The 144179-nt window shown below is 35.0% G+C and overlaps 1 protein-coding gene across 9 annotated transcripts; it reads left to right on the top strand.

Moving 5' to 3' along the window:
- The first annotated feature begins 28422 nt into the window (after window positions 1–28422).
- LOC145278018 (monocarboxylate transporter 14-like) lies at window positions 28423–127179 on the top strand. Of its 9 annotated transcripts, none has more exons than XM_080130214.1 (9): window positions 28423–28644; window positions 49794–50056; window positions 61516–61662; window positions 81343–81609; window positions 86088–86182; window positions 89285–89471; window positions 95737–96006; window positions 99315–99440; window positions 127046–127179. In XM_080130214.1, exons 2-9 carry the CDS (start codon window positions 49810–49812, stop codon window positions 127132–127134), a joined length of 1428 nt encoding a protein of 475 aa, XP_079986340.1. In that variant the 5' UTR covers window positions 28423–28644; window positions 49794–49809; the 3' UTR covers window positions 127135–127179. The 9 variants fall into 9 exon arrangements, with proteins under 9 accessions (XP_079986340.1, XP_079986339.1, XP_079986345.1 ...); XM_080130213.1 differs by lacking the exon at window positions 127046–127179 and adding an exon at window positions 102049–105428 and having other exon boundaries at window positions 49797–50056; XM_080130218.1 differs by lacking the exon at window positions 127046–127179 and adding an exon at window positions 102049–105428 and having other exon boundaries at window positions 28424–28644; window positions 49797–49899.
- Window positions 127180–144179: the final 17000 nt, after the last annotated feature.

Below are 144179 nucleotides of genomic sequence, written 5' to 3'. Positions count from 1 at the left end.
CCATGAATTTCTTTGACATTGGCAATTTTCCAAAATATTCAAATCTTTTCAATAAAAATGAACTGGTTTTACAGTTTTATCTTCGTTGAATAATGGACACTAGCGGGACCCGTAAAAATTCCACAGCGGCATCTTTCATATATAATATATTGCTGCTGGGAATTCTGTTGACGTTCAGTATAAATGTAAACCCTGCAATATTATTGTAGCATTTTTGTTAAAACTGTAAAAGTGATATGGTTAATGTAGTGTAAGAATTTCTTCTTCTTCTTCTTCTTCTTATTATTATTATTATTATTATTATTATACATATTATTATGGTTAATCTCTAATATCCTTATAGGAGTCTGTGACATATTTTCATTGTATGAACGCCCAGCGCGAACGGAAACTCCACGATATCACCTTTAGACAGAACAGATACTACTTTTAGATCCTAGTCAGAAGACCAAGAAGGTCTATTTTAGTTTCTCAAAAGCAACATCATTGTTTTTATTTGAATTTTTTTTATACATTGCGTCTTCAGTGATCGGAAGTCCCTATCTTATTATAGATGTTCCTAATGTGTGTGTGTGTGTGTGTGTGTGTGTGTGTGTGACGCGGTTTATCTCAGCCTACATGCAATACACCCAGGTAAGTAAGGTACCGTGGTTGGTGTATGGAAATGCAAAAAAAAAAAAAAAAAAAAAAAAAGTAAAAAAGGCAAGTAAGGTACCGAAATGAAGCTTATGACCCAGTAGATGTTTTAGTGATATTTATATCCATGTTTGGTGTATGGGAACGAAAAAAAAAATGCCAAAAAATAATGATTTACTAAACAACGTTTTATTTACTGGATATTTTTCCGGTACAAGGACCCAAGTTTGCCCAGCTGGGCAAACTTGGGTTCTTGTTTATTAAAAGGGCGAATAGAAAGTGATAGCGTACTTCGAACATTAGATTAGTATATAGACACGCTAATTTAATGTCCGTAGTATGCTATCATCTTCTATCTTACTTTTTAATAAATAGGATTTCCCGATCGAATAATTTATAATCTGGAAAACGTGACACACGTACGTACATACGTTTAAGGTATTACGATATTAATACATAGATATGTAGATTTGACTATCGCTACATTTTTATTGCACAAAAACTTTTAAACCATGAGAAAAATGTTGCTTAACAGATCTGAGGTAATCTGCTATATCCGTTTGTTTTCAGTATTGCAGTGGCAGAACTACTTGTCTTTCCTATGAATGAATTGATCCATCTTATATATATATAAAAGTGAAAATGTATGTATGTATGTTTAGATGTCTACTAAAACCTTTCGACAGACGCGACGAAAATTCACAAACTCGGTATCACATCGAAGCTCCATCCTCTGCTCGAAAAATATCGAAAAATTGGCCAAAAGCGCTAACTTTTTCACCCCGAAATCGACAATTTTCGACAGGGGTGGTCAACAAAAACGGTCCTTTCGTGACAATGACCGATTCTACGCATGCGTCAGATGACGTCGTGACCTGATTTACTTTAAATAGTTGAAAAACCGAAGAAATTTTATGTACGTCGCGTTAGCTCAGTTGGTTAAAGCCTTGGTTCATTATCTAAATGTTTTGGGTTCGAATCGTGGTGTGAGATGTTTTTTTTCGATTTTTAAAATTTAAATATTGCACCAGTGTTATTTAAGCCATTTTTCACGTAACGTTCGTTTTTCTGCTTTTTTTTACTTCGCTTATTCTTAGCGACATCCCCAAACACCAGGGTACCCACCGATTTTTTAAATTTTAATATCGAAACAGGCTTATTTAAGCCATTTTTCATGTGTTCGTTTTTCTATTTTCATCGTTCGTTTTTTTTTATTGTTTGATGCGCGCGTAGCGGGGAAAACAGAAACTGGCTTCCGCAACTTGACGTTGTCGCACCTGCTAATTCCGGTTTATAAACGTCAATTTAAGACACTTATCAATTCATCTGTTACCGTGGTCGAGATGGCTAGGTCATATGGATTATTTTTCCGTTTCCTTTCCACCTCCGCGTCAAACGTTCGGGGTTCAAGCCTACCTTTATACTAAAACTATTTACTTTTCTTTTACACCCCCAAACAACCGGCCAACGTTTTTTTAACAGGGTTGTTTTAATCTACTCCCCCCAACACACACCTCCAAACCCCCGGGCAACGCCGGGTACCCCCGCTAGTCTATAATATAAAGAACAAAAATCTGTTTAAACATATGTATGTTTGTATGTCTGCCTAAAACTTTCGATAGAGTCGACGAATTTTCACGAAATCGGTATCACGTTGAAGCTCGACCCTTCGGACGAAAAATATCGAAAAATTGGCTAAAAACATTAATTCCTTCATTCTCAACTGGACACTTTTCTACAGGGAGGGGTCGCTTTTTTCGTCGATATTTTCGAAAGTCATCCCCTCTTTTCGATTGTCTAGCCTTCATTTAAACTTACGTCACTTTTGGTTCGGCAATGGGTGCAACAGCAAACACATCATGTTTTCTTTTTCACTTTCTTTGCCTCTTTCACGGTACGGGTTCGAGCCTGTCTGCATACTGCCACTTTTTTTTTGTTTTGCTCAACACACACCTCCAAACACCCGTGCCACGCCGGGCAATCAGGCTAGTACACAATAAATACCGGAAGACAAGGCTGTAAGGCGGAAGTCGATGCATGATGAACCAACCAAGGTTGTTCGTGCTTAGAGGAACAACCCTCAGTTTCGTATGTTCTTCTTAATATATTTTACTACTCTATTTTCGTGTTCTGGTTTCCTTGTAGACCTTTAAACAGGGCTATAATTTAATAATATGAGAACATTAATATTCGTAAAGAACTATAAAGCTGCCAATTTTGCTAATATCACAGTATTCACACATAATCGTCTAAAAATAACAATCTTACTTTGAGGGGGGTTATGCAGCGGAGAGAGTTAATATCGCAAATTTCACGTTTTATTTATTGAAGCAATGAACGATGGGAATTAAAATGATGATGATGATGATGATGATAATAATACTTGAACTGGTAGCTGATTAAAATACAAAGAGGTATCTTGTAAGGAGATTTCCTATCGCCACTACTGTTCATCAGAGCCATGGTGCCCTTTAACAATATACTAAGAAAGTGCCAAGTCGGATAAATTTCTACTAATAGAGATGAAACAAAAAAAAAGAAGAAAGACAACTGATGTACATAGACGATCTGAAACTTTTTTTTCAAGAACCCAAACGGAACTAGAGACACTAATAAACAGATCCCAGATTATTCAGCCAGGATATCCAAATGGATTTGAGGATGGAAAATACTAGTTATAAGAAGAGGAAAACTGGAGACAACGTAAGGCATCAAACTACCTAACTAAGACATCATCAAAGTAACAGAAATGGAAGAAGTAGAAAAGGAATACCTTAGAAGAACAGAAAACCCTTAGAAACTAAACTATATAATTATAAAATGGAAAAGAAAGAAAAAAGAGAATAAAAAAAATCTGGCAGTGTCAAACAGTCCTCTTGTCGATATAACGTACGAAATTTTTTTTCCTTTCTTCTCTCATCTAGCAACAAATTCTCGTGTATTCGATATTATCTGTCACCGTTCGCTCTCGTTCTAAGCTGTCCAACAAAAAACTCCACTCAACGCCCTGTTTTAGAATTCATCCCATTTAACAGTTACCAATTGTGTACATATGCAAATTAATAGCATGCATTCACCAATGAGCGACCTACAAAATTATGCTTGTATTTTCTTTTCTACATTTTCTGCTGGCATTTTACAGGCTAAGCAAACACGAGGTCGTTTGCGAGAGTGATTTCTATGACCCCCCCCTGATATCACTATCACATAAATAGAAGGGAGATTATGATCGCCTTCGACGAGTACTTCTACGGAGAATTGGAGGTATCACGTCCTGGTTCCCATCTTCCTTATCACTACCGTCATCGCCACCGGCACGTTCCACAATTTCCTCTTTTAGTTCCGTAGACAGCATTTCTGAAGGGGCAGTAGAGGATCAGGATCATCCTTGAATTGTATATTTTCTTCCTCATCGTTCTCCGACGTGGAGGAGGCACAAAAGAGGCATCTTTCACATTGGTAACTTATTAGTTTTTCTATTCGTCCACTGTCAAACCTTGTAGTGCACCGAACATTTGGTGGTTTTACCTAAACACGATCTTCCACTCTATACGGTGTGTCGACAAGTTTAACCACTGATGGTGTGACATCTATCTCTTTTATGCGCTATTCGTATCGGTAAATCCCATTGGTTGGCGCAGTTGACGGTGTTGCATCATTTTTGGGTGTCACATTATACCAGTACACAGCTTCTGGAATCGAACACTGCGTCCTGCTGCAATTCTTTTGATGGTGCGGTAACACTGCTCCACTATGCTGTTACCTTCAGGAAAATATGTACATCGGTAACTCATTCTAACCCTCATTCGGTTCTGAATTTCTGAAATTCTTGACATAGAAATGTAGAGGTATTATCAGTCAAGGTTTCAAGCAGGGGACCGCGTTAAAAAAAGATGGATCTTAATTGTCACACAATGCTCAATGTATCCTGTCATGCCAACAGACGCCATATCGTGAAACGTGCTGGGCATCAGCCTGTTAAGGTCAAGAAATGTTTGCCATAATAATGAGTTATATCTATATCTATCTGACACCAGTGTTCCTCCACTTCAAGCTTCCCTTTTCGCCATCGGGATGGTGCTGGATCAATTCGCTGACACTCTTCGCACGAGTGTATTGCTGCCTTGATCGATGCCTTCGTAGTTGCAGGACACACTCTTCGGACAGAATATGTGGTTAGACGAATTCCAGGATGTCCCCTCCTTTGATGTATTTCACGGATCTTATCCGATGTTAATTGATCTGTTAAGCCTGCGCATGTCAGTGGCAGAGGATTAGATCCCTGCTTCATTATATCCATCCATCTCTTTAGCACTCGATTCAGCTTATCAGCCAAATTCCACGTTGATGGAACTAAAGTAATGTCAACGTGCAAACTGTATTTATCAACTAAACGCTTTATTATCGCTAGTCTCCTTTGTATCAACATTTCACTTGCGGCTTTAATCTTAACTCGTGACTTTCCCGTTAAGGTCTCAGTCAACCAGTGGTAAACACACAATAAGTCAGTGTGGAGGTGTACAACCCGGGTCTGCCACTGCAACGCGAGACTAGGCCCTTTCAGTGTGGCATCAAGTTCCGCCAAATTGGTATGCTGAGCATGATTTTTCGGACGAAGCCAGCACGCATCTTCTACAACCATTATCCAATCGTTCCAACACTACTCCTGCAGCCAAAGAACTTGCGTCAACCCATGCATTCAGTTCGTGTCCGGATACATGTCACTCTCTCTGTTTCTACATAATTTAGTCAACGTTTCAGCTATCATTTGCTGGAGTAAAATCGTCATCGACTATGTCACCCTATCCTTTTGTAATCGAAGTTGCTAATCTTTTTAGTCCTCCTGTTGTCACTCTGATCCATCCACAGACAGGTATATGTCCTACTAATTTACGGCAAATAAAAACGTGATGCACCGTGTTAACACACTCGGTACATCTGGAATCAGGCTCTCTCGCTTCCATCGTAAAGTATTATATTCGTCCCGGACCTCAAGTCCCAACATGAGCGCCCCATACTTTAAGCGATTAGGGTCATTGCTTAGTAAACCGAAAGATTCCAGTTTCATTTGAACCGCATCTGCAAACATTATGTCTTCATTAACATATGTCATCAATGTAAGCTGAATTACCTTTCATTGTGGCCTCATCTTGCATCAAAATTTTAATAATAGCTGTCAAAGTCACTTGAAAATAAAATAAAATAGAAACCCCGAGATAGCTTATAAAATGGAAACAGAACAAAAAAAAAAAGACCCCCCCCAAATCCTGGCAGTTTCAAACCGCCCTCTTGTCGATACAACACACGAAAGTCTTTTTTACTTTCTCTCCTCAACTTGTAACACATCCTCGTGTATTCGATATCATCTTCTACCGTTCGCTCTCGTTCTAAGGTGTCCAACAAAAAAATCCATTTAATGCCCTGCTTTAGAATTCATCCCATTTAACAGTTACCAATTGTGTACATATGCAAATTAATAGCATGCATTCACCAATGAGCGACCTACAAAATTATGCTTGTATTTTCTTTTCTACATTTTCTGCTGGCATTTTACAGGCTAAGCAAACACGAGGTCGTTTGCGAGAGTGATTTCTATTACAATAATCGAAACCTAATAAAATCTATAAATACATGGGCGGTCTCACTAGTAAGATACTCTGAACCGTTTATGAGTTGAAAAAAAAAAGAACTGGGGTATCTCGGCCAGGAAACTTGTGATCATGCACAGTGTACTACACCCAACGGATGATGTCAACCGAGTCTACGTGAAAAGGAGAGGCGAAGGAAGAGAAATGGGTTTTTATTCAAGACTATGAATAACAGGAAAAATCTTAGAAAAATATATAATGCAGAACATACACAGGGAACCGCTATGTATGTGGTAACTCTTTTGTAAAAAAAGTCTAAAAAAGACTCTTATCTAAAAGCTCGCACACTAATAAACTCTAGTCTATATCTTATCGCCACAATTGTTTGTTTTACAATTATTTTATCCGTTTTCCTTCCAAAATGCATTTTCGCTTGGATATGAGGGTTACTAATTGGGATCATATCTACAGAGAACTATGTGAGGAGTTGAGCAGCAAGATGTCTATTCATGTTACTTTTAAAGTTCTGCTTTTTAGTACAGCCAGGGAAGCAAGAAACAGGAAGGGAATTCCAACTTCAAACAACGGTGCAGCATATCAGCCCGAGTTCCTTTACTGGTCTTCTACTTTCCACCTACTCAGATATATCTTCTTACTGCGTACGCCTCTTGGCAGTTGTTCCCCAACATTTTCATGGGGAGTCTTCGCCATCTTTCCCTGATCACCTCTCCATTATTCCCCTGTCCAGCATCGAAAAGGTCTAGATTTTACAAGGGTCGCCAGCCTACTATTTTTGGGGCGACCCTTTCCCTGAACCTTAACACCAAGCGAGCTGCGGAGTCCACATGATTAATTTTTTTAATTAGTCTCACTTCCCGGTTCGCAACGTCCGTGTACCACTTGGTCTGTTGGCCAAGCTTCCCGCACTTCTGACAGTTCGGTCCTAAATCCCAGTGTTTTCCTTCTCATCACGTCGGACAATCCTTCGCCCGATGCTCCTTATAATCGCAAGTTAAACAGACCAGCCGCATCCGATCCGAAACGGGCTTATAGAATCCATATTGGAGGCCTTTCTTTCGGGGTCTACCATTCTTCCAGTCCTCCTCTATCTCCTCTTTATCATGGGACATTACTCCAGAGCCTATTCTTGATTTTGATTTCCCCATCTTTCACCCTACACTGGCGGTAGTACTTCGTTACAGGGACTCCTTATATTGTATCATAACCATGTACTCGCTTGGGTCAAGCCATGAGCCTGTCTTAATTTCATCAGTTTTCCTTTTAAGACAACTGCCCGTAGGTAACGGTCAGCGAGGGCTTCACCCAGTACATCTGCCAATAGCGCCTGAATTGACCTAATCTTCCTGATCTATACGTTCGGAAAATCCCGTACATCCAATCCTGCAATTCGTTCTCCTAGCTCTACAATTTCTTCTTTTATTCTTTGTCTGTACAGTGAACAACTCCCTTACTGCATAAATTGTAGTTGGTTCACTAGAGCATTTTTTGAGCAATGCTGATTTCAGGCTGACCCAAGACAAGTTGAGGTCTTCTTGGTACTTTCTTTCTATATATCGGGAAACCGATATCTTCGACGACGCAACAACATCTAATAACGCATTCGATATATAGCAGTGTGTGTATATATGTGCGTGTTCATACATGTCGTTTACGCTCATGTATGCTTGTATCACCGTCCGTACAGTATGTAAGTATTGAGTGTATGTACGCGTCAATACGTGTCGTTACGTCTAGTGTGGTGTTCAACGAGTGAATGGCTCAGTGTAAGCAGATGTATGCACATTCAATAAACAGTTCACCAAACGCGGGCAAGAACAGTTTTTTTTAATAAAGGGACGAATAACATATTTCTGTGGGGGGTGTACATCAGGCCCAAAAGAGGAACATACCTTCTTCCGTTTGTTAGTCTTAGCTGACAGTCTGTAAAAACTACAATGACGATTTCTTTAATCCCAAGGAACGTCCATCAACATCCAGGTTATATTTTATGCAACTTTATTTCCTGATGTTACGCCCGTCTTTCTCTGTGTCCGTTGGCTTCCACTGACCCTAAGATAAAAAAAAGTCTCCCACATCAATTCTCGTCTGCTCACTAACTCGATCTCTCTCCGCACGGCACCAAAGAACACATATCATATAGCTGGTCTATATAACGATTGTGTATATCAAATACTAATGTTATGCAGCCTCGCATATAACGTAGATTAAATGTTGTATGCTGGTGTATATATAGCACGTGTATATGTAGCGAGTATGTGATCGTCTCTAATGTTTGAGATCGTTATATATTGTGTGTACACATATTTATATGTACATCGGTGATCGTTTAGTGTTTATAAAGTTCCTCGTGTTGATGCGTATGTTGGCGTTCCACATATAACTACTGTTCACATCTTTTTCTGCTTATAAAACTTATCTTTTCTGAATAGCGCAAAAAATAGTTTTTTTGAACAAAAAACTAATAACACGCAGCAAATATTAGTTTATTAATATTTCCATGAAATAGTGTCCATTGTGTTTTAAGTACAGAACTGACCTAGATGAGATACTTTAATAAATGCTAATAAATATCCAGAAAGTAATATTATGCTACATAGTTCAATACAAATAAGAAAATCACATTGTATGAGACATTTATCTATTCTTTCCCTCCAGCACCTCTTGGTAGACAATGCTTTTTGTCGTGTTTCTTTCGAACATTTCCATTTTTGCGTAACGTTTCACTGACTTCGTTCTTCGATAAAAAAAACCCGCTTCACATCGAAATTACCACAAGTTCCTTTCTCACACTATCACAACAGTTATTGTGTATTACTATAATGATATTCGAAAACAAGGCTACATCAAAGGGAGGTTAATCTCATATTCTTGGCTGAGGGTAGCTAGATTGGTTGTTTCGTAGCCAAATTTCGCTACATTGGCCTTCAAAAAATTATATTTGGCTTCTTTTTTAAAGCTTAACGTACGAACTAACTAAGGAAGGAACCAACAGAATATTATATAGATTATTACTATCATGATAATTATTCCATTTGTTATATCTTTTGCGTGTCTCTTTTATTTTTGTTACTTTGGTGATCACCATATATCAAGGCCTGGAAGCTACTCGAGGATAATGGTTAAATGTTAGATGATGAGACAACATAACAGTCAGAAACTTGGGCAGAGCTCACTTATTTAAGAAGACAGATTAATAGGAATGTATTCATATTAGATTTGAAGACAGCCATGTTATAGCCAGACAGGAAGCAGGCACACGGTATTGCATTCCACAAACAGACAGTTTTATAAAAGAAATTTTGCTCATGGAATTTTCGTTTACTTAATACAAATACAGAGTGAGGGAAATTATTGACTGTTGTTGTGGGTAGACGAATATTGATTGTGAATGTTTTACAGGTAGACCATAGATCGAGGCTCAGTCGAGCACCTAAAGAGTAACGACAGAGCAGAGATAGATCCGCAACGTCTCTTCTGTGAGAAAGAGGCGAAAGGTCCTTTATTTTGGATCATTGTACAGGTCAATAAGTCTCCTGTGCGTCATGAGTAAGTTGCTGGAATCTGTGTTAAATACAGAAGTAATCAACCATCTCAACAAAAATAACCTTCTTAGTGACACACAATATGGTTTCCGTTCTGCTAGATCTACAGCAGATGTGCTTACAGTTATATCTCATAGGATTAGCAAATCTCTCGACGGAGGCGACCTTTCTAGGGAAATTGTTCTTGACACATCTAAGGCCTTTGATAGGGTATGGTATAAAGGTTTACTTCACAAGATCTCTAGCTATGGTATAGCTGGAAATGTCTTCTCAATTATTAAATCATTTCTTTCTGATAGGTTCATAAGAGTAAGAGTTGAGGGACAAAAATTAGAAGCTCACAGTATTAATGCTGGAGTCCCTCAGGGGTCCATCCTGGGCCCAACTATTTTCCTGATCTACATTAATGATCTCCCAAATCACATCCTTACATCACTTATAGACATTTATGCTGATGACACTACCATTTATGGTAGCACATCTAAGACAGTAAACGATCACGTTCTCTCCGATTCTCTCTCCTCTGATCTTGAGCACGTAGTACAATGGGGAAAGGAGTGGCTGGTTACTTTGAATGCATCTAAAACTGTTATAGAATGGATCAAGAGAGAGAGAAAGAGAGAGAGAGAGAGAGAGAGAGAGAGAGAGAGAGAGAGAGAGAGAGGAGTGTGAGTTATAGTGTAAACACGTTGACCGGAAGTCAAGATCAGCTGATTGGATTGCGTGTGAGTCATGTGATCAGGTTAGCTGAATCGGGGAGATTTGGTTGAGACTTGGAAGAGAGTGGACGGCTTCGCAGTTCTCTCCTCCCCTTCGCTGAGGGGGGGGGACGAACGCTGACGTGGTAGAAATAAGACATAGAAGAAGAAACCACACAGCCCAAATTCACTTTCCATTCTTCTGCGATCGATCTGGAAGGTGAATAAAAAACTATAGAAACAATTTCTTGTCTTGGAGTGAAATAATCTTCGTCCCCCAAAACAGGTACCAGTCTCCCTCCCAGACGAGATGTTCCAGATGGACCAACAAGCAGAAGGTATGTTGAAAATGCATGCCACACACACACAACGACATTAACTCTGATAAGATAATCAAACACTCAATCCTTTATGATACGACAACGTAACAAACACTCAATTTGGTGCTCATGTAGTAGAATGTACCCTTTCTTTAGATGAAACAGTAAGACTCTTCCTAAGACGAACAACAACAATACAGAATATACCTCATCTTAACACCACCAGTATATAACAAAACCAAGCTTCTCTCTTTACATAATCAACATTCTGATCCACATCTGGCATCAATTGAAATGAATGGCTCTCGTCTTCAGGAGGCCTTAAGTTTTGACAAGCTTCTGGGCTTGACTGTTACTCCTGATCTTCAATGGAACACGTACATCAAATCTGTTGCCAAAGCCGTTGGAAAAATGGTGGGATCTTTCTATCGATCCAGTAGATATCTCACTGCTGATGCAATTCTCTATCTATATAAGTGCCAGATACGTCTAATGATGGAATACTGTTGCCACATCTGGACAGGAGCTGCTAGAAAGGACTTGTCTTGCCTGTATTGAGTTCAAAATGGACTTCGTAGCCTCGTAGGAGATGTCCTTTTCTCTTCGCTGCAACCTCTATCTCACAGAAGAGATGTTGGGAGTTTTTCTCTGATGTATCGTTATTTTCATCGAAAGTATTTGACTGAGCTTCAATCTATGGTCCCTCCTCGCCAAACTTTCACAAGAAACACTCGTCTAGCTGAAAACACTATCAATAATTTCCCCCACTCTTTATCTGTGCTTGACCCTAAACGTAGATTCCACGAGCAAAGCTTCTTTCTTAGAACTGCACGCCTGTGGAATTTTCTTCCGTTTTCCTACTTTCCGGCTGACTACAATATGGTTGTCTTCAAGTCTAACGTAAATAAGTTCTTGATGAGCCATTCCATATAAATTCACAAACTTACCGAATTTCCATTACTAATGATTACTATATTGTCCAACTTCTACTGTACACTCATTAACCCTCATCCTCGAGTGGCCTCTTGGCCTTGATAATGTGGTGATATCTATGTAAAAAAAGTAAATACTGAAAATTTACGTATAAAATTATATCTTCGTATATTAATTTCTGTGATTAAATGAAGTAGTCATATATATATATATTTTCTAAAACAATATATATATATATATATATATATATATATATATATATCTTGGCAGCACTTCACAAACGAAGATTCTATGAAGTGGGTTTTCCACGTCCGTCGACTGCAGGCACGCTTATATATATATATATATATATATATATATATATATATATATATATATATATATACATACTATTAGCTATATATTAGCTATGGAATTCATGTATGAGCGTAACACTTGTGACGTAAAGAAAATAGTTTTTTGTGACATAACAGAAACATTTCTATGAAAGTATATTAAAATGAAAAAAGCATATAGATAGATTTCTATGAGTCGTTCTGTTTATAATTGTTTAATCTTAAAAAAAAAAACTTACAGCCATTGAATTATAAGTGGCTTGCCATACTTATAGGTAAATGTGCACTGAACAGATACCATAATACTTAAAGTTAAATTCAAATTTTGAAATATCTATTAATTTAAATGTGGGGGAAAAATAAAATATTGGGTCGCTGAAAACGTACACAGTAAAACAATACATTGTAAAATAGTAGATTTATTTGTAAGAAAATTGCGTTAAAATAATTTAAACGTAATACGGAAATGAACGATGTAAAAAAAATGCAGAAAGTATATACAATTGTTTATTTGGATAATTTAAAACGCAAAAAAAAAAAAAAATTAGGCCGCTGAAAATGTACACAGTAAAAAGAAAAATGTCAACAGGTCAAAGTTGATTTATTTGTGAAAAAAATTGAGACAATATAGTTGTAATACAGAATAGTTGCAAAACATCTCCTAAGGGGTCAGTATGTTACATTAGCTATGGAATTAATGTATGAGCATGACACTTGTGACGTAAAGAAAATAGTTCTTTGTGACATAACAGAAACATAATAGTTTTTGTGACATAACAGAAACATAATAGTTTTTTTGTGGCATAACAGAAACATTTCTATGAAAGTATATTAAAATGAAAAAAAAATATAGATAGATTTCTATGAGTCATTCTGTTTAGAGTAGTAGTAGGGAAAATACATATCAACCAGTAGTAGTAATAGTAGGATAAGGAAGAGGAGGCGTAGTAGTAGTAGTAGTAGTAGTAGTAAGAGGAGGAAGAAGAGGCGTAGTAGTAGTTGTAAAGAGGAGAAGTAATAGTAGTAGCAAGAAGTGAAGGCATAGTAGTAGTAGAAGGATATTGCGTAAGCAAACAAGCAAACAAGCAAACAACCAAGAACGACAGAGTTTTATTATTATATAGATATATTAGTGATGGGAGGATTCCAACATTTTTCAATTCAGATACAATTACTGATTTCGTACTATATTCCCGATTCTGATACAATTACCGATTACGATCCGGATTCTTTATAAATCTCTGAATATTTAACCACAAAGTTGTTATTCTTTCTCGATTACCATAAAAACACATGTTAAAGGTCCATATATTTTCTCAAACGTAGAAACAAACTTGTGAGGGGATGCTCTATAGATTTTCACTTTATTTGTATTTTAAAATCAATAAATATTTATTATTTAATTATTATTACCAGCAATAGAAAATTTTGTTTTAAATTAAAGAGATCGTTTTTTTTGGCATCGAAAAATGCGCACACATCATTCCTATTCCGATACCGAAAAAAGGTGTGATTTTTCCACTTCCCGATTTCGATTCTGATTAATTATCCCAATACTAATATATATATATATATATATATATATATATATATATATATATATGTGTGTGTGTGTGTGTGTGTATGTGTATGTGTGTGTGTGCGTGTGTGTGTATTACCTATGTACCGCATAAGAACTGTCAAATTTATTTAAGAAATCTTCAAGTTTTACGTCGTTTTGCTATTCTTAAAAACATTGTATATTCCATTTTCTTCTTTAAACAATTATTCGAACATTCCTGCAAACATTCTTGAGATATTGTTTGAAAATAAAGAAACACACTAAAATATAAATTCATTTTGGATATGTCTTTTTTTTTTAGTTAGCAAGGCGCATTATCACAGCCAAGTACTGAAATCGAACACCTGCCGATTTGGGATAAGATACACACACAAGAAAGACGATCAAGGATGGCACTTGATCTCATGATTACAATGCATTTGACGACACCCTTCTGGCTGAAACCATTGTCATTAATTTCCCCCACTCTTTATCTGTGCCTAAATCCAAGCGTAGATACCATGAGCAGAGCTTCTTTCCTAGAAGTGCACGACTGTGGAACTCTGTTCCGTTTGCCTGTTTCCCACCTGACTACAACTTGGATGTCTTCAAGTCCAACATAAACAAATTCCTGATGAACCGCCCCCTTAATTAAAACACTTTATCAAATCTCCAATACTAATGATTACTACGATACTATCCCATTGATTACTGTATACGCAATAACCCTTATCCCCGAGTGGCTTCCGGGTCTTGATAAGTGGTGACCTCTATGTAAAAGAAAAATCATTGAATTACATGTTTCACAAGGATAAAATAGATACAACGTCGAGTGTCCATGAGATATTTGACTCCTCAAAATGGAGAGCGCTGAATGGGATAAGCATGAACATTACTTCAATTAAGAAATATTCCTCCCCGTATTACAGACGACAGTACAGATACTATATTTTAATGTGTGTTTTGAGAGTTAATCAAGGTTTTACGGAGGCGAAAAGATCGCCGCCCACTAAATTTCGCAGACGGTTCTGTACCCTGTCATGGAAGGAAAAGTATGCTATTAGGATCCCCACCCCAGATGCGGCAACGGTGCTCCATCCTAGGACGTATTTGAGTGTTGTACAGGCAGAGGATTACAAAGGGGGCAGTAGAACGATCCCATGATTTGCCAGTGATTTTGGCAACAGATTTGATGTAAGTTTTACATTGCAGGTCAGAGGTAAATGTTAGTCCCAGACGTTTGTCGAAACAGGGTGTTTCTTCAATATAGGAGCCGTTCATTTCAACTGGGGCAAAGAGGGGATGTGAGCACTGGCGGTAAAAAGATAGAAGTTTGGTTTTGTATGCATTAAAAATAACTGGCATCGTCAATAGATTCACTGATATTGTTTGATATTATCGTCAGCACACCAATCTTTGCTCTCTCAGAACGGAAACCATATTACATTCGCTGAATAGTTTTTTTTTTTTTTGCTGAGGTGATTGACGACTTCTCTATTAATTACGGACTACAGCAATTTACTCATGACCCACAGGAGGCTGATTGGTCTGTACTCGTATTTTTAAATACTGGGAAAGCTGTCAAGATTTTCCAAGGTGTTAGGAAGCATCTTTTCTTAAGGCAACGCCTGAACAACTTTGTTAGTATAGGAGCTAGTTCCGGTTGCTAGAATCAAAGTTCTTGATCAGTCTGGAAACATCTCGGGCAGATATGTGGATGTTGCTTAGAGTATTGTCAGTCTTGGGAAGAAATTCAAGGCTTAGGTGGCCATTATCACACAAGGCAGAGACTGATACGAAGTTTTTAGTGAAAAGTTTAGTTTTGTCAGATGCTGACGCAATCACCTTGGACCCATAAGTGATAGTTGGGATGGAAGTTACGTATTTTTTCAGAACCCTGTTTGTTATGCACCAAAAAAAAAATACCGTGGGAACTTAGCCTTTGTTCAGCTACTTTATACGTCGTCTTGAAGAAGCACCCTCCTTCAACAAACTTCTTGGACTGACATTTAACTCTTACCTGAAATAGAAGACCTACACCAGACCCATTTCCAAAATTACTGGAAAAATGATGTACAATTGTAGCAGCACATTCGGAGGTGCATCTATTTGGTTTAATGTGCCAAAAGTTAACCAATCTGTCAACGGTTAGCCAAAGAGACAGCGTTCCGTTTAAAGGAATTAAATAGTGATTTCGATATGTCACATTCAGGGATACTGCACGGTTGGCTATTTTGTTTAAATTAAAATTTTTTAGAGGTATATAACAACTGTGCCAATAGTTAGACAATCTGTCAAGTTGGATGCTATAGAGGATACACCCTTCTTGAACATAGAGCATGGGGGTGTATATAATATAAACGTATGGAAAATGTCCCAGTAAGCCATATAGTAGCGATGCACAGTGCTGCGGAGACGGACATCTAAGGATTTGATACTCTTTGTTTCAATCTTAAATGAGACCACCGACTGATCAGAGGATCCCAGCTCAGACATAACGAAGGGCACTGTGCTTTAAAAAAATTTTTTTTTTTATTTAACATAATAATTCCCAAGAAAGCCTCCCACCTAAATTCCATTTCGTTGCCATTATTTTGGAATTGACATAATTTATTTTGAAAATATACTACGCTATTAAAGTTTTCTAATTTGACAAATCGTTAAAAAAAAACTAAAGAAAAAATGACTCAATTTTCTAATAGATCAAGATTTTGAATTTTGTATTGACAAGATGCGTTCACATCGAGAAAGCCTATTTAAAGATATCAACTCCATTGTTTAAAATGCCATTAATGACATTATCTATATGCATAGTATAATATCAATATAATGTTTGAGCTCCAATCTCTGCCCCTTGCCAACTTTCGCGAAAAACACTCGTCTAGCCAAAATCACTATCAACAATTTCCAACACTCTTTATCTGTGCTTAAACCTTAATGTACCTTAATGTAGGTTCCATGAACATAGCTTCTTTCCTAGACATGCACGCCTGTGGAACTCTCTTCCGTTGACCTGCTTTCCAGCTGACTACAATATGGCCATCTTCAAGTCCAATGTGAACAAATTCTTGGTGAGCCATCCCCTTAAGTAATCCAATTTACCAAATTTCCACTACTAACGATTACTACCATACTGTCTTATTGATTACTGTACACTCATTAACCCTTATCCTCGAGTGGTCTCCGGCCTTGATAAGTGGTGACCCCTTTGTAAAAAAAAGTTGAGATAAAACTATAAATAAACACTGCACCAAGAAAACTGAACACCTGCTCAACATCACAACACAATGACATATGAAACACTTGTATTCAATTCCAACAACATATTGGGTTTCGTACTTCGATGACACGCACATTTATTTAAAGTTAGCATTTTTACAGTCGGCCAACTAGAACCTACAACAATAAGATAAAGTATAACTTTGAACATGCACATTCTTAACCAAGTAATGCATACTATTCTTAATTAAAAAATGTTGAAGAGATACGAGGACGGAAATAGTACCATTAAAACGAGCCACCTTTTATGCCTCAGAAGTTTTCTACATATTGTCAATACCATTCTCAATGCACTATTGCCAGACATGGGGTAGTGGCTGTCCATGAGCGTCTGGAGCGTGATTTGTCACTCACATCTTTGTCGACAGTCTGAAATCAACGAACCTATCTCCTAACATCGGATTTGCAAACGTTCAACAGGCGCCGTTCAATGTTGATCGGTTCAATTTTTTTTTTTTTGCATGGAGAAATTTAATGACGCATATCGGTTTCTGAAGTATGTCCATGACAAGGGTGCTTTCTTAGAGTCTCGCATCGTCAATATCTGCTACAGAGAGATGAAACTTTCAGGTGATGAATGTATGAGTTCAGTCATGGCACCAATGCAATTTGCAATCCCGTTTTATCCATTCGGGCGGAATAAAAATAGGAGGCATTATTTTTGGAACACTCCTCGTACTTAATACAGCAATGAAATTATTCGACCATTTCAGTAACTAAAGAATTAAGCCCCAAACCGTTTACAATTAAATTTACTTATTTATATAAATATATTCTATAGTATATCAAGGATAGCATCAACAAAATAGAAATTCAGGTAAAATATTTTCAAATAATTGTTTTACTATCGTCATTTAGTTAATGATAAAATCACACAGGCGTATTATTTGGTTTATTTAAGTTTACTGCAGTTTAAGTGTAATGCGAATGTGTAGATTATAAAACGGTTTTATCCAGTTTGTTATGATCTGCGCTGACGCTGCACTTGCCGGTGAGTACAAATTAAATTCAAAATTTGGATTATTACAGATTTATTAACATTTGTTGTCTTCGTGCATTTTTTCTTCCATCATTTTCTGATCATTTTAGCCTATTTGGCGTAATGCTAAGACTGCTTGCTAATAAGCCGGGAGTCCTTTTTTAGCATGGCCCCTCAAAATCAACAGAGGTTACAGCATCCCTATAATGATTTGATCTCTGGTGATTTTACGGTGGGACTTTAGTCCTGTGCAGTTCTAGGAGGTCCACCCTCCCAGACCTTATCTTCTCTTTTTTAGAAGGAGTTAGTTTATCGCCAATTGCCTGAAGTGCCCTTACTAAGTTCTTGCAGTGGAATAGAATTGAAAACCCTTGATCGAGTCATACTAAAGACTCCACAATGGTACTTGATTATCACCTTTTCAAACAATCAACACGATAAGGCGACTATCAAGAGTAAGTGGAGGACCCTTTGAAAAACAGTTGCACCCTCCCTTTAATATCATCATAGTAGCCAAGGAAAAGAAAGCATTTGGGTTAACCTTGAATATTTATTTATTTATTTATTTATTTGCGACCTGTTATCCCCATCTTCATAGTTATCTTTTACGACGTTTCGGCCAACTATTCCTCGGGCCTTCGTCAGGTGGTTAATCGCGACGGTATAGGAATGCTGAGTCTCTAAACTGTATCCTCAGTAATTACTGCCTTCCATAGTTGTTGTCGTCTTATCAGGGTTTTGGCCAAGAGGAATAGTAGGCCGAAATGTCGTAAAAAGACAATTATGAATATGAGGATAACAGTCCATATGTTACATAGGGGTTTCATTGAGAGTTTTATTAAAAGATGAGTCCTAGAGAGAGATGCTTAGAAGGAGTCTTATTACAAGTGATGCTTGTCTTATTACAGTGAGGGATGTTGAAGACTCCGAGAGAGATAGAGAAGTTCATTTTATTGTAAGAGAGACTTAGAGAGATATTTTGGAAGAGACTTAGATAGATAAATGTTCTTTCTTAGATCTTGCTGATGGAAGAAGGAGAAAGCTCTTAGAGTGAAGGGATATAGTGTTCAGACAGTTCAGGCATTATGATGTTGAGACGTGTATGTAAAGACATATAACACAAATATATAATACAATTGGACTTTACCTTTGTATAAGAAACATAAAACACAAGACGAGCTTTACAAAAACACTTGTTGGTTTATTCTTCACACGGCCGTGTTCCATCACCAAGAATTCAAAGTCTCACATTTTTCCTTGAAGTGACGACTCGCTTCCAGACGTCTGACTGTCTCTGAGTCTCTTCACTGACTGTTTTCTAACTAAAGTTTTTCTCTATTCTAGAACTTTCTATTTTCCGTGACGTCATACACATGTTAAAACATGTGCATTCTTTCACGTTTCCTGGACATACGTGTCCAAACTTTTCCTATTTCTACAAAAGGAATTTTAACCTATATTCAATATGTTAAAACATTATCTTATAAGCTGCATTCTTTCAATTTAAAATTTCATAATAAACTTGACAGCTCACATTTTTTTCTTGAAATATTTATCTATTTCTAAATAAATGTTTTGTTTTACGTTTTTAAATTCTCACACGTAATCTATTTCTAAACCAAGATTACGAGGTTCGAATTTGTCTATTGCCATCTCATTTCCATTTTAAACTAAATTATCCATTTTTATACTTACATGAAAAGGGGACAGCCCTTATCATGTAACACACAAATAAATAAATAAATTCTTCTTTCTTAGAACTGCACGCCTGTAGAACTCTGTTCCACTTGCCTGTTTCCCTCCCGACTTCAACCTGGATGTCTTCAAGTCCAACACAAACAAATTCCTGATGAACCCCCCCTAAGTAATGACACCTTACAAATTCTCCAATACTATTGCTACACATCCCTTTGATTACTGTACACACAACCGTTATCCCTGAGTGGCCATTGGGCCTTGATAAGTGGTGAACTCCATGTAAAAAAAATAAAAAATAAATATACAGATTACTTATCTCAAAGAATATCAGTAATAAATTAATAACCTTAAATATGGTCGACCATTTTAATTTTTTATGAGCAGTTTTGAACTGATGCTAGAAAACTGTATTTATTCTACTTTCATATTTGTTATTAAATTCTTTTTGAAATTTTCTGAAAAATATTATTGGAAATTTATTTAAAAAAAAAGTACATATGAGTTATGAAGCATGTTTAAAATAGTTTCCTTTCGATGTTTAAAAATCTAAGTATCAAATTACTTTTACTTCCTACTATTTACTAATCTAACGTTAATCATTTCAGGATTTTTCTACGAGGCGACACAGCAGTTCTCCGTAGTTTTCTACTTTGATTCTGTGATTGTTTTCCTGCGAGCCGTTTTATCATGTGGAATCATCTACTCGTAGAAGACAGGAAAAATTCGTCTATTAAGAAACAACGAGGCTTAAACACGGCCGTAACGCTATAAATACGCATGCGCTAAATCAAAGGGAGATAATTCATACAAACTCGATTCAGTAGTAGTATTAATGCAGATGTATTTGTAAATGTAAGCAAGAAACAAACGACGACTGATTTTGTAAATAAATTAACTTGTTCCGAACGAAAAATTGGAGAAGAAAATTTTTAAATACAGCAATAAAAACACAACTCTTAAGATTAACCATACGATTTGGCATGAAGGTAAATATTTGGTAATATGTCTTGGCGCCCATGTTCTTTTTGCGTAAGGGGTTTTCTAACTAACCCCTCCAATTCACCCAAGAGTAGACCATAAATAAGTGTTACTTTTATTTGAGATATTTCTGCCAAGAAAATTGAACATCTGTCCGACATTGCAGTGCAATGATACATAAAACACAGGTATTCAATTACGACATATTAGTTCTCCCTCGCGTACCACACGTCTATTCATTCTACAGAATGCCAACATCAATATATTATATATGAATAAGTCCCCTGAGGAATTTCCACAGGTCCCGCTAGTTATTATAAATACGAAATCTTTATAAATTAAAATATCATATTTAAGCTTATTATACGACCGGACAACGCCGGTTGGTCTGCTGGTGTCTGATAAAAAAAAACTTTCTGACCAGATACAATGAACTTACGGTATTAGAAGACAGTTTATTATCTAATAAAACCAGTCTATCTGACAAAAAAAAAACACACAAATAAAAAAAAATAAAATAAAAAAAATAAAAAAATAAAACGACATATACATACGTTATTTGAGGAATATTTTTATATATTGATAAAACTAATATGTCTTTTTATCAGAGAAAATTAGTTTAAAGAAACTTATTTACGTATTCGTTTTAGAAAAAAAACATCCTACTAAGTTATTATCGAAATTATTCTGAAATGACATAATTTCTCTTCAAATTATAGTGGAGTAGGGAAGGAGAAAAAACATCGCAACGGTAAGATTTAGCCATGCCCTGGAGGTCACATTAATTTTTGATGGATGGTTTCAGTAGTAGTGATTATTATTACTATTTGATAAGTGGTATACGTTAATCAATACAAAGTGCTCCATGACCTGCATACAACAGGTATATTCAAATGCCGCATTTTCTTTTACAAGGGAATCACCACTTATCAAGGCCCAGAGGCCACTCGAGGATAAGGGTTAAAGAGTGTAAAGTGGTCAAAAGGACAATATCATAGTAATCGTTAGAAGTGTAAATTTGGTAAATTGGATTACTTAAGTGGAACGCTCATCAAGAATTTGTTCACATTAGACTTAAAGATGGTCATATTGTAGTCAGCTGAAAAGCAAGTAAACGGTTGTGCAGTTCTAAGTTTGTTCATGGAATCTACGTTTAGATTTAGGCACAGATAAATCGCGGGGGAAATTATTGATAGTGTTTTAAGCCAAACGAGTGTTTCTCGTGAATATTTGGCTAGGGGGGATCATAGATTGGAGCTCAGACGAGCACTTGACATGAAAATAACGATAAAACATAAACAGGCTCGCAACGTCTCTTCTGTGAGAATAAGGTTGCAGGGAAGAGAAAAGGGCATCCCCACTAAGCCACGAAGTCTATTTTGAACTCTGTACAGGCAGGATAAGATCTTCCTATCAGCTCCTGTCTAGATGTGACAGTGATACTCTATCTTTGGACGTATCTGGCTCTTATATAGGCAGACAATTGCATACAACCCGAATGTACGCATATTCATTATATAAAAACATCACATTTTTAAAACTTAGTTGAGTAGGTGCAGTTTCTATTCGCACTAACAAGATGGATTTGATAACAGATCTCCACTTGAATCTTTGCTTTGACTAATATTATTTTTCGGAACGCAGAATGTGAAAATCCATGGAATATTTACCCAATGAGTTGTAGAAAGTGGAAATGACTTGTGTAGAACTATTCACTCTTACTGATACAAATGAATACATTATTTGGCGCAAAATATGCCACACAACAATGAACAAATGCATGCAGGCTTGTATTGTCAGAGATTTAAAGTCTTTCCTAGGGAGATTGTCGATCAGGACTAGAGAGCTCCTACCTACACAACATGGGAATTTTCCATCCCGTGTATATATATATATATATATATATATATATATATATATATATATATATATATATATATATATATATAAAGATGAATGTGTGTGTGTGTGTATCTGGTCACGAATAGGCTCCTATATGGTTGACTATTTTAAAAAAGTGATTACATATAATGATAGAAGATGTATCGACACACAGGAATGGGTTGTTTTATCTGGCAGAACGATGGTTCATTAAAATTGTGAGGTCTGTATTCGGGCCTGGTCCACAAAGTATGGAAATAAAAAAATTATAAATTATAAAAAAAACGTTTACAAGTGTTTTGATATAGATGTACATAAGAACACTTTGATAAATATGTTTTAACTTAAATAGGGATGGTATAATGAAATTGTGGGATCTGCGTTCGCGCCTGGCCTCCATAGAATGGAAATAGGCACAAACTTTGGTAAAGACTTTTCATATCTATCTGTGTAAGTATACTTTGATAATTATGTTTAAGTTTGAAGAAATATGGTATAATAAAATTATGGGGTGTCCGTTCGCACCTGACCTCCATAGAATGGAAATATGTCACAAAGTTTAATAAGGTTTTTTTTTTAATATAGATCAACAGAATATTGTGATAAGTGTTTCACTGTGAACAGGTATGGTATAATAACTTAGTGGGTTTATCTATTTTATTTTTACATTCATCATATTTTGCTTTGGTTTTGATACCCTCAAATTCAACCTAAATTTACAACCCTTCCTTTTCATAACCTATCATACTTTCCTAAATCAGAGTCCATTTTCTGTAGGCTGTTTTTGAACCTAGTCAACGACGGGTACTTTTGATAGTATATATATATATATATATATATATATATATACACACACACACATATATATATATATACAATATTTATTTTAACTTAAATAATCTGATGAGATCGGCAGAATAATATTATTGTCCTGTCGATTGAAACAACTTGTAATGAGTTAAGCAAAGAAACAACAACAACAAAAAAAACGAGATAAAAATAATATATATTTATATGTTAGTATCTCTCTCTCTCTCTCATATATATATATATATATATATATATATATATATATATATATATATACTAGCATGGGTGCCCTATCTCTGAATACCCTTTATGTAAAATGTAAAATGTTTAGACCAGAAATTTTCTGAGTAATTTGGTTGAAACCGCAGAGGTCAATTTTTTTAAACCTTAACCCCTATTATGCCCCCTTAACATTTATTTTTTTGGGCTTAAATAAAGTTATTAAGTTAGATCCATGTCCAAGGAACTTCTAAATTTCAAGTGTTTGGGCCCTAAATTCTCAGAGGAGTTTTGTAGAGTGGTCAAAGTTCAAATCGTTGAATTTGACCCGTTAACAGACAAATTTCTGGCCGAAACCCGATCACATAGATTTTCCCAAATCTCAGTACCCTGTATATCCAATTCCGAGTCTGTAGACTATAAATTGACAGAGTTATTGCGTAGGGAAATGTACACAGACAGACTGACAAACTCACAGACACACACATAGACAAACAGACACGTTCACTGTTATAGATATACTAGCATGGATGTCCGGCGTTGCCCGGATGTTTGGAGGTGTGTGCTGAGCAAAAAAACAAAAAACAAACAAAAAAAAAACCAAACAAGCAAAAAAACAAAAAAATAAAAGAAAATGTCAATTTTTAAAAATTTGACCCTTATTCTGACCTCTTAATATTGTTTTTGGTTCAAATCAAGTTATTAAGTTAGATCCATGTCCAAGGGATCTATATCTAAAATTTCAAGTGTTTAGACTCAAAATTGTCGGAAGAGTTTTGTAGAGCTCTCAAAGGTCAAATCGTTGAACTTTGACCATTTAACAGCCAAATTTTTGACCGAAAACCGACCACGTAGATTTTTCCAAATCTCATATACAGTGGGGAAAATAAGTGTTGGACACATCCCATTATTCTTTATTTAACACATTTTTAATGCAGCGCATAACGCGAAAATTTAACAAGAAATAGTTACTCATTTAACAATAACAAATAACTTTAAAAATTGGAACATTTTAATGCATAACAAAAATTATATAATAAAAACGAGAATAGCCTGGAAAAAAAGTGTTGGACCAATTGTTTTAAATTATATTTTATTATTATTTTTTTATAAATAATGCTGGAAAGAAAAAGTCAAGGGAAGTAATTCACTTCCGGAAGGTACAAGCGGAAGTTAAATAGTTCTCTTTTCTTTCAGCACAACCATACTCTACGTCGTTGGAAAGTATTGGAACACGTTAGTCACCAGTAAGCCATCACGCGTGAAGGTTCTCATGATGAGTAAACGTAAAGAACTCTCTCAAGTCGTCCGTGATAAGATTATTGCCGAGCACAAGAATGGAATTGGTTATCGGTGTATATCTGCTCAATTCAAAATCCCTGTAAGCACCATAGGAAACCTTATTAGGAAATGGAAGGTGCATGACTCAACCGTGAACCGTCCACGCACCGGAGCTCCTCGCAAGATGTCGGATCGAGCAGTAAGGAAGATTGTACGAAAAGTTCAGCAGCAACCGAGAACAACACGAGGCGAACTTCAGAAAGATTTGGAAAAAGCAGGGATAGTAGTAACGAAACCAACGATTAGTAATGTACTCCGACGCAACGGTCTTAAATCGCGTACACCTCGAAAGACACCATTACTAAAAAAATGTCATGTTAATTCTCGTCTGGAGTTTGCAAGAGACCACTTATTGAAAACAGATGATTACTGGAAGAATGTGATCAGGTCCGATTAGACGAAAATTGAACTTTTCGACATTAACTCTGCACGTCGAGTATGGAGAAGAGATGGCACAGCGCACGATCCCAAGAACCCCCCCCCACTGTAAAGTTTGGTGGTGGAAATGTCATGCTCTGGGGATGCTTCTCTTCAAATGGTACTGGGCCACTTCATATTATAGATGGAAAGATGAATTCAGCCAAATATCGGGAAATTCTTGAAAAAAATCTCTTGCCTGCTTCCAATGCATTAGGTATGCGACAGGGATGGATCTTTCAACAAGATAATGATCCCAAACACACTGCTAAAATAACCTCCGATTGGTTCGTACAGAACAAAATAGATGTTCTTAAGTGGCCCAGTCAGTCCCCAGACTTAAATCCTATAGAAAATCTATGGAGAGAGCTCAAAATCATGGTCCACCAGCGAGATCCACGTACTATTCAGGATTTGAAGAAAGTATGTGTTGAAGAGTGGGTCAAAATCTCGCCTGAACGTTGTCACAAATTAGTTTCGTCGTATAGAAAACGTCTCAAAGCTGTAATAGCCAATAAGGGGTTTTCAACTAAATATTAGATGAAATTGTGTTAGTGTGTCCAACACTTTTTTTCCAGGCTATTCTCGTTTTTATTATATAATTTTTGGTTATGCATTAAAAGGTTCCAATTTCTAAAGTTATTTGTTATTTTTAAATGAGTAGCTATTTCTTGTTAAATTTTCGCGTCATTTGCTGCATTAGAAATGTGTTAAATAAAGAATAATGGGATGTGTCCAACACTTATTTTCCCCACTGTATATCAAATTTTTGTCTGTAGACTAAAAATTGACAGAGTTATTGCGTAGGGAAATGTACACAGACAAACACACACAAACAGACACACAGACACACATATACGTTTACTTTTATAGATATACTAGCATTTCAGCCCGGCGTTGCCCGAGTGTTTGGAGGTGTATGCTGATCAAAAAAAAAAAAAAAAAGGTCAATTTTTTTAAATTTGTCCCCTAGTATGACCTCTTAACTTGTATTCTTTTGGGCTCAAATCAAGTTATTAAGTTAGGTCCATGTCCAAGGAACCTATATATGAAATTTCAAGGGTTTAGACCCAAAATTGTCGGAGGAGTTTGGTAGAATTCTCAAAGGTCAAATCGTTGAATTTTGACCCCTTATGGAAACAATTTTGTGTTTACTATAAACTTTTGTCGCAAATATTATGCAAGTATAAATCATGTAGAATATCTGCATGAATATAATTACACGTAATAGTTAACTAAAGATGATTATCCCATTAAAAAACCGAAGCAACTAATAGGGAATTAATTAAAATGAATGTTTAAAAGAATATGCAAGTTAGCTAGATCGTTTGCTAGTGAATGAAATTCCAGAATTTTTCTTTCTTTTTTTTTTTAAATAGATAGAAAAGTGGAAGTTTAATATGAATATCGATACAAACCCGAATTCATAGGAATATATATATATATATATATATATATATATATATATATATATATATATATTAGAGAGAGAGAGAGAGAGAGAGAGAGAGAGAGAGAGAGAGAGAGAGAGAGAGAGAGAGAGAGAGAGATAATGATGTTGAGACGATTAATGGGAATTCTGAGTAGGGAAAATTGTGCCCATTTTCCGAGGCCAAAAACGATTGTTTATTTCTTGTTTGTGTAAATTTTAATCTTAAATTTTCATAGATAGTACTACTAATAATAATACATGAAATAACATTGATTTTTTTAAACTACTACAATTAAAATCCTTCTGTCAACCCCCCCCCACCCAACCCCGTGTGTATTTTTAAGTTTGTGAAAATACATGCATATATTTGATGTGTTTTTATAATAGCCGGAAAACATAATATATACAAAGTCAACAACTCTAAAACTGAATATTTAGAGTTTTTAAAAGAATCGTAATCAGTAATTGTATCGGAATCGGGAATTTGAAACAGAATTGGTACTTGTATCGGAATCGGGATAAAATGACCCATACCTCACGACCATCTAACAATTGCCACGGGGAAGAAAAAAAATTAAGAAACATTAAACATCGAATTTGGACGAGTAAAATGACAATCTAGAGTGTTCGCACGAGCGAAAGTCGTGAACATTACACGGATGCTAGTTGACTGCCTTAGTTATGATTCCGAAGATTCGTACCCATCCTTAAGATTCCTAAAGGGGCTTGATAATTGACAGAGTAGTTTGGTAGATACCATTTCGCGGACACATAGGCAAGTTTATTTTTATAATATTCTCTGTCAATTTTTAATCTACAGACTTGAAACTTGATATATGGGAGAATCGGAACTGTAGAAATAATTCAGTTCGGCTTTTAGCTGGTAAAAATAGCTGTTGACGGTTAATTTGAAAAAAAATATTAGAACTTGGCAGATGTAAGTCGACTTAACGCGCAAATATGCACTTGTACGTTTAACTTCGTTCATTTTTAAAGTTTTGATGGTCATATGTCCTTAGGTCAGATGATAGCGAATACTGCTAGAGAGTTAAGTAGTTTTTGTCTTCATTCTAGTTAATGGCCCACAATCATATTTCTTAACTTTTTAAATAACTTTTATATATTGGGTCTAATGTAAAAATCAATAGAAAATTAGCTCTATAAAAATAAATACGAAATATGCATGAATTATAATATCATATTTAAACGCATTTTACGATCAGATAACGCTGAGCATATGCTAGTATATATATATATATATATATATATATATATATATATATATTATGGCTGTTTAGCTTAGTTTCCTAGAAGTACATCCACTGAAACAACATGTGTCTATCAAAAAGTTCTGAATGAGTTAACAGAGCAGGTATATTAAATTTATTTATACAAACATTTCGAGGGAAATTATTGGCCTGAAGACGTAGTCTCCCCAATAATGAGTGATTACAGAAACATGTATGAACATATGTAGCCATCAATATTTGTATAAATAAATTGAATACATATATATATATATCTATATATATATATATTCAATTTATTATTTTATATATATATATATATATATATATATATACTTTTTTTCGTCTTTGCACACACACACACGCGCGCACCCCCCCCCACACACACACACACACACATATATGTTAGCACATTTATGGCGTTGATTAGTAACTACTATAAACATTAACCCCGCCCCATACCTTTTCAATGACTTAATAATATGCTAGATATTTTAATTACCCAATCAGTTATAAGATAGAATACAATAAAAAAAACAAACAAACAAAAGAACACGCTGCCATTTTTGCTATATTGCATGATACAGCTTTTTCGTTTTAGCTTAGCTTTAACTTAATATAAAGCGTATCTCTTACTCGGAGAAAATAAACCCTCCAGATTTTATGACATCGTCAAAGTAACTTGATGTACGTTTAGGTTATACAAGTATTTTAACATGCGACCTGGAGGTAACCATTTTAAAATATATTGTAAGTACAATATCTCACCATTTCTTGTTTACATTGCTTAAAAAAAAAATTATTTTCAGAATCTATATTGTTATTTATGCCAAGGATTAAGTAAAACCTATTTTGAGCTTGTGGACTTTCGAGATGAGAATTAATAATTCTACGGATTACTGTTCCCACCTTGAATGTTATTCTTATTAAATGAAGCAGTAACATGTTAAATTTCCTTGTTAGTTGCTCTGCATTCAATCATTTTTGAGAACTGTTATCCTCATCTTCATAGTTGTTATTCTTTCGCCACGTTTCGGCCAACTCATCCTCCGGCCTTCAATAGGTAATTAACTGCGACGTGATACAAATGCTGAGTCTTGTAATTGTATCCGCAGTAATTACCGCCTTTCATAGTTGTTGTCTAACCACGGTTTAGGGCAACAAATCCTCTGGCCTGCTTGGGTAGGATTGAAACCGCTATCTTAAAACGATGTCCACCTGGAGTCCCAACGCTCTGGCCACCTGCGTCATAGGCATTGAAGAACAATCAAGTGTTGCATTTTATGGTCTTATAAATCCAATTTTGTGTTCTTATCTGGTCTACCATTGTCGAATGGTATTATTATCATCATTACTATTGTTTTGTTGATCTTTGAAATCCTGAACTATGAATTCTCATCTTATAGGATTAAAAAAATCTTAGTTATTATTGAAATAAGTGCCAAAAGATTAGTTAAGACATGATAGTGAGATGTATTGATTAGGTCTGATTACATTTCGGTGAGGTTAATTTTTGTATTATTATTATTATTATTACTAGTGGGGGTCGCCCAACCTTGTCCTATCGTGAAATACGCTTAAATATATTTTATTTCATGCAGATTTAGTATATATATATATATATATATATATATATATATATATATATATATATGGTAGATTATGGATACTCGCTGCAAAGCTGTCTGCGTGTAGAATTTTGTGGCAAGAGTTGCGAAATCTCCAACCACACCTCTGAGTAAGCATTGTTATATATCAGTGGCAAGTAGAGGTTCAGGACGACTGGAAACTGGAGATAAGTTGTATATATATATATATATATATATATATATATATATATATATATATATATATATATAGTCATCCACATACAGTACTGTTTCGCTGTTTCACAGCTCATCAGTGCGGCTAGACAGGCAACTACCTCATATATATAAAAGTGACCGTGTCTGTTTGTGTGTCTGTGTACATTTCCCTACGCAATAACTCTGTCAATTTTCAGCCTACAGACTCGAAATTTGATATACAGGGTACTGAGATTTGGGAAAATCTATGTGATCGGGATCAAAGTTCAACGATTTGACGTTTGAGAACTCTACCAAACTCCTCCAACAATTTTGGGTCTAAACACTTGAAATTTTAGATATAGGTTCCTTGGACATGGATATAACTTAATAACTTGATTTGATCCCAAAACAATAAATGTTAAGGGGTCATAATAGGGGTCAAAGTTAAAAAAAATTGACCGTTTTTTTTGCTCAGTATACACCTCCAAACACCCGGGCAAGGCCGGAAACCCATGCTAGTATATATATATATATATATATATATATATATATATATATATATATATATATATATATATATATATATAGGGTGGGCCAAAATAAGGGTCCTATTTTTAAAAATTCATAAATTCATGTAAGTTTAAAGAAGTGTTTTTCGGCCAAAATTTGTTTTGTTTATTTCAAAAAAATCTCGGAAGGGTCAGTCTACACACACATAAAGTTTGGTGAGTTTAACTTTTATTTTGTGGAAGTTATTCAAATTTAAAGATAGGACCCGTATTTTGGCCCACCCTGTATATATATATATATATATATATATATATATATATATAATATATATATATATATATATACTATTGATTTCAAAAGTTAATAAAATGACTTGGGTGCCCTCAGCTAGAATCACAACCAGAACACTCCAGCCCCATTCTCTATAGTTTGAGCTTTTAACAGACAGATAAGAAAGATTTAAAATTAAACCACGTTTAGGTATGATTTGTTTACGCAAGCGCAAAAGTAATAGAAATATGTCGGCAAGTTGAGATGAACATTTTTGTATTTCAGCTTACCGACATTTTTCTGTACGCGATATTCAACCATCCAAAAAAAGATTTTACTTGTTATAAAAACCACCCGTGGGTGTATGATTACAATTTACTATTAATTTCAGTGTAATGTGACCTGTAGTTTAAAAGTTTATCGGTTAAACATTTACACCCAAACACCACACACATACATACATCTATAGCTTTTATTTATATAGATTACTAGTTAATACGAAAGAAAATCTCTCTCATTTATTCGTATCGATGATAACACGTAAACGTTTTTTTTTTTTTATATAATTTTTTTTTTATCTATTAAATGTGGCTTTACAGAAGGTAAAGAAAAAAAATCAATTTTATGTTTCACGTCGATCCCCATAAGAAAAGAATTATTTAAATAAACTGAAGCTAAATATTTGTCTTGGGAATAATACACTATTATAACACAGATCTTATGTATATTAAAATCAATACAGCCATTATTTTTAGTCCCCTAACAAAAAGAGGGTGGACCTGTAAATTCACCCTTGTCCGTTCGTCCGTTAGTTTGTCCGCACTTTTCTCAATAACTATGCCTTGGAATTTTTTGAAATTTTTGCACAAACATTAAACATGATATGAGTAAAAAAGTAATAGAACGAATTTTCCGGGAAAACTCTGGTTGCCCCCTAGGGGTGCCTTTTAGGTTAAAATGGCTAAAATTGTCACTTTTGTGCTTATTTAAAACAACTGATGCCTCGAATTTTTATAAAACTTTCTGAAAAGTTGTAACTTACTGATTTCTATATAATTTTGTTTGTCTATACTTCTCGATAATTCTTGGGTGTGCGCCAGGGGCTCTTTAACGGTTGATAAAAACACTCCATTTTTGGGACTATTTTACTATATTTGTCCAAAGTTTTCTGTGTATGTCTATTTAGAAGTTTTGCATGGTGCTGAACTCAAATTCGAATATGTTAGGGCCTTGGCGACTTTGGGAGCTAAATGGGCGGGGGCAAATGATGGACTTAGTAATTTTTTCTTGCATGATGCAGAACTCAAATTTACATATGTTAAGGTCTAAAACTGCACCGTTTGTTCATTTTCACCAGGATTTAATGTCCCCTGGGGACTTTTGGGGCTAAATGGGGGGTGGGGATGTCATTTGTTTCATGCCTCGTTCACTGTGCACTCACGCGGGACCATGCATGCTTCACTTGTTTTACGTAGGATTTATCACTCATCGAGGCTTAAGTGCTACTCGAGCTTAAGGATTAATGAAAGTACACTGGGATAACAACATATTAATACTTAGTAGCAGAATTAATTATTTAGGGAAACAGCCCAACAAGAACTTGTTTACTTTAAACTTGAAAGCAACCATATTGTAGTCAGCTGGAAATCTGTCCAGTGGAACAGAGTTCCACAGACGGGCAGTTCTAAGAAAGAAGCTTGGTTAATAGAATATACGTTTAGATTTAGGCACAGATAGAGAGTGTGAGAAACTATTGATGGTCATTGTAGTAAGATAAGTATTTTTTGCGAAATTTTGACGAGGAGGAACCAAAGATTGGAGCTCAGACGAGCACTTGCTACGAATATAACGATACAGTAGAGATAGGCTCGCAACATCTCTTTTGTGGGAAAGAGGTTGTAGAGAAGAAAAAGGCAATCACCTAATAGGTTTTGAAGCCGGTTTTGATCTTTGTTAAGGCAGGATAGGAGTATTCCGAAAAACTCCCGCCGATATATGGCGACAGTACTCCATTTTAACACCCATCTGGCTCTTCATTCAGATAGACTATTCTGTCGGGAATGAGATACTTTCTGGATAGGTAAAATGACGCAGCCATTTTTCCAGCGAGCTTGGCAACAGATTTGATGTAAGTCTTCCATTTCAGGTTAGGAGTAACGGTTAGACTCAGAAGTTTGTCAAAGCAGGGAGCATCTTTTAGCCGAGGGCATTTTATATCAATCGGTGTCAAATGGAGGTGGGGTCAGAGCGTTTATAATGAAAAGATAAAATCTTAATTTTGAATGCGTTAAAATTAAATTGAAAATAAATAAATACAAATGAACAAATAATAGGTTATTAAAATGTCTTAAAAAAACAAAATAGTATGCAAATTAGTGGAATTTGTAATTAATATCGCATATACACCCCTTAAACGATGCTATTTTTTTGTTTTGTTTTCGTTTGTTTTTGGGGCGTATTATTATTATTATTATTATTATTATTACTTACATTTACTCTTAGTGTCGATCATTTTAATCATATATTTTCCAAAGATTATGTTTCAATCACATTACTTATCGTGTCAACCGCGTTCAACATTTACACGGTGCTATAGTTTTGTTTTCGTTTGTTGACAGACAAACAAAGTATACAAACTTCTTATTTTATAAATATCACATTATTAGATGCAAAGGTTGAAACAAAACCAGAAAAAATTCAATTTTTATGGATATGTAGTTTGCTTGAAGCATTGTGTGGGATAGTTATGTAGTAGAGATTTAGAAGGCTATCACAATGCGAGGAATGAGATATAGTCGGTGTTGTTGGAAGAAGACGAAAACAAGTGGCGATTTACAAATCAAAAAGTACATACATATATGTCTATATATACATATATTTATTCAGTTGTATTAAATACAAATGTCTTACTTGTTATGTCTGCGACAATATCCATAATATCGAAAAAAATCCCCTTTTCAAATGGTAGACGTGACAGTTCGATTGAAAGCATGCTAGACGATTGAGCGGAAATTGGATGGCTGTGTGGAGCCTCGGAGCAAATGTAAGGAGGGGGTTTATCTATGGCCTGTTTTAAGTAATTAACATAATTTTGTTCTTTTTTTTATAAAAAAATTTGTATGTATATATATATTATTTATTTTCTTAGTTTATAACTTGTTGGTTTAGCGTAAGTTTTTATTTAATTTTGTATATTCTATGTTCATTTTGTTGTCTTTATTATTACTATTATTCTTGTTCTTCTTATTATTATTTCTGCTGCTCTGTATTATTCATTTATTTGTTTAATTTAATTAATGGTGTTTATTTGGGTTTGAATAGGGTGGTTAGCTTAAATCAAAAGGGTTTTTTTAAAAAAATTGTTTATGTTACTTCAGATAACTATTTTTTTATTATATATATATATATATATATATATATATATATATATATATGCCCCATCTTAGCGACAAGATCACAACGGCTATTCGCAGGGCTATCAGAAAGGAGGGTTTCAAGATGCAACTAGCCCACGCCGGACCATCCCTTACACAGCAGCTTTCTAAACGCAAGCACAACGAGGACCTACCACCATGCACACTGACAAATTGCCCCGTATACCCCGCAACCATATGCCATCGCACACATGTAGTCTATAAACTAGAATGCTCTGCCTGCGGAAAAGTTTACGTTGGCAGCACCACAAGACCCCTACACATAAGAATCAAAGAACACACACAAACACAAGTATTATCATTCCACAAACACCTCAACACCTGCAGAAACACTAATATATCTATTAAAGTCGATATTTTAACCACAGAACGCAATATCGGGAATCTTCACATAAAGGAATCATTACTAATATCCAAATTACGGCCAGACCTCAACAACAGACTGGAGCTCGGATCATCATACATTATATAAGTTTACATACGGCTCCTACCAAAGACTTACCATTACAACCTTAACCCATTAGAACAGGTACACCACTGCCCACCGCTCACACACCAATTCACAGTCCAGACAGGGCCTTACTAAAAGCCCCCTCCCATATAAATTATATATAAAAATAAAAGAAATTAAATAAAGAAGTAAAAAACAGCGATATATAAAAAAAATAATAAAAATAGTTAGCTGAAATATCATAAACCAATTTAAAAACAAAAATACCATTTGATTTAAGCTAACCCACCTATTCAAACCCAAATAAACACTAACAACAAACAAAAATAAATTAATAAACAAATAATAATAAAGAATTAAATAGAAAAAATGTTCCATCTATAACCACTTATAGTTTTATTAAAATAAATAAATTAACAATTCCCAAGGAAGGCCAATCCAGCGCCTCGGTCTCAGCTATCTTCCTATTCCTGACAACCGCACCCCTAACCTAAACACCCAAACAGCCGACTGAGAGCGCCCAATCCCGCATCCCCTCCCCTCCTCTCTCACCCCCTTCTACTTCTCTCCTTCAAAAGCCAACCTTCACCAGCCTGCTAGCGACTTGTGTGACCTAGATACACCAAGTCATTCCACTGAATATGCTAGGATGTTAATAAATTAAACAAATAAATGAATAATACAGAGCAGCAGAAAAAATAATAAAGACAACAAAATAGATAAAGAATATACAAAATGAAAAAAAAAGCTTACGCTAAAGCAATAATATATATATATATATATATATATATATATATATATATATATATATATACAAATATTTTTATAAAAACAAACAAAAATATGTTAATTACTTAAAACAGGCCATAGATAAACCCCCTCCTTACATTTGCTCCGAGGCTCCACACAGCCATCCAATTTCCGCTCCATCGTTTAGCATGCTTTCAATCGAACTGTCACGTCTACCATTTGAAAAGGGGATTTTTTTCCGATATTATTCTGGATATTGTCGCAGACATAACAAGTAAGACATTTGTATTTAATACAACTGAATAAATATATGTCTATATAGACGTATATGTATGTACTTTTTGATTTGTAAGTCGCCACTTGTTTTCGTCTTCCAACAACACCGACTATATCTCATTCCTCGCATTGTGACAGTCTTCTAAATCTCTACTTCAACTTTTATTATTTTGTCATTATTTTTTCTTAGTCTAAATATATGACCTTCAAATACACGACATATTGCTTTTAAAAATTGGCCTTCCTAACGTCTGACAGATTGGCCTTTTTAGGTCAAATTTTACCTTTTCTACGCTGGATTAACATAGTTCCATGAAAGGAAAAGGACAAATTTCGCCGTAAAAAGGCCAATCTGTCAAACCTTAAAACGACCAAATTTTAAAACCAATATGGCGACCTCGAATGTCGTACAGTTAGTCTAACACAAAAAGACAAAAAAAAAATGAATTTTTTTCCGATATTATTACAGCGTTTGGGTCAATTAATGTGTTTTACATAAAAATAAATAGTTTTATAATTTTTATGTCTGTCAAATAATTCACGCCGGTAAACTACACATTTACCGTAAATTACATTTCTTACGGAAACACTTATTTTTCATATATTTTTTTTAGGTACTTCTCTATTCCGGACTCATTATTGGCACTGCTCAGACATTAATTTTGTAAAGTAAATTTTTACCTTAGCCCCACTTCCACAATTTTCTTTAAAATGACAACTTTTTAAATGACAACGTTAAAATGACGACGTTTTCGACTATGCTGAATAAGACAAATTTTTTTAAATTTGGCGAAGACAGGTAGTTTTCGAGATATAAATACATACATTATACTCTGTACTTTAGTGGCCGCCAGATTTGTAAGCATGCACGATAAAAAATTTACTTCTCTCGGACCGACACTGTCACCCCGAATTTTGTTTTGGATTTATAGTCTTTGCGGATGAGTATGCTGACAACAAATATCAAGGTTACATTATGGGCAAATACTTTGACAACTCCCCACTCATAAAATGGTGTTTATATTCTGAAAGCCGTTCTTACCATGGCGAGGCTGGGGATGTCTATTCCAAAATCCGTTCCTACCATGAAGAGGTTGGGGTGTCTATTGCGAAAGCCGTTATTAACATGAGGAGGTTGGGAGTGTCTATTCCAATAGTGGTTCTTAACATTAGGACGTTGGGAGTTGGCAACCAATAATAACCGTAGTTTAATTTTTTACGAGGGGGGGCATGCTTCTACTGGGCAACGCTGGTTAACAGGCCCTGCTAGTATTATATAAAAGTCACTTTGTGTATGTGCGTGAGTTCCTTCCACATAGGTTCCGAAACAGGTTCCCAAATCTCAGTACCCTGTATATACAATTTCGAGTCAGTAGACTAAAATTGACAGAGTTGTTGCGTAGGGAAATGTACACAGACACACAGACACACAGACAGACGCACAGATACACAGACACACACACTTTCACTTATATATATATAGATATATACATACATATACATACATATACATATATATATACATACATATATACATACATACATACATACATATATATATATATATATATATATAGTGTTGGAAATTTTTTAACCTTCAAGGCTATATAAAAAGCTTATATAATTTTTATATTTTTTATCATTCGTTGGAAAACTATTTAGTCAGTACGTCATTGAATCACTTGCAATCAATGCATCAACCTACTCTCTCGAATTCACTATAGCACTAATGTTAATTTAAGGGATCAGTAGTTGTTTGCCATGAAACACTCTTTCGTAGATTTAAAAACAAAACAGTATATTAAATCATGACTCCCCAGCAGTGTTGATCAAATAATACCTCCCTTAATCTTAAGAAAAAGTGTTACAGATATGAGATCTGGCTTCCTATTATTAATTATTTATTAAAATTAAAAATATACAAAGGTTAAAAATATTTATAAATATATACATTTTTTTTTATTTTTTATTTTATTTTATATAATACATTTTATACATTAATAATATAGTTTTGGATTTCCTTTATTAATTTTATACGATTCAAAAGCATCATGATAACGGACACGTGCTTTATTTAACTGTTTAAATATTTTAGTTTTCTCCCCACCTTATTTTATCATCCTTATTACTAAGCTAGAAACTGATAGTATAACATCTGTCAATTTTAAAGTAACGCGAGCTATTCTAAAAAAACTCTGACATAATGGTTCCATAAAACGTAAAAACAGGACAGGTACTATATTTATGCACATACGAACTATTTGAAAGTGGAAAGAGTTTTTTTTATCGAATATTTTATAAAGAAAAATCCCATCCTCAATTTTTATATCTAAATCCAGAAATGTAGCCTGTTGTCCTCTGTTCACAATTCAATTCCAACTCCTTTGGATATATAAGATGTTTCTTTTTTTCCAATTTATCGTTATCGTTTATATATATAAGGTCATCTATACATCTACACCCATGAAAATTATATGTTTTAGATATATCATTTTTTATTTGTGATGACATATATATATGTACTCGAGTCTATGTAAATACAGATTTGCCCAAAATGGTGCAGGATCCAATCTCATTTGGATACATATCGTTTAGAGTAATATTTTATTTCCTATTTGAAAATAGCATTCTTTAATAAGATGACTTATAAGTATTTTTAAAAAACCTTTAGAAACACTAGTTTTGCAATTTTTATTTTTACACCAGAAAGCTTTAGAGTTTGAAAAGTCTATATATTCACCTTTGCCGCCTTCAAAAGCTAAATCTACAGTATCATTAAATTCTTTTATAAATTTTTTTCGTGTGGAAAATTTGTGTTTATGCAATTGGTTGAAAGTATAGTATCTTTTTATCAAGTGTCATAAAATTTTAACCATAGAATAGTATTACAATTCTCAAAAAACCTGCAAAATTTCATGTAGTTTCGTCCCATTGAACGAAAGATATCACCTTTTTGGCAATTTTATAAGTTCCAAATCTCAGCGACTATTGACCAAAATTTAACAAATGAACACTCGTTGAAAAAGTAATAACCTGAATTATTTAATGAACTATGTGACATTTGTCTTTAAGTTCGCACATAAGGGAATCATGCATCATTCAGAGCCTATTTTTGGCGCTTTTTACAACCATAAGATGTTTCAATACAGTAATTTGTTTTCTAGTTTGCAAATGAATTACTATATACCACTATCAGCCGGTCACTGAAGTGTGACCGACAGACGTGTTATAGTAAATGTCTTAAAGCGGTCTCATGAAGATATGAAGATGGGCCAGTCATTAGGGCCTGTGTAGCAAGAAGAAAGTCATACCTGAGATGTTGGATCTGGGTGTGGCTCCTTTCTTTTCTCAAGATGATCTCTTCACCCTGGTGGCATTCTTGTGGGAATCTTCATCTCTTTGTCCTCAGGGCCGCCTTTCGACTTAAGACATGTAGGGAGACATTTATGGCAGACACAAGAAAGACGACACGCGACACAATTGTAATATATATGAGAAATCTTAACTATTTATTTTACAAAATATATATTACAAAAACTTTAACAATTAAAAAACTGGATAATCGGCTTTTCAAAGCAAACTAACCTAACTAGTATTGAGGGAGGGGGTGCTCCCCCCACTTACGGTGAGACAGTTCCAATATCAGAAATAACGACTCGAATTTTGTGGTAATTAATCTGAACAAGTCATTTGAAGAAAAAGACTCTTACTGTGAAAAAAAACTTGTTTCTTGGGCAAAAAAAACAAAAAAACAAACAAACAAAAAAAAAAACAAACTGAACCGTTTTTTTTGTTCGAAACACTCGTGTCAGTCTGTCCAATTATTTTAATAATTGACCATATTATTCGCGTTCTCTTGCTGGAGGTCTTTGACAGCAAGTCTTTAGTTTTATAACATCGTCACATTACAATTGTAGTAATTAATTTGCTGTTAATCCTTTCGCATCCAAATATCTGTTTGAAATGACGAAGGTGTTTTGCCGTAAAAATCTCGCGAATCCATGTATTTCAATCACTTTTGGTGATTGTTTGCAGTGATATCGTTTCAATTCTGTCGTCGCTAATCTGTTGTGTCGTAACACAATAGTAAAAGAAGAAAATCAAGTCAAGGTTAGGTTAACAAACGAAGTGTATTAACATCAAAGGTGTTACAAGAAAGGTCCCCTTTTCTTGTAAGTAAGGAAAACATTAAATAAGTAATAATGAGATTAGATAGACCGAGATTCGAACCTGGTAAGCAAGGTTCGGAAATAGATTCAGTAAGGAATTCGCATTGTTCAAATTAATATAAAATAGTAGATATGTTTGAGTAAAAGGAATTTTGATTGTTCAATTCTTTTTTATGAAAACTGAATTAAAATAAGGTCAGCTAGAAGAACAATATATAGCAAATATAAATATGTTGAAAAATAAGTTAGGTCGAAAAATAGGTTAGAGAAAAATAGGTTAGAGAAAATTCATTGTCTGCAAAAGTGGTTTGGAAACGTGCCAAACACCGCATGTTTGGGCCACGTAGACCGATCACTTGGCCAGACGTCATTGAGAAATGAATTCTCAATATAGTTTGCTAGTTTTAGACAGACAGGGTCGAGAGTCGACAGAGCTGACATTGTCAGATAAGGCAGTCCCCTTTGGAAGCGACGGAGAAAGTTTTAATCGTGTAGTCGACTTTGAATTCTTGGATGTGATCATCATTGCGACCGGTCGAATGTAATAAAAGAACACATCATATTTTGTAACTGTGTCTTGTGTCATCTTTCTACCAAATTGAAGGTAATGTGAACTAATCCTTAATATGAACTTTGTGTCCTCTCATCTTATATGAACTTGTTCCCAAGCATCTTTGTAATGAACCTTGTGTATAACTCATCTAAGTAATGTGTCCCCCTCTCTATCATAAGTAATGATTGTCCTCTTCTCTGTGTATAAGAACTGATAACCCTCCTCTCTAAATATATGTTATAAGAACCACAGACTATAAAGGTATAAATGTCAGTCTCACTCCTCTCTCTTCTCCCCCTCATCAATATACATGTCCGCCATCTCTAGTAAATATGGATGTCCCATCCTATCTCTTTAAAAGACCCCAACTAACACAGGTACAAAGGTAGGAATACGGGTATAACTGACTAGCGCTGAGCTAGGCAGTGGAGTACTGTCGTTCCTTCTCACCGGTATAGACATTACTAGCATTATATCTATCTATATATAGTGAGAACCGGTGTAATTTCCCTTATGCATAGAAAGGCCGGTATAACATATAACGTGTATATATATATATATATATATATATATATATACTTTCCAAATTTCTCGAAACCTGTTCTTTATAAATTATTTCCTCGTGTTTCTAACTCATAACGTTTTCAAATGCATTATGAATAAATGTATCTTTCTTGATAATTAAATATGTGCTAATCTAAGCAATAGTCTATAAGATATTTGTTTAATAATATCTTATGGATTTCTACTGGGTGCTTAAAGATAGGTGTTTATATCGTTTCTCATATATTAGACTGGCATTGATACTTGGTTCAATATGAAATTCTGTTTGGACGCACTAGCTATACTAAGGATATTGGGAACGTTTTCATTATTATATGTCAACTCCATATGTGCAATGTCAATACTCCCTACAACAATTCAAAAAATAAAAGATGCTTAAAAATGGATAAAAACACAAAAATGTAATCGCCCCAAAAACGGTGTATGTAACAATCGTCTTACCAGATATTTCAGCAGAAGAGATACAAAGAGAAGAAGCTATTCTCTGGATATTGAACACTTTTGCGTTGGAAAGAATCTGACACCCCTAAAAAAATATAAAATAAATGAATCAAAACAACTTTTCTTTCTATCAAAAGAGCAGGAAGTACTTGCAAAAAAAAAAAAAAAGAAATGAGGAGTGCTTATCACGTCATGACGTTCCCAAATAAGCCTTTAAAAAATAGTTTTAGTTTAATATGCGTGCGTGGCTTGCGAAAAAAAGCGTCACGAAAAAGGACCGCCCTTCCAGTTGAACGCCATAGAATGATTTTTTTTTTCTAATTTTGACATATTATGTATCCGGGGCATTACTCTTACAGATGGCACCGATAATAATAATAATAATAATAATAATAATAATAATAATAATAATAATAATAATAATAATAATGATGAAAATAATAATTAATACGAAGTCTGTATGGATTAAAATATTTAAAGCGTATTTCACGACCAAGCAACGCTAGTCAGCCTAGTAGAATATATATATATATATATATATATATATATATATATATATATATATAAATATATATATATAAATATATATATATAAATATATATATAAATATATATATAAATATATATATAAATATATATAAATATAAATATATATATATATGTAATAAAATCTCATTGGAAATTAATTCAAATCCTCAAAAACATTAAGAACGTTTAAAGAAAGTATACAGAATTTTTAATTGTGCGACAAGGAGTACAGATAAAGTGAAAAGACCTTATTCGGCGGGGTTTCGAAAAATGAGATTCTTTACTAGAAGTTTGCAAAATATACAATAAATTTTGTAAATTGATGCAATAAATAAACTACAAAGATGAATTGAATCCTATTTGTATAAAAAGATTTTTTAACAGTTTGTGAAGATTTATAATGTTTCATGATTATTATGACAGCAGAAAAGAGTTGAAGTGTGAAAAGATATGGTAAAATCAAGGAAGGCCATGTTATAAACCTCTGATGGAAGAAATGAAATGTAGGTAAATTTTTTATCGCATAGTTTTCCTTAAAAGTGAAATGGATTCCATATTGTGCATTAAAAAAGTGTTTTTCTCAACGTTTGAAGAGAGGATCTTGTGAATATTTTCAAACGATATAAGGTTTGAATTTGTCCGAATGGTCGCGAAAAAATTGTAACGATTGTACACTACTTGTTGCTATCAATCCAATCTTTGTTGTCTTGATTTTATGAAAACGATACGTATATATATATATATATATATATATATATATATATATATAAGAGAAAATAGTTAATAAAACATGTTAAAAGCACTTTGAAAAAGAGTTAAAAACATATTTAATCTGAAAAAGAAACACTTAATAATTTGGTAGTCCTTAATCCGTGGAGTTTCGAAAAAATACTTTCCTTCTCATCAGAGCTATTATAAGATCTATCTCCTATTTGGTTTTATCGAGCTTTTCTATATGGTTGAGATTACTTTATAAATATTTATTCTTTAATATTTATAATATACTTTAGTTTTACCATTTTGGATCATTTTGGTAAATTTAATTGTAATTATATATATATATATATATATATGTTGGCAGCAAGTCGTTATTTAAGCTAGTCTGAATGAGTTCGACAGAGTTACTTCTTTTTCTGATTTTTCTGGATATCTTTTCAATTCGCTGAGTAGTCTTTTTTATTTCAGCTGGCATATTGTATATAATGGCGCCCAAAATTTTTGTTCAGCCCAATTAAATTTAATTCGCCTCTAACCATCCCGCATCCACATTTATAACCAACATTAAGAAAACTATAAAAACACCAAGCTTCAAAGAAAAAGAACACAATAACAACAACGATTGCGCCTACGAAGCGCTTGAGAAGAATATGGCTGGACAAAAACCTTTGGACGCCATATATATAACATGCCAGCTGAAATGAAAAAGACTGCTCGGCGAATTGAAAAGATATCCAGAAAAATCGGAAAAACGAATAGCTCTCTCGCGTTCAATCAGACGTGCTTAAATATATATATAGATATGTTATTTGTTTTTGCTTTTGCAATACATTTTTTAATGAATTTATTTACGAAAGGGCATTTTTACTTAAATGCGAGTTCGTAATAATTTTCTCTTTAACCAGTTTGGTACCCCCACATGGGGAGCGGTATAATATATATATATATATATATATATATATATATATATATATATATATATTGTTTTGAAAATATAATTATCCACTGACACGTGTTTCGTCGTCTACGACTCATCAGAGTGTCTGAATCTATATATCTATCTACCTACCTTTTGTCTCTCTCTCTCTCTCTCTATATATATATATATATATATATATATATAACTTGAGGTTGCTATTTTTCAAAGGTAGGGTAACCAATGAAATATAACGAGGTTAATACAAGAGTGCCCAATACGGAAGTAGAGCAAGTTATATATTCAATTTGTCTTTACATAAGCGGTAATTTGTTGCTACAGTCATGAACATGTTTCGGTCTTCTAGTTTTCAGTAACTAGAGACCTCTTCAGGCAACAACGCTTATATTCAAAAGCGGAATTCTTGACTGTGTAGCAACAAATTACTGCTTATGTAAAGACAAATTGAAAATGCATATATATATATATCTATCTATATACCTATAATTCCGTATTCCTTTGGTGTGTAGTGATATTCATATTAAAAACCCTATTTTTCTATTTATTTAAAAAGAAAATTCAATTTTGTTATATATGAGTTATCGAATTGCATTCATTAGCAAAAGATCTAACTAATTTGCATATTCTTTTAAACATTCATTTTTAATTAATTCCCTATTAGTTTTTTCAGTTTTCTTATAGGGTGATCACCTTTAGTTAACTATTACGGGTAATTATATTCATGCAGATATTCTACATGATTTATACTTGCGAAATATTTGCGTAAAAAGCTTACAATGAACACAAAATCGTTTCCATATATATTTATGTATACGTATATATTTTTGTTTCATCTAACTGTCTATCTATCTATATATCTATAAAAGTGAACGTGTCTGTCTGTCTGTGTGTCTGTGTGTCTGTCTGTCTGTGTACATTTCCCTACGCAATAACTGTCAATTTTTAGTCTATAGACTCGAAATTTGAAATACCGGGTACTGAGATTTGGGAAAATCAATGTGACGGGTGTCAGCCAGAAATTTGGCTGTTAAGGGGTCAAATTTCAACGATTTGACCTTTAAGAACTCTACCAAACTCCTCCGACAATTTTGGGTCTAGACACTTGAAATTTTAGATATAGGTTCCTTGAACCTGGATCTAACTTAATAAAGTGATTTGAGCCCGAAACTATAAATTTTAAGGGGTCATAATAGGGGTCAAATTAAAAAAAAAATTTACTCTTTTTTTTTTTTTTTGCTCAGCATACACCTCCAAACACCCGGGCAACGCCGGGCTGAAATGCTAGTATATATATATATATATATTATATATATATATATATATATATATATAGTTGTTATATCGTAGATTATTATGAATAACAAGTCATTACTGGGGTTGTACAGAAAGGATTTATTTAGTTAAAAAGGTACACACATTTCTAAGCGTTCATTGACAACTTAGTACTAAATTCTGTCTCCCACGTGAGGAGAGTTTGCTAGTCTTTTTATAGACGTAACAGTCCATTCATTTGAGGGGTGTTGGATCAGTCCATTATATCACCTTCCTTCCAAGCTAAATTCTTCCCTAGAATTTCGCTTCACCATTTTTTTCTTTTTTGACTTTGTCCAAAAAATTCAGTTCTTTTTCTTTTACTTCTCCTTAAAATTTGCGTTTGCGAATTTTTGGATTTTGGAGAGTGACTTGTATTTTCAGTTACTGGTGCTTCCTTTTTTGGAGGCTCTATGTGAAAAATATCATACAGTACTTCCATCGGCACTTCATTGTTTTTAACTATTTCAATATATCAGGGTCTGAGTTGGTTTATATGTTTTTTGTGGGAAAATGTCTGACCTTTTATAATGTAGACCATTCTTCCAATTCTTTTTGAGATTATGCCTTCTTCCCAAAAACTCTTCCCTGCCCGATAATTGTTGAAAAAAACTTTATCCCCGTCCTTGTATATCTTGTATCGTCCATTATCTTTTACACTTTTTTTTACTTTTTTACTCGGAATTAACCGGTCGAACACAGAGCGCACTTTTCTGGCAAACATTATTTCCGCTGGGGATAAATTTGCATTTGTATTCGGATTAGGCGTTATCCTGTATACTGCTAAAAATTTCTGAAGACTTTTTCTTCCGTGTCGATGTTATCGTTCTTTTTTAACGCTCGTTTAAAAGTATCGACAAATCTTTCAGCTTGTCCGTTAGATCGAGGGCTATAAGTTGGTGTTGTGACATGCTCTATGGCCATTGACTCACAGTAGATCTTAAATTCTTGACCTTTGAACATGGTGCCATTATCACTAACAATTGTTTTTGGTACGCCAAAACGCCCAAATACCTCGTCCAACGCCTTTATTGTGTTTGCCGCTGTAGGATGTTTGAATTTAAAAATTTCTGGCCATTTCGACATGCTATCTACTATTACCAGGTAATAATATCCTTTTAGAGGTCCTGCGTAATCTATATGGATCCGCGTCCATGGTATATCTGTTTTAGGCCAAGGTTGCGTCTTAATGGGCGGCGCTTTTGCTGCTAGTTGGCAACCCTTACATAATTTTATCATTTTTTCTATGTCCTGATCCATTCCAGGCCAGTACGTATATGCTCTCATTAGTGCTTTCATTCTGGAGATTCCAGGATGTCCCATGTGGAATTCTTTTAAAATTCTCTTCTGTAATACTTGAGGTATTACCACTCTATCTGCGTACATTAGAGTTTCATCGCACTTTGAAAATGGAAAAACGGTTAATCCTTTCCTCTTTTCTTTTTGTCCCACTTATTTTTTTATCATGTTAATGTATTCATCTGTTCTTGCTGCTTTCTTTATTTCCTCAAGTGTTACTGGAAGTTCCATAACAGTATTTATTAATATATCTGTTAGTTCATTTTCTTCTTTTAGTGCAGCTATAACAGTTTCTTCAAGTAATTCAGTTTTATTTGGGATCAACCTGGACAACCCATCTGCGTGTGCAATTTTGCTGGATGCTAGGTGTTTCATTTTAAAATTGTAGTTTAACAGAATCATGCTCCATCTTTGTAACCTATTAGCCGTATGAGTAGGAACTCCTTTTTTGGAACCAAAAATAGATAACAAAGGTTTGTGGTCTGTTTCCAATATAAAAAATCTTCCATGGATGAACCTATGAAATTTCCTCATAGCGTATACAATTGCCAGACCTTCTTTTTCTATCTGATTATAATTTTTTTCTGCGGGTAGCAAAACCCTTGAGGCATGAATAATTGGTTTAGTCGATCCATCTTTGAGTCTGTGTAGTAGCACAGCACCTAAACCGTATTCGCTCGCATCTGCTGCTACAATTAATTCTTTTTTCGGATCGTAGTGAGCTAGTGCTAAATCCGATAACAGACATTTTTTAATCTTTAGGAATGCTTTATCACATTCTTTTGTCCAGAGCCATTTTTTATTCCTTTTCAATAATTCGTTTAAAGGTGCTCTTAGTTCATGCATCTTTGGGATATAAGAATTATAATAATTTGCTAGTCCCAAAAATGACTGTAGCTGCACTATATTTTCTGGTCTAGGCATGTTTTTGATTGCTTCAGTCCTATTAGGATTAGGTTTTCTACCATTTCGATCAATCACTTGTCCCAAATATTCAATTTTGTCCATCCCAAAATTACATTTTTCGAGAGCCACTTTCAATCCATAGTTTGATATTCTCTCGAATACTTTGCCAATGTGGATTTTATGCTCTTCCACATTTTTACTTCTTATAAGGATGTCATCTAGATAAGCCATAGCAAAATCCAAACCTGCTAGCATTGTATCCATAATTTGCTGGAACAAATTTGGGGCTACTTTTAAACCAAAAGGCAAACGTTTTAGTGAAAATAGTCCTTTATGGGTATTTAATGTCAGGCACTTAGCACAATCTTCCTGGACTTTTACTTGCCAATACGCTTCAGACAAATCAATTTTTGTAAAAATTTTTCCTCCGCTTAACTTCGAAAAAATTTCCTCTGGGGTAGGAAGCGGGTAGTTATGCTCCTTGAGACAATCATTTAGACCTGTCGAAAAGTCCGCGCATACCCTGATTTTATTATTTTTCTTAACGTAAACCGTGGGTGAAGCCCATTCAGAGTAGTCCACTTTTTCTATTACTCCAATATCTTGAAGTCTCTTTAATTCTTTATAGTTTCTAATGCTGAATATGGAACCTTTCTTTTGGGTTTGAAAACTGGTTTAGCTTCGTCCTTTAGTTCAAATTTCACCTCCGTTTTCGTGCAGCAACCGAAACCTTCAGAGAATACCTCTTTAAAGTCTTTTTTTAATTCGTCAATAAACTTTCCTGGTAGTTTAGACTTTTCTAAACCCGCCAGACTTACTTTATTGCAAAATGAGCTCATGGGTTTTCCCCATAAATTAAAAAGAATCATTAAGTCTATACCGAACAAATTAGAATTTTTCCCCGGTACGACATATAACTTGGTTTTCACAGCATTCTCCTTTAGAGACACATTGGTAAAAAATTCACCCTTAAATTTTAGTTTATTTCCAGACACACTTCTGGCAATTTTTTTGTATTTTGTAACTTTTGAAACCCAATTTTCTTCCAAGTTACTTCGTCAATTATACTTATGTCGCTTCCCGTATTTAGAAGACAGTCCACATTACAGCCATTAATTTTAATTTTAATATATTTTCTTTTATCACACCTAGACTCATTTTTAGAACCAATGGTCTTTATTTCTGCTTTTCGGTATTTTCCTTTCCTGCATACCGTTGATTTATGGCCTTTTTTATTACATTTGTTACATATTTTGTATTTAAAGTAACAATCTTTAGTGAAGTGGTTTTTTCCCCCACATGTCTTACAGGATTTTTCGTGTGCACATTTCATCACCCTTTCCATTTTTTTTTCTTCAAAATTTTTTCCTTCGATGCTTGTATTGTCCTGCTTTAAATTTAACAGTTTCTGACACTCTTCCGTAACTTTTTGTAACGTTATTTCTGTGTCTTGGTTCATAATGGATAATATCCTTGAACGAATATCCTTATCTTTAGAGGCTGTTAAACCTTGCACAAAGATTAGACTTTTAAACATATCCTCTTTGAGGTCTTTTAATTTAAAGGATTCACAATGAGCATTCACTTTCCCTGCATAAGTAATAAAATCTTCGTCCTCCTGCTTCGTGATATTTAAACATTTATAACGTGTATAGAATAGACTATCTCGTTCACTGAAAATGTTTGACAATATTTTTATTGTTTTACTAAAAGAAATCTCTTCAGGTTTCTTTTGCAGGATAAAATTCGTATACTTTGTATTTTCCTGAGATCCAAGTTTTTGAAGAAGAAGGATAATCTTCTCTTCGTTTGTCCAAGACTGACATCTCTTAGCAAAACTATTTTCGTATCTCCGAAAACATGCCGGAAAAGTTAACCCATTTGTCGGCTCGTATACAAATTCGGATAAAGAATTTGCTATTCCTTCAGGAGTGAAACGACAATCTTTCTGTTGCGTTAAAATACTCTGTAGTATTTCGCTTTGCTTCAACTGCTGCTTCTGAAGTAATTCCATTTGTTTTTGTTGAGCAAACAATGCCAATTGCATAGTTCTAGTGAATTTCTCTAATTGCTCCATGTTAAAAAATTTTTTTTTTTTTCACAAAACCACACAATTAAACAAAAGATTAACTCATATGTCCTATAAATTCAATGAATTAAAAGCACGATGTCCTTCCGAAGAGAAGAAAAAAAAAACAAACACTTCCAGCCGAATAAAACTTGAAATGGACACTCCTTTTTTTTTTTTAAATATTCTTTTAAAAAAAAATGTTCGTTTCAAAATGTCAATTTCTTCTTTTTTTTTTTTTTAGGAACGTAACCGACTGAAACACTTACTTTTTAAATGTTGGCTCTGTCGAAGTTTTTCTTTTTTCTTCTTCCTTCTTTGGATTTCTTTTGTTTTATGCTCGTTAATCTTCTTGTGTGCTTATTCCTTCGCTTTGTTTTTTAGTGAGTTTCGTTCGAATTCTTCGTCGCCAGTTGTTATATCGTAGATTATTATGAATAACAAGTCATTACTGGGGTTGTACAGAAAGGGTTTATTTAGGTAAAAAGGTACACACATTTCTAAGCGTTCATTGACAGCTTAGTACTAAATTCTGTCTCCCACGTGAGGAGAGTTTGCTAGTCTTTTTATAGACGTAACAGTCCATTCATTTGAGGGGTGTTGGATCAGTCCATTATATCAATAATGAAATAAGAATTACAGTTAAGTTTACCAAAATGATCCAAGATGGCAAAACTAAAGTATATTATAAATATTAAAGAATTAATATTTACGAAGTAATCTTATTTAGTGTTTCCTTTATAAAATTAGATGTTTTTAACTTTTTCAAAGTGTTTTTAACATGTTTTATTAACTACTTGTCCTTATATATATATATATATATATATATATATATATATATATATATATATATATATTAATACATGAAAAAATCCTACAATTTGATGAACAACCTTCTCGGTTTTTTACAATTTTTGTCATCTTTTAGTAGGTATAGGAACCAGATGAAAAAGACGAATATGGTGAGACCTGAATTCGGAGTTGTCAGTCAACCGGAAACAGAAATACAACCGCCCGATGGAGGTTGGGGATGGGTAGTATGTTTTGCAGTTTTTTTAACCAATTTTTCGGTCATCGGAATGGTTTCAATCAATGGCGTTTTACTTCTAGAAGTTCTGGAGCTTTTCCACGAGTCCCTCTCAAAAACGACGGTCGTTTTCTCACTCATTTCCGGTGGGGTAATGTTTGGTGGTAAGTATACTTGTCAACTATCAGGTTGACAAGAAAGTTCTTGCGGTTTTAAAATTTTAAATTCAGATAAATACATCTCGGTTCAGACAAGAATTTATTGATCGAACAAACCACTATCAGAAACAACACACTTTTGCAAACGCAAAACAAGTGTATTTATGGCAGTAACTTAAAAATCTTCTGAATGAAGTCGCTGAAGGCGTTTTTGATATCGCTTAGTGTTGTGTCTGCACAAATAATTAACAAGAACATGGAAAGTAAAGGTATACAATAATATATTAGGAAGAAAAGTTATATACATATTTACATGTCTTCAGATATACTTCAGTTGGAGATATTCTGGCAGGTGGCGTGTTGCATGTCTTACTGGAGGCAATATAGGCGTGTTGCCTATTTGGCGGTCGGTTGCCGAACTCTCCCAGTATTGGTGATTGATACCTTTATATATCTCACTCACCCGCCTATGATAATTAGTAGGCGTCTCCACAACACCCTCCTCCCAAGATCTGAAGTCGTGTAGATTTCAATATCTTTTTCTCTTGGGGTTCATTATAATTGGTTCTGTAAACTTTCTTTTCCTTCCTGATCTTCTCGGTTCGGGCATGGTTTGTTGTGGTTCGATATCAAACGCTTCGTATAGTATATCAATTGGATCTTCCTTTTCATCAGGTTTGTCATGTTCGTTGTCTTTTATATGACGTTTTCTCAATTGATTTTGATGTCTTTTGTGTATCCCTTTTGGACCTTTTATCATGTAGAACAAGTCGCCGATACGTTTATCTACCGAACCAAACTCCCAATATGAAATATTATTTTTCATACATTTAAAATATATACGATCACCACGTTTAAACCTTTTACGTGATGTGTGCGTAGTTTGATGGACGATTGCTTGCTTTGGTATTAATTTATCAAATGGTGATTTTATTTTTCTAACAAACATTAATTCTGCTGCCGATAATTTCGATGGTGTATTAGAGTTCTTAGTTATCCTGTATATTTTCAGGAATTGTTGTAATGCGTTATCCGTCGGGGCCCCTATTAATTTTCTAAGTGCACGTTTTATCGTGTCTACGAACCTTTCCGCTAATCCATTTGATGTAGAGTGAAACGGTTGTGTAGTTATATGTTTTACCTGAAAAGTGTCACAAAAGTCCTTGAAATCACTTGATGTAAATTGTGTTCCGTTATCTGTGACTATAATGTCTGGCACACCAAAACATGCAAATATTTCATGCAGAAAACTTATTGTGTTATTTGTCGTGGGGTTCTTGAAACACTTTATTTCAGGCCATCTGGAAAAATAATCTATTACGATTAGGTAGTATTGTCCTTCGGTCCAGCAAAGTCTATATGAATACTTGACCATGGATAGTCAGTTTTTTTCCAAGGTTTATGGACTATCAGTGGTACCTTAGCGGCTAACGCACAACCTTTACACTTATTTACTGTTAGTGCAATATCCACATCCATGTTACGCCAGTAAACGTAACTCCGCATAAGTGCCTTCATCCTATTTATACTCGGGTGTCCTGTATGAAAATCACGTAAGATCTTTTTCTGCAAGGTTTGTCGAGATAACAACTCTTTCACTATATAACAAAACATCATTGCATACGGAAAATATGCTTTGCGTTTTTTTCATCATTTTTCCTTATTTTTTCTTTATGTCTGTGATGACATCGTCATTTTCAGCCTCTCTTTTTATATCGGTTAACGTGACTGGTAATTCTTTTATTATATTCGCCACCATGTTGTTTTTCTCATAATTGGAACGTATAGCTGCAATTACTGACTCTTCAAGGGTTTCCTCCATTTTCGGTATAAGCCTTGTCAGGCCATCCGCATGACGTATTTTTTTCGAATCCAGATGTTTTATTTGAAGTCATAATTTAGCAAGATCGTACCCCAACGGAGTAGGCGATTTGCCGTATATACTGGCAAGCCCTTTTTTGAGCCGAAAATTGTCACTAGAGACTTGTGATCTGTTTCCAGCATAAAGTGTCTCCCGTACAGGTAACGGTGGAATTTCGTCACCGCGAAAATGATGCTTAACCCCTCTTTTTCTATTTGAGAGTAAGCCTTTTCTGCCGGAAATAGTGTTCTGAATTTGTTCTGACTTTTTTTACGTACACCGTAGGGGCTGCCCAGACGCCAGTTTCGATTTTCGATAAGATGCCTGTTTTTTCGAGTCAATCTAGTTCGCTATTTATTTTGTCTAAACCGGCGAACGATACGTTCTGTTTTTTCTTAAACACCGGTGTTGCATCCGTTTTTTAGCTCAAAGTAAAATCTCCACACACCTTAGCATAAAAGATCTTTTAAAAGCCGAAGGATATAAAAATCGATACAAACGCAGACAACTAAAATAATCAGCCAAAGAACTCTACAACAATTCCGACATCATTATACGAATGGCCGACAAATCTAACATGAACACAATCTTAAATAAAACCGACTATAACACGAAAATAAACAACATTTTCTGTGATAAAATAACATTTAAACCACTCACAAAAATCGTACAGAACAACTAAAAAAACAAATTAACCAAATTATAACAGAAAATAACGCTGAAATTGAAACAATAAAATTTATTAAAATAATAGGAGACTATAACCCGGCTACATATACGGGGAAATTAAAACTCACCAAGCAGGATGCCCTCTAAGAAGCACAATCTCTCAAATCCCAACCCCAGTATATAATATCGTTAAAACAATCAATAACATTATCCAACCTAATATACATAGTAAATACTGCATAAAATCTACCACCGACTTCATCGACTTTTTAAAATTGCCTCCCAACAAATGCATAACCGAATCCGTTCACGCCGAACACTCCTTTACTAATGTCCCTATAAATGACATAATTAAAATAATCATTAATCAAGTATACAACCACAATACACTACCCCCTCGAGCTACACAGTCCAAAACCCTCGAAAAGTTACTATTAAAATGCACCACACAAGTTCTCTTCACCACCAATACGGGAAAATATACATCCAAATAGATGGCGTTTTAATGGGATCACCTCTAGGCCCAAGATTCGCAGAATACTATATGATCCACCTCGAAAATAAAATCTTCTTAGATTAAAAAATAAACCAACTATCTATGTCCGATATGTCGATGATATATTCATTGCAGCCGAATCAATACAAGACATTGAAAAACTCAAACTACACTTAGAAACACAATCCGACCTCAAATTCACCTACGAACCAAACAAAGATAATAAAATACCATTTCTAGACGTACTAGTAGATTCAAGCAATCCCACTAAATACACAACTTCAACATACAAAAACCTACCAACAATAACGCAGTACTCCTGCATTACCATAGTGAATACCCAGACAAATATAAAACTTCCCTTATAAAAAGAATGTATTCACCGTGCATACAGTATAGCACCAACTCGACAAATATTTTGCAAATGGCTAACAAACATACAACAAACCCTAATAAACAATAACTTTCCCAATAAAATCGTTGATAAGCACATCAAACTCTATTTAAACTCACTCCACAACAAAAACATAAACCCTAACCCTAGCAAAAACGACACAAACAAGATATACTATAAAACCAACTACACACTAACTAAAAAACAGATGAAAAAATAATAACAAACCTAATTAAAAGATACACCAGACCCACCGACTAAAACAAAAAGATCAAACTAATAATATATTATACTAAATTTAAAACTTTCAATTTAATAATTAAAAACAATAATAATACTAACACGACACTAAATCACACTAATGTAGTGCATGAATAGCAGTGTCAGAAATTTCGTGAAAATAGTGAATAATTCCACCTCATCTTTCCAAGCTTATAACTCCTCGAAAAATGTAATTCAAGCCGTAATTTTTTTTCAATTAAAGGAGCAAGGACCAAGGTTTTATTAAAAAAACAAAACAAAAAAAAACCAATATGTTTTTCTTTTAAAAAAGGTTTTAAACTTCGGACTTTACAGGTAAATTTCTAAAAAAGCGATTTTTTTTTGTTTTAAATTTGAATATATTATTTATCGACCTTTTCTCTTCAATTTGTGATATATAAAACTCCCCGACATAAATTAATTATTTACTTTTTAATAGACATTTCAAAATGAGAGGCGTGAATTGTTCGACCCCCTGTCTTTCCTCGAAAAATGTAATTCAAGCCCTAATTTCCTTTCAATTAAAGGAGCAAGGACCAAGGTTTCATTAAAAAAAAAGACAAAAAAAAAAACAATGTGTTCTTATAAAATAAGGTTTTAAACTTCGGACTTTACAGGTAAATTTCTAAAAAAGGGATTTTTTTTTATTTTAAATTTGAATATATTATTTATTGACCTTTTCTCTTCAATTTGTGATATATAAAACTCTCCGACATAAATTAATTATTTATTTTTTAAGAGAAAGTTGAAAATGGGTGACACTTGGGGGGGGGCGTGAATTAAAAAAAAAACGTTTGTCTAAAATATTATATTCGATTTATTGGAAAGAACATAAAATTTCACATTGACCCTGAAAATATCGTAAAAATAGAATCAATAGAAAAATTTTGATAGATTTTTAAAGTTTAAAAATTGAAAAATATTGAGTTCGGAAAATTCATTACTGTTTAAAAAATATATATATTTCTATTACTTTTAAAACAACTGTAATAGTTTATTTTGGAAGTATAATCCATAAAGAAAATAAATAACCCACTTTTAACAGAGAAATTACGAGATTTTTATATTGTATTCGCAGTTTCGTGTTAGGGGTGTCAAAAATTCCTACAAAAATTTTGATACTGCTAGTGCATGAATTTATTTGCCCCTTCGAAGAATGTCTCCGTACCCACTCTAAAAACTCATACAACGCATACATAGACCATACAACAACAACAACACTCTCTTGACGACTAACCTATCATTTAGCTGACAATAATGCCATAAAACAACATCTAAGATCTCACGATAAAAACCTACAGTCGTCCGACATTAGGAATATATTAACTAACAATACTAATAATCAGATACCTTAACAACTGCACACTACGACTAACATTAAAGCCATAATTATAAAAAAAAAACGACAGCCCTTTTTAAATCAGATCTCATTTAATACCGGGACAAATGTATAAACAGTATTTAATAACTAACTAAAAACTAAATAAATAAACTATGCAATGAGAAATTTTAAATTAAAAAAATAAATAAAATAATTCGCCCCAATAGTCAATTAAAAAATATATAATTACACCAAGCCTCAAAGAAAAAGAAAAAGAAAACGAAAACAACAATCGCTCCTGAAGATAATCGGATCCACCGATAGAAAGCGACTGAGAAGAATATGGCCGAAAAACAACCTTCGGGTGCCATTCTGTATAAGTTACCTACTGAAATTAAAAAGATCGCCCGGCAAATTGAAAAATTATCCATTAAAATCGGAAAAAAGAATAACTTTGTCGTGTTCAATCAGACGTGTCTAAATAATGACTTGCTATCAATATATATATATATATATATATATATATATATATATATATATATATATATATATATATATATATATATATATATATATATATGATGGACTCTCCCGTCGATTTCGACGTATGAGGTTCGGACAACCCATATTTCTAAAACTCATTCATGCTTTTGCATCTGATGACTTTTTAGTCCAGCGAGGGACTTGCAGGCAAGGCCACAAATAGAACATGAATGTGGATTTAATGCTGCAGATATTGGTTCGGCTGGTAGTCGTTTTGCTCTTACTCTGTTTTCTTTCAGTTGCCTTAAGCTTTCAGATTGAAACCTCTGGAGACCTTCAAAACACCTTGATCACCATCCTTTTCGGTCATTCACCTCATCTTCAAGACTCCTGTATGGTATGTTCACTGCAGACAAGTTACTCTTCAACTTGTCCTTGTACCTAAGCCAAGAACGTCCGACAATTCTTTTACCACCCTCAAATTGACTGTACATCGCAATTTTTGGAATTCTGTCATCGGGCATCCTCAATACATGACTAGCCCACCGCAGGGGCTGGTCATGTATATATATATATACTTTTTGTGACCATAACCTTTAAATATATATATATATATATATATATATATATATATATATATATATATATATATATATATATATATTATAGTAAGTAACCGAGAACCCCATCCTCCTACGTAGACCCCTACTACCATGTCTCCTTCTACAACATCAGGGGTCTACGTTCTAACCTTCCAGAGGTTGAAACCCAATTACAGGAGACGAAACCTGACATATTCTTTCTAAGCGAAACTGGAATAGGGCCGACCACCTCCCTAGATGAGTTCATAATTAAAGGATACTCTAACTTAACATCTAAATCTGACTCCCAAGATCGCCACGGGCATGGAATATGTGCCTACATTAAAGATGGCTTCCCATGTGGCAGGGATATCTCCAAAGAAAACCCTAATCTACCTTATAGGTGCTTCTGGGTTGCACTTGCTTACATCACCGCGTTTATATTTGCCCTCTATCGCCTCCACAACAGCGGAGTTACTGTATTTAAGAGTATATCAGAGAAAATTGACCACATCCTGTCTGCTCATCCCTCGGCTAACATTCACATTTGCGGTAACTTCAATGTCCATAATGTGGAATGGCTGGCCCACTTAAATAAGACTGATGATGAGGGGAGGTTCTGTCATGATTTTGCCATTGCCTATGACCTCACTCAGATTGTCCGCGAGACCACCCGTGTGCCTGATACTACCAGTCAGTACACAAGCCTTCTAGACCTTTTTCTATCCACTTCCCCTGAGCTATGCTCATGTTACGTTTTATCTTCTCCGGGATCCTCCGACCACTGCGTCGTATCAGTTAAGATAAAAATGAAATATAATAAATCTACAGACGTACCTCTCCACCGTACTGTATACCAATACTCTATGGCGGACTGGGATAGCTTCCGTACATTCATATCTGATCTACATATCCATTTCATGTTTAAAAAGGATGTGTCCTCTATAGTATCAGACCTGACCGAATGGTTACTTGTAGGCATAGACCAATTCATACCATCCAAAAAATTCCAACAAAAACTTAATAGCCAGCCATGGTTCCCCCCTGAATGTGCTGCTGCCATCGCACACAGAAATCACTTTTTCCATAGCTATCAACGTAATAGATGCACTGAAACTAAAGCTACTGTCAGGATCGCCTGCAACCACTGTAAAAGAGTAATAAAAAATGCAAGAGAACTATATGCTCAATCTGTTAAATCGAAAGTAGCTCTGCAGCGGCTTGGTTCCCACCAGTTCTGGCAAATAGCAAATAGGATCCTAAACAGAAACGTGCGTTCTATCCCAACCATTATCAATTGACCAGAGGTCATCTCGACAGCATCCGACAAGGCCAAACTATTTGCCAAAAACTCTGCGGCAAATTCTACCCTGTGCGATGAAGGCCATCAACTCCCCATATTCCCTCCTATAACAGACAACACGCTATGCAACATACAAATATCTGTGCGTGAGGTCGCCAAGCTAATCAAGAACCTTGACCTCAGTAAAGCAACTGGTCCTGACGGTATTCCAATTATAGTGTTAAAAAATTACAACCAGAACTTGCCCACATACTTACAAAACTGTTTAAGCGTTGCCTTAAGAAGTGCTTCCCAACACCCTGGAAAACCTCATCAGTATATCCTGTATTTTAGAATTCAGGTGATAAGTCATCCCCCTCTCAGTACAGACCAATAAGTCTCCTGTGTGTCATGAGTAAGTTGCTGGAATCCATAATAAATAGAGAAGTAGTCAACCACCTCAGCAGCAATAAACTTCTTAGCGACACACAATATGGTTTCCGCTCTGTTAGGTCTACAGCAGATGTGCTAACGGTTATATCTCATAGGATTAGCGAATCTCTCGACAAAGGCTTCATTTCTAGGGCAATTGCTCTCGACATATCAAAGGCCTTCGCTAAGGTTTGGCATAAAGGCCTACTACACAAGATTTCCAGCTACGGTATAATTGGAAATGTTTTCTCGATCATTAAATCATTTCTCTCAGATAGGCTCATAAGAGTAGTGGTTGATGGGCAGAAATCAGAGGCCGACAGTATTAATGCTGGAGTCCCTCAGGGGTCCATACTGGGCCCAACTCTCTTCCTGATCTACATCAATGATCTCCCAAAACACATACTAAAATCTTTCGTTGACATCTATGCTGATGACACGACCATCTATGGCAACAAATCAAAGGCCGTAAATGATGATGTTCTCTCTGATTCTCTCTCCTCTGATCTTGAGCGCGTGGTACAGTGGGGAAAGAGGTGACTAGTTACCTTTAATGCATCTAAGACCAAGCTCCTATCTCTACATCATAAACGCTCTGAGCCCCATCTGGCATCAATTGAAATGGATGGCTCTCATCTAGGGGAGGCCCCATGTTTTGATAAGCTTCTGGGTTTGACCTTTACTCCTGATCTTAAATGGAACACATACATCAAGTCTGTGGCCAAGGTCGCTGGGAAAATGGTAGGATCCTTCTACCGCTCCAGAAGATATATCACTAATGATGCAATTCTCTATCTATATAAGAGCCAAGTACGTCCAAAGATAGAGTATTGCTGCCACATCTGGGCTGGAGCTGCTAAAAACAGCCTATCCTGCCTTGACAGAGTACAAAATAGACTTCGTGGCTTGATGGGGGATGCCCTTTTCTTTACCCTGCAATCTCTTTCCCACAGAAGAGACGTAGCGAGCCTGTCGTTGTTCTATCGTTATTTCCATGGCAAGTGCTTGTCTGAGCTTCATTCTCTGGTCTCCCCTCGCCAATCTTATTCAAAAAACACCCGACTAGCTGAAACCACCGTCAGTAATTTCCCCACTCCTTATCTGTGCCTAAATCAAAACGTATATTCCATGAAAAAAGCTTCTTTCTTAGAACTGCACGCCTGTGGAACTCTGTTCCGCTTGCCTGATTCCCTCCTGACTTCAACCTGGATGTCTTCAAGTCCAACACAAACAAATTCCTGATGAACCGCCCCCCCCTAAGTAATGACACTTTATCGATTCTCCAATACTATTGCTACACTATCCCATTGATTACTGTACACACAATAACCCTTATCCCCGAGTGGCCATTGGGCCTTGATAAGTGGTGAATTCCATGTAAAAAAAAAGTTATAAAATATATATGGCGAGTAAGCTAAACTGAATATACCGCGTTTCATCCACTCTCAGTCTCTTCAGGCTGATAAGCCTGGAGGTCCCTAGGGTGGATGAAATGCGGAATATTCAGTGTAGCTTAATCACCATATATATTTTATAACTTACTAACTAGCTCTACGTACGTAATGAGCACTTTTGAAGTAAATACTTAAAGTTTATGCATAAATTTATACTTTCGTATATTAATTTTATGTGAGTAAATGAAGTAGTTATATATATATATATTATTTATTTATTTATTTATTTTATTCAATTTTCACCCCAAACAAGGCACAGTGCCACTTTGAAGCAGGGGGCTACTATTAGGGACTTAATTAGCGGGGTCATTATGAAGGGAGATGAGTAGAAAGATGTTTGTTAACATTACACTTGAACTTCTGCATATCATTGCAGTTGGGAAAGCAGAATCCCGGAAGGGAGTTCCAAAGACCCGCAGTTCTGGGGAAGAAACTATTGGAGTAAAAGGCCTTCTTGCACCTAGGGATCTCTACTGTAAAGGGATGAGACTTAGTAGCTTGTCGGGTTTGTCGGAGGTAGTTACGTCGGGGAGGTACAAGTGTTTGCAGTTCGTCAGAGCATTCACCATTAAAGTATTTGTAGAACAGGAAGAGGGATGCAACATCTCGTCGATGGGACAGAGGCTGAAGCCTAGATGACAGTTCAGGACCTATCAGGTTGGCGACTCTCTTTTGAACCCTGTACAGGAGCGAGAGACAAGCAGCAGATGCACCAGCCCAGATGTGACAACGGTACTCTATACATGGGCGAATGGTTGCCTTATAGAGGTATAGGATACTGTCAGGCGTAAGTAGTTTTCTAGCACGGTAGAGGGAGCCAACCTTCCTTGCAGCAGCCTTGGCAATGCTCTCAATGTATCTATTCCAGTTCATATTCCCTGTAAACGTTAGGCCGAGGAGTTTAAAAGTACTTTCAGGCAATGTGTTCTTGGCCATTGCTATTGGTGGCAGAGAAGGTTTCTTGTAGTTATTGAAGGAAACAAGCTTAGTCTTAGCAGCATTGAATGTGACCAACCATTTTTGTTCCCATTCCACTACGGATTGGAGGTCATCCTCTAGTGTTTCTGCCATTTCCTTGGATATGTGTTCATTTGTTTTCTCCTCATATCTGTTATAAAGAGTGGTGTCATCGGCAAATATACCCATCTCCGAAACAATTTTATCAGGGAGGTCATTTATGAATATCAGGAATAATAGAGGTCCAAGGATAGACCCCTGAGGTACTCCCGCATTTTTGTCATATTCGTTGGATGTACGACCGTCGAGGACAACTTTGATTTTTCTATTACTTAAGAAGGATTTAATTACATTATGAATTCTTCCAGTGATTCCATATGATCTAATTTTCCTTAGAAGACCATCGTGCCATACCCTGTCAAAAGCCTTAGATATATCAAGGGCTACCGCTCTACCCTCCCCTGTTTTATCCAATGAACGGTATATACGTTCAGAAACTACAGTTAAGATATCTGTTGTTGAACGGGCTCGCCTGAATCCATATTGTTTGTCAGTCAGGAGTTTAGCAGATGTTAGGTGCTGGACTAGGGCTTGATTAACTAAGGACTCAAATATTTTGGCGAAAAGCGGGAGGAGGCTAATGGGGCGATAATTTAGTGGGTCAGTTCTTTCACCAGAATTCTTGAAGACTGGTACCACAGAGGCGGTTTTCCAGCAGTCGGGAAAACAAGATTCGTTAAGGCATTTATTGTAAAGTTTGGACAGAACTGGAGCAACCTCGGCAGAGCATTTTTTAAATAGCACAGCCGGAATGAGATCTGGTCCACATGCTTTTGAGGTGTCTAGGTTTTTTTATAATAGCATGTACCTGATAAGGGGTGATTTTCAAATATATATAATAGCATGTACCTAAGAAGGGGTGATTTTCAAATATATATATATATATGAACACTCAGTAATGGTTCGCTCGTGATGTTTTGAGTCTGTGTTATTTATTTTTGATTAAATATTTCTCAGTTAATAGATTATCACAACGTATGAGCCGTTATCAAATTATAATTACGTAAAATGTTGTAAAAACTATGCATCTAAGATTGTGTTTTAATTCTTATGTTATCAAGCCCTAGCCATTCTGATTCGTACAAGAGTAATTAAAAAAAGTCCATGTAAGATCAACTTACCGCATTTCTTAAAAGGAAGTTATTGTCTTCAGGTTCTAACGCCATTTTTTTTTCTTTTTTTTTAAATAACACGATCTCAATATCCTTTTTCAGGTCCGTTGGTATCAATTGCGCTAAAATTCAAAGCAAGTCATCGACAGATTATGATGGTCGGAGGAATAATTGCCGCTGCATCAGCTGTTGCCAGTTCTTTTGCTCCCAATATAGAAACGTTGATGCTTACTTATGGAATATTAGTAGGTAAGATAAAATCAAACTTAATTCTTTCCTTGTCTCATAGTGAAACAATAAGTAGTAAGATAGCCTTTCGATTAGTTTATTATAAAGTAACATTGGTTATTGATTAATTCCTAAATACATTTATGGAATTGTGCAAAGATAAGTTTAACCTCATCTTTGGATTATAGATATATGAAATGCTTTGTACCAAACTGAATATGGTCCTGGATATGACCTTAAACTGTATCCAGTGGTGAGGCCCCAGCTTGCCGGCTTTGGGGAGTGTGGAGCCACCCTTTAATTGCCATTGCTCCCAGGTCCACTCTGACCCGGAGTGGTAGTACCTGTTAGGGTCCCAACTAGAAACCGACTTGAAAACAACAAATATATTCTATTAAAAAATGTTTCTTCAAAATCTTTGGATTCGGCATTAAATAACCCGAAAAGGGTTGATATGCCGTAAAACAAAACCAACCAACCAACCAATCAAACTGAATTATAGCTTGTTTATGTATTCAATGTAGTAAAAGAAATAACCTTTAAAAAAGAACGGAACTGAGATACCACGTTTATCGTACATAAAGTGTTCAAAAAGTCAGAACTGGTTTTAAAAGAAGAAAAATAACATAATTCATTAGTTTTATGAGTAAAACTCACTCGTTATTTTTTTAAATAAAATTCACTGATACATTTCAATTCTTCTTTATTAACTACTAGCGAAGATAGCCGTGCTTCACGAGGAACTTTGCTGTACGCTCGGGTACATGCTTCGCGGACACCCTTACACTAAGTGTATATTGTAAGAGCAACTATATCTTAAGGTGTTTAAAATCTTTTAATCACTTCCTGAACTGACTGAAAATCCCATTATAAACTTTAAAACAACCAGATTACATCAAAGTTGACATTTATATTGTTACACATAAAAATTCCAACAGTTACAACGAATCACAATGATTAACATTTGTTTAATTAGTCGAAGGGATGGGTGTGTGGGTGTGATCTGATTTGAGTTCACAAAGAAGTTGGCCGGCATGATGGTGACTCCCGGATGATAAAGATAAAAACACTAATACGGTGTTCATTATCTCCCCAGGTGGGGAAGTTTATGAAGTGCCACACTATGCCCTTGACCGTGAAAAATGGAAAATCATCATGTCAGGTTTGGTCATGATTGGTCCAGTGGTGTTGGCTGTAGGAGAGTATATATATACACACAGACTATGACCTTGAACCTCGACATAAACCGTGTTTTGTGCAGCATCTTTAGGTGGGGAACCATCATCATGCCAGATTTGGTCATGATTGGTCAAGTAGTGTGGGCTATAGGGGAGTATATATACATAGGCTATGATCTTGTATCGTTATGTAGGGGACCATCAGGATCGTTTCAGTAGTGTGGGCTGTAGGAAAGTTGTACACACACACACACGAACGCTGCTACTTTATATATATATATATATATATATATATCTATATATCTATAAAAGTGAACGTGTCTGTCTGTCTGTCTGTGTGTCTGTCTGTCTGTGTACATTTCCCTACGCAATAACTCTGTCAATTTTTAGTCTATAGACTCGAAATTTGAAATACCGGGTACTGAGATTTGGTAAAATCGATGTGACGGGTGTCAGCCAGAAATTTGGCTGTTAAGGGGTCAAATTTCAACGATTTGACCTTTAAGAACTCTACCAAACTCCTCCGACAATTTTGGGTCTAGACACTTGAAATTTTAGATATAGGTTCCTTGAACCTGGATCTAACTTAATAAAGTGATTTGAGACCGAAACTATAAATTTTAAGGGGTCATAATAGGGGTCAAAGTTTTAAAAAATTAACCATTTTTTTTGTTTTTTTTGCACAGCATACATCTCCAAACACCCGAGCAACGCCGGGCACCCCTGCTAGTATATATATATATATATATATATATATATATATATATATATATATATATATATATAATTAGTGTGGCTAGACCAGAACCTTCCCTAGCCGTGGATTGAACCTACAACCATCGTGTTGATAGTCGGCAGTTCTAACCACTGGGCAACGACCTTATAAAATGTCCCTTGAATAAACATTCGCGCATCGCTTTTACAGTGCTCGAGCTGCTAGTTTAGTTACATACAAACAGTTTTTCGTCTTTCAAAATTAGACCAGGCCATCTGATTTCTTTGTAGTTAACTTCTCATAATGCATTTTGGAACAGTTGCTCGGCGTAAGGAGTTCAAATTTCATTTAGGAAACGAGTTAAGAAAGGGGGTGGGTGGAAGCCTATCAGATTGCTTTAATTTTTATAAAAAATTTATACAATATGCAGGACATAAATTAATCAGTGATGTGGAATCAGAATTAGAACCACGAAAGAGCGAGGTAAAGGTTTTAAAGATATATTGAAAAAAAAATGTTATAGAAAGAAGTGACGTAAGCGAAGCTTATTTATTAATCGGATCTTGGTAGAGAATCTCACTCCCCCGAGGTAGCTTGGCTATCGATTATATAGCATCTGGAAAAGTCCATTAAAGGATAGAAACTATCCCAGAACAATAAGTATTCCCTAAATTTCAGATTTTTTTTGGAGTATTATATATGCAACGTATAATAACGTTTTATAAATCTAAGTATGCTTATATATATTTTGGTGAAGCTGAGATAAGCAGGTCCAGCAGACGAGCCTCGTTCTGACATTCGGAAAATTTAGGTTAACAACCGGTGAAGCTACCGAAAAGTAACCCTTTTGAGTGAAGATGGATATAAACAATATTTTTAAAATTAATTTCTTAATTTTATTTAAAAACAAAATGTAAACATATACAAACAAAATATTTTAGAGAATAATTTCTTAATTTTAAATAATAATTGATTGTAAAGAATTTTTTAAATAATTATTGAAAAATATTGCCAAGTGTTGCAAAGCTGGATCTTTGGGATAATAGGGGCGCTTGAAACCCCCCTTCCAAAACGAAAAAAATCTTTAGTATTTTAAAGCGCTTTTTTTTCTTTTTTCTTAAGTTTGAAACACAAATAGTGGCTTGTTAACTTAGAACATAGCGGGAATTCTTCAAGGTTTAAATGAATTGTAATGCTTCTATGGTGGTCGAAAAACGTTTTTCAACCGTCATATTACTTTCTATTTACTTGCCTCCCCACGAGGGCAGAGTTAGACACAAGGTCGGTTTTTAATGTAGAGAAGCATTTATTACTAAAAAACGAAATGGTGAAATATAAAGTTAAACTAAAAGTAATGTTTTTGAAATTTAAAAAATTAAAGAAAGAAAAAAAAAATCAAAGAAATTTCGAACATTTATTACTATAAACATTTATTACATAACGAACAAGTGAAAAAAATAATTACAACCGAAGGCAAAATAAGTCAACGTAAAAAGGAAAGCATATTTTTTAAACAGCAAAGTTTAAATGGTTGTTTGCATAAAGCAGTTCAACGATTCTTTTAAATAAAGAAATATTTTTGTAAATAAAACAATTTGGAGAGGTTAATTTTACGGTGAAGCTTAGGTAAGTAGATCAAGCTGACGAGTGCTTTCCATATTTATCATTCAAAGGGTCAGTAATGGTAAAAGCACCGGTGTCACATGTCATGTGACCTAACTGTTGAGATTTTTCAGAACGAGGCTCGTCTGCTGGACTTTGAAGCTAAGATAAGTAAGTCCAGCAGACGACCCTCGTTCTATTTTTTTGTAGAGAATTCACTTCTAACTTACAGCGTGACCCACTTAAAAGTAGCCCAGAAAATGCAGTAGAGAAGAGGAAGATTCTTTTATTGCTTAGATAACCTGTAGCATTTTTTAATTTAGCAGTAGTGTCATAAAAGATGTTGGAAGTGCTCCCCATTGATATCTATGCATTTCTAGGCACGTTTAACAACGTTTGCAAATACTGCCTGTATATCTTATTAGGCACGTTTAACAACGTTTGCAAATACTGCCTGTAGATTTTTTAGGCACGTTTAACAACGTTTGCAAATACTGACTGTAGATTTTTTTAGGCACGTTTAACAACGTTTGCAAATACTGCCTGTAGATTTTTTAGGCATGTTTAACGACGTTTGCAAATACTGCCTGTAGATTGTTTAGGCACGTTTAACAACGTTTGCAAATACTGCCTGTAGATTTTTTTAGGCACGTTTAACAACGTTTGCAAATACTGCCTGTAGATTTTTTAGGCACGTTTAACAACGTTTACAAATACTGTCTGTAGATTTTTTAGGCACGTTTAACAACGTTTGCAAATACTATCTGTAGATTTTTTAGGCACGTTTAACAACGTTTGCAAATACTGCCTGTAGATTTTTTAGGCACGTTTAACAACGTTCGCAAATACTGCCTGTAGATTTTTTTAGGCACGTTTAACAACGTTTGCAAATACTGCGTGTAGATTTTTTTAGGCACGTTTAACAACGTTTGCAAATACTGCTTATAGATTTTTTATGCACGTTTAACAACGCTTGCAAATACTGCCTGTAGATTTTTTAGGCACGTTTAACAACGTTTGCAAATACTGCCTGTAGATTTTTTTAGGCACGTTTAACAACGTTTGCAAATACTGCCTGTAGATCATATTAGGCACGTTTAACAACGTTTGCAAATACTGTCTGTAGATTTTTTAGGCACGATTAAGAACGTTTGCAAATACTGCCTGTAGATTTTTTTAGGCACGTTTAACAACGTTTGCAAATACTGCCTGTAGATTTTTTTAGGCACGTTTAACAACGTTTGCAAATACTGCCTGTAGATTTTTTAGGCACGTTTAACAACGTTTGCAAATACTGACTGTAGATTTTTTTAGGCACGTTTAACAACGTTTGCAAATACTGCCTGTAGATTTTTTAGGCATGTTTAACGACGTTTGCAAATACTGCCTGTAGATTGTTTAGGCACGTTTAACAACGTTTGCAAATACTGCCTGTAGATTTTTTAGGCACGTTTAACAACGTTCGCAAATACTGCCTGTAGATTTTTTAGGCACGTTTAACAACGTTTGCAAATACTGTCTGTAGATTTTTTAGGCACGTTTAACAACGTTTGCAAATACTATCTGTAGATTTTTTAGGCACGTTTAACAACGTTTTCAAATACTGCCTGTAGATTTTTTAGGCACGTTTAACAACGTTCGCAAATACTGCCTGTAGATTTTTTAGGCACGTTTAACAACGTTTGCAAATACTGCGTGTAGATTTTTTTAGGCACGTTTAACAACGTTTGCAAATACTGCTTATAGATTTTTTATGCACGTTTAACAACGCTTGCAAATACTGCCTGTAGATTTTTTAGGCACGTTTAACAACGTTTGCAAATACTGCCTGTAGATTTTTTTAGGCACGTTTAACAACGTTTGCAAATACTGCCTGTAGATCATATTAGGCACGTTTAACAACGTTTGCAAATACTGTCTGTAGATTTTTTAGGCACGATTAAGAACGTTTGCAAATACTGCCTGTAGATTTTTTGGGCACGTTTAACAACGTTTGCAAATACTGCCTGTAGATTTTTTTAGGCACGTTTAACAACGTTTGCAAATACTGCCTGGAGATTTTTTAGGCACGTTTAACAACGTTTGCAAATACTGCTTGTAGATTTTTTTAGGCACGTTTAACAACGTTTGCAAATACTGTCTTTAGATTTTTTTAGGCACGTTTAACAACGTTTGCAAATACTGCCTGTAGATTTTTTAGGCACGTTTAACAACGTTTGCAAATACTGCCTGTAGATTTTTTAGGCACATTTAACAACGTTTGCAAATACTGCCTGTAGATTTTTTAAGGCACGTTTTACAACGTTTGCAAATACTGCTTATAGATTTTTAAGGCACGTTTAACAACGTTTGCAAATACTGCTTATAGATTTTTTAGGCATGTTTAACAACGTTTGCAAATACTGCCTGTAGATTTTTTAGGCACGTTTCACAACGTTTGACAATACTGCCTGTAGATTGTTTAGGCACGTTTGACAACGTTTGCAAATACTACCTGTAGATTTTTTTAGGCACGTTTAACAACGTTTGCAAATACTGCTTGTAGATTTTTTTAGGCACGTTTAACAACGTTTGCAAATACTGTCTGTAAATTTTTTAGGCACGTTTAACAACGTTTGCAAATACTGTCTGTAGATTTTTTAGGCACGTTTAACAACGTTTGCAAATACTGTCTGTAGATTTTTTAGGCACGTTTAACAACGTTTGAAAATACTGCCTGTAGATTTTTTAGGCACGTTTAACAACGTTTGCAAATACTGCCTGTAGATTATTTTACACACGTTTAACAACGTTTGCAAATACTTCTTATAGATTTTTTAGGCACGTTTAACAACGTTTGTAAATACTGCCTGTAGATTTTTTAGGTACGTTTAACAACTTTTGCAAATACTGTCTGTAGATTTTTTAGGAACATTTAACAACGTTTGCAAATACTGCCTGTAGATTTTTTAGGCACGTTTAACAACGTTTGCAAATACTGCCTGTAGATTTTTTAGGCACGGTTGACAACGTTTGCAAATACTGCCTGTAGATTTTTTAGGCACGTTTAACAACGTTTGCAAATACTGCCTGTAGATTTTTTAGGCACGTTTAACAACGTTTGCAAATACTGCCTGTAGATTTTTTAGGCACGTTTAACAACGTTTGCAAATACTGTCTGTAGATTTTTTAGGCACGTTTAACAACGTTTGCAAATACTGCCTGTAGATTTTTTAGGCACGTTTAACAACGTTTGAAAATACTGCCTGTAGATTTTTTAAGCACGTTTAACAACGTTTGCAAATACTGCGTGGAGATTTTTTTAGGCACGTTTAACAACGTTTGCAAATACTGCTTGTAGATTTTTTAGGCACGTTTAACAACGTTTGCAAATACTGCCTGGAGATTTTTTTAGGCACGTTTAACAACGTTTGCAAATACTGCTTGTAGATTTTTTTAGGCACGTTTAACAACGTTTGCAAATACTGCTTGTAGATTTTTTAGGCACGTTTAACAACGTTTGCAAATACTGCCTGGAGATTTTTTTAGGCACGTTTAACAACGTTTGCAAATACTGCTTGTAGATTTTTTTAGGCACATTTAACAACGTTTGCAAATACTGCCTGTAGATTTTTTTAGGCACGTTTAACAACGTTTGCAAATACTGCTTATAGATTTTTAAGGCACGTTTAACAACGTTTGCAAATACTGCTTATAGATTTTTTAGGCATGTTTAACAACGTTTGCAAATACTGCCTGTAGAATTTTAGGCACGTTTAACAACGTTTGACAATACTGCCTGTAGATTTTTTAGGTACGTTTGACAACGTTTGCAAATACTACCTGTAGATTTTTTAGGCACGTTTAACAACGTTTGCAAATACTGCTTGTAGATTCTTTTAGGCACGTTTAACAACGTTTGCAAATACTGCTTATAGATTTTTTAGGCACGTTTAACAACGTTTGCAAATACTGCCTGTAGATGTTTTAGGCACGTTTAACAACGTTTGAAAATACTGCCTGTAGATTTTTTAGGCACATTTAACAACGTTTGCAAATACTGCCTGTAGATGTTTTAGGCACGTTTAACAACGTTTGCAAATACTGCCTGTAGATTTTCTAGGCAAGTTTAACAACGTTTGCAAATACTGCCTGTAGACTTTTTAGGCACGTTTAACAACGTTTGCAAATACTGCCTGTAGATTTTTTTAGGCACGTTTAACAACGTTTGCAAATACTGCCTGTAGATTTTTTAGGCACGGTTGACAACGTTTGCAAATACTGCCTGTAGATTTTTTAGGCACGTTTAACAACGTTTGCAAATACTGCCTGTAGATTTTTTAGGCACGTTTAACAACGTTTGCAAATACTGCCTGTAGATTTTTGAGGCACGTTTAACAACGTTTGCAAATACTGTCTGTAGATTTTTTAGGCACGTTTAACAACGTTTGCAAATACTGCCTGTAGATTTTTTAGGCACGTTTAACAACATTTGCAAATACTGACTGTAGATTTTTTAGGCACGTTTAACAACGTTTGCAAATACTGTCTTTAGATTTTTAAGGCCCGTTTAACAACGTTTGCAAATACTGTCTGTAGACATTTTAGGCACGTTTAACAACGTTTGCAAATACTGCCTGTAGATTTTTTAGGCACGTTTAACAACGTTTGCAAATACTGCCTATAGATTTTTTAGGCACGTTTAACAACGTTTGCAAATACTGCTTATAGGTTTTTTAGGCACGTTTAACAACGTTTGCAAATACTGCCTGTAGATGTTTTTAGGCACGTTTAACAACGTTTGCAAATACTGCCTGTAGATTTTTTAGGCACGTTTAACAACGTTTGCAAATACTGCCTGTAGATTTTTTTAGGCACGTTTAACAACGTTTGCAAATACTGCTTATAGATTTTTTAGGCACGTTTAACAACGTTTGCAAATACTGCCCGTAGATTTTTTAGGCACGTTTAACAACGTTTGCAAATACTACCTGTAGATTTTTTTAGGCACGTTTAACAACGTTTGCAAATACTGCTTGTAGATTTTTTTAGGTACGTTTTAGAACGTTTGCAAATACTGCTTATATATTTTTTAGGCACGTTTAACAACGTTTGCAAATACTGTCTGTAGATTTTTTAGGCACGTTTAACAACGTTTGCAAATACTGCCTGTAGATTTTTTAGGCACGTTTAACAACGTTTGCAAATACTGTCTGTAGATTTTTTAGGCACGTTTAACAACGTTTGCAAATACTGTCTGTAGATTTTTTAGGCACGTTTAACAACGTTTGCAAATACTGTCTGTAGATTTTTTAGGCACGTTTAACAACGTTTGCAAATACTGCTTATAGATTTTTTAGGCACGTTTAACAACGTTTCCAAATACTGTCTGTAGATTTTTTTAGGCACGTTTAACAACGTTTGCAAATACTGCCTGTAGATTTTTTAGGCACGTTTAACAACGTTTGCAAATACTGTCTGTAGATTTTTTAGGCACGTTTAACAACGTTTGCAAATACTGCGTGAAGATTTTTTTAGGCACGTTTAACAACGTTTGAAAATACTGCCGGTAGATCTTTTAGGCACGTTTAACAACGTTTGCAAATACTGTCTGTAGATTTTTTAGGCACGTTTAACAACGTTTGCAAATACTGCCTGTAGATTGTTTAGGCACGTTTAACAACGTTTGCAAATACTGCCTGTAGATTTTTTAGGCACGTTTAACAACGTTTGCAAATACTGCCTGTAGATTTTTTAGGCACGTTTTACAACGTTTGCAAATACTGCTTATAGATTTTTTAGGCACGTTTAACAACGTTTGCAAATACTGACTATAGATTTTTTAGGCACGTTTAACAACGTTTGCAAATACTGACTGTAGATTATTTAGGCACGTTTAACAACGTTTGCAAATACTGCCTGTAGATTTGTTAGCCACGTTTAACAACGTTTGCAAATACTGTCTGTAGACTTTTTAGGCACGTTTAACAACGTTTGCAAATACTGCCTGTAGATTTTTTAGGCACGTTTAACAACGTTTGCAAATACTGTCTGTAGATTTTTTAGGCACGTTTAACAACGTTTGCAAATACTGCCTGTAGATTTTTTAGGCACGTTTAACAACGTTTGCAAATACTGTCTGTAGATTTTTTAGGCACGTTTAACAACGTTTGCAAATACTGCCTGTAGATTTTTTAGGCACGTTTAACAACGTTTGCAAATACTGCCTGTAGATTTTTTAGGCACGTTTAACAACGTTTGCAAATACTGCCTGTAGACTTTTTTAGGCACGTTTAACAACGTTTGCAAATACTGCCTGTAGATTGTTTAGGCACGTTTAACAACGTTTGCAAATACTGCCTGTAGATTTTTTTAGGCACGTTTAACAACGTTTGCAAATACTGCTTATAGATTTTTTAGGCACGTTTAACAACGTTTGCAAATACTGCTTATAGATTTTTTAGGCACGTTTAACAACGTTTGCAAATACTGTCTGTAGATTTTTTTAGGCACGTTTAACAACGTTTGCAAATACTGTCTGTAGATTCTTTTAGGCACGTTTAACAACGTTTGCAAATACTGCCTGTAGATTTTTTAGGCACGTTTAACAAAGTTTGCAAATCCTGCCTGTAGATTTTTTTAGGCACGTTTAACAACGTTTGCAAATACTGTCTGTAGATTTTTTTAGGCACGTTTAACAACGTTTGCAAATACTGTCTGTAGATTTTTTTAGGCACGTTTAACAACGTTTGCAAATACTGCCTGTAATTTTTAGGCACGTTTAACAACGTTTGCAAATACTGCTTATAGATTTTTTAGGCACGTTTAACAACGTTTTCAAATACTGTCTGTAGATTTTTTAGGCACGTTTAACAACGTTTGCAAATACTGCCTGTAGATTTTTTTATGCACGTTTAACAACGTTTGCAAATACTGTCTGTAGATTTTTTTAGGCACGTTTAACAACGTTTGCAAATACTGCCTGTAGATTTTTTAGGCACGTTTAACAACGTTTGCAAATACTGTCTGTAGATTTTTTAGGCACGTTTAACAACGTTTGCAAATACTGCGTGTAGATTTGTTTAGGCACGTTTAACAACGTTTGCAAATACTGTCTGTAGATTTTTTATGCACGTTTAACAACGTTTGCAAATACTGCCTGTAGAGTTTTTTAGGCACGTTTAACAACGTTTGCAAATACTGCCTGTAGATTTTTTAGGCACGTTTAACAACGTTTTCAAATACTGTCTGTAGATTTTTTATGCACGTTTAACAGCGTGTGCAAATACTGCCTGTAGATTTTTTAGGCACGTTTAACAACGTTTGCAAATACTGTCTGTAGATTTTTTCAGCCACGTTTAATAACATTTGCAAATACTGCTTATAGATTTTTTAGGCACGTTTAACAACGTTTGCAAATACTGCCTGTAGATTTTTAGGCACGTTTAACAACGTTTGCAAATACTGCCTGTAGATTTGTTAGGCACGTTTAACAACGTTTGCAAATACTGTCTGTAGATTTTTTGGGCACGTTTAACAACGTTTGCAAATACTGTCTGTAGATTTTTTAGGCACGTTTAACAACGTTTGCAAATACTGCCTGTAGATTTTTTAGGCACGTTTAACAACGTTTGCAAATACTGTCTGTAGATTTTTTAGGCACGTTTAACAACGTTTGCAAATACTGCCTGTAGATTTTTTAGGCACGTTTAACAACGTTTGAAAATACAGCCTGTAGATTTTTTAGGCACGTTTAACAACGTTTGCAAATACTGCCTGTAGATTTTTTAGGCACGTTTAACAACGTTTGAAAATACTGTCTGTAGATTTTTTTAGGCACGTTTAACAACGTTTGCAAATACTGCCTGTAGATTTTTTAGGCACGTTTAACAACGTTTGCAAATACTGCCTGTAGATTTTTTAGGCACGTTTAACAACGTTTGAAAATACTGCCTGTAGATTTTTTTAGGCACGTTTAACAACGTTTGCAAATACTGCCTGTAGATTTTTTTAGGCACGTTTAACAACGTTTGCAAATACTGCCTGTAGATTTTTTTTTTCGAGCTATTCTCCTGATAGCTTTTGTAATGTTTTCTTTTACTTGGTCTAGATTGTGAGGATTATTTGCATAAGCTTTTTATTTTAAAGTCTCGCAAAGATAAAGAACACATGACAAATCCAGGGAACGTGGTGGCCATTACCCTTTGCTTATTTTTTTCTCTTCCGTAAACATGTCATGAACTCGTGTCAGTGATCTGTGAGACGTGTAGCGCCATCTTGTTGAGAAACAGAATTGCATTTTAATTTCTGGTGTCAATTGGTCGTTAAGAGAAAGATTAGAGAGATCGGGTTACTTTGAAGGAGGCCACCTTGTACAAAGTAGTAAAAACGCCAGGCATGATTTTGAAAGAAGAAAAAATATGAGACATCTTCGATAAATATAAAAGGCAAAAGCGGCGGGCGCGTTTTTGTACGCCCAAGAAAGGTTTTTTTTCACCGGGGGTCTCGGGTGGGTTACTATGTGTTAGAACTTTTTATATACTACCTAGATTATAATATCTCCGATTTACAAAAGGAGGTCGCATGTATCTTTTATTTGAGCGACTTTTACAAAATTCGTGCTATTTCTTCCTCTTGCGTATTTGTTTGGCTTTTTCGTATAAAAGCGAAACTGAATCGAAATAAATGCGAGTCGCTAGCCTTCGTGGCTAGCCTTCGTGGCTAGCAGGCTTGAAAGGCAACCAGCTTTGATCACAGCGGGGGAAAAAGGTTGACAACTTACCACGACGCCAACAAGGCAGAGATGTGAGAATAGTTGAAATTAAACGATTAAAATCTTAAGTGACAGATGCACAAATTTAATGAAGTCAAACCAAGGGGGAAATGAATACCGCACTTAACTTTGGCTGCGAGGCAGTGTTTTTGGTGTTGTTTCCTCAAGATGTTGAGGGGAAAGCTAGCTCCCCTTAAAAAAGAAAGGGGGTGTCCAAATGAATAGCAATTGTCTGATATGACGGTTTTCACCGCATTGATCACTGCTGATCGTGAAAACCGAAGAACTGTTTCGTTTCAGTTAGTTTCACTTTTATACTAAAAAGCCAAACAAACACGCGACAGAGCGAAATGGTGCGAATTTTATAAAAGTCGATCCAAATAAATTTAGACACGACGTGCGTTAGCAAATCATAGATATTATGATCTAGACGGTATATAAAGAGTTCTAAGAAATAGTAACCCACGGCCCCCAAAGCCTTTGCTGGACATACAAAAATGCGCGCACCGCTTTTGCCTTTTATATATATAGAAGAGTTAATTACTTAATCATAATTATATTATACCCAATATATAGTAGTGATTTCAAAAGTTGTTTCAAATATAACTTCAACAAGAACCAAACAATTTAATTCTCTAGCGGTGTTCGCTATTATCTGAAAAAAATGAATGACATGCATATAGAAATCTGAAAAATAAACGCAGTTAAATATGCAAATATATATTTGCGCATGCGTAGAGCATACACATTATATCGAATTACATTCGCCAAGTTCTAATTTGTAAATTTTAACCCCCTAGCAGCTAATTTTTTCCGCTGCAAAGCAAATCGATTTTGTCCGAGAGATCTGAATACCCTATATATCAAGTGTCAAGTCTGTAGACCAAAAATTGATAGAGAAGTTTGGTAGAGACCGTTCCTCATACAGACGCACAAGGGCGTTTGTATAAGGTACAGAGATTAAATTAAAAAAGGTATATACCCTTCAACATCAATTTCAACAAATCAAATGCAAAATGGGAGTTCGTTGTGGTTGCGGTTTGTTTTGTTTTGTTCTGTTGTTGTTGTTGTTGAGCATTATTCATCATGATGATCCCCCCCCCAAACAAGGCACAGTGCCACTTTGATGTAAGGGACTACTATCGGGGACGGTAGTTGCAGGGATCGGGGACAGTAATTGCAGGGATACTATGTAGAAAATCGAGCAGCAAGATGTCTATTCACATTAAACTTGAACTTTTGCATGTCGGCACAGTTGGGAAAACATTAATCCGGAAGGGAGTTCCAAACTCTAGCAATTCTGGGGAAGAAACTATTAGAGTAGAAGGCTTTCTTACATCTATGGATCTCTATTGTGTAGGGGTGAGACTTTACTGCTTGTCGGGGGTATTTACGCCGAGGAGGCACAAAGGCTTGTAGTTCGGAAGATCATCGACCATTAAAATACTTGTATTGGCATTAGTTTCCCCGATATCTTTCTGTTAAGAATTCTTTCTAGAAGGATACCGGATACTTACGTGAAGGTTGTCAACTTTCCTAAGGGAATGTTATTCTGTGGAACGAACTGGGCTTGAATGTGGAACAGCTGAATTATCAGCCGCGTCGTTAAACACTAGACCCTCTGTGATCGTTGCAGAAAAGTCAAATGCTGAAAGATAAAACAGCCTCTTCTTCTTCTTCTTCTTCTTCTTCTTCTTCTTCTTCTTCTTCTTCTTCTTCTCAATTCCTCTGGCTGCACTGATTGCTGCTATCTACTGAGTGTACATCTGCTGCCGCCAGTGAATCATTGTCACGTTTGCATTCAGCAAGATAAATCTAATATATAAAAGGCGATATATCCGTTTGTCTGTCTGTCTGTCTCCATATTTTCAAACTCTATCTCTTCTGAAACTAAAGGTCGCAGATTGACATTAGGGGCTTCACATAATTGGATCTTTATGGACCGTTCATTTATGGGTCTTTAGTCGATTAAAATAGTTTTAAAGAAAAAGGGTTAAAATTGAAAAAAAATCCTATGCATTTTGCACAGTCATCTTAGTTAATTTTTAGTTTTTATTTTTCATCAGTTCGTATACATGTCACGTTGGTACAGTGGTAACGTTACCAGCTTTTAATGCTACACTTTTGCTTTCGGTTTTGATTCTAGCTGATGGCACCCAAATACTTTTTTCTTACTTTTGAAATCACGACTCTATAATAATATATACACGAAATCTGAACAAATGAAAATATCATATTTAAGAGAATTTTACGACCGGGCAAAGCCGCCGAACCTCTTCTCCCCGCTAGTTGATTTTATCAATGAAGTCGCTTAGATTTTCAAAGTTCATTGTAAATAACCTTTAATCTGGGAACCCAAACTTTGTTTCCTCTTTGCAATTTTTATTAACTTGCAACTTAAAAATAATATTTCTGCTCGGAATAATATGGGCTCATTTAACGTGCTGACTCGTTTCCTTCTTTTCTCTTTTTTTTTTTTTACATTTTCTCGCCCCCTCCGCCCCCCAAAAAACTTACGCAAGATTTGTCTGGCTGTTTGATTAATTGAATGTCGTTATGTAGAGTGTATAACGAGTCTATGTATGTGAGTTGTACTTAATGAGTCTCTTTATCTTGTTAAACGTGTCGTCTATTTTATGTGTGTGACGTTCCAATATGTTATCTGCTGTATAAATGCTTTTTTTGTTTATGTGTTTATAATGGTTATCTGTACGTGTCGACATACTAAATAGTTTATAGACAGGCGGACAGTAAAGATCTTTTACATTTGTGTTGAACAAAGAACGACATACCTTGACTCACAACCGTTTTCGTCTGTACCGACGTGCTCCTAAACTGTAGCCCTGTCTCTCATGAAAACTCAAATCACCAAGACGTTTCATATTTATATTTATTGTGGTTGCGAGTTGTTGGTTTCGAGGTGGCACGCTGTTTTCATCTACAACTACACATGTTCATTTAATCAGTCCAGTGCTTCCAAGACTGCCATCTTCTGTCTCTACTTCACAATTCTCGCTTACATTCTACTTAATCTAACTCTCTACTTTCTACGTGTAATCTAAAACTCACCTCCTTTTCTGACGCCACTCTTTACGAGAGGGTTTTGTATGTTTGACTTATTTAGTAGGAGAAGGAAAAGTGACACTTTCAATTTTGCTAGCAATTTTTAATTTTTTGTATCATTCTACCTTTATATTTCAGATTTTGTATTTAGTATTAGGTTGGTAAAAAGATTATATCGTTTTTTGACGTTCAACTTCCAAAGATCATAACTCCTTTCATAATAAACATTATTAATCGAAATGAAAACCATTAGAATCGACACATTTTTGTCAACGAGAAACAAGTTTATTTATCCCATTAGCATAGAAATTTGGGGTTCTGGAAGCTATAAAGTCACTGAAGGCCGATTCGGCATCATTTCGGCTTATGAAGCATTTTTCGCGCAAGAAGTTGTCGAGATGCTTGAAAAAGTTATAACCAGTGAGCAAGAGGTCCGGCGAATATGGTGGATGAGTTCCCTTAATATTGACCAATCTCGGACACATACGTTGGAGCTTCTGGTGCACTTCGTCAATTTGTCGGCAGTACTTCTCTGTAATTATTTCACTCGGATTCAAGAAGCTTGGATGGATGAGATGGTCCGAAAAACATTAAACAGTCACCAGAAACTTTTTTAGTGCAATTTCTGCTTCGAGAAGTGTTGTGGAGCTTCTCCGGCATCCAACCACTATGCCGAACGTCGCTGGTTGTTGTAGAGGATCAACTTCCTATCACACGTCACAATCCGCTCGAGAAATGGGTTGTTTTTGGTGTGCAGAAAGAGCGTAGAAGACACCTCAAAATGACATTTTTTTTTATTATTGTACAATTCATGCAGCACCGATTTATCCAACTTTTTTTTTATTTCCCTATTTGCTTTGAATAGTGAACGACTGTGGGTCGACCTCGAGTCCAACAGCAACTTCTCGTGTGGTTTTGAGAGGATCAGCTTCAATTAAGGCAATCACATGTTCGTTATCAACTACAGTCGGTCTGCCGTCTTCATCTTTGAAGCTCTGGCCACCATTGAACCACCGTTGTGCAACACGTTCGTTAGTTGTTCCTGTGCCAAACGCATCTTTGATATCACGAGCTGTCTCGGCAGCTTTTCGATCTAGAACTGGAAAAGAAAATTTATTCATGTTTGTAAATTTGTATGAATAAGATTCATTCCTAAACTAATTAACCGATCATTATGAATTAATTTTATGCATATGTGTATATATTTGTATGAACAGATAAGCGCCTAAACTAATTAACCGATCATTATGAATTGATTTTATGTATATATGTTTGTATATTTGTATGGATAAGATTCGCGCCTAAACTTATTAACCGGTCATTATGAATTGTTTTTATGAATATATGTTTGTATATTTGTATGGACAACATTCGCGCATAAACTTGTTAACCGATCATTATAAATAATTTTAATGTATATATGTGTATATATTTGTATGAAAAAGATTCGCGCCTAAACTAATTAACTGATCATTATAAATAGTTTTTTATATATGTGTATATATTTGTATGAAAAAGATTCGCGCTTAAACTTATTAACCGATCATTATGAATAGTTTTTATATGTACATGCGTATATATTTGTATGAAAAAGATTCGCGCCTAAACTAATTAACTGATCATTATGAATTGTTTTATGAATATATGTTTGTATATTTGTATGGATAATATTCGCGTCTAAACTAATTAACCGATCATTATGAATAGTTTCTTTATGTATATGTGTATATATTTGTACGGACAACATTTGCGCCTTAACTTATTAAACGATCATTATTAATATGTGTTTATATGTATATGTGTATATATTTGTATGAAAAAGATTCGCGCCTAAACTAATTAACCGATCATTATGAATTGTTTTTATGTATATGTGTATATATTTGTTTGAAAAATTTTCGCGCCTGAACTAATTAATCGATCATTATGAATTGTTTTTATGTATACATGATTGTATATTTGTATGGATAAGATTCGCGCCTAAACTTATTAATCGATCATTATGAATAGTTTTTACGCGTATATGTGTATATATTTGTATAAAAAAGATTCGCGTCTAAACTAATTAACTGATCATTATGAATTGTTTTTATGTATATATGTGTATATATTTGTATGAAAAAGATTCGCGCCTAAACTAATTAATCGATCATTATGAATTGTTTTTATGTATATATGTGTATATATTTGTATGAAAAAGATTCGCGCCTAAACTAATTAATCGATCATTATGAATTGTTTTTATGTATATATGTTTGTATATTTGTATGGATAAGATTCGCGCCTAAACTTATTAACCGATCATTATGAATATGTGTTTATATGTATATGTGTATATATTTGTATGAAAAAGATTCGCGCTTAACCTAATTAACCGATCATTATTAATTGTTTTTATGTATATATGTGTATATATTTGTATGGATAAGATTCGCGCCTAAACCTATTAACTGATCATTATGAATAGTTTTTATGTGTATCTGTTTGTATATTTGTTTGTTTACATCTTAGCTAATTATCCGACTATTATGAATTTTTTGTATGTATATATGCTTATATATTTGTATTCGCGCTAAAAGTGATTAACCGATCGTGATAAATGTTTTGTGCCTGTGTATCCTCATATATTTGTATGGAAAAAAATTAACATGTTGACTAATTAGTCGATCGTCATGAATATTTATCTCTGTGTATAGGTTTATATGCGTCTATCTATCCATTTATTATAATACTAAAACTGTCACGATAATCTTTATGTCAGAATTTCATATTTTTATTAGCTAAAAAATATCTGAACGAAGACCATATATGCGAAATACGTATATCATTTAAAAACATATTTTAATGTCTTATCTAAAAGTAGTAGTGGGGGTTTAACACTTGGTTTTATTATTGTTCAAGAAACTTCCTTATGATTATTTAGTGCTATCTGTAGTGCTCTGTATGATTCCTGTTCTTCTTTTGATTGCTGTTAAAAATATTTTCACTTCTAGTTTGTGGGTAGAAACTTGCTATTAGTCGCACTCTGGATGCCTCATTGATTTAAATTAGTGCTTTCATTACGGTCTTGAAGCCTCCTGAATTTTATGTTCATTCACTAATCACGTATGTACATAATTCCTATTCTAGGGTGAGGGTAGAAACTTTTGTTTAAGTAATGTTCTGGTGGACTCCTTACTTTTATGTAAGTTTTTAGTAGCATTCATGCGGACTCAAGAATTTTACTTCATTCCAGTCGTCTCTTAAAAATATTATTTATTTTGCTTTAAATATATTTCGAAGTAAAACTTCATTTTCAGCATGTCTTTCTTTCTTTTCTTTTTTTGCCATATTGTTGTTGGATATAAATTTCAAACAAAATAAATGTCTGTTTATTTTGTAATAATGCGTTGTTTTGGCTTCAAACGTATATGATACGTATTTTATTTTATTCAATCTGAAAATCAGTTTTTATTTAAAACATACTTCAAAGTCTTACGGGTTGACAGGTAGTCTAGTATTAGCTACTCGGCGTTTGGAAGTTCCCCCTCCACTCTTCTTTAAAAACGACTATAACGTCGTTGATGATGTCATCAGGTAAATTCGTCTGGTTTATAGAATATATATATATATATATATATATATATATATATATATATTACGACTCTGATGAGTCGTAGACGACGTAACACGTGCAGTGGATAATTACATTTTAAAAATAATATATATATATATATATATATATATATATATATATATATATATATATATCCAGGGTGGACCGGTAAATTTGTCGCCCTAAAATTTTTTTTATTAAACTAATCAAATCAGGTAACTTCATTATGCAGTAAAGCTTACATCTATTTAATGTAGCCGCCTTCAGCTTCAATCACTGCCTCGATATATGTCCGGAACTGGAAACATGCCCTTTCAACAAGCGCCGGCAGGAGCTCGGCGAATACTCCGCAGATTGCGGCGATCAGGCTAGCTTAGGTGTTGTGGGAGGTCATGTTTGTGATGTTATCGACGTATAACAAAAGGAAGTAGTCCAGCAAGTCCAGATGGTGAGGAGGCAGGAGGCCAATGGAAGAAAGGTACAAAGTCGTATCACCTCTTCTGATGCCGAGTCTGGATCTCTTTGGACTTGTGGCCAGCACCGTGTCCTGCTGCCACATGCAAGATCTGCCAGCAGCCACCTGTTGAGCCGTTCCTATAAATATTAAAATTCTACCCAATTTATATCATTAATGATTACTAAACTACCACCTTACGTTCAATAAAGTGTTATCATTGAGTAGCCTTCGGATCTTGATAAGTGATGACTCCCAAGTAAAAAAAAAAAAAAAAAAAAAAAAAACGAAACATAAAATCATAGACATTATTCATTTTCTCTCTTTCTCTTTATTTTAAAGGATTGTCTTTGGCAGTGAACTATTTCTCAGCAAATGTAATTCTCGGATGCTATTTTTTGAAAAGACGCGCACTTGCTATCGGGATAGCAAGCAGTGGAATAGGACTTGGTAGTTTCACGCTCAATTTCATATCCACTAAAATCATCCCCCTCTACGCCATGAGAGGCACCTTTCTATTATTTGGTGGCCTGTTCCTAAACTTGACCGTCTATGGTGCTTTGTGTCGCCAGCTCAAGCCAGTCATCAAAAAGATTCCGGATATTCCACGTAAGTAGTCGTTACAAAATTCAGTTTCGTTCCCAATTTCGTTCAATCATCTCTTAATAATATTAAGTTTGCATTAATTGTTTATGTTCTTATTGAAACTCGACTGAACACATAAAAATTACTACAACCCAAAGGTAAAATAGAACAGATATATTGAGAGCAAGAAAATATATACAATATTTACATAGAGTCCATTGGTATGGTCATGGGGAGACCGTCCCTGGAGAAGGTGTCGGCTGGATAGTCGTCGACTATCCCGTTGTCTCTCTGTGTATCTCGTTGGGTCTCACGTTGGGTCTCACGTTGGGTCTCACGTTGGGTCTCACGTTAGGTCTCTCCCGTCTTTGCGGTACCAACCATATTATATAGTTGACAATCCACGTATGCTAATGGTTGGATCCTACTACAACAGTTTTACGGTTTAGTAAAAGAGGACGGAAGATAAAGGGAGAAAAAGATAAAATAATCGAGAGAAAATGAGTCCCTTAACCTTCCGAGGGGGTGGTGGTGGTGGTGGTGGTGAGCGCCACGTTATTTTATGCATCACGCCTTAAGCAATAATAGCCTGGCGGCGCAATCCCTCTCCAGGTTTTAGAGCACATACAGCGCATGGTATTATCAAATTTTCACATTTCAGTACAGACAAAGCCCAACATCGCTTAACTTTGGTGATCCAATAGAAACCGGTATGTAAGCGTAATTACACCGTAAGAAGGTTAAAATCCAAACATTTTGTCAAATGTGAAAGAGAGACAGCTTAAGATAGAGAAAAGAATAAGTGAAAAAGACTAGGATTGATAAAGCATCATGTGAAATCGACTAGGGTTGAGAAAACAACGTGTCAAAAGACTAGGATTGAGAATGAAACGCAGGAAAAATCTATGGTAGCACATCAAAGTAAAAGTTATAAAATTACCATAAAAAACCTAACAGCCAGCCATGGTTCTCCCCAGAATGTGCTGCTGCTATCGCGCACAGAAATCACTTTTTCCATAGCTACCAACGTAATAGATGCACTGAGACTAAAGCTGCTTTCAGGACTGCCAGCAACCACTGTAAAAGAGTAATAAAAAATGCAAGAGAGCTATATGCCCAGTCTGTTAAATCCAAGGTAGCTGATCAGCGGCTTGGTTCCCACCAGTTTTGGCAAATAACAAATACGATCCTGAACAGAAGTGTGCGTTCTATCCCAACCATTATCAATGGACCAGAGGTCATCTCGTCAGCGTCAGACAAGGCCATACTATTTGCAAAGAACTTTGCAGCTAATTCTACCCTATGCGACGAAGGCCATCAACTCCCCATATTTCCTCCTATAACACAGAACAAGCTAGGTAACATACAAATATCCGTGCAAGGTCGCCAAGCTAATCAAGAACCTAGATTCCAGTAAAGCAACTGGTCCTGATGGCATCCCAATTATAGTGTTAAAAAAGCTTCAACCAGAACTTGCTCCCATACTTACGAAACTATTTAAGCGCTGCCTTAAGGAGAAGTGCTTTCCGACTCCCTGGAAGACCTCATCAGTTTGCCCTGTATTTAAGAACTCAGGTGATAAGTCATCTCCCTCTCAGTACAGACCAATAAGTCTCCTGTGTGTTATGAGTAAGTTGCTGGAATCCATATTAAATAGAGAAATAGTCAACCACCTCAGCAGGAATAACCTTCTTAGTGACACACAATATGGTTTCCGCTCTGCAAGATCTACCGCAGATGTGCTGACGGTTATATCCCACAGGATTAGTGAATCTCTTGACAAAGGCTTCCATTCTAGGGCAATTGCTCTTGACATATCAAAGGCCTTCGACAAGGTATGGCATAAGGGTCTACTTCACAAGATTTCCAGCTACGGTATAACTGGAAATGTTTTCTCAATCATTAAATCATTTCTCTCCGATAGGCTCATAAGAGTAGTGGTAGATGGACAAAAATCAGAGGCCTGCAATATAAATGCTGGAGTCCCTCAGGGGTCAATCCTGGGCCCAACTCTCTTCCTGATCTACATCAATGACCTCCCTAAACACATACTTAAATCATTCGTTGACATCTATGCTGATGACACGATCATCTACGGCAACACATCAAAGGCTGTAAATGACAAAGTTCTCTCTGATTCTCTCTCCTCTGATCTCGAGCGCGTGGCTCAGTGGGGGAAGATGTGACTAGTTACCTTTAATGCATCCAAAACCAAACTCCTATGCTTACATCATCAACGCTCTGATCCCCAGCTGGCATCAATTGTGATGGATGGCTCTCGTCTGGGTGAGGCCCCATGTTTTGACAAGCTTCTGGGTTTGACCTTTACTCCTGATCTGAAATGGAACACGTACATCAAGTCTGTTGCCAAGGTCGCTGGAAAGATGGTGGGATCCTTCTACCGCTCCAGAAGGTATCTCACTACTGATGCAATTCTCTACCTATATAAAAGCCAAGTACGTCCGAGGATGGAATACTGTTGCCATATCTGGGCAGGAGCTGCTAAAAACAGCCTATCCTGCCTTGACAGAGTACAAAATAGACTTCGTGGCTTACTGGGGGATGCCCTTTTCTCTACCCTGCAACCTCTCTCCCACAGAAGAGACGTTGCGAGCCTATCCTTGTTTTATCGTTATTTCCATAGCAGGTGCTCGTCTGAACTCTAATCTCTGGTCCCCCCTCGCCAATCTTTCACGAAAAACACCCGTCTAGCTGAATCCACTGTGAAAAATTTCCCCCACTCTATATCTGTGCCTTAATCAAAACGCGGATTCCATGAACAAAGCTTCTTTCTTAGAACTGCACGCCTGTAGAACTCTGTTCCGTCTGCCTGCGCTTCCCACCGGACTACAACTTGGATGTCTTCAAGTCCAACGTTAACAAATTCCTAATGAACCGCCCCCTTAAGTAAACACTTGATCAAATCTCCACACTAACGTAATGTACTTGCAATAACCCTTATCCCTGAGTGGCTTCCGGGCCTTGATAAGTGGTGATCACTGTGCAAAAAAAAAAAAAAAATACCACAACTTCTGCAAATTACGGTTGGTTTTAACTTCAACTTCATTCGACAAAGTTTAGCTTCTTTATCGAAATAAAGTGCTGTGTTCATCATCATAATCACCACCACCACCACCACCACCACCACCACCACCACCACCACCACCACCACCACCACCATCATCATCATCATCATCATCATCATCATCATCATCATCATCGCAGTCCGTGTTGTTCACGACTAAACCACTACAAAATGGTGTACTTTAATGCATTTTATTTCATTAAAAAGAACCAGTTATTTACAAAATTATTGTGCAAATATAGTTATTCTAATAATTGTGAAAACTTGGAAATACTTTTTCGCATGCCTTTGTTGTGATTTTCTGTATAATTCGGAAATTTCAATGAATTTCTCTTTAAAAATCAAAAGAAATTTCATGTAGAAACATTTTGTCATAGAAAAGGTAAAGCCTGGGATGTAGACATCTTAGGATTTAACAGAACAATACTATCGACAAGTATAAAAACTCATTTTTATCACCATTCCTGGCAAGTTTGATGAAGAAAAATGGTATTCTACTGATGCTTTCGCCTACCCTCTCCATGACCGTCGTAAATAGAAGGCTGTTTCTCTAAATGTAACGTGACCTGTAACGTCACTGAATAAAGTACAACAACTACGGTACTGACTATTGCGAAGGATGGTCATTTTCTGTTTCAATTCTCAAATAAATTGATGTGGATTTCATAAATTCAAAAGTGACTGTATTTTCTTTTCCAAAAGCTAATATATATATATATATATATATATATATATATATATATATATATATATATATATATATATATATATATGTATATATATATATATATATATTTCTGAACACGTGCAATTAAAATGATCATTTTTTTACCAGGAAAATACGATGAAGTTTTATATATTTTTTAAGTGTATTTAATTCATAGTGTCTAATTTTAAATAAAAAATGTTCCCTTTTTCACATAATTTTAAAATGATATGTTTTTTAATTCTTAATTCTTTTCTTTTATTGAATAGGTTCAGATTCAGATTAAATTTTACTTCTTAGATTTCATTTTTTTCAATGCATATTTTAAAAAGTTTTCTAATTATTTTGGTAAAAAAAAAATCTTATCCCATATCCACAGTCTGACTGTTCGAAATGATGTTGCTTGCTTGTACCTCAGATATGACTTCACTTTTCAATGACTGGGTATTCTTTACGGTGGCTATGGCTCAACTCGAATTACTATACAATATACTAAATATGGAATTAAGAAACATAGATATTAGTTGTTCTAATTCATGCTTATATTTGACATTATTATTCTGAAATAATCCAAGAAACGACACTAGATTCCTGGAAAGCGCGAGTACAAAAAAAAAAGAAGAAAAAAAAAGAGGAATATGTATAGCTTTCCATTAATTATTTACCTTCGCTTATCTAGAATTATTATATAATTGTCCATTGTCTTTTCAGAGAACAAACAAACTTCTGTCGATGAAATGGAAGGGGCTGCAAATTTTGGCTTTGAAGTAGAAGACGAAAACAAGGAAACACAAGATCAAAAATGCGTAAGTTTACAATTATTCTTACATGCGAGACTCTTCAAAATTTCACGATTTCTTCTGACATTTAAATAATGATAAAAAAAAGAAATGGTCCATATTATATAAAACTAGCGGAGCGCGCCCAGCTTTGCCCGGTCGTAAAATACGTCTATATAATATATTTTAATTTGTCCGGATTTCGTATATATCATTATAGAGTCGTGATTTCAAAAGTAAAATAAAGTATTTGGGTGCTATTCGTTAGAATCGAAACTGAAAGCAAGACTGTTGAATTCAAAGCTAGTAACGTCACCACTGTACCAACGTGACACGCATACGAACTGATTAAAACTTAAAAATTAAAAATAAACTACAATGAATGTACAAAATGTACGACGATTTTTTACAATTTTGACCCATTTTTGACCCTTAAAAACTATTTTAACCCGTTGTTGTATTGTAGCATGTTCATGTCGTAGATGGAATCATGGTAAGGTTCTTCATAGGCTTTGGTCCATTGCTTGTTCTCGGAGTCCGATGGTACTGTTGACACCTATTGTTCTGCATATCCAGTCTAATATCCTTATCCTTCGCCTTCCCCTAGCTCTTTTCCCGTAGTTTCGTTATCCAAGATGTTCTTTTCGATTCCCTCTTTTTCGTGCAATAGTTGTCCAGCAAAGTAGCACTACCTTTCCTTGATGGTCCGCATCAGCAAGCGATCGACCTTCATTTTTTTTTAGGACTTCAGCATTTGACATTCTCTCTGTCTAACAAATGCTAAGCATTCGTCGATGGAACCACATATTAGCAACCTCCAAACGTCCACCCATAGCTTTGTTTATTGTCCAAGACTCACATCCATATGTAAGAACTGACCAGACGGAAAACTTTAGCAGCCTTTTTTGATTATAAAAACTCACATTTCGTGTACCGAGAACGCCTTTCATATTCATAAACGTTTTCTTCGCCACAGCTATTCTGCATTTACTGTCGGATTCTGATTGACCATCTGATGTAATCATGCTTCACAAGTACGTAAAGGTTTGCTTCTGATGTATCGCGGTTCAGTTAACGGATAGATTATAACGATGTATCTGAGTTTTCTTACTGCAAAACATTGAAAACGTTTTCTGACAGTTGATTGACAGTTCCAGTTTCAGACTTTCTTCAGCTGCTACATCCAGGAGTTCTTGTAGTTTTTTCCCCTGAATCAGCAATCAAGGCGGCATCATCTGCATATCTGTGATTTTTGTGGTTCCTACCACTAAGCTGTACGCCAGGCGTTGTCGCCAGTTTTGACAGAGCAGTCTCACTATGAAAATTTGAACACGCTAAATACCCATAAAAACAACCGTCCGTAAAAAAATCCAATCATTTGCGTCACCTCGCGCCGCTTTGCGATTTTTAGTTTCGGGATATTGTTTGAAAATATAGACAAACAGACAGAAATATAGCCTTCTATATATTAGATTTAGATTTAGATATGATTTTATTTTTTTAGTTTCTTTTACTCATATTTACCCCTAAACAAGACAAATGCAAATGAAACGTAAGGGGATATTGTGAATTATCGACTATGCATACAGGGACACTCTAAGTAGGGATTTGAGCAAAGAGATGTTTGTTCTCATTACGTTTGAATTCGATCGTCTTAATAAAGTCATAGAAGCATTCACTGGCTGTGACACTGTTAGCAGTATTAAGGGAAAGGGGAAAATAAAACCATTTGAACTGATGAAAGAAACAGAGGAACTTCTTCAAACTTTCACACTATTAGGCTGCAACTAATACCTGACTGACAATTTGTTCCAACAACTAGAAAAAAATTGTGTGCTCTCTGTTTGGACAGAGAAATGTTTCTTTTGTAAATATTGCCCGTTTTAATATTTTTCACATGACTGGAAAATTTGATAATACTTTACCACCTTGTCAAAATAGTTTACGATTACATGTGGAAATAGCAAATTATCAGGCTGCTATTTGGCGGCAATGTCCTTGCATTAATATTAATGCTTCTCCTCCAACAAACCATGGCTGGAAATATGAAGATAAAGCACTAGTTGTTAATTGGAGCAGCCCCCCAAAAAAAATTCAACATTAATCAACTTAGTAAAGTGTAACTGATAGAAGAACAGCTGTGACTCCAAGCGTTGTTCTTATGTTCATCAAACACTGCCTTGTACCGACCTTTGCCAGTGTGTAGATTGTTTTAATGTTGTTGAAAATAATTAAATGCAGTAGTTCAGTGAAATAGAAGATTCTGACTCCTCAGATGATTAATGATAAGATGAGCTTTCAGGATTAGAGAACAATCAATTATTTTTCAATTCCTTTTCTAAATGTATTATTTCATAGCAATTTTTTTCAACGTAACTGAAAAAACTCTTATTACCAGATTGTTTTCTATATAAAGTCAAAATTAGTCTCAGCATTAAGGTTTGTATATCAGTCAATATGCATGTGTGACAAAATTACATCAATAAGTAAATGACCATCCAAAATGAAGGAAAGTCATTCAATCACCAGAAATATTTGAAAACATTTCTTCCATCTATGATTTTTGAAAGGCACAAGATTTGGAAACATATATAAATACTGTTCATGTGTTTTATCAAATTAATGTAAATTGCAGTATTTTATGAGGATATATTCAATTTGAGAAACTGATACGACAATACACAGTAAAGTTTTCGTTGATATGGCTTTACACAAGTTATTTTATTTGCTGAAAATTCCTAATTTAATAAATTAACACATTATATAAGAGAATAGACATCAACTTCTTGTTGATACACTTTAATGTGTTAAACTACTTATTTAAATTGCACTTTACATAAAGTAAACCATGAAAATGGACTTTTTCCGTAAATGACATACCCTGTATTATCTCCCTTTTTTGAAGCAGTGCGCACACTTTGCCTGGAGACATCTTCAGATTAAATTAAAAATCATCATGAAAAGTACTCCTAGAAACACTTGACGTTTTCTCATATGAATAAAATATCCACCAGCTCAAAAACTAAGTCCTTTTGTAGCCTCTGGCCCATAGCCTAACTCTTCAAATATCAATACTCTGTTTTTCTTTTTGTTTCAATTTTTAATTAATTAAAAAATTGTTATTTTCAGGATGACGGCAACCAACGCATCAGTGAAAATATCAAGCCAATACCTAAGACGTTACAAGTGGAAATGTCAATTACTTCACAGACAATGCCGGTTAGGGTTAGGAAGCGAATTAGTAGTTGTTGCAATGCAACAGCATTTAGAAATAAATACTTTTATTTATTGTTGGCTATTTACACAGCCCATTCGGGTAAGTGATGACCAGTTATTGATTAACATTAATTACCATTCAATCTATAATTGTTTTATTTGATATTTGTGTATTTGTTCATGTTAAAACATGGTATGATATTTGTGAACAACAATCCTCGATAATGTTCATGACAAGATATACATTTCGCTACCACAGTAAAGAATGTGACACAAGGGTCTGAGAGGAGCATTCTGACTTGCAAAAAGCGTCTTGGCAATCTCGTCGATATTCCCCAATGGAGGCGCTTCAGGCGATTAGAAAGAAACTAACCTTTTCACAAAGCGATAAGGCAAAGACTGATAAGGTTGACCTGCTAGAACTGCACAGGGGAAAAGGCCTTTCAAAAATATAATTCGTTGACATCTATGCTGATGACACGACCATCTATGGCAACACATCAAAGGCTGTAAATGGCAAAGTTCTCTCTAATTCTCTCTCCTCTGATCTCGAGCGCATGGTACAATGGGGGAAGAGGTGGCTGGTCACTTTTAATGCATCCAAAACCAAGCTTCTATCTTTACATCATCAACGCTCTGATCCCCATCTGGCGTCAATTGAAATGGATGGCTCTCGTCTTGGGGAGGCTCCATGTTTTGACAAGCTTCTGGGTTTGACCTTTACTCCTGATCTGAAATGGAACACGTGCATCAAATCTGTTGCCGCTCCAGAAGATATCTCACTACTAATGCAATTCTCTATCTGTATAAAAGCCAAGTACGTCCAAGGATGGAGTACTGCTGCCACATCTGGGCAGGAGCTGCTAAAAACAGCCTATTCTGCCTTGACAGAGTACAAAATAGACTTCGTGGTTTCGTGGGAGATGCCCCTTTCTCTTCCCTGCAACCTCTCTCCCACAGAAGAGACGTTGCAAGCCTGTCTTTGTTTTATCGTTATTTCCATAGCAGGTGCTCGCCTGAGCTCCAATCCCTCATCGCCCCGCGCCAATCTTTCACGAAAAACACCCGTCTGGCTGAAACTACTGTTAATAATTCCCCCCTACTCTTTATCTGTGCCTAAATCCAAACGTAGATTCCACGAACAAAGATTCTTTCTTAGAACTGCACGCCAGTGGAACTCTCTGCCGCTTGCCTGTTTCCCACCTGACTACAACTTGAACGTCTTCAAGTCCAACATAAACACTCTCCTGACAAACCGCCCCCTTAAGTAAGACACTCTATCAAAACCCCCAATACTAATGATTACTACAATACTATCTCATTGATTACTGTACACGCAATAACCCTTATCCCTGAGTGGCCTTCGGGCCTTGATAAGTGGTGACCACCATGTAAAAAAAAGCCTAGATTCGGTTGGCTTTGGAGCAACCCGCATCAACGCAATGGCTGAATGGCAATATTTAGGAATGAATGTTTCAGAATTCACACATTGTAAACAACAGACATGAGATGCGGTCGTGACGTTATTAATACGATTTTGAAATAGATATCGCTCACAAGGCATGAAGCCACTTAATGTAAGGAGCTTAAAAATATATATTTCTAGGTTAAAAATTAGCCAACAACAAAACAGCAATTCTCTTTATCAGAAAGATCGCCCATGGAATGCGAGGGCTAAATGAAAAAATAATGAAAGTTAGGGTTACAAAGGTGCCGAAAGTAAACCAAAAGGTGTCGCTCTTTCTAATGCGTCAAGTTAAATCGATATATAATCCTCGATAATGTTAATGACGAGATATATGTTTCGCTCCCACAGTGAGGAATGTGACGCAAGGGTCGGAAAATGGGATTGAAAGGTCAGTCCCCCATCTGAGAGGAGCGTTCTGATTTGCAAAAAATGTCTTGGCTGTTATCTGACATTTTCCTGGCTCACAGGTGTAAAAAATAAAGTGAGAATAGGGAGATTAGAAAATGTATCCATAGGTATACATTTTGAAGAAAAAAGAAAAGGAGGAGTGTTGGCTAATTAATATTGTTAAAAGTACATTAGTTATTATCGATCTATCTGTCTATCTATTTATTCAATGATAGTCTTAAAATAGTTTATATTAGGAGTTATTTATTGTTTATAGAATTAAGGTTAGCAATAGCTTTTAGCTGGGATGTTTATATAATTTAGCAAGGTTAAATATAAACAAAATAACCTTGAACAGGCGTACGTGACGGAATAGTCACGTTAAGGCGACGTGTCTTTTAATTACTGACATAACGGAACTGAGGTCAGAGGTCGGGAAGTTTAGAGTCGACAGTTGAAGTTTGACCACCAGAGTGAACAGACGACCAAATTGACGTGGGAAGCGGCGTCACTTCGGACAGCCAAGATGTAAGAACGTGTAATCTCTGAAAATGCTGGCCAGATAACGAGAATAAATGTTCATAAATAATTCAGGTATGTGTTGTGTTATTTACATCTGTTAAAAGAATTGTTGCCTACACATGTTCGATATGTCCACGTCAATCAGTTCCTGTTATAACTGCTGCATAAACGTTAAAATATACAGCCTAGACGATCACAAGCAGACATATATTCACATACAGCATATGACATGTTTTATAAGATATCTCGATATACAACATTGGCAATCTTGTCGGCATTTTGTTAAGGACAAAATAAGGAAAGTTAGGGTTACGAAAGTGCCGAAAGTAAACCAAAAGGTGGTCCTCTTTCTAATGCGTCAAGTTAAATCGATAGATTATTAACTAATTAAGTCATGTCGCAAACATTTCATGACCATTGTCAGTGTCCTACTTTCTGGTCTATGTATATTTTATTTCAGGAAAGGTTCACGAATTTAATTGCAAATCGCATTCCACTAGAAACATTCCCAAACAATGACAATTCTACCAGCAAGATTTTCTTTACGCAAATCTGTCGACACTTTGTTATTTTCACGAAAATAACTTACAGTTTGCTTTATATATTTTTTTTACTCAACAGAAGAGAACAAGTGACAAATATTTCACCCAATCTTTGTTGTAGTCTCGTAAATGGCCGGAAGAAAGACACAACTCGGTATTTAATGGAAACACAATATATTAGTAATTATATTAAATAGTCGTCTACATAACAAATGTATAACCAAATCGCACCCTGTTATATACCGCGTATATATAACGGTATAGTCACGTTAACAACCTAATTCTCGTCAAATCACCGAAGTTAAGCAATGTTGAGTTTGGCTAGTACTAAGATGACTATTTTGGGAATTCTAGACGCTGTGTGTGCTCTCCGCTTATCTCGGCATTGTTTCCAGTCGTCCCGAACCTCCACTTGCCACTGGTATTTAACAAAACCAACCCAGGAGTGGTGTGGTTGAAGATTGCGCAACTCTTGTCACAAAAATTCCACGCGCAGGAACTCTTACAGTGGATATCCATAGTCTGTCAAGACTGAAGGAAGCTATCATATAATGGTTGTGTAAATAACGTGTCTGTGTCATCTATATAAGTAGTTATGTATATCGTGTATATATATATTTATGACATTGCCTCTATGGTTGTCTAGAATGTTAAGTGTATGCTAGTGTATATACTCCTCGGTTTAATGTTTACAAGGACATCAGCTGGAAAAGATACATCGAGAGGGCATTGCCGTGGCTGCTGCAAGGAATGGTGGGCTCTCTTTACTGTGCTAGAAAATTACTTACGTCTGAAAGTATCCTGTAGTTCCACAAGGCCACCATTCGCCCATTTATGGAGTATTGCTGTCACATTTGGGCTGGTGCATCTGCTACTAGTCTCTTATCCTAGACAGGGCTCAGAAGAGAGTCTCCAACCTAATGTCTTGAACTGTCAGCTAGGCTTAAGCCTCTCTCCCACTGACGAAATGTTGCATCCCTCTGCCTGTTTTACAAGTATTTTAACAGTATGTGCTCGAAGAACTACAAACCCTTGTACCTCCTCGACGTAAATCCCCTCAACGAACCCCACAAGCAGCAACATCCCACCCCTACACAGTAGAGATACCTAGATGCCAGAAACCCTCTTACTCTAATAGTTTCTTCCACAGAACTGCTAAACCTTGTAATTCCCTTCCAGGTTCCTGCTTCTCCGACTGTACTGACATTCAGAAGTTCAAGAGTAATGTAAACAAACATATTGCTGCTCAACTCCCTTAATAGTATCTCTGCAATTAGGTCCCAAATAGTAGCCCCCTACTTCAAAGTGGTACCGTGCCTTGTTTGGGGTGAAAATGCAATAAAAAAGTCTTTCGTGTACGTGATCATCTAGTTTCTATATTGTTTATAATCGTCTAGTGTTCACTTTTCGCGTATAACATGAGTATAACAGGACACTAACAAATGAGATATTTCTTTTCCAACAAAACATGACTAATGTACTAGTAGATGTATTAATACTATTAAAAGAAAAACAGTGCTCATATAAAAAGCTCAATAAGTATAGATATCCTAGAGCTATTTTAATATTGAGTAAAACGATTCATATTTATGAATTAAAAATCAGTTTCAAAAGGAAAACAAAATCCACTAGATTGTACGATCGTTTCAAAAACGATGTTCATTTTCTTTAAATTGACAATAAATATTGACAATAATTTGACAAAAGTTTTACCCTTTAAAAACAAAGTCTCCTCATCAGCAAACATAGGAGGAGCAGTTAAAGAAAGCTTAAAGATCGATGGCAGGGCGTCTTAGAAAATGCTAGGCTTTATTTTGAGGATTAATTTTTGTTATTACTTCACGAGTAAAATTTCATTTTTTTGCAGGTGTTTACGAAATTTTGGGACAACCTAATATATATATATATATATATATATATATATATATATATATATATATAAAGGGTGTCCAAAACCAAAAAAGATGTATACACACTCCTAAACTGTCTTTGCACTTCAGCGTTTTCATGCTTCCAGTAGCATTTTAGAAGGATTTTTTTTTACTTCAAAGATTAGTCTAGTTGCCACCATTAAGATCGATAACTTTAATCTGCAAAGAAAAAAAATAAAATCTGGTTTCAAATTATTTAAATGTGTATGCATTCTACTTGGACAACCTGTATATATATATATATATATATATATATATATATATATATATATATATATATATATCGATTAACCTGATATATATATATATATCGATATAACCTAATATATATATGTACGTATATATATATATATATATATATATATATACGTACACATATGTGTATATATATGTGTATATATACACACATGTAGGTATATATATATATGTATATCGATATAACCTAATATATATATGTACATATATATATACGTACACATATATGTGGTATATCGATAATAGAATACACATGGCAAGAATTGTTAAAAGCAGTTATACATCTATGAGCACACATATATATCATTACAATAATTATATACATACAACATATCTGCAATAAAATAATATAGATTGTTTCGACTATGGTACTCATTTTGGTTGATTTTTTCACAAAGTTTCGGCCATTGTAACCTCCGTATTCAGGTGCATTCACCCTGGATGTTATTAATGAATGGTGAAAAATAGTGCTAAGTCTATGGCTTTTCTTTTTCTTTTTTTTTTTTTAATAAATTCGGGTCCATTTCGTTTGTTTGATATGATGTTTGTTTATGTATTAGATAGGTTTTAATAATTGTTTTTGTATTATTTGATGAGAACACAAGACAGTTGGAAGTTATGTGGTAATTGAAACTCCCAGGCTAATCCGATTGTCGCCTTGTAACTCCGATAACCGGAGAGCGACACAGCCACGTCACTTCCTTTTTCTTATATTTCTGCCTCTTTCGCGCTGGACCCTCAAGCAGTCAAGATGTAACAGAGACCTCTCCGGTGGCATCGACCACCAACCAGTTTTCCTGACTAACCCGTCAGTCTCTCGTCAATCACAAGTAACGTTACTCATTTCTCAACTAACTCTTATTCTTACTATCTATATCCTTATTATTTCTCATGTAAATTTATGTAAATAAATCTGCATTCTTTCACTAATATATGCCGATATGTTTTCGTCATCATTATGCGATATTTTGCTTTTCATTCACACTTCTATTCAATCCAATCCATCGAACTAACATGGAGGATGGGATCTTAATTACACAAACCGGCCATCCTGCCCTCCACAGTTATATCGGCCGAAACGTTGTGAAAAAATAGCCACTATGAGAAAGATATTCCAGACAATCCAAATTATACAAAAACAAAAAAACAAAAAAACAAAACAAAACAATTAGCAAACCTCATGTCAAAAATATACAAACATCATATAAAAATAATATGTATTTTTTGTTTCGACTGAAGTTTATGTTTTCTTATATTTAGTAGCAGAATCTATGCCGATATATCTCCCTCTTTACGCTGATAATATAAGATTGGATCGAGAGCAAGGCGCTATGATTATGGCAATCTATGGTATCGCCAGCACCACAAGTAACCTTTTGCTTGGATTCATGGTCGATATCATACACATCCCCCAAAGCTTTATTCTAGTCGCGGCTCTGTGCAGTGTGTCATTGGGTGCAATGCTGGTTCCTTTTTCTCAAAGCTTCGAAACACTAAGTTTATGTGCGGTTATATTGTCCGCCGGCCATAGTAAGTATCCAACAGATTTGCATTGATGCATCTACTTAATAATAATAATAATAATAATAATAATAATAATAATAATAATAATAATAATAACAACAACAGCAACAACAATAATAATAATAATAATAATAATAATAATAATAATAATAATAATAATAATACTTCTGTCATGATTTCTCCATTGCTCATGATCTAACTCAGATTATTCTACGAACCCACCCGTGTGCCTGACATTGATGACCAGTATGCACGCTTCCTAGATCTTTTTCTCACAACTAATCTTGAGCTATGTTCGTCCTCCGTTCTGTCTCCTCTGGGATCTTCCGACCACTTGGTTGTATAAAGATAAAAACTAAATGCAATAAGTCCTCAGACATGCCTCTCCATCGTTGAGTATATCGATACTCTATCGCTGATTGGGAGAGCTTCTGTACATTTATATCAGATCTACATCTGCGTTTCATGTTTAAAAGAAATTTTACTCTATAGCATTAGACCCGAAGGAATGGTTGATTGTAGGCATAGACGGCTTCATACCCCCTCAAAATTGCAGCAATAATCTATCAGCCAGCAGTGGTTCTCTGCAGAATGTGCTGCTGCACAGAAATCACTTTTTCTATTGCATCTAACGTAATAGATGTACTGAGACTAAAGCCGCTTTTAGGATTGCCAGCAACCATTGTAAAAGAGAAATAAAGAAAGCAAGAGAGTTGTATGCTCAGTCCGTTAATTCCAAAGTATGGGATTGGTTTCCACCAGCTTTGGCAAATACCGAACAGGGCTCTAAATATAGCCATCATCAATGGACCTGAGGTAATCTCGTCAGCATCTAATAAAACCAAACTCTTAGCCAAGAACTTTGCAGCTACTACCATCCTATGCGATCAACCAACCTCCCGGATGTCTGGCTTTCTGAGTGCGAGAGGTTAAAGTGTTAACCTACTGAGCGTGTGAATAAATTTGAGTTCTGATCCCAGATTCGCAGGCTTATGAAAGCTCTGTTTAGTTTGCACACACGCAAGATTCGTGAATTCCCCGATTGACGTGTGTAATCCTAATTGGTCCAGCAGATTTCCCGAACCAACCCTTTCCCTTGGAATATAAGCGAAATGCCCGAGCTAAAATTATCAAATCGAAGCCGAATCTCGAGAGAAACACACGCACCCATGAAAACGCCACCAATCCCCTTTCTTCATCACGGTCACCATCGCGGAGAATGAAGAATAAGATTTGGGACTGTTTTCTGGTGTAATCGAACTGAAAAATTGTGCATATGTAAAACACCTGTAATTTTCGTGAATTAACTTTTAGTAGACTAGAACCTTCTGAGTTTGTTTTCTTTGATTTGCACGAGAAGCTAACTGAATGTCAACGAACGCCGACGTCGGGAACCGACAACGAAGCTTGCGAAACGAGAGAATCCTGTTAAGTACTCCCAGAAGAAGACGATCATGGCCATTGCAGTTTCGACAGGGTAAAGGGCCACATCTGTTGACCTGCGGTGGGAGGCTTACATTACAAAACTGTTTAAGCGTTGTCTTAAGGAGAATTGCTTTCTAACACCCTATAAAACCTCATCAATATGCTCCGTATTTAAGAATTCAGGCGATCGGTCATCTCCCTCTCAGTACAGACCAATAAATCTCCTATGTACCATGAATAAGTTGCTGAAATCTGTGTTAAATAGAGAATTAGTCAAACACCTCAGCAAAATAAACTCCTTAGTGACATGCAAACGGATGTGCTAACGGTTATATCTCATAGGATTAGTTAGGTTATATCTCATAGGATTAGCAAATCTTTCGGTAGTGTATGGTATAAAGACCTACTCCACAAGATCTCCAACTACGGTATAGCTAGAAATGTCTTCTCAATTATTAAATCATTTCTCTTTGATAAGTTCATAAGAGTAGTGGTTGATGGGCAGAAATCAGAAGCTTACAGTATTAATGCTGCAGTTCATCCTGGACCCAATTTTCCTCCTGATCTACATCAATGATCTTTTAAATCACATTCTATGAAAATTCGTTCATTATTTTTTCGAAAATAATTTTAGTAAAACAAAAAGTTTAAAAAAAACCTATCCTTTTTATCTCTTGAGTTGGAAATATTTTTAAATGCTTTTTGATATATTTATATTATTCATATGATATTATCCTAGAATATAAGTGATAAAATTTACCGTTTGGAAACTTTTACTTAACTGTAATAAAAATGGATTTTCAGACAGGCATGTACATAAAATGGGCGATGATGAATATTTATTTCCGGAATTGTATTCGAATATTTAAAATTATTTTTTAGAATATTTATTATAAATATATGAAAACCCAGATTCATTGTACCTATTAATTATTGAGCTTATTTTAATTTTGGTAGCGAAATATACGAATTGCATTCAATAAGTTTCCAGACGTTTTTTTTTGTGTGGACACTTTTATTGATAATACACACATGAAACTCTAATTCCTTTCGAAGTAATCTCCTCCAAATGCAATTCACATGTTCTAGCGTCCCAACAGCTTCTGAAAGCCCTATAGAAGTCTTTTTGTGTAAGTGTGTCAACGACCCTCATTACAATCTGTCTCATCTAATCAATTGCCGCATAACGGCAGTCTTTAAAGTTTTCCTTGAGCTTCCAAATTCACAAGGAGTAAGGTCCTGACTATAGGCATCTGAATTGATCAGCTCAACCATCTCCCTGCTCTCATAACAACGTCTTTCTTCCTGATCTTCTCTGAGAATCCTTGGGACAAACTTTGCTCAAAGCTTCCGCATCTTTAATTCCTCACAAATAATTGTGTACTTCCTTACTCCTCCCAGACTTACCATCCCTTACAAACTCCCTGCCATCCTTGAATCTCTTATGCTACTCAAAAATTGATGCTCGATGCATGCAAGATGGTCCAAGAGCAATCTGAAGCATTCCATACGTTTCTGTTGCATTTTTTCCAAGTTTAAAACAGAATTTTATTGCATATCGTTCTTCTAAATTGTCTTCACGTGCAGATTGCATTTTTGAAATTCACCAGCTCTGATAATGAGGCTTTAGTAGGGTGTATTCTAATTCCTGCTGTAGCTGTTAATTTGAATAATAAAAATTAGTCACTAAGATGTATAGCAATAACATACTGAAGTTTCAAGTGTCTACAACAATTTTAAATTCCCGTACAAAAATGTCTTGAAACTTATTGAAGGCTAGTATCCTCGTATGTAATAATATCGAGTTTATATTAAAAGTGCGTGGTGATTAATCTCACGCAAAGTAATGCAATGAAAGTGATACTATTATTTTATTTTTTACCGTACAGACTTTGGATCATCGCTCCGGATTATATTGATTTCAGCAATTCTTGGAATAGAGGAAATGACGAGGGCTTACAGCATTGTAACAGTGTCAACTGGAATTATGTCCATTATATATCCTATAATGAATGGTTAGTCTCAGTTTTTACGTTTGTTATTTATTAGTATTTATGACAGATTTTGCCAGTGGCTCAATAGTTTCATGTCAACCTTTCGTCTATCACAAGTTTAAGAAATTTGAGCGCACAGTTCGCATCCTACTCGCTTGTAGAGTTATGTTATGTTTGAAGCATTTCTCGTGCAAAAAGTTGTCAAGATGATTGAAAAAGTTGTAGTCGGTAAGTGAAAGGTCTGAAGATTATGGCGGATGAGGCAGAGTTTCATAGCCCAATTCCTTCAACTTTTGCAAGATCGGTTTAGCGACGTGCGGTCAAGCATGGCCGTGGAGGAGAATTGGGCCTTTTCTGTTGATTAATGCTGATCATTGTCTAAGTTTCTGATGCATGTCATTCATTTGTTGACAGTACTTTGTCGCCGTAATTGTTCTGCTTGCATTCAAAATAACTGTAATGAGTAAGACCGGTTGCCTTTGATAACATTTACTTGTTGCATATGTGTTTATCATTTCTTTTTTTCCTCTGTTAATTACAATAATAAACGTCCCAATCCCATTCTTTTTTTGGGGTAAGTCTATAAGTTTAAATGTAAATATAATTTCCTTTTAAATTAAGAAAATCTTCAGAATGTTTTCTCTTTATGTATCTTATCAAAGATTTTGTAGACCTAATCATCCATATTTTTCACTTGCCACAGAAAAGTGCCATAAAACTTACATTTTTTCAAAAGAGGTCGATGACAGACACCGCCAATGTACAGTTGGCGCCAACAAAATTTAATAACCCCGTATAAAACATTTAAAACCTTTTAATAATCAAGTGAACTTCCTCAGATTGGGCATATAGACATTCAGCGAATAAATGCAAAAAGTTTGCAAAGGGAACAAACAGCTTAATTTTCAATAAATGCCCAATAAATAAAATAAATTAAAATCTGATAATCAAATCTGTAAATAAGATTTATAATCCACTCCATGGCTCTTCTTAGTCTTATGTTGTAAATGACCTCTAATAAAAAAGCAATTCGTGCTTGTTTCAATTTTTATTGCCAAAAAAAAAAAAATAAAATTAGAAGAATCGGTTTGGAATCGGAAATTAAGCTATAATTTTTTCGATTCCGATACCGATTCCAATACCGATTCCGATACCTCAGAAAGTTCTGATTTTTCCTATTCCCAATGCCGATTAATCGTCCTAACACTAATACATATAAACTTACTAAAATATAATTACCAGAATATATATGTATACTGAACAAAAAATATTTACCATTACACACACACACACACACACACACACACACACACACACACATATATATTTTGTTTTTTTTACACAGTGATCACCACTTATCAAGGCCCGGAAGCCACTCAGGGATAAGGGTTATTGCAAGTACATTACGTTAGTGTGGAGATTTGATGAAGTGTTTACTTAAGGGGGCGGTTCATTAGGAATTTGTTAACGTTGGACTTGAAGACATCCAAGTTGTAGTCCAGTGGGAAGCAGACAGACGGAACAGAGTTCCACAGGCGTTCAGTTCTAAGAAAGAAGCTTTGTTCATGGAATCCGCGTTTTGATTTAGGCACAGATATAGAGTGGGGGAAATTTTTCACAGTGGATTCAGCTAGACGGGTATTTTTCGTGAAAGATTGGAGTTCAGATGAGCACCTGCCATGGAAATAACGATAAAACAAGGATAGGATCGCAACGTCTCTTCTGTGGGAGAGAGGTTGCAGGGTAGAGAAAAGGGCACCCCCCACTAAGCCACGAAGTCTATTTTGTACTCTGTCAAGGCAGGATAGGCTGTTTTTAGCAGCTTCTGCCCATATATATATATATATATACCAAGTTTTTTCAATAAGTTTCCAGACCTTTTTAGTACAGTCATTAAAAAATTGTCATAGACGCCCGAAAATTCAGTATGTTATTGCAATTCATCTTATGAGATGACTGACCAATTTTTATGATTTCTGGTTCAAATGAACAGCTGCAGAAAAAATTAGAATACACCCTACTAAAGCCTGATTGTCACAACTGGTGAATTTCAAAAATGCAATCTAGACGTAAAGACATTTTAGAAGAACGATATGCAATAAAATTCTGTTTTAAACTTGGTAAAAAAAATGCAATTGAAACATATGGACTGCTTCAAACTTCTTTTGGACCATCTTGCATGAATCGCGCATCAGTTTTTGAGTGGCATAACAGATTCAAGGGAGGCAAGGAGTCTGTGAAGGATTATGAGAAGTGTGGGAGGAGTAAGAAAGTTAGAACACCAGAGTTGATTGGCCAAATAAAGAATTCCATGGATAAGAACCGTCGTGTTTCTATAGAGACTAGAAGTGCATAGTTTGATGCCCATGCGGTGAAATGTACACACAATTATTCACAAGAAACTGAAGATTGTAAAGATTTGTGCGAATGCAATAGTCCACAACTCTATCTTTAATCAGACATGATCATGTTAGTCTTCACATTAAAAACGTCTTTTTCACACGTGTTCTCCGTGACAATGATTTGTATATTAAAAAAAATCACTTCAAGACTGTTTCTCTCTAATCTTTAAAGACCTAATTATCAAATGAATTACTATTCTTTATTCATTTCCTATTAATTATTTCAGGATTTGTCTTCGAGGCGACGAAGCAGCTTTCTCTGGTTTTCTATTTGGATTCTATCATTGCTTTCCTGGGAGCTGTTTTATCATGTGGAATCATCTATGCGCAGAAGGCAGGAAAATTCGTCGAATAAGAAACATATTAACGTTTAAATATAATAACAACGCTGTAAATACAACAATTGAACACATCCATAAAATTTCATCAAATTTTGTTTACGAGGGTCGTTCCAAAAATAAGGCCTCCTATTTTTTAACTCAAAAAGTTGAGGAGCTACGAAGACGGTAGTGGCACCATTAAAACGGGCTACATTTTGTGCTCTAAAATTCATTTTCCTACATAGTCACTATAATTCTCAATTCACTTTTGTCCAGGAAATCAATGACACATGTCTGCTTCTGATCCATGTTAGGGGTTGCTTTCTTATAGTCTCACACTGTCATATGGAGCTGGGTTCACACGCGCAAATATTGTTGACAAGTCTTCAAACCAATAAATGTCATGAGAAATCATGATAATGAAATAATGATTGAAAGGAATGTACAAAGGACTTGGAATTCAGCATTTTTCAGCTGATCAAGTTTTTCTCTCTGTCTTTTTCCGAATTCCATTTGTTTACCAACACATCTCTCAATTTATCATGTGGGATCATCTATGCGCAGAAGGCAGGAAAATTCGTCGAATAAGAAACATATTGACGTTTAAATATAATAACAACGCTGTAAATACAACAATTGAACACATCCATACAATCCTTATCCCTGAGTGGCTTCCGGGCCTTGATAAGTGGTGATCACTGTGTAAAAAAAAAAAAAAAAAAATTGTCAATCGAATCCACATTCTAAATAATCATTTTCATTCTCGAAAAACTACACGGCGAATATATATAACAGACATTGGCAATTTTGGATATATAAAAAAGCGAAAATTTATTCTCTCCAAAATATATTCACAGTATGCTGTAGAGGGAGAGAGAGAAAGATGCTCAGTGGCAAGTGGCTTGTTGACGACTGATGACACAGGTCGGCTTCCGCCCCTGTCTTTTTTCTTCTCTCTGTTCGTTTTACTCACATTCATTTGACACATCTTCATGATTGCCAACTCAAAGCCCGTTCCAAGTCCTTGTTTAGCATCTTCGAAAATTTGACCAACTGAAGAATATTGAGTTTCAAATCTTTTGTACTTTCCTTTCAATGTTATGATTTCTGATGACATTTCTTGGTTTGAAGACTTGTCAACAATATTTGCGCGTATGCACCCAGCTCCATATGTGTGTGTGCGCACAACTAGCAATAATTTTGGTGTTGCCCAGAATACTATTCAACGATATCTGCAACTGAAAGATAAAACGTCCAAGTTATAAATGAATGAGTTCAGTCATCAACAACAATGCAATTTGCAATCTTTTCTGATTCATTTGGACGGAATAAAAATATAGGAGGCATTAGTTTTGGAACGCCTCTTATATGTTGAATGGAATATTGTTATTTTTACATACATTTACAGATGTAAACTAAAACTAAAATGAATATTTTAGTTGTGCTTTTATTTTTTAGAAAATTAAACTATTATTTAAAATCCTTATATTTCATATAATGTGGACTTTTCGAAAATAATAATAATAATAATAATAATAATAATAATAATTGCAATGAATAAATAAACAGTAAATTTCTACGAATTTTCACTAATGCAAATCATTATGTTCTTAGTTTTTATTAGAAATTTAGGTAAAACTTGCGGAGAATACTTTGTTTTACGGTTGTTGTAAAAATGGAACGGAAATTTTAATTTTGTCCCGCTTTAATCATTTTTTATTGCGTCCCCAAACGAAAATAATCGAAAGAATAAAATTCAACAATCGTACTTATATATATATATATATATATATATATATATATATATATATATATATATATATATATATATATATATATATAAAACAAAATATTTTTTTAAAATAAAATTTTATCAACAAAAACGAAATAATTTAATTTTTAAACGAAAATTCAATTTGGTGTACATTTTTGGCATTTTCTTTTCACATAATTCCAACTCACCATTCACATTGGAAATGTCGACTTTTATAGGTTTTCGGATATGCTTACAACGAATCAACCTCCCCATGTTAAGAACAGCTTTCGGAATAGACACCCCAACATTGTAAACATACCCGGAAACCTATAAAAGTTGACATGTCGAATGTAAACGAGGAATTGGATGTAATGTAAAAATGTACCGAATTTAAAACGGAACGAAATTTAAATTTCCGTTCTATTTTTACAACAGCCAAAAGACAGGGCATTTTTTACAAGTTTTACCGAAATTTAGTTGACAATTGAGGCTCACAATGAATAAGATTAAGAAAGAAAATGTCTGACACGACCCACTCTAGTTTAACTTTCAGATGGGGCAACGACAGACTTGTAACACATTGCAGAAGAAGAAGAAGAAGAAGAAGAAGAAGAAGAAGAAAGAGAGAAAGGAGGTGAAGAAGAAGAAGAAGAAAAAATAAGTAGAGGAAGCAGGAGCATAAGAAGAAGAAGAAGAAGAAGAAGAAGAAGAAATTTAAGAAAAAGAAGAACATTAACAATAAGGAGGAGGAGGATAAAAACAGAAGAAGATGAAGAAGAAGAAGAAGAAGAAGAAGAAAAAGAAGAAAAAGAAGAAGACGAATGGAGATAAGGAAGAGAAAACGAAACTCAATCTATGCCCCACCCTTGCCAAACTTTCACGAAAAACACTCGTCTAACTGAAATCACTATTAATAATATCCCCACCCTCTATCTGTGCTTAAACCTAAACGTAGATTCCATGAACAAAGCTTCTTTCTTAGAACTTCCCGCCTGTAGAACTCTGTTCCGTTTGTCTTCTTTCCAGTTGACTACAATATGGTCGTCTTCAAGTCTAACGTAAACAAAGTCTCGAATAGCCATCCCCTTAAGTAATCCAATTTACCACATTTCCACAACTAACGATTACTACGTTTTCTCATTTACTACCGCACACTCATTAACTCTTATCCTCGAGTGTCCTCTGAGCCTTGACAAGAGGTGACTCCTTTGTATAAAAAACACAAGAAGAAGAAGAAGAAGAAAAAGAAGAAGAAAGCAATTCAACAATTTTATTTTTTCGTAGTGAAATATTTTTTACTGTTAAATACGGTTTCAAATAATTTTATTAAAATGAAGTTAAAACTGAATGTATTAGTTTTACAAGACAATAAAATTATTGTTTAAAAGTATGACATTCCATATCAGTTGGATTAAAAAAAATATATCCAACCAGGCTGACCTAGTATATTGCAAAACGATGAACAAGGTTGCAAAAAAAAAAACCGCCCATCATAACCCTTTCCATGTTATTGTCAGCTAACACAACACAACATACATACGTGCAAAATGAATGCCGATGCTCAAAATGTATAAACATTTTAACCCCTATTTTTACTTAAAAAATTCACCAAAAATCAGGAAATGATCACGGAATATAATGAACCCATTAATTTTTATTTTAATCTTAGTGGAGATGTATTATTTTGTTTAAATAAAAAATACCTTTACTAAAGCTATGGTTTCCAGTAGTAAAAAAAAAATGAATGGATTTATTTTTGCTTTTCTATGAAAATAAAGCATCGTAAACTGTAACAAAAAAAAAAAGAAAAAATTTTTTTTCCAGAAAAAGGCTCCTAAAATCTGTATTAGTGAATTCGATATAACTCGACGCAAAATTAAATTCTGGAACTACCGATGTTATTATTGGATTAAGCATTGTTTATTTAATGTTTTCACACAAAAAATTATAATTGCAAAAAATATTTCTACCTTTTGTTTTGAGATTACATGTTTCGCATGATTGTTATCTGTGAGATTCTGATATTTTCCTTGCTTAAATGAATGTGAAACTTTCGGCGCAACATAATTTTTATATAATCCTAAAAAGTAAAAAAAAAAATAATAATTTAAAAGCATGAACATAGAAAAATAATTAAATAAAAAAAAATGTTTAAATTATACAAATATTCACGATAGGAATGTACGGATGCACGGCTGAAAGAAAAACAGCACTATTTACCTCTCTTTAACTACGTCATTTTCAGACAACCTTTTTACTTTCTGAGATTTTGGGTTTTGGAATACACACTTGGACGATATTTCGTTTGTTGTGATTCTGCTAAGCCAGAATCTCTCGTTTTGGGGGGATAATTAATTTAATTTTTTGTACAAGCGAATTGTTTTTGTATTTAATTAAACATCTTAGGACATTACTGTAGTAATTAACTTTGAAACAGAACCAGAAAGCAAATATTTGTCTATCAAAGGATTTTTACAATGAATTTATATAACTTCAAAATTTAGCTGAATTTGTCAGCTTCCGAATTTAGAATGAACATATTTTTATTATAACTTTTTTTTCACGTGCGCAAGTATTTTAGATTTTTCTTAAAATAAACTTTTGGCATGACTAATTCAAATCTATACTCTTATAAATTACTTTTTTTTGTTTTTGTATACTGATATTCATATGAAAACCCTTTTTTTTCTATTTATTTAAAAAGAAAATACAACTTAAATTTTTAGCGAAATATTGGACTTACAACAGCAAGAACAAAAAAAAAATAAAATAAAAATGATTTTATAATTATTTCCGACACTTCAAAGTTTTCAAATTTCTCATCTAAATTTTATTCAAAACTGCTGTACCCGGCCACGCGTTGCTGTGGCTCAGTTTGTTAAAATAGAACACATTTCTCAAGAAAAATTGTATTTTGTATTGTTTATTTACTTTTAATATTTTCTGTAATTTTTTTCCTCAAAAAAAGATTCCTTTTTTAGCATAAATTGTATTTTGCAGGAAAACAAGCACTTTTTTTTAACAGAAAATTAGCAGTAAACGTTTCTTTTTGCAAACGGAATTTTTATTATAAAAAAAGATGAATGCTTTTCATGAACACTGTAAATAGTTAGGTGTAAGTAGAGAAAAAGTTTTTTTTCAAGAGAATGTAGAAATTAATTTTTTGTCAACAGATGTTAAGAAAGTAAACAGAAAAAATACTCCCATCATTAATTAATTAATTAATTATGCCAAAAAATAAAATGTTGATTTAGTGTTTCAACATTTAAACAACGCTCCGTTGAATCCGGTGAAATGAAATGTAATGGGGGGATCAAATTCTGCATGAGTACCATTCTTTTTAATTTCGTCATGTATTCAATTTTTTAAAAATTGAAAACTAAAATAATTTTAATAAGTGCTCAGCTTCTAATAAAACACCTAGTAAATCAATCCCCCTTTATTTGTTCGGTTGTTATAAAAAATGGAAGGGAAACTTAAAAATCGCTCCGTTGTAATTTAAATTTTTTTTTTAATTTTTTAAATTGTGCCCCCCAAAGAATATCATCCAAAGAATAACGGTGCTTCTACGCTTTATTGCCAAAATTGTAGAAGCCATTTTATTTCACGCACGTTCTGTGCAAATCCTGGGTGGACTATGGCCGAAGCATGAAATAAATAACCCCAAATTTAAACTGCAGAACGATTACCGTTAAAAAATAAATAAATAAGAAAACCACACACTCCCCTGTTCAAAAAAGAAAAAAAATCATTTAAAATTAGTTGCTGTTGACCTTTCCAACTTGCTTTAATTCAAAATAACGTTTTCAATTATTTGTTTGTTCGAATAAAAACAAAAAACAAAACAAAAAAGAAAACTATACAAATCCAATGCTGCTTTCATTACCAAACTGTTTTATTAAACTTATATTTTTTTACGCAAACTTTTCAATTATTCTTTTTCCAATTATATAGTTGATTTAATTTCCAAAAAACTTTTCGTAATATATTTGTCTGAGAAAAAAATAAATGTTTTGGGTTTGTTTTGGTTTTCCAATGGCGCTCACCCATATTAAACCCTGATTAATATGTCATGTGATTATCTGTTTTTAATAACCAGAAATTTGATTATCTGTTTTTAATAACCAGAAATGTTCCATGTAAAACTTTCCCGTTCTCATTAATTAAAGCGAAACATTTTTCAATTAAATTAGTCTCGGAATAGGCACCCCAAACCTCCCACTGTTAAGAAAGGCTTTCGGAATAGACAACACGTAACCGTGTCAGCATACCCGGAAACCTATCGAAGTTGACATGTGTAATGTGAACGGTGGTTTTGCCGTAATGTAATAATGTACCTGCATATCATTCTATGCCGAAATTCCTAAGCTCCGTCACAGTAAGTAATTTAGGTGACTGAAATAGGAATTTGAAGATTAAGGACCAAACGTAATTTTTCCTAGTGAAGAAATTGTTTGTACGCGAGTTATATCGTAAAGATGTTTACAACCGCAATGCAATCTGAAAAATGAGACTATGAGAAGAAACGAAACAAAAACATACGGGAACGTCGTTTTCTCGAGATGCATATAGAAATGCATTGTTTATATTTTTTATATAGAGAGAAAAGATTTTACAACTTCCATTGATTCTTAAATGTTTTGGCAGTGAAATCTCACCAGAAATAATATAGAAATGTACGATTATCTAGCAAGTGTAGAGGTAACATGCCTATAACACACCTCAGATAATGCGCTGCAGTTTGTGCATATTGAATTTGCATGAAATGTCTTGAGTTTTAATCCTATTAAGATCAAACGCAGAGGGAAAATGACTTCATTTTATTTATATAGAAGAAGAAGAAGAAGAAGAAGATAGAAGATAGAAAGAAGATAGATAGAATAGAATAGATAGATAGATAGATAGAAGAAGAAGAAGATAGAAGATAGAATAGAAGAAGATAGAAGAAAGATAGAAGAATAGATAGAATATAGATAGAAGATAGAAGAAGATAGAAGAAGATAGAATAAATACGCCTCGAGCGTTTCCCGTTTGCATGAAATGTCTTGAGTTTTAATCCTATTAAGGTCAAACGTAGAAGAGAAGATAGATAGAAGAAGAGAGCAAAACACACGTGGAACGACCGGAACAACACGTATATTTATCTTCTCTTCTACTCTCAGTCATCACTTCCTCCTTAACTTCAAAATGATGAAAGAAAAAAAATCACGGACCGGACTTCCTACCCTGATGAAGCTATTTTAGCGAAGTATTGGACTTACAACAAAAAAGTAGATAAAATGATTTTATCATTATTTTTGACACTTCAAAGTTTTCAAATTTTTCGTATAAATTTTATTCATATATATATATATATATATATATATATATATATATATATATATATACTATCAGGGACCCGACGGTGCTCGGGATTATATTATATTTTTATAATAAAAATCGGTTAAATCTCTCATTTTCGATCATTCAATCAATCGATTGATTATCTGCTCTAGTTGGGACCATTAGAAAGCTTCACATGCCCCCCCGCAGTGACTTAATCTGCAAAACACTATAGTCTACATTGCGCTGTAGAGAACTGATTGTTGATTTTACAAGGGCATTTTTATATATAATGGCTTGAATTAAAGTTTAAAATCCAAAAGTCAAGTATCATGCTTCAATTGTGGTCTAAACAGAAACATTCATTTCGAACGAGCCCCTGTCATTTAAAAGAACCTACTGTTGATTTTATATGTCGGGCCTTTCAGCTACTGATGTTAGGCTGTGTAAGGTGGTTACTTAGGTTAAAATCGTCTGTCTGTTTGGAATAGCAGGTGCTGTATATGTTCCACACTTATATTGGCGTTGTTTCAAATCATCCTAAAATTATTCTTGCCCCTGTAATCAGACATTCTTGATTGCAGAGATTTCGCAACCCTTGCTTCACACTTACACACACAAGCACTCTTACACACAAGGGGATACTTGTTGTCTCTCGAGATAGAGAACAGGCCAAGCAGTCATACAACTATTATATTTGGCCTGGAAAAATGATGACATAATTAACAATTGACTCCATGTCGTAAAACGTTAGTCATTTTTTTTATAGGGAGAAAGAGAATTATTTATAAATCAGGATAGATGCGATAACTTCCTGCTATTTGAGATTATTTATGAAGGCGGAAATCCCGTGGTTTGATAAACCAAAAACTTTTAATGCATACTAATGTTGAGAAAAGCACACGCACATACACGCAGGCACATGCACGCAGACACACGCACACACACACACACACACACATATATATATGTATATATATATATAAATATATATATATATATATGTATATATATGCAAAAAAGTACCCGTTTCTTGGACACCCTTGCATTAAGTGGATATTTTAAGAGCCGAAACAAATATGCCTTTGATAAATGGTGTGTACCACACCTATGTCGGAGACCATCATCATGCAAGCTTTGGTCATTATCGGCGTGGGTTATACGAGAGTATATATACGTAGTCTATGATCTTGATGTTTGACCTTGACCTTGAAAATTGGTGTGTACCATTCCTGGGTAGAGGACCATCATAATGCCAGGTTTAGTCATGATTTGGTCCAGTGGTGTGGTGCAGGAGAGTTGTACGCACAGACACACACACACGAACCCTACTACTTATATATATATATATATATATATATATATATATATATGTATAAGTCTCTTCTAAAAGTTTATATATATATATATATATATATATATATATATATATATATATGTATATATATATGCGCGCGTGCGCGTGTGTGTGTATTTTCTGTAGACTCATTTGACATCAAAATTGCAACTTTAGCTCTGCTTGGTGTATTAAACCGCCCCTACATATTTTTCCTGTGGTACTTCTTTTCCAAAATTATAATTTTCTTGTCATTAATATTTCTTTGTCGTATTTGCTCTACTGCTGCCTTCAATGTCTTTCTAAGATATCAGCATTCAAATGTTGACGCCCCTTTTTATCAATTGATCTTCGTAAGTATATAAAACGTATACTTGCATATATCTTGCTCTTCTATCTTCAAGAGACAGCAATGATCCTAAGTTGGTGATAGGTTTGAACTTGGATTCCAACCATGGACAGATGCATCTTTGTGACCAAAGCTGCTCATGGCAAAGAGGGTGTTATATTTACTAATCCTTGACAAAATGTTTCTGCTGAGTGTAGGTTGTCCAGTAAACGGATAATATGACACTTGAAGCAGAGATGGAAATGAATGCAATGTATTTCTATTGCCACAACAAAGTGCTGGTGATTCTCCTTTAAATGTTATTGACACATTTGTCCTATTACAAGCTTGTCACATGAGTCATTATGGTCATAGAACAATGACAAACGTTGGCATTTTGAAGTTGTGTTGTCTATGTTGATATCTGTTTCAACATTCAGATGCAATTGTCTCGCTTCATTCTGGTTGATTTCGTCTCGAAACTACACGGTACAATCTATCCTGTTCATGTATTCCTTGATGGATAGTGAAGGATTCATTTTGACGTGCCTCTGTTTTGTACTGTTATTGTCTAGATTAATGGTTCTCAACCGGGGACCATGTGGACCCCCATGGTACATGTAACGTTAATCATTCTTCCTTCAAGATAAACTGTTGATCTATGTTCTTTGGTTTTCTTTACATTACTGAAAAATAAAATAAGCTATAAGGGTTCACCAAAATACATTAAAAAGAAAAGAAGGTCATGATTAAAAACAGGTTGAGAAGCATTGATCTAGATAGCCGTTCTTCTCTTTCGTCAGAGTTCTCATTTTGGCGTGACCTTCTCTGCCTTTGCCGTTGCAATGAGAGTTGTTCTTGTCTTTCATCCCATTTCTTGGGCTTACGACGAATATTGGGAATATAGAGTTATTGCAATACTGTTACTTCTGTTGCGGTTAATAATAGAAGGAAGACTGTGAGTAGGTTAAGAAAAAAAAACAGAATTACTTAATGCACTTTCTTAATATGGATAAAATATAATTCGCCGTAATTCAAAACTAAAAAATAATTTTTAATACATACATACGCACATATATATTCTGTTTATTATACAAACATTATTGGTTGCATATGAGCATACATGTTTCAGTATAATCCCAATTCAAGTATAGCACATTATCAGATAAAAAACAAGAATCGATTCTTTTTTTGGTCTGATAAAGTGCTATTATTGAATTGGGATTCCATGTAACCAATAATGTTTGTATAATAAACAGGCTATATACAAACTCTGTCCAGCGTTGAACACTTTTTAATAATCACGTCAGCTTCTTTGGATTTACATCTAGGAAACCAATCGATGCAATCATTATATATATATATATATATATATATATATATATATATATATATATATAACTACTTCATTTACTCACATAAATTTAATATACGAAAGTATAGATTTATGCGTAAACTTTAAGTATTTACTTCAAAAGTGCTCAATACGTAGGTAGAGCTAGTTAGTAATTTATAAAATATATATGGCGATTAAGCTACACTGAATATTCTGCGTTTCATCCACTATAGGATTCGTCAGGCTTATGCGCGAATTCTGTGGTTGTTTCTTGTTTTTATATATGTTGAGGATTTCTAGTTAGCCAATCAGCTTTCTAGTATCCACCGCGCCCCTTCCTATCAGCCAATGGGCATGCATTTTATCAAACAAAGGATCTGTTTTAGAACTAGGTTAGTGGTTTAAGGTAGACGGTTTCCTTTTTTATATATATATAAATATACCTATGTGTACACACATACATGCACATATATATACATATATATATATACACATATATGTGTGATCGTTTATGTATATTCATGTTTATTTAATTTATTTATTTGTTTGTTTTCTATTGTTATTGTAAGTTTTAAAGCTATTTTGTATCGCTATCCTAGAGTAAGTTTTATTTTGTGAACACAGTTGTTTGCTATTTCTCGTCTACAGTTTAATAGATTTTGGGGGTCTTTAAAGTAATAAAGAACCCCAAAATAATAATAATAATAATAATAATGATAATAATAATAATAATAATAATAATAATAATAATAATAATAATAACAAACCAACCCCGGACAAGAACAACCATACCATAAATAAAAATACTAATAACGAACAAGATAAATGCAATTGTAGACACCGCACACTTTGCCCAGTCCAAAATAAATGTCTAACAAAAAGCGTAGTTTATCAAGCAACAATATTTGCGAAAGAAAACCCGAATAACAAGAAATATTACGTAGGCATGACTTCCTTAGATTTCAAAACCCAATACTATGACCACAAAAGTACATTCAAAAATAAAAAAAACACCGTATAAAAACAACACTAGCGAATAAATACTGGGAACTCAAAGAAAGCGGACATTCGCCGGTAGTCGAATGGAAAATAATAAGACAAGCTACCACATGCAGACATTTAGACGACCAATGTAAATTATGCCTCCATGAAAAATTTGCTATCCTGTACTTTAAAGAACCCCAAAATCTATTAAACTGTAGACGAGAAATAGCAAACAACTGTGTTCACAAAATAAAACTTACTCTAGGATAGCGATACAAAATAGCTTTAAAACTTACAATAACAATAGAAAACAAACAAATAAATAAATTAAATAAACATGAATATACATAAACGATCACACATATATGTGTATATATATATGTATATATATGTGCATGTATGTGTGTACACATAGGTATATTTATATATAAAAAAAGAGAAAAAAAAGGAAACCGTCTACCTTAAACCACTAACCTAGTTCTAAAACAGATCCTTTGTTCGATAAAATGCATGCCCATTGGCTGATAGGAAGGGGCGCGGTGGATACTAGAAAGCTGATTGGCTAACTAAAAATCCTCAACATATATAAAAACAAGAAACAACCACAGAATTCGCGCATAAGCCTGACGAATCCTATAGTGGATGAAACGCAGAATATTCAGTGTAGCTTAATCGCCATATATATTTTATAAATTACTATATATATATATATATATATATATATACATATATTTGTTTATTGTTATATAAACATGCTCACATCCCGCTGCTACAAATAGCCACTTGTTTCAATCAAACAACATATATCATCAGGCAGCGACTTGACTATTCAAAAGTTCAATGAATAATGGATTTTTATTTTAGGTAGGAACTCTTTAAAAGTTGGAATTAAAAAACATAAAACACAGAACTTTAATTATAAGATGTAAAGAGGGAGGGGCAATTTAAATAAAGTTAAAAGATTATAATGGAGAGAGAGTGATTGAGAAGAGAAAAAAAAGGAATAGAGAAAGAAATAGAGAAAGAAAATAGAGAGAATATATATATATATATATATATATATATATATATATAATATGATATCTGTTGTTTGATTGAAACAAGTGGCTATTTGTAGCAGCGGGATGTGAGCATATTTATATAACAATAAACAAGTATTATCAGCTCTTTTTATTGAGCACTATCTAACAACCTCGTTGAATTCATCAGTCCATTACTTTTGAATATAAAAAAACCCCGAGTATATATATATATATATATATATATATATATATATATATATATATATATATATATATATATATATATATATATATATATGTACCCTACGGTATTGAAATGAATTAGATTTCAAGTTGGTAAACCTAGTGGTTTCAAGTTATATCGAATACTGGAATGAAATATTCATAAAAGACAATCCCAGCCAAATAAACTTTTGCTTTTTACCTACACTACACCATTCCTAATAAAATATGGATCTTAATCTTTTTTCAAAGATTAATTCTGGATTTGGATACCAATGTAGAAAATTCGTTACGCAAGCCAACTGACTTAAAAAAAGGAACTCTGAAGATATAGTAATTTTAGTATCAACAGGTATATTTATTTAAGAAGAAAGTAAAAACTGAAAAGAAAGAAGAGAGAAAAATAAACGATTAGGAAACGCGTGGAAGAAGAAAATAATGTCACAATTCTGACGAAGATAAAATGTCAACAAAATTTTAAAATAGGGCCAGATAAACGTTCTTAATATAAAATAGTACTAAATTTTTCAATATAAGTTTAACATATCGTTTGTTTCTGCCGATGTAACGGGATTACTTCACATTTGAGTACCTTGATTCCATGCGGTCACTAAAGGGGCTACCGTTTACTTGTCCAACTTAAATATTTCCTTTCTAGGAAAAAGGATCAAAGGGAGATAAGTCTGGGGTGCAAAGGGGAGTTACTCTGAGTCGTTTTTTTCCTACTAAGCAAGATGTAAGGGGCTTAACTCTTAAGTCACAATTATCTTTTAATTTTATCTAAACTGTTAAATGGGAACAGAACACTCCCCGTCTGGCGTTTGTACGCCACTACCTCTTCTTTAAAATTTTTATTCATTGAGGGGAAGTAATAGAATTATTTCGGTGATGGGTCTAAGGAAAAATTTCGTGCTATTCTGTCGAGATATTTTTACCTCTGTTTTGCGAACGTTTCCGTCTTCGCCAGGGAAGACCTTAGTGACAACTCCGGTCGGCCAATTGTTCCTTCGCACCTGGGCATCTTTTAGCAGTACAATGCTCCCAAGTTGAATATTAGGCTTTTTGGGTGCCCACTTCGTACGTGTCTGAACGGAGGTGAGGTATTGTTTCCGCCACTTGTTCCAAAAGATTTGTGCCAAATGCTGAACACGTTTCCAATGGTGTTTGAAGGTGTTTTCTCTTGTGAATTCACCTGTGGGAACAGTAGGTGGGTTGAGCTTCTGGGTGAGGAACATGGCTGGAGTTAGTAAGGAAGGATCATCTGGATCTGTTGATATCGGAACAAATGGTCTGGCGTTTATGATAGAAGTCACCTCTGCCATTAAGGTGGTGAGTGCTTCGTGCGTTAATTTTCTATGCCCTTCTTGTAGGAAAATAGAGTCTAAAATTCGTTTGGCCATACCTATCATCCTTTCCCAGCTGCCACCCATGTGTGGGGCGTGAGGGGGATTGAAGGTCCAAATGCAGCCTTGTTAGGCTAAATATTTGTTGATAGGAGTCACCATATTTGAGGCAATATTCAATTCTTTGCAAGCGCTGACAAGATTAGTGCCACGGTCGGAACGTATGTGTTTGACCGGGCTACGAATATAAAAGAAACGTCTAAGGGCATTGATAAAGCTGGAAGTGTCGAGAGATTCAATAACTTCAATGTGAATGGCTCTCGTGGCCATGCAAGTGAATAATGCTGCCCATCGTTTGCTGTAAGCTAAGCTCCCCTCAGGTTCTGCGTGAGGAGATGGTCCAGTGACCGAATATGTCTAGGCCAATATTGGTGAATGGAGGTTCAGTAGACAGGCGATCGATGGGAAGGTTGGCCATCTTTTGAATTTGAGTGGGGCTGCGAAGTTTCCTGCAGGTGACGCAATGGTAGATGATCACTCTTACGCGTTTTTTACCTTCGATTATCCAGTATCCTGCAGTGCGGATAGCTCCTTCAGTGAAAAGGCGTCCTTGGTGTCGGACTTCCTCATGGTGATGTCTCATACGTAGGGTGGCTAGGTGATGTTTGTCTGGAATGATTATGGGGTGCTTTTCATTGTCTTCGAGGTTGGCTCTTTTAATCCGACCACCAACTCGTAAGAGGCCATCTTCGTCGATAAAGGGGTCTAAAGTGTTGAGCACACTGTCGTTCTGGATCTCTGTATGATTTTTGATGCTTGAGATTTCTTGGATGTATGTTTCTTCCTGTACTGCTCGTATGATGGCATTCTTTGATTGGGCGAGTTATGTGATGGTGCATATCTGTTCGCAGAGATGCCATCCTTTGTGACCACATGTCGATGTAGTACCAGTTTTTTGATGAGTGTGACTGATGTGGATCAGACATGATATGGCACGGTTAAGCGATCTCCAAGTTGAGAATCTGGTGAAACGGTGAGTGCTAAATTGGGCATTTGAAGATGTACTTAGAGTAGACACCCCAGAGCGGATCTCACTATCCAGGTAAGGTTCTACTAGATCAAAGTTTGTTTTTGCATAGAATTCATAAATGGGGTCTAGGAGGAAGGTAGGACCACTAAGCCAGGTTGTACTTAAGAGGTGAGCGGCAGAAACTGGTCTGGTTGAGCAGTCGGCAGGGTTTGATACTGTCAATTATAGTTACCATTTCTTTCTTTCTTTTTCTTGGGGGGGGGTGAATATTCTTTATACATTTGCATTTAACGACTGACTGAAATAAATATAATATTAGACAAAAATTAAGTCAAATAATGAATTATAATAAAAAGAATTTAGCATCAAAAAATACCGGCGGAGGATTATCACGTGTTGAGATATTCTCCACAAACATGTTAATTGAAAACGAGAAACTTACAAAAGCGGCGTTTGGTTTGACTTCCTTGGTCAGTGAGAAGATAAAATAAAATACAGTAAAAATAGAATGCGTTACTGTAATTGCCGTTTAAAGGTATTAAACTTGTTTCTACTTATCTAAGAGACACTTGCAACGCATTGAAGGTTTCCGTTAATCGAACTCATGCTTGTCGGGATGTCGGTACTTATGGCAGACGGAAGGAGGAAAGGGAAAATTGCAGTGGGGGGGGGAGGGAAGATTTCGTTTATATTTATAGAGAAAATAAAGCAACAATCCTAAAACAAGAACAACTTTTTTCTTCTTTCTTTTTTGGGGGGTGGGCGAGGGGAATTCTAGATACATTTGCATTTAACGACTGAAATAAATATTATATTAGACAACAATTAAGTCAAATAAAGAATTATAATGAAAAGAATATGACATGCAAGTAGCCACAAAGAAGAACAAAACAACGGAGAACAGTTTAAACATGTATTTCATGAAAAACGGAAAGGTTACAAAGGAAAGGTCACAAACGAATAGTGTAGGAACTTCACAGAGCATGCGACAGTCGCTCTGGAATTAAATCCCCGCTTGGGACCGTCATGCGTAAAGTTTATATAGACGATGGATTAGTCCATTTGGAGGGTGGTTCCCCACAACATTTAGAAACTCGTGTTTAAAATAGAGAGGGGACTTTGTTAACTATTCTGTTCCTATACCGTTTTATTTTGCATAACAATCGTTAATTATTTTCAATTGTTTATGAAATATTCAAATAGGATTTTGCCAACTAACGACAAATGCAAATCGGCTTTGTTTTAAAAGAGAAATGCATCTTTAGTTGTTTCATTACATTCGAGAAAAATATTTACCCCCCCTATCCAACCCTCATTTATTTAATATATGTCCCTCCCACACACACACTATTTATTTGTGAAAATATATGCAGACATGAGAAAGTTTTAGAGTAATTCGAAAAAAAGACAAAAAACAAAGCACTAATCAAATATTTAGAAATTTAAAAAGAATCAGAATCGGGAATCATATCGGATTGGGAATTTAAGACAGAATCGGTAATTACATCGGAATCGGGAAAAAATTTAGAATCGTCCCATACTAGTATATGCACACACACACACACACACACACACACACACACACACACACACACACACACACACACACACACACACACACACACACACACACACACATACATATATGTATACACATATGTATACATATATATATATATATATATACATATATATATATATATATATATATATACATATACATGTATGCATATATACATATATACACCTAGGGGATCGGACAAAAGGACACCGGACAAAACCCACCAGCTAATTAAAGCAAAAGCAGATAAAATCCCAAATGAATCAAAAACATTAAAAATCACTTATTTTTTTTTATTTTAATTAAATTTAGGAAAATTAGACAACGGGGAACTAATTTTTTCAAGGTATGAAAATTAAGCATCTACGGAAAAATTTCAATTGAAGATAGTTTAAGACCATTCTTAAAGACGATAGTTTTAAATAGGATCCAGGTGCCTCTCACAGAAATATACATATTATTTAAAAATATGTATATTTCTGTGAGAGGCACTTCAATTGACATTTATTCCGTAGATACTTAATTTTCATACCTTGCCAAAATTAGTTCCTCGCTGTCTAATTTTTCTAAATAAAATTAAATTAAAATTAAAATTAAATTAAATTCAAAATTAAAATCCTATTACAAGAATTAATTCATCATAATAAATTTCGGTTTAATCATAAATACATCAGTGATTATAAAATTTTGTTAATAGTTTGAAAAAATCAATTACTGCGTGATTGTTTGAAACTTGACAGAAATTCGGTAGTATTTAAACTATCGAATAGAAAGCCACTTAAATAGTATTTGCGGTGTAGCGCTTAGTTTCCATTTAAAATTCTATCCCCTGATATGATGAGAATAAAATATGTTTACAATCGATTTTTATTCCGTACTTGCTTAATGTTTCTACAATTCCAAAATTACGTAATTTTATGTTGTATCATTTAATTATCAGTGATGTTTAAAAGTATTTTTTCTTGACAAAAATGTTTTGTTTAATTTTTCAACATTTTTGAAACATGTAAGACAACTGCTTTCTTTGAAAGGTTACCTAGAGAATTTATGCAACTTTTTTAAAACTTTGTTTTATAAATAAAATAAATTTACATCGTATTTTGATGTTAATTTTAGTTTTAGTGATAATTTAAAAATTAAATATTTATCATTAGTACTAATAATGAAAAATTAAATTAAAAATTTAAAACAATCGGTTTTGGAATCGTAAATTAGAGACACATTTTTCCGATTCCGATAGCTCCAAAAGTTCCGATTATTTCAACATTTTCGGTATAAAATTTCAAATTTTTGTTAGCTTCCATTTATTTTGAGTCATTTTTTCCTGTTTTCTGCTTTTGTCCTTACAAAATATCACCCCCTGGTGTGTGCCGCTTGTAAAATAGGGACGCACTTTTCTTATTCCAATGCCTCCAAAATTTCCGATTTTTTTACAAACTTTTCGGTATAAAATTTAAGATATTTTGTTAACGTTCATTTATTTTTATTTATATTTTTCTATTTTCTATTTTACCCCTTAAAACTGCCGCCACCTGACATGGGCAGCTCGTATAATAAGGACACATTTTTCTGATTCCGATACCCCCAAAACCTCCGATTTTTTACAAGCTTTTCGGTATAAAATTTCAAATTGTTTGTTAGCTTTTATTTATTCTTATTTATTTTTCTATTTTCTATTTTAACATATTAAAATGCTGCCCCATGGCATGTGCCGCTCGAAAATAGGGACAACTTTTTTCCGATTCCAATACCTCCAAAAGTTCCGATTTTTAAAAATCTTTTCGGTATAAAATTTATTTATTTTTTCCATTTTCTGTTTTTACCCCCTCAAAATGCCGCTGCCGGACATGGGCCGCTTGTAAAATAGGGACACATTTTTCTGATTCCGATACCTCCAAAAGTTCCGAATTTCTTTTTACAACCTTTTCGGTAAAAAAAATCGAATTTTTTTTTTTACATAGGTATCACCACATTATCAAGGCCAAGAGGCCACTCAAGGATAAGGGTTAATGAGTGGACAATATAGTAATCATTAGTAATGAACATTTGGTAAATTTGATAACTTATATGGAACGGCTCATCAAGAACTTATTTACGTTAGACTTGAAGGCAACCATATTGTAGTCAGCCGGAAAGCAGGAAAACGGAAGACAATTCCACAGGCGTGCAGTTCTAAGAAAGAAGCTTGTTCATGGAATCTACGTTTAGGTTTAGGCACAGATAAAGAGTGGGGGGAATTATTGATAGTGTTTGCAGCTAGACGAGTGTTTCTTGTGAAAGTTTGGCGAGGGGGGACCATAGATTGAAGCTCAGTCGAACACTTTCCATGAAAATAACGATACATCAGAGACAAACTCGCAACATCTCTTCTGTGAGATAGAGGTTGCAAGGAAGAGAAAAGGACATCTCCTAGGAGGCTACGAAGTCTATTTTGAACTCTATCAAGGCAGGCCAAGTCCTTTCTAGCAGCTCCTGCCCAGATGTGGCAACAGTATTCCATCCTTGGACGTACCTGGCTCTTATATAGATAGAGAATAGCATCAGCAGTGAGATATCTACCGGATCGATAGAAAGATCCCACCATTTTTCCAGCGGCCTTGGCAACAGATTTGATGTACGTGTTCCATTTAAGATCAGGAGTAATGGTCAAGCCAAGAAGCTTGTCAAAACTTGAGGCCTCCTGATGACGAGAGCCATTCATTTCAATTGATGCCAGATGTGGATCAGAATGTTGATGATGTAAAGAGAGAAGCTTGGTTTTAGATGCATTAAAAGTAACCAGTCACTCCTTACCCCATTGTAGTACGTGCTCAAGATCAGAGGAGAGAGAATTGGAGAGAACTTGGTCGTTTACTGTCTTAGATGTGCTACCATAAATGGTAGTGTCGTCAGCATAAATGTCTACAAATGATGTAAGGATGTGATTTGGAAGATCATTAATGTAGATCAGGAAAAGAATTGTTAGCTTTTATTTATTTTTTCTATTTTCTATTTTTAACCTCTCAAAATGCCGCCCCTGACGTGTGCCGCTGATAAAATATGGCCACATTGTTCTGATTCCAATATCTCTAAAAGTCCCGATGTTTTACAACCTTTTCAGCATAAAATTTCCAAATTTTGTTAGCTTTCATTTATTTCTATTTGTACCCTCTCAAAATGCCGCCCTCTGACATGTGCCGCGCAGGGGGGGGGGGCGCTCCTCGCTTCCTTGCTACGCCAATGATAACTAGTTCAAACGTATTAGTTTATACTCCTTTAATGTTAGATGGACAGTGTTTGAGTGAGACAAATGAAGAACAAAGCAAAATACAGAACGACTTGAACCTCGTTGGTCACAGTTGGTCACCAGAAAGAACCCCGGAAGCAACGAGAAAAGACATCCTTTCTCTCTTCCTGTTCATTAGACACCCAAGACTCAACGTTCTTCGCCTGAAGATAACTGCTGGCCAACCTTCGACAGCCCAAATAACTTTCATCTTTTCATTTCCCACATTTGGACACTGTCCAACTTCTCCCCTTTAAATAAACCGTCGTTCTTACAAAAGAGGTTTTGTCTTTCCTTTGTTGCGATGTTGTAAGATGGATCTAATAAATGAAAGTGTAAGTACGCGCAAAATGAATGCCCGATACCTGTAATTTAAAAACATTTTACATCCCCTTTCAAGTAAAAATTCATCAAATTAAAAAAAAAAAAATCAAACGATTTTAATGAGATCTTCAGTATTTATTAACTAACGGAATCTAATGTACGAATCGCATGTATGCATGCAGCACTGCTGTTTTAGCAGCGTTAGCAACCACGGCTCTCCAAATTGAAGAGCCATGGTAATCTCGGGAAGACAAGTAAAGACGGTAGTTTCCCGTTACTTTCCGTCTTGATTCGGGAGGGGGTGCCTCTCCCCCAGTGAGGTAAACGCACCCCCAGATATCCACATATAATAGTAGAGAATTTCTAAAATATCATAGGGGCGCAAACCAACAGATATACACTCAAACCATAATTGTCGATAATAGTGGAACTTAGTGCTTGTTTATTTAAGAGAACAGCTGAATAGAAACTGGTTCATGTTAGATTTGAAAACGGTCATGTTATAGTCAGCTAGGAAGCAACACCACAGTATTGTGTTGTATAGACGAGCAGTTCGAGGAAAGGAACTTTGCCTATGGAATTTACACTTAGTACTAGGCATAGATATATAATAATGGAAAGTGTTACCAGTTGTTGTAACTAAACGAATCGAGGGTTTCAAACGAAAACAGCAAATACCCTCCCAAGCACAAACTCTAATTATATTTGAGATATTAACTTATAAATGAAGGAGCCGTCTTTTTTTTTCGCGAATACAGCGCCTAATCTTCCCAAATGGTCACCTATCTATAAAGGCCAGGATTATCGTTGCTTAGCTTAGGTGATCTGTCAGGAACTGGTGTGTCAACGTGATTGTGTCCGTTAGTTTTATTTTTAATGTCAATAAAAATGTATGATTTTATGTAAACAAAAAACATCTTTAATAAAGAAATTTATTTTTGCTTTTTTATCATAATAACCCATGATAGATGTTAACAATTAAATTTCTTTTTAATATTTTTATATAATAAGAATATATTTTTGTCCCATTTAATCCTTTGGATCCTTTAAACTACTGTTCTCATCCTGAGTGTCATTTTCTCAACGTTTCGGTCGATGTAACCTCCGACCTTCTTCTTCTTAACGAACTCGGGAATGTTTCTGTCGAACTCAAAAATTTGGACGGAACCCTTTATTTACTTCACAGAAGTAGCATGCTCTTTTTCTGTCAGCCATGACTGGATATAGGTCCTAAGTAAGTCGCAGTTATATTGTTCGGTTGCTCACACTGAGAATTGATCCTTGAATTAACATTAACAACTGATTTTTCTAAGTACTTTAACCACAGCGCTACGCTTCAGTTTTGAATTGCAAGTTTTAGTTTCAAAAAGTACATTATTTTTAATTCAGTATCTTACGGATAATTAATTATCGTTGAAATTGTTTCAGAAACCGATACTTGTTTTTCCAAAAATTTTAAAATTTGGTTTATTTAAGCGAGCAAATTTCGGTAAATTATTTTCGATCTAACCCAACGTAAAAAAAAAATCACCGAAAATTGAAAAAAAAAAATGCTGACGATTACATATCTCGTTGACCGATATGTGGTTAAGACTGGATACCCATTGTAAAATTCATATAAGAAAATGATCTCCCAGGCAAAATCTTAATTTAAATTTTTTTTTAATTCTTTCTTTCCCGATATTTTTAAGACTGTTGCAACGTAATAGCCAAAAAAAAAAAAAAAAAAAAACAACAAAAAAAACTACACTGACTTAAATCGTAAAAATTTACCCAAACTTTAATTAATTCTTTAATCGTCATTGCAACCTTTCAAACAGTATTGTTTTCACACGTAAATATACATTTTTCCTTTTAGATATAAACTTTGGTATTTTATCTTCCAAATACAATCAAAATTTAAAGGAATACTAAAAAATAATTAAGATTAAATTCTTTTAGGAACCATAGTTTCTTTTTCGACCTGACGTAAAGAACGCAGACTTCCTAAGTTACTAAACGAACAAAAATAAAGAATAAAACGAATTTTCTGGACGTATAAAAATAATCAACGAAAAAGTTCAAAGAAAACAGAAATTCAGCCCATTCAACTGACAGCAGCTGTTAGAGAGTGGTCGAGCAGAGGCATTAAATTATCTATCTATCTATCTATCTATCTATCTATCTAACGATCTATCTATCTATCTATCTATCTATCTATCTATCTATATATATATCTATCGATCGATCATATACATCCATTTACTTATATATATCTCTCTCTATATATATATATATATATGATATATATATGTATATATATGTATATAACGATTTATATATCTATCTACCTATCTATCTGTATAATTATTTATCTATCTAATGATGAGTGGACAAGAGATTTGAAGCCATATTTTTGACAGGTTGTAAAAACATGTCAAACTGTGCACTGGAAATTATCCGAACAGAGATTGGAAGTGACATGTCGCATGTCACGTGTTCCGCTGTGCTCAATCATCGTTGAGTTTGATCGGAGTCGTTGAAGAGATAGGATGAGTTAAACAAGTCTTCCCATGTAAGAACGACAGTTTCAACATTGAGACAGAGGAACAGCAAGACAAAGGTCGTCGTTCACTCCAGTTCTGCTGTGACGAAATGCCTAGGAGTGAATAAAAAATATATAAAATCTCACATCGTCTTGGGTCTTGTTTTGTAGTGTTTCGTTTAAACAAGTTCCAGCTCCCTCAAGGACAAACCCTCAGAAGAAACAGATAACAGAAATAGGTATGTTGTTATGTATATGTATACGTAATTATGTTGACACGCAAGCCTCAACATCATTGGATGAAACTAATCATGGGCCATAGAATAGACATTTAGAACAATGACAACAGTCCTTTATACAACATAAATAGATAGATAGATGCATGATGATGATGATTGCAACGTCTTGTCAGACGAGTGCCACTCCCTCAGACATTTAAAATCCATGAACCCAAATGTCTGAGGTAGTATCTATACAAATATGATTTTACAGAGTCTTAGCTTTGTACGACAGCTAAGTCTCTCTCTCGGTTCAAAATGTTGAGATCCAGCAACAAACAAGAGCAAGATAGCCAGCAAAAAGTTAAACTGCAGACCAGCTTAATGCGGGTACTGGTCTTCCGCTTTATGGTTTTTTAAATCAGAGATTTTCTTCTCCTAGAAAGGTTGCCTTCACCACGGCTTACGGGAGCCCTCTCCACCCCAACACACACATACATACACACAAACACACACGGTGCTAGTTGGCCGTTGACCCTGAAAAAGGGTTCATTCGCCCTTTGGAAGGTCTTGTTTTTAATCCATCAGCACGGTTCGTAATAATTATACAAATAAAATAAAATAAAATAAAAGGTCCCTTGGGGGTTGATATATAAGATGAACACAGGGGAAAAATGAAAACTCTCCAGACCTGTGAATTGTAACGTAGACAGACGATAACGCAGTGAAAAGAAAAACGGGGGAAAAAAACACAAACACAAATTTCAAAATTTCGAAACAAACTTTATTTACAAACTAAGGACCAAAGAAAGAAAGAAAAAATCAGAGTAAACCAACTTTTATCAACTGGAAAGTTTATTAATATTTAAATATACTGAGATAAGATGTATTAATGACCACAAAAAGAAATAAAACAAAAGTAATAGTTCGTCGGTGTATGTGTGTAAGAGAGAAAGAAAAAGAAAAGGGGGTAAACTCACAGTTCTTTTCTTTTTATGTATGTGGGATTTTAACTGTTTAATCTTTCTTCGATGTCTGTTATGCCTTCTTTTATTCGACTCGTTCTCTTCGCAATTTCTTTCATTTTCATTATCTAATGTCACAGCAAATTTGCGTTGATAAGTTTCGCTTCATTTGTATTCCCCTCGTCTGCAGCAGTATTAGGACATAGGAATTCGTTGTTCATCCCTCAGAATTATTGTCGCTGGTTAAAACGCATTTTTCGTTTATTTATCCTTATTCTCCCTTCTGTCGTATCTTTTACTCTCACTTGGAGACACAGTGGAATGTTCGCGAATTTTTCCTACATCCTGTCGTCTGCCAAAATTTTATCCTCTCCCCACTGTCTCTAGCAGTCCTTGTTTCTTCTTCTTCTTCTTCTTCTTCTTCTTCTTCTTCTTCTTCATGGCGCATATCTTTACGCATGCATGCTGCCTGTGCATCCTCTCTTACTCTATATGTAGATTCCCCCCCTCTCTCTCTTTACATTTTTTCACGCACGCATATCTTCACGCATGCTCGCTGACCAGTGTACTCTCTCTTTCTCTTTAAAATGCCTGCTTTTCCTCCTCTTCTTTACAGATGTCCCCCTCTCTCTTTCTCTCTCTCTACACATTTTTTCTCTTCGACGACAAGTCAAATAAGATACAGATTCCCTCGGTTTAAAATTAAATCAAGATTTTCCTTCATGTATTTATTATTTTTCTCTTTAAAACATATAATCACATTTTGGGGTTATGCGGCATCTACTAATCGAACATTTATTTAACGACATGTGGACTTTCTAACCTTTTGTTCTCGTCTATATTATGGATGTGTTCCTATACTGAACATTATTTTCGCACATTTTCCTTTTATTTACATATGAACGAAGAGACCGCGACAATATTGTTTTAAAATATTAGAATGAGAATGTGCCCTTTATTTTGCGTTTGAACTTTATTAATTTAGAAGAATTACGAAAATTAGAAAGTCTTGTAATCAAACGACTATTTTCTCTAAAATTTTAAATCGTTTTTTTTTTCTTATACCGAATAGCACATGTGCAACAATATAGAATTAAAACCGTATTTATAATAGTTCTTTGTGATTCTTATGTCAAATGTAATAAAGATGACTTTGACAAGCTGGCATGCTGTTAGTTTTCTTTGCTAATAATGTTTAGATTTTTTCTTTTGTAAAATATAACAAATAATATTTTTCGGACTTAAGCTAGAATGGCAATTACTTACCATTGGGCCACAAAATAGTAGAGATACATCGCATATAAATGTTGTTTTCTTGTTTTTTATGATATTCACAATTGAATTTATTCATGTCTTTCTTTTTTACAGGAAAAATAAATTATCTAAATGCCAAAGAGAAAATATTGTTGACTGTCAGCAGTGTGACGTCATCAGATGGAGAGCTTTTATATTTATAAGCTGCAAACACATGTTTCATTGTTTTACGACTTATCAGTGTGGCTGAGTTTAGTGAGATTCGAAACCAAGATTTCTAATGTCATATGTTAGTCTGTTTTCATTTGTTTCTTCTGTTTTATTCTTCACACTAACTGATATTTTTTCTGTTTTCTTCCAGAAAAAAAAAAGCGTTTACTCTCCTTTTTCTTTTTTCTCTCTCATCTTTTCTCAGGTGCAGAGTGGAATGATAAAATTTTTGCCCTAGAAAAGATAACATGATTCCATTTCCGTTTGATGAAAACCGGTTTTCTTCTTTTATATTGCAGACCATCTACTAGTTCGCGAGTTGTGTATAAATCACAAGAGCAATAGGAGCCTTCAATCATTTCTTATAGTTACACAATGTTCCATGAGCGAGATCGGAGATGCGCTGCTGCACAACTGATGCTCTCTACGATCCAAGTTATATCAACAGGATAATTGCCAGCAACCTCAAAATGCAAATCCAGGTGGTTAAACGCTTGAGAGCACAACTCATTGAAGTTTCTTGCCCCGGTTACGGTTTTTGGTGTAGTTTCAGGTGAGGGCTACATCATGCTAGCCCATATCTTTGAAGTCGACTTGAAAGTCAACACCAAAGTATACCTGGATGCGCTAAAGAGTGTGGTGATCTCTTTGTGCAATCAGGTGGCCGTTGGCAGACCCTGGATGTGGCAGCAGGACTCAGCGCCGGCCCACAAGTCCAAAGAGACCCAGGCTTGGCTTTAGAAGGAGTGCTACGACTTTGTACCCTTCTCTCACTGACCCCCTCCTTCCTCTCCTCCCCGACTTTAATCCGCTCGACGACTACGACGACGAGAATATCACCAACATTACCTCCCACAAAGCCAGCCTGATCGCTGCCATCCGCCGAATATTTGTCCAGCTCCCATTGGCGCTTGTGGAAAAGGCATGCTCCCAATTCTGGACCCATATCGAGGCGGTGACTGAGGCTGGAGGCGGATACATTGAACAGCCAGCCATGGTTCTCCCCAGAATGTGCTGCTATCATCGCGCACAGAAATCATTTTTCCATAGCTACCAACGTAATAGATGCACTGTGACTAGAGCTGCTTTCAGGACTGCTAGCAACCACTGTAAAAGATTAATAAAAAATGCAAGAGAGCTATATGCTGTCCGTTAAATCCAAAGTAGATGAGCAGCGGCTTAGTTCCCACCAGTTTTGTCAAATAGCAAACAGGATCCTGAACAGAAGCGTGCGTTCTATCCCAACCATCATCAATGGACCTGAGGTCATCTCCTCAGCATCAGACAATGCCAAACTATTTGTCAAGAAGTTTGCAGCTAATTCTACCCTATGCGATGAAGGCCATCAACTCCCCGTATTTCCTCCTATAACAGACAACACGCTATGCAACATACAAATATCTGTGCGTAAATGTCGCTAAGCTAATCAAGAATCTTGATTCCAGTAAAGCAACTGGCCTTTACGGCATTCCAATTATAGTGCTGAAAAAGATTCAACCAGAACTTGCCCCCATACTTACAAAACTGTTTAAGCGTTGCTTTGAAGAGAAGTGCCTCCCAACATCCTGGAAAACCTCATCAGTATGCCCTGAATTTAAGAATTCATGTGATAAATCGTCTCCCTCTCAGTACAGACCAATAAGCCTCCTGTGTGTCATGAGTAAGTTGCTGGAATCCATATTAAATAGAGAAGTAGTCAACCACCTCAGCAGAAATACCCTTCTTAGTGGCATACAATATGGTTTCCGTTCTGCCAGATCTACAGCAGATGTGCTAACGGTTATATCTCATAGGATTAGTGAATCTCTTGACAAAGGCTTCCTCTCTAGGGCAATTGCTCTTGACATATCAAAAGCCTTCGATAAAGTATGGCATAAGGGCCTATTTCACAAGATTTCCAGCTACAGTATAACTGGAAATGTTTTCTTGATCATTAAATCATTTCTCTGTAATAGGCTCATAAGAGTAGTGATTGATGGGCAGAAATCAGAGGCCCACAGTATTAATGTTGGAGTCCCTCAGGGGTCCATCCTGGGCCCAACTCTCTTCCTGATCTCCATCAATGATCTCCCAAAACACATACTTAAATCATTCGTTGACATCTATGCTGATGACACGACCATCTATGGCAACACATCAAAGGCCGTAAATGACAAAGTTCTCTCTGATTCTCTCTCCTCTGATCTTGAGTGCGTGGTATAGTGGGGGAAGAGGTGGCTGATTATTTTTAATGCATCTAAAACCAAGCTCCTATCTTTACATCATCAACGCTCTGATCTCCATCTGGCATCAATTAAAATGGATGGCTCTCGACTAGGGGAAGCTCCATGTTTGGATAAACTTCTGGGCTTGACCTTTACTCCTGACCTGAAATGGAACATGTACATCAAGTCTATGGCTAAGGTCGCTGGAAAAATGATAGGATCCTTCTACCGCCTTAGAAGATATCTCACTACTGATGCAATTCTTAATCCATATAAAAGCCAAGTACGTCCAAGGATGGAGTACTGTTGCCACATCTGGGCAGGAGCTGCTAAGAACACTCTATCCTGCCTTGACAGAGTACAAAATAGGCTTCGTGGCTTAGTGGGGGATACCCTTTTTTCTTTCCTGCAACGTCTTTCCCACGAGCCTGTCTTTGTTTTATCGCTATTTCCATGGCAAGTGCTCGTCTGAGCTCCAATCTCTGATCCTCCCTCGCCGATCTTTCACGAAAAACACCCGTCTAGCTGAAGCCACTGTCAAAATTTTTCCCAACTCTTTATCTGTGCCAAAACCAAGACCTAGATTCCATGAACAAAGCTTCTTTCTTAGAAGTGCCCGCCTGTTGAACTCTGTTCCGTCTGCCTGTTTCCCACCTGACTACAACCTGGATGTCTTCAAGTCCAACATAAACAAATTCCTGATGAACCACCCCCTTAAGTAAGACACTTTATCAAATCTCAACACTAACGTACTGTACACGCAATAACCCTTATCCCCGAGTGGCTTCCAAGCCTTGATAAGTGATGACCACCTTGTAAAACAAAAAGAAAAAAGATGTCAGCTCTATTACGTAATCAAGTTACCTGAATTCAGTTTCTCAATAAAAGTTTTAAAATAAAGCTGTGGTGTTGTTTTCTTTTGGGCAACAAATTTATAATTCCATCCTGTATATGCGTGTATTTCTGTAAATCAGATTAAAATAAGACATTTGTAGTATTTTTAACTACGTAAACGAATAAAAAATGAGGAAAATCCCACACTAAGATTTAAGATATATATAAAATAAATGGGAAATGAGGGAACTACTTCTACAATCGATCATCCCCACTTAATGGAGCATTCATCTGACTTGAAGTTCAATCACGTGTTGCTTCCTTAAAATCATGGGCACAACTGATTTTAATTAAAAAAATATCTCGTATGTCACATGATCAAGTTAGCCAATCAGCGATCTGCTTTTCCTCCGGAGTTCACTGACCTTAAGGTTATCTCCCCTCAATCGTCTACCAATATATGTAATTCTTTTCATTGTTTTGACTCTCCACTGTATATCCGACACAGTTAGATACAGTTAATCAACCGAGAACCACACCATATAAAACATACACACGGATACACACTCAAGAGTCAAAATAATGAAAAGAACATGCTGTTATCATAGCCTTAATTATTACCATGCAACAAGTGTTCCCTAGTATTTACACCAGAAAAAAGTAAAACGTTGAAAAAAAATTTAGGAATGAAAATAAATAAAGTTAAATTTTTTTTACTCGAATCGAATTGACATTTAAATTTACCGCAATTGTTGATATTACAATAATTTTGTAGTTGATACTTCCATTATTGCTTTAATTTATATTGAACTAGCATTTCAGCCCGGCGTTGTGTTTGGAGGTGTATGTTGAGAAAAAAAAGCGGTCAATTTTTTTTAACTTTGACCCCTATTATGACCCCTTAACATTTATTGTTTTGGACTCAAATCAAGTTATTAAGTTAGATCCATGACCAAGGAACCTATATCTAAAATTTCAAGTGTTTAGACCCCAAATTGTCCAAGGAGTTTGGTAGAGTTCTCAAAGATCAAATCGTTGAACTTTGACCCCTTAACAGCGAAATTTCTGGCCGAAAACCAATATACATAGATTTTTCCAAATCTCAGTACCCTGTATATCAAATTTCGAGTCTGTAAACTAAAAATTGACAGAGTTATTGTGTAGGGAAATGTACACACACAGACACACAGACACGTTCACTTTTATAGATATATATAGATTATTTATTTGTTAAAACTTAATTAAAGAGAAATCATTATTAATCTTTCTACTATAAAATAAATGTTGACTATAATTTATTTAAACAAATATAAAACTACGTTAACTATAATTTAAAACATTGGTGACAGTGCCGCTTTGTTATTGTCTTACAATAAATTAAAACAAATAGAAATCTTTTTGTTTTTAAATTGTCTTGTTAGAAAGGTATAAAAAACTAGATGAAAAAATATATTAAAAATATTACATTTAGACTAATATATACTTCATCATAGAAATATATACAAAGTGCCTTAAATGAATTTCCAGACTTTTTTTGTACAGAGATTTAAATTTGTCGTAGATTTTTGAAAATTCAGTATGTTATTGCTATACATCTTATGAGATGACTGGCCAATTTTTTTATGATAACAGATTCAAAGGAACAGTTACAACAAGAATTGGAATAAACCCTACTAAAGCCTGATTGTCAGAACTGGTGAATTTAAATTGTGCAATTTGGTCGTGAGAACACTTTAGAAGAACTATATTCAATAAAATTCTTTTTTAAATTTGGGAAAATATCACAGAAACACACGGGATGCTTCAGACTGCTTCAGACTGTAAGCGTGACACACAAAATAAATAACACAATATCCTATTAATATATAGATTAATATTATTGCTATAATGTAACAAATTGAAGAGTTTTCCATATACCCTTCTCTCACTGACCCCCTCCTTTCTCTCCTCCTTTAATCCGCTCGACTACTTCGTTTAGTCATACGTCGAGAATATCACCAACTTGACCTCCCACCATATTTCACCATATTGTATGAATCAAGCATCAGTATTTTGAAGGGGTATAAGAGATTCGAGGAAGGCAAGAAGTTAATGAAGGATTATAAAAATTGTAGAGGGGTGTAAGGAAATCAGAACACCAGAGTTGATTGGCCAAATAAAGAATTTCATGGATAAGGACTGTCGTGTGTCTATAGAGACAATACGTGCGCAGTTTGATGTCAGTGTGGGAACTGTACACATAATAATCCGTGAGGAGCTGAAGATGCGGAGATTTGTGTGAATGCACCAGTCCACAACTCTCTCCTTGTTACAGACTATTTGACCAAGATGGGCATCAAGACAATTTCTCACCCTCCCTATTGTCCAGAGTTTGTTCCCTGTGACTTTTGGTTATTTCCTAAGCTCAAGAAATCTTTTTTAATTTTCAAATTGTCTAGTTAGAAAGAATAAAAATCAGAAAAAAAATATATTAAAAATATTATGTTTAGACTAATATATACTTCATCATAGAAATATATTAATTCAGAAAATTGATTCATGAAACTGAATACGACTGACCTTTTTAACAAACATGCTTATAAAATTAATGAAATATTGTATTTCAAACAAAAATTTATTTTACTTGTTTTAAATCAGCATATTGAAGGAAGTTACCTTGCCAGAGGATGGACTAAATACTCTATCATGCGTTATAAGGCGTGTCTGTAACCTCCAGAAAATAAATTCCTAAGGATTCTATGACATAACTAACGCAACACAATATATGTTTGGGTCATGTAAGCGTTTCAACTTGACACTTAGATAACAACATTTTTTATTATAATACATCAGTATACTTTTTGTCGATCATTATCATTTGTAGTCACTTGGAGTTCTCACAAATTCCATCATCAGAGATTAATCACTGACAACAACCTAGATTCTGGGTGACAGCAAGTCTCCCCAGATTTTCAGTACTCTCCACCTCTTTTGAAAACCTTTGCGAATGAATTTGCCATTATCGCAACAGCTGTTTACCATTAATTTCTTGGCAATGACCACTAGGATTTGGCTGGCAACAAGCCTATCCAAGATCCCAGTTTTCTTCGTAATCATCCAGTGGAAGTCTGGTTAATGCTTTATCTCCTCGGTCTGTCTATTTTCCTTGACTTTTCACAACTATTTAGTGTGCAACCTGTCTATGCCGACACTACCATTTTCAGTTTATTACAATTTTGTTTTAGTTTTTCTCGTGATTTTATGTGATGTCCTATCCTCTTGTTTTACTTCTGTTGAAGTTTTCATATAGCTGGTTAGCATTTGTTACCCATATGGGGTTGTTTCCGCATTCAAGAGTTTTCCTTAAGATTTCAACTTCTTTTAGCATTTCCATCTGTTGTACAATCTTAGTATCCCCCCAATTCCGATTTTTCCTAGTCTTTAAGAATATTCCAAGTGCTCAAACAATTATGACTATTGTAGTGATTTCCGTCATAATCCAAATTCCTTTCAGTTGTATTGAAAGCTCTGCAGATTTGTTACATTATAACGATAATATTAATTTATATATTAATAGGATATTGTGTGTTATTTATTTTGTGCATCACGCTTACATCCGAATGATTGTTGTTTAATTTTTATGGACTTCCTTTTTTTTAACAAATAATTTTACCAAGAATTCTTCACAGGTTTTGATTTCGGTTTCAATTATAGCTGATGGCACTAAAGTCATCTATTTTCTTATAAATAATTCTATCAAGAATTATTCATAAGTTTTGATTTCGGTTTCATTTATAGCTGAAGGAATTCAAGTTATAAATTTATATATATATATATATATATATATATATATATATATATATATATATATATATAAATAACTACTTCATTAACTACCATAAAATTAATATACGAAAGTATAAATTTATGCGTAAACTTTAAGTATTTACTTCAAAAGTGCTCAATACGTAGGCAGAGCTAGTTAGTAAGTTATAAAATATATATGGCGATTAAGCTACACTGAATATTCCGCGTTTCATCCACTCTAGGACTCTTCAGGCTTATGCGCATAAGCCTGAAGAGTCCTAGAGTGGATGAAACGTGGAATATTCAGTGTAGCTTAATTGCCATGTATATTTTATAACTTACTATATATATATATATATATATATATATCCATAAGTTTAGATTTCGATTCAAGCTAATGCACCCAAGTCATATGGATATATATTTTTGATTTTTGAAATCGCAACTTTAAAATATATAAAAATGGATAGAACATTAACTCTATAATAATATATACCAAATCTGCAATAATTAACAACCGGGCTATGCCAGGCGTATGCCAGGTATATGACAGAGTGCCCGATTCCAAGATTGGGAAATTTTCACAATAGTCCCCAACATCCGAACTTCTATAAAGAATAGTATGAAGAATTGGGAAACCAATTTAAATTCAGAAAATGTTGCATTTGGCGAAGTGAAAATTACAAGAGGGATTTTTCAGGGCGATAGTCTTTCCTTCTTGCTTTTTAATATCACCGTGATTTCGTTGACACTTGGAAAAGGAACATCGAAGTAAACTATCTACTATTTATGGATGATCTTAAAGTGTTTGGAAAGATTGAAAACCAGCTTTATACTCTTATTTAATGCGATCAGATTGTTTAATAATGACATAAGGATGGAACTTGGCATCAGCAAATGTGCTATTCTTGCTTGTCTACTCAGATGACCTTAAACTTCCAACAACAGATCTGTTAAAGGATGTTGAATGCGAGAGAGGCTCCAAATATTTGGTTGGTTGGTTGGTTGTTTTTGTTTTACGGCATATCAACCCTTTCCGGGTTATTTAATGCCGAATCCAAAGATTTTGAAGAAAAATTTTTTTAATAGAATATATTTGTTGTTTTCACGTTGGTTTCTATTTAACCCATAGTTTGGACCCTAACAGGTACTACCACTCCGGGTCAGAGTGGACCTGGGAGCAATGGCAATTAAAGGGTAGCTCCACACTCCCCAAAGCCCACAAGCTGGGGCCTCACCACTGGATATAGTTTAAGGTCATATCCAGGACCCCCATTGAGGGACTTTTACCCTCTGCAGGGGGGCAGTCGGCGTATTCTAATGCCCTACCGACAGGGCCTCCAAATATTTGGAGATACTGGAAACCCATAAGATTAAGTACATAGAAGTGTAAAAATCAAGTCAAAGCTGAGTACAAAAAAAAAAGAAGAAGATTAAGGGTTATTCCTAAATCGCACCTCAACAGTCGGAATACAATATATGCCAGCAATATCAGAGTAGTAGCTATCATTCAATATACCGCTGATATACTTTACTTGAAATGTTTGGCTGCACAAACACAAAATGTTTACAATTTGCGCGTCTTTTGCAAAGAAAGAAGTTGTAGGTTGATTCTATCTATTTGGAAAAGAACGTGGTCGCAGCTTACTTAGTATTTAAGGTGTGGTAAATATAAAGAATTAAAGTCTAAATAAATATATTTCTGAAACTAATAAAACTCTTCTTTGTGAAGGAAAATATATTAAGAGCGGGAGTGAAAAAGAATCAGAGGTTGCAAAAGAGAGGAGAAAAATATATTTGGAAAGAAACTACACAGTTATATTCTTTAAGGATATCAAATTTAGAGATAATGACAGCTGGAAAAGATTTACTGAGAGCACATTAATGCAAGTACAGGAAGAAGTCACTCACGTTAGGCCCATCAAACATTACATCGACAAAACTGCAGAACTGCCGATGCAGAAATTGTGTAATGAAAGGCAAGAAACATTTGCACATATTATATCAGAATGTCCTGTGCTAAATCGAAATCGTTATAAAAATGGAAACACGACAAAATCGCTGAGGTCCTACACTAGAATATATGCAGACTAAATTAGTCAGACCATAACGAGACGTGATATGAGCATAAACCATAAAGAGATACCAGAAAATGACAATATCGAACTTCTTTAGGAAATGTGCATACAAACTGATCAGATATTTAAAACCTGAGATAATGTTTCTAAACATAAACATGAAAACTTGTTCAATCATTGACATAGTTTCCTGTTTCGATACCAGAGTGCAAGAGAAACAACATGAAAAAATAAATATTGAGATCTGAAATGGAAATTGGTTAAACTACAGAAATATAAAGAAATCAAAATAATTTCCATTGTAATTGGAACGTTTGGGACTTGTAATCTAATTAGAAAAAAAAAAAAAAAAAGATTGAACACATTTTCATGACTTCATCAATTTCGACATGCTCTCTTCAGTGCCAACGCAAGGCCCTTCTCTCCCGAATTAGTTTCTTTTAACGCAGCTAATTCATTCATATGCAAATAATACATATCAAAACACATGTCTGCATGATCCTTAAAAATAAGCTCACACAAAAATCTATTCCTAAATCTACACTTAACATCCCAAGGACTAACAAACACAACTAGCTATCACTCTACATTACCAGACATGATTGGTTATCAAGTACACGACCAGACATAGCTAGCTCTCACTGTACAGTTAGCCAGCAGTCCTTACTCTACACGACCAAGCATAGCCAATCATCACTCTAAACGGCTAGCCTCACTCTAAAGGTTAGATGTAGCTTGCTCTCATTCTACACTGTCACACAAAGTTATCCCTCAATCTCCAAGGCCAGACATATCTGCTCCTCACTCTATTAAATGAGACATCACTTTACACGGTCAGACAAAGCTAGCCCACTACACGACCAGACATAGCTTGCCCTCACCTTACACAGTTGTACATAGCTAGTCCTTCGTCTACACGGTTAAACACAGCTAGCCCTCATCTACACTGCAAGAGAGAGAGTTAGCCCTAAGTCTGCACCATTAGGCATGGCCAGAACTCATTCTATCCGGCCACACATAGATCGCCTTCAGTTTACACGATCAGACACGGCTATCCCTCACACTACACGGCAAAACATATGTAGCCATCACTGTACACATTCAAACAGAGCCAACCCTGCTTCTACATGGCCAGACATAGCTTGCCCTCATTCTACACGATCATACATAGCTAGCCCCTACTCTACACGGCCATACATATATATTCTCACTCTACACAGTAAGAGACAGTTAGCCTTGACCTTACACTGCCAGATATAACTAGTCCTCATTCTATCCCGCCAGATATAGTCATCCCCACTCTACACGGTCGGTCACTGCGAGTCATCACTCTATCCGGTCAGACAAAGCTAGCTCTCAGTCTACACAGTCAGACAGACATTGTTAGCCTTTACTATACACAGTCAGACATACAGTGATGATCATATTTATTGGCACGGTAAAATAAAAGTTAAATTTTGTCTAATAAATTCTAAAAAAGGGATTAAATTAAAGAAAATAACAAAGTATATTATGTATTTTTAACTGGCCTTTCCGATGCAGCAATCGGATTTTAGAAAAAATAAATAACAAAGGAACAACAAACATAATTGCAAAAAACCTTGTTCAAAATTATTGGCACGGCTTTGTTTTTCTTTTAGTATCAGTATAATATCAATCAATTTCCGGTTTACGTGCTTTCTGAACTTTTTTATAGCCATATTATGCTTGTTTAACGCAAATTCAGTGAATAATTTTTTTCAGATAATTTTTAGATAGCGATTTATTTAAACTATTATAAGTGACTAAATTATAATTTTCAATCGCCATGGTTAAAACTAAGGAACACAGCGAAGACGTCAGGAAGCTTGTTGTAGCATGCCATACCAATGGGGAGGGCTATGATAAGATTTCAAAGAAGCTAAACCTTCCCAAATCCACTGTTAGAGCCATAATAAACAAGTTCAAATCGCAAGGCCACGTTATGAGTTTAGAGGGTAGAGGGAGAAAAAGGATTCTTTCCCCAAGAGATGAACGGAAAATTGTTCGACAAGTAAAACAAAACCCAAGGATCTCTGTTGGGGAGATTGTTGATGAACAGAGCACCTCTGAAGTGAATGTATCTCGACATACAGTTGGTAGAGTTTTGAAGAGAGCTGGTTTAAAAGCATGTCGTCCGAGAAAGACTCCCTTATTGAAGCCTATGCACCTGAAAGCAAGGCTAGCCTTTGCAAAACGTCATATTGATAAAGATGTTGCATTCTGGAAACGTGTTCTATGGACTGACGAAACGAAAATAGAGTTATTTGGCCATAATAAAGTGTCTTATATTTACAGAAAATCTGGCGAAGCTTTCCTGCCTAAGAACACCATACCCACAGTGAAGCACGGTGGAGGCAGTTTGATGTTTTGGGGATCCTTTGCTGCCTCTGGACCAGGGCGACTTGTTAAGGTCACAGGTAGCATAAAAAAGGAAGATTATGTTAAAATATTGGATGAAAACCTGAATGACTCTGCTAAAGAGCTCTCACTTGGTCGTCGTTGGTGGTTCATGCAAGATAATGACCCAAAGCATTCGGCTAAACTGACTAAGAAATGGCTTGAGGACAATCATATTAATGTTTTGGAGTGGCCATCACAAAGCCCAGACCTTAATCCAATTGAAAATTTATGGAGAACATTAAAATTGAGGGTAATGCAAAGGAAGCCTAAGAATCTTATTCAATTGGAGGATTATTGTCAGGAAGAGTGGGCTAAAATTACTACTGAAGAGTGCAACAACTTGGTTGTAAACTATGAAAAGCGACTGAGGAAGGTAATCAAGGCCAAAGGCTATACAATTGATTATTAAATAAATCGTGCCAATAATTTTGAACAAGGGTTTTTTGCAATTATGTTTGTTGTTCCTTTGTTATTTATTTTTTCTAAAATCCGATTGCTGCATCGGAAAGGCCAGTTAAAATACATAATATACTTTGTTATTTTCTTTAATTTAATCCCTTTTTTAGAATTTATTAGACAAAATTTAACTTTTATTTTACCGTGCCAATAAATATGATCATCACTGTAGCTAGCGCTTACCCATATACAACAAGCCCTCACTCTATCTGACCAGACAAAGCTAGCCCTCGTTCTACATGATTAGACATAGTTAGTCCTCACTTTACAGAACTGACACTGAACATGATTCACAGTCGAATCGAAAGCACTCCTAATTGTTATGGAACTTATATATATATATATATATATATATATATATATATATATATATATATATATATATATATATATATATATAAACATATCAGGAAAGATACTCGCGTTTCGCGCCGAACATTGCTGTACCTGACCGTACATCAAAGTCTCAACCTTAACCTTTGATCTTAATCTTGAAAAATGGTGTGCACCATCCCTAGGTCGGAGGCCATCATCATGTCAGGTTTGGTCATGGTCGGTTCAGTGGTGTGAGCTGTATATATATATATATATATATATATATATATATATATATATATATATATATATATATATATGTTATATAGGCTACGAACTTGACCTTTACCTTGGAAAATGAATTTTTGTTAATTTGAACTGTAAATTTCTATTTTGCAGATCATTATTATAATAGCATATAATAATAAGTGGAAAAATTAATCCTAAAAATGGTAGGACCGCATCTTTGCGAGGATATAAAAAACCGAATTGCAGGATTAAGGCAGTCCAAAATGACTTACAAGCAGAATTTGGATATTTTAAGAAAAGAAAAAGTGAAAACATCTCTTTCTGTAGTGAAGCGAATTGGTCAAAGGTTCGAAATCGAATCCTTGGATCTGGTCGCCCTAGTGTATTCAGTTTGAAGGACGTCCACAGGCTTAAACGAACTGTTTTGAAGGATTGGAGGAAAACTTATGTTGACCATAGCAAAAAATTCAAAACAGGGGCTGGAAATTCTCTTTCTAGATATACAATATCTAGACAAATGAAAGAAATGTAATTTTCTTCTAAAAGGTGTGCAAAGAATCCATTTTTATCTAAGAAGGACATTAATGATAGAAAGAGATTTTTCTTGTGTTATGGCAAGAAAGATACAGACAGATTCAGGAATGTTTTCTGGTTAGATAAATCAAGATTTTGTCTTGTTAGTGATGCTCCCGATGCTCCCAAATGGTGCAATCGAAGAACTGGAGAAATATTGTCACCAAGTTACATAAAAACAACAGTTAAACATGGGAATGGAGGGATAATAGTATGGGGAACTTTTACTGCAGCAGGAGTTGGGGAACTTAATAGATGTGTGAAGTTACTCAATGCAAAGGAATACATTCAAATATTAGAAACAGGACTGTGATCAAGTATCCAGAAGCTGAGAATATCCCAGAACATTATTTTTCAACATGATAATGCCCCTGCACACACTGCTAAAGTCATAAAAATGGTTTTCTTATCTGTCAATTAATGTGATATTTTGGCCAGGTCAAAGCCTCGATTTAAACCCAATCAAAAATATTCGGTCCATAATATCTCGTGCATTGGATGTAAGAACGTTTTCGAACAATGACAAATTGTGGGAAGCTGTGCAAAGCGAATGGAATAGCATCTCCTCTTCACAATGTTACACTTTGTCTAAATTGATGTTTTAAAGAAATCCAAAGAGAATACGATTCCATCCTAAGTATTTATTAAAGTAAATGTCTTGTTCTGTGTTATTAGTCTCGTTTAAGTTTTCTTGTTCAATTGTTTTTTTTTTCAATATAGCCTTTAGTGCAATAAAATGTATAAAATTTGTTTGGCCCATTTTTTTTTTTTTGCTCAAGAGTGTACACGGCATATGCGCAGTTTGTGGCATGTCGCATGAGGCCGAGTAACATTGCAGATGTATTTCTGTGAAAGCTTTCTGTACCATTCGATGGTATGACGGATCGAGGCCTCAAGGCAGCATTTATCCATAGGTTGCCTGACCATGTTCAACAGCTCCTACGAGCTTCTTTTAAAAGGGAGAAATGTCAAGAGAGAGCTATATTAAAGGATGAGCCACATGGACCTGTATTAATTGCAGCAACCTTAGGGCCAATGCAAACTAAGCAAAGTCAGATGGAGAATACTAAAATAAAATGTTTCGAATGTGATGTAATTAGTTAGAGATTTTTCGCTTGGTGGCGCAAATGAAGAGCTAGCTAGTTGATTCTGTGTGGTCCTGCACGATAGTGAGAAATAAGGTGTGAGGGGCGTGGTGAAAGTAGACCATCGAGGTGGTTATAATCAATGGATATATGGAATTGAGTTCGTTAGCCTTCGACTGGAGAGTGGGCGTGTAGTTGTAATTAAAATATTGGTAACTATGGGGAACCCGTTTAGATTCGGTCTCTTGATAGGAATAAACACAGAGTATCCAAGCTGTTGCTTGAAATCAAGTGAGATCAAATTTATTGATGAATTAAGTTCAGTTTGCGTGGCTGCGCCAGCTGTAAACGTTGAGAATAAGAGTTAATAAGGGCACAGTTGTCAATGGGAAATATTGTATTAAGCGTTAGGAGTCGAAATTTGTGTAAATTCGATTACTTAAGAATTCGATTACTTAGTAAATTCGATTACTTAAGAATTTGATTACTTAAGAATTCGATTACTTGGTAAATTCGATTACTTACTCATCAAGAATTTGTTTACGTAGGACTTGAAAACGACCATCTAGTCAGCTGGAAAACAGGCAAACGGAAGAAAGTTTCACAAACGTGCAGTTCTAAGAAAGAAGCTTTGTTCATGGAATCTATGTTTATGTTAAGGCACAGATAAAGTGGGCAAATTACTGATAGTGGCTTCAGTTAGACGAGTGTTTTTCGCGCAGCTTTAGAAAGAGTGGACCATAGATTGGAGCTCAGACGAGTATTTCCATGAAAATTGTGATAGAACAGAGATAGGCTCGCAGCGTTTCTCTGTGAGAAAGACGTTGCAGGCAAATCTATTTTTAACTCTGTCAAGGCTGGATAAGTTGCTTCTAGCAGTTCATACCCAGATGTGACAACAGTACTTCATCCTAGGATGTACTTGGCTCTTATACAAGTAGAGAATTTTATCGGCAGTGTGATATCTTCTGGAGCAGTAGAATGATCCAACCATTTTTTCCTGCGACCTTGGTCACGGATTTGATACTGCAATGGAAAAAAAAGATTAACAATAAGAAGAAAAATATGCTTAAAAAGATTTTTAGGTTGAAACCTTGCTTATTAATTTCTTTAAGGCAGTCGGTTGCAAGCTTTTTTACATATCGGCACACTATTAAGCTCTTTTAATTTTCGCAGCACACTAATCACAAAATAATGTTTATGTAATAAATGAATATTTAACAATGCTTCCAATGTTAATTCTTATGAAAAATTTAAAATATCAAACGATTTAAGCAAACGAATTAATTTACATTTTATTTGTTTAGTTTTTGGTATTTAAGCATCGATATCACGTAAGTAATTATGCGTGAGTCAGTATTTATTAATACAAACAACTCCATTTATCAAGATATAAAAGCTGTTTTTCCTCTGTAACAACGTGTAACTTTCACTTAGAACCTACTCGTAACACACTAGTAATTATTTTGCCGCACACCAATGTGCCACGGTCTGGTTGTTGGAAACCACTGCTTTGATGTAAATAGTGTTTGGCTTTCTTAAATATCTAATAATATAGGAAAACTTACATTTTATTGATAATATTTTATCTTTTTTTTGTATTTAATTAATTAATTTTTTTTTTAGGTTCAACCATTCATGGAACCATCAAAACATGCACTTTTAAAACGTCCATAAAACCACATATTTTACGTTTTATTTTACTTCAGCCGAAGTTCTCAGAAATGCAGGAGTATCCTTCCTAGGGCTAACAAATAATTTCTATTTAATATACGAGATACATAGATATTCAATTGATTCATTAAAGTTTGCCTTTGCCTGTCAAAAACTGAGTCGGTAAAGATTTTTCCTCTCCCCAATTGACCATTTAAATATGTTATAGCATGCTTTCTTGTGGCTTTTTGATTTTACTGGATTCCAGGACAAGAATTCATCTAGTCTTGTGGAGTACCCAATTACTTGAGGTAACATCACTTGGAAAAGGTGCAGAATTCTCTATAAAAGCCAGTGTTCGTTATTCATACCGATGAGATATTACTTGATATATGATTTTGAATATTTATCATGGTTTACTTGCAGCAAAAAGTATCCTCATGCCAGGTTGTTCTGACAAACCCTTATATAAAGAGACATTAGACACTCGAAGTCAGTGTTCCCTCAAGTAGGCATTCGACTTCTTTCTTTAGAAGTTAAAAAACAATAAATCATATATTAAGTCCTCCACCACTACTAAAAGTCAATAAAAGCCCAAAGTGGATTACTTGAGTCCCCCCACACCAGCAATAAAAGTTCTCATCAGTTTAAAGACCGAGTTCCATTCCTCTTAACCATTTATAATAATTTTAACATTTTCTCTTTCTTTGTTCTTTTTAGGAATGTCCTTAGCGATGCATTTCTTCGCTGCAAATATTATCTTAGGATTTTATTTCACCAAAAAGAGAGTCATCACCCTCAATATCGCTAACAGTGGGTCAGGTAGCGGTAGTTTTCTGCTATCTTACCTTACGGAACAAAGTATTTCCTTCTACGGAATAAGAGGGACTTTTTTTTTAATCGGCAGATTATTACTAAACCTCACTGTTTATGGGGCCTTGTGTCAACCTTTGAAGCCAATCAGCAAACAATCGTCTAGTTCTTCAGGTAAGCATTCTTTTTTTTCTGCAAAGAGGTTACTACATATCAGGGCCCAGAGGCCACTCAAGGATAAGGGTTAATGTGTGTATTGTAGTTATTGAGACAGTAGCGTAATGATTGTTTATGTTGGAAATTTGGTTCAATAAGAACTTGTTTACGTTGAACTTAAAGACAACAATATTGTAGTCAGCTGGAAAGCAGACCAGTGAAACAGAGTTCTCCAGACGGGCTGTTTTAGAAGAGAAGCTTTGTTCATGGAATCCACGTTTAGGTTTAAGAAGAATTAATTAATCGAAACAAATATTAATTTTTATATTTCTTTTTCTTTATCTCTACATTCTTGCTTCGGTTTAATTATTGTAGTTTTTAGAAACCAGGGGGTCTCTTCTTGGAGCTAACACAT

The sequence above is a fragment of the Euprymna scolopes genome, chromosome 6 (genome assembly GCF_053919585.1).
Source record: "Euprymna scolopes isolate OS-2025 chromosome 6, ASM5391958v1, whole genome shotgun sequence".
In the NCBI taxonomy this organism is placed as follows: domain Eukaryota; kingdom Metazoa; phylum Mollusca; class Cephalopoda; order Sepiida; family Sepiolidae; genus Euprymna; species Euprymna scolopes.
This window is presented reverse-complemented; position numbering and strand designations above follow the sequence as displayed.

What these genes read in the sequence shown, in the direction of transcription:
- LOC145278018 (XM_080130213.1), top strand. Translation starts at nt 49,810, where the DNA reads ATGAAAAAGACGAATATGGTGAGACCTGAATTCGGAGTTGTCAGTCAA. An exon ending in TACTTATGGAATATTAGTAG is followed by an intron (nt 61,663 to 81,342) that starts GTAAGATAAAAT and finishes TTTATTTTAAAG; the next exon opens with GATTGTCTTTGGCAGTGAAC. An exon ending in TATATATCCTATAATGAATG is followed by an intron (nt 99,441 to 102,048) that starts GTTAGTCTCAGT and finishes TAATTATTTCAG; the next exon opens with GATTTGTCTTCGAGGCGACG.